The sequence below is a fragment of the Myxocyprinus asiaticus genome, chromosome 4 (assembly GCF_019703515.2).
Source record: "Myxocyprinus asiaticus isolate MX2 ecotype Aquarium Trade chromosome 4, UBuf_Myxa_2, whole genome shotgun sequence".
In the NCBI taxonomy this organism is placed as follows: domain Eukaryota; kingdom Metazoa; phylum Chordata; class Actinopteri; order Cypriniformes; family Catostomidae; genus Myxocyprinus; species Myxocyprinus asiaticus.
This window is the reverse complement of record NC_059347.1, coordinates 47,092,114-47,214,009: the sequence shown is the minus strand read 5'-3', so window position 1 is coordinate 47,214,009 and position 121,896 is coordinate 47,092,114. Positions and strand designations below refer to the sequence as shown.

At 38.8% G+C, this 121,896-nt stretch overlaps 5 protein-coding genes and 1 long non-coding RNA gene across 10 annotated transcripts; 3 read left to right on the top strand and 3 right to left on the bottom strand.

Moving 5' to 3' along the window:
- The first annotated feature begins 6,378 nt into the window (after window positions 1-6,378).
- On the top strand, window positions 6,379-9,450 carry shisa2a (shisa family member 2a). The gene is made up of 2 exons (XM_051694848.1): window positions 6,379-6,737; window positions 8,037-9,450. The coding sequence occupies exons 1-2, from the start codon at window positions 6,458-6,460 to the stop codon at window positions 8,534-8,536; spliced, it is 780 nt and encodes a 259-aa protein (XP_051550808.1). The 5' UTR covers window positions 6,379-6,457; the 3' UTR covers window positions 8,537-9,450.
- A 282-nt stretch (window positions 9,451-9,732) lies between these two features.
- LOC127438901 (zinc finger C4H2 domain-containing protein-like) lies at window positions 9,733-19,016 on the bottom strand. Of its 2 annotated transcripts, none has more exons than XM_051694809.1 (5): window positions 18,577-19,016; window positions 17,365-17,536; window positions 16,305-16,477; window positions 15,916-16,078; window positions 9,733-12,103 (listed from the first exon to the last, which is right to left on the bottom strand). In XM_051694809.1, the coding sequence occupies exons 1-5, from the start codon at window positions 18,876-18,878 to the stop codon at window positions 11,990-11,992; spliced, it is 924 nt and encodes a 307-aa protein (XP_051550769.1). In that variant the 5' UTR covers window positions 18,879-19,016; the 3' UTR covers window positions 9,733-11,989. The 2 variants fall into 2 exon arrangements, with proteins under 2 accessions (XP_051550769.1, XP_051550776.1); XM_051694816.1 differs by lacking the exon at window positions 18,577-19,016 and adding an exon at window positions 18,122-18,521 and having other exon boundaries at window positions 9,742-12,103.
- LOC127438720 (probable ribonuclease ZC3H12B) lies at window positions 18,952-42,599 on the top strand. Of its 2 annotated transcripts, none has more exons than XM_051694541.1 (6): window positions 18,952-19,143; window positions 31,313-32,229; window positions 33,743-33,882; window positions 35,153-35,387; window positions 39,576-39,697; window positions 40,672-42,599. In XM_051694541.1, exons 1-6 carry the CDS (start codon window positions 18,952-18,954, stop codon window positions 42,156-42,158), a joined length of 3,093 nt encoding a protein of 1,030 aa, XP_051550501.1. In that variant the 3' UTR covers window positions 42,159-42,599. The 2 variants fall into 2 exon arrangements, with proteins under 2 accessions (XP_051550501.1, XP_051550508.1); XM_051694548.1 differs by having other exon boundaries at window positions 39,576-39,682; window positions 40,672-42,598.
- Window positions 42,600-46,892: 4,293 nt separating this feature from the next.
- las1l (LAS1 like ribosome biogenesis factor) lies at window positions 46,893-60,743 on the bottom strand. 2 transcript variants are annotated; one of them, XM_051694644.1, is made up of 13 exons: window positions 60,429-60,743; window positions 60,015-60,140; window positions 59,841-59,910; window positions 59,669-59,750; window positions 56,444-56,611; window positions 56,104-56,150; window positions 53,322-53,431; window positions 53,017-53,102; window positions 52,720-52,923; window positions 51,107-51,242; window positions 50,694-51,013; window positions 50,421-50,592; window positions 46,893-49,695 (listed from the first exon to the last, which is right to left on the bottom strand). In XM_051694644.1, exons 1-13 carry the CDS (start codon window positions 60,572-60,574, stop codon window positions 49,599-49,601), a joined length of 1,764 nt encoding a protein of 587 aa, XP_051550604.1. In that variant the 5' UTR covers window positions 60,575-60,743; the 3' UTR covers window positions 46,893-49,598. The 2 variants fall into 2 exon arrangements, with proteins under 2 accessions (XP_051550604.1, XP_051550612.1); XM_051694652.1 differs by having other exon boundaries at window positions 50,421-50,571.
- Window positions 60,744-63,071: 2,328 nt separating this feature from the next.
- Window positions 63,072-102,806, top strand: LOC127438806 (moesin). Its single transcript, XM_051694662.1, has 14 exons — window positions 63,072-63,343; window positions 85,636-85,719; window positions 89,711-89,806; window positions 90,842-90,964; window positions 94,804-94,955; window positions 95,461-95,544; window positions 95,661-95,807; window positions 95,962-96,058; window positions 98,229-98,392; window positions 99,302-99,432; window positions 99,527-99,687; window positions 99,936-100,028; window positions 100,278-100,508; window positions 101,194-102,806. The coding sequence occupies exons 1-14, from the start codon at window positions 63,332-63,334 to the stop codon at window positions 101,356-101,358; spliced, it is 1,740 nt and encodes a 579-aa protein (XP_051550622.1). The 5' UTR covers window positions 63,072-63,331; the 3' UTR covers window positions 101,359-102,806.
- A 1,992-nt stretch (window positions 102,807-104,798) lies between these two features.
- LOC127438992 (uncharacterized) lies at window positions 104,799-109,812 on the bottom strand. 2 transcript variants are annotated; one of them, XR_007896836.1, is made up of 4 exons: window positions 109,675-109,812; window positions 106,923-107,098; window positions 105,262-105,486; window positions 104,799-104,956 (listed from the first exon to the last, which is right to left on the bottom strand). It is a non-coding gene; the product is annotated as an uncharacterized LOC127438992 (long non-coding RNA). The 2 variants fall into 2 exon arrangements; XR_007896837.1 differs by lacking the exon at window positions 109,675-109,812 and adding an exon at window positions 109,451-109,475.
- Window positions 109,813-121,896: the final 12,084 nt, after the last annotated feature.

Here is a 121,896-nt window from a genome sequence, read left to right as displayed (position 1 = left end):
TGGAGGGACACAAGGGACAATCTTAGATTCGTGGCGAGGGCCAGGTCAATGAAATTACAGCAGCCCCAGAATCTAAGATGGCTGACATCTGCTGTTCACTATTCTGAACATGCAATATGACAGACAATTGAAACTGATCGATATGAATCAAATTAGAGAATTCAAAACTCACCGTCACGCCCCCCTTCCTAGGGTAGGGCAGGCAACCAGTAAATGTCCCGACTGTCCGCAGTAGATACAAAGTCTCTCTCTGAGACGGCTTTGTTGCTCTTCGGTGGTGAGGGAGGAATGACCCACTTGCATGGGCTCCTGAAGACTGGTAGCAGCAATGTCAGAAGGAATTGATTGTAGAGAGCTGACTGGATGACGGGCTTTGATCAGGTTGTCCAGGCGAATGGCGAGTGATGAATTCATCCAGAGATCTTCCCTCATCACGACATGCTAGCTCCGTTTGAAGGTCAGGGTTTAGTCCTTTACGGATCAACAGTTTTAATGTATCCTCCACCCACACGGTTTGTGCTGCTAGAGTGCAGAATGATAAAGCAATTCAGTGGCTGACATATTATTCTGCTTTAGACACAACAGAAGTTCTCCAGGGTCCTTACCACCCTCGGAGTGCTCAAAAACTTCCCGCAAGCAAGTTAGGAAGTGAGACAAAGAACCCTTTAAGATGTTTTCTTGACTCCAAACTGCCGTAATCCAGTCTAGAGCTTTTCCTGACAGCAGTGATATAATGAAGGAAACATGAGCTTCATCGTTGTGATACATGTGAGGTAGTTGCGACAGAAAAAGTTCACATTGTAACAGAAATCCTCGACACTTACTGGGTGATCCCAGAAGAAAGAGTCAAGGATTAACAACAGCCGTAGAGGGCGTTGGGCTGCAGGCGGAACTGCTAGTGGAAACCCCCTTCAGAGATACACATGGGTTGGGTTGCACGGATTTGAAGAGTTCTTCCGTGATAGATATGAGCTGCTGATGGTGACTAGTCAGCATGGCTGCTTGTGCTGAAACAAGCTTGTGTAACTGTTGAAAAGCTGCTGGATCTAGGTTTGGCGAAGTCTTCTGTTGCGAAGATGCTGGGGCAGTAGTGTTAAGGTCCAAGTGCAGTTTAATAAGGCAAATAAATAATAAAAACAAAGGCAGGCAAGGGATTGGTACACAGATAGGCAGTCCAGAAAGGCAAACAAAGTAAGTCCGATAGGCAGAGGGGTAATCCAATAAACAGGCAGTAAATCCAAAACACTCACAAGAAGGCTGGGGAATTCAGAGAACAGGCAGGAGTCAAACACAGGGTAATCAATGATAATAATAACGCTCAGAATTGTAGACTAGGCAAACAAGACTTCGTGTTGAATGCGTGGAAACTGGGAACTTAAATAGACAGGGTTAAATGTGACACATCTGGAAGAGTAATCAGTCTGACTGGAGGATTACGGGAAATGCAGTTCGTGAAATGTTAAAACTCAGGTGATGGCAACCTCTGGTGGCGTTCAGGCGAGATGGCAGGTGCTGCAAGTGTAACAGGCGTGATGATTGGCAGACAAATTATTTTGAGGGGTTGGAAGTCAGACGGAGCAACACCATTTCCGGAGTGGTGTGCGGAGATGGGGAGGGTGGTGGCTTTTGAGAAGATGACAGATGGAAGGCTGGGGCTGGAAGACTTGTTTTTCAAGAAGTGGGGTAGGTATTTGGTGGTTTTGGGGGACTCTAGGGGAAGGGATGAGGAGAGAGACATTTAGTTTAATTATGCATGTTTATTATATATTTTATTTATTTATTTTTTATTTTATTGTTTGTGTGTGTATTATTTTATGTGACCACAGGGGTGTTCTTTGGGGTAGGGTGGGGTTGGTGTTTGGGCAGGGACATTAATGAGGGTTAAAAGTTAAATGTTGATTCGGTGTGTATGTGTTGTGTATTTCTCTGTTGTGTTATTTTCTTTGAATCAATAAAAAAATTTTAATTACAAAAAAAAAAAAAAAAAATTCCTTCCAAAACAGCAAAATCTGTACATTATTCCAAACTTTTGGCCGCCAGTGTATATTGAGAGACAATTGGGATGTGTGTTAAATAATAGATGTAGGCCTATTTGATGTGATATTTTATTTTAAACATGATATTTTGACAACTGTTAAGAAATATATTTTGTACAACTATTAATCATATTAGGCAATTACCATGCACATGCCTAATTTCTTACATTTTGTAAAAAATAAAAAATAAAAAGTTGAATTATATGTTAGCCTTTTAGCAAAAAAAAAAAAAAAAAAAAAAAACAATTTACTGAAAGCATGTATATTTATGTAGAATATTTTTTTCTGTTAGTGATATTATTAATGTGATGATGTATCTAAATCTTATACCTCTAGAACATACCACTTTTCTATGTTCTTGTGGCATTTATTTAAAAAAATAAAATGGTACAGATTCTAACGCTGATGTTTGTGTTGAGTTTTAATTATAGCCAACAAAAACTTAAACTACATCTGTCCAATTTAACAGAAAAGACTCTTGCAACAGAATGTTTGAGATCTTTACTCCTGTTTTCATTTAGAGAGTAGCCTATATAAATATATAATGCACAAATAAAAGACTGTCAAAACTATGTGTACGATTTGACAAGCTATGCAACATCAATGACCCATGCACCACTTTTCATTTTGTCATGACTCTAAACAAGCCAAAACATATCTAGACATTTAATTAACTCCAACGCACGCCCAGACACACAAATCATGGGGGGGTTGCTCCTGCAGGGTGGCCAAAGCAGATTTGCCTAATTGCTGGGGAGGACCCCCATCGCTCAACCCATTGTCACCATAACGACCTCCCGACCCTTAGGCTCAGTTATCTGATAACAAATACACTAATGAAGAATATTAATATACAGCTCACCCAGTTTAAGACAAATTCCCTCTCAAATATCTTCCAATGTCCTGCATACACAACACCACAAAATACACATTTGCTGTAGAATTTGAAATATCAGTTGTTGACTGCAATTAAGAACAACAGTGAGTTTTATTATAATTAAGGCAGAGTTTCTTCAAAAACAGCAACAACAGCCAGAATGATTTGTTCTTCATATGCAGGTGATTGACTCCTATGAACTAGCTAAATCTATGTTCCTCAAAGGGTATGACCTTAAGGTGCAAGCTTGGCAAATGTGCTTTTAGGAATCTATAGTCAGAGCAGAGAATCAGAAACAGACATGAATCAGTCCTTTCAAGATAATGATTCAGACTTTTAAGATAATCCATCTGGAGATGGACTGTACACACAGATTTGAACACTGCCAAATGCTTAACTCATCATCTGACTGGTATCATTTCATGTATCTCATTCCTGCACTCTCTCATAGGCTACAGCAAGATTCAGACATTCCAAAAAGCTGTTGCTTCAACAAATGGCAGATATGTTTGTCTGATTCTTTTTAATAAGGCTCTTAAAACCATAGTTCATGCAAAGCAACAATAGTTTTACCATGTAGACCATTATAACCTCAGGTAAAACCATGTCTACAAACAACAGCTACAAGTGCCATCGTTGTAATAGAGATGGAGAAGATTACCTAGCTTTAGTAATAGATTATTTACAATGAATCTATGATATTTACACGAATTAATTAAGCAGATTCTTTTGCTCAAAGCGACTTCTTCTATCATAAAGTAAAGAAGACAGCAATATTAGTAGTGCCACAATTCTATAACCCGTGAATAAGACACAACTACACTCAAAAAAAGGATTTTTGCTGCTAGTTCATTTAACTTAATTGAAAACCAAACTAAAGCAACACAATTCTAGACCAGTTTTGTCACAACTCGATTTCAGTGCATTCCATCCATTTCAATTTGTAAAATGGAGGTTTACTTAATCCATTTTAGTTGGGACTACATTACAACTTTTTGTGGTGTTAATGTAGCATTGATGAAACTGGGCAGGGGATTTGGATTTCCCAGCTTTCATGGAACTTGATAGGAAGAAAAAGTGCTGAAAATAAGTGTTATTTTACATATTTTTTGAGCAAGATAGGAAGAAATTGGTTAATGTTCTGTTATATTGGTATTTAAAAAGAGTGTGTTATGCTGTAGTTTTGGGGGTTACCGTTGTGTTTAGGTTAAGGATAGGATTTAACGTTCAAGTGATACTTGATTTAAGTCCTGCTAAGTTCTAGAAGCAGTTGCTAACAAATTGACAGTTTTGTTGACTTTACACTTGCTCACCTGGCATATACTAATGATTAATTAAATAAATTAAGTTGGTCCAACATAAGAACATTTATTAAATAAATATTGGGAAATCGAGTTTGACGAACCTAATGAAGTTAAGTTAAAATGACTATAGTGCATATATTTGACCTAATCCAACTAAATTATGTTGGCTCAATGAAACTGACTTAATCTGAATAAAATACATTAAATCCAATTAAATAAGAGTAATGAATTTTGAGAGAGAATTGTAACTTCAAAGCAGAAAAGAAAACATACATTTGATTATCTGTTATAATAAGTGCCTTTCTGGTTATTTCAGCCATTTCAGAGTAACTATTGTAAAACAATGATGAGGGTACAAACAACCATACCAGTATTTGAAACCAGATGATTGCATATTACTTTATAGAAATTAAAAAAGGGTAAATTACAGGAAAATAAAAATGTGTATACTGCAAAGGCATTCGATAATAAATAATTTGTACATTTTGTTTTTCAAAGAGATTTACTGAATATAAACTTTTGGCCCAAAAATAGGTATGGATTTCAATGTTACCATGTGCAGCTAGTTCTCTTTCCCCTTATTCTCTCTCTTTCAGTTTATTTCGCTTTTCCTCCATATCACTTTCTCTCTTTCCTCTGAATCTTTCTCTTTCTATTCCCCCCTCTCAGTTGAGTAATCCTACCAGAAGTTCCACCAAATGGTGCAATGTTACCAGTTATATTGCGATTGAGAAAATACATTCACCATCTGGAGCTGGCACAGATGCACACGCACATGCATTGGTACACACAAAATATTCCTCCTGGTTACAGTCTCTGAGATGTAATCTTTTAGCAGCTAGTTAAAATTAATGACTCAGTCATATTCAGTAAACCAAGCCTGTCACACCCTCAGGAGGCAGGCTTTGTTGACCTGATGCTAATGTGTTAGTTCTCAGACAATAGCAATTTACTGTCTTTTGTGTGAGGACTAATCTCTGTTAATAGCTTGACACAATCAGGTCTGCCCAGCTGTAGCAGTTGAACAGAGATTGCTGTGATCGACTGTGTGTGTTGTTTTTTGGGACTGAGCCGAAAGATGTAAAATCTGAATGGAGGTGCAGTCTGTTTCAGTAAAAGTTGGAGGACATATTTGGAAAGTGAAGGATGCACATGATAAACAGACCTATAATAATTTGTGTTTACAGTGCATGTTCAACTATCTGAAAATGTAGGTGTTTAGGTTAAATGAAAATGAACAGAACATAATAAAGGGAAGTGGTTTGAATAGTCTGTGGGTTTAGTGAACAATCACATGCATCACATCATTGCCAGACCATTTAATTTCTAAAGAGCAAATATTAAATATGTGAAAACTTCCACTTGATGAATGCAAGCGTGCCTTTTTTGGCTTTACAGAGCTGTAGAGATTTCTTTTTCAGCCAGTTTCAAACACAAGGTAGAGAGAGAGGCACATATCAGGTATGTGCAATAGAGAGAGTGCTTCATAGGTTGTAGTAGGTAACTAATGAGTGTGTGAGTTTAGATGAGTGTTGATAGTGAATTGACCTCCCTGTCTCAGATAAAGTAAACAGAGACAGACAAGCACAGTCTGTAACCTTTAACCTCTCATACGCGCACACACACATACAACTGGCTCCGTCCTCCAGACATGAATAGGTATGCTATTTGTATATCATTAGTTATGTAGACCATATGGTGTGCATGTATTGTGAATATTTGAAAGAGCTGCTTTGTGTAAAAGGGGGTCCTTCTTTTTTGTTTCTACTTAAATAAAAATGTTGATTGATTACATTTACTGAATGTTTATTGCAGTGCATGTGGACAGAGGCCCCACTAACTCACCCTCACTTCATAACCGATGGAGGTTTGATCTTTTTAAAGTTTTGATTTCTGACCTATAGGGAGATGATTGAGTGCATCACTGCTTGTCATTTAATGTATAGAGTAATTAGCAGAGCAAACACACACATAAACAACCCTGGTAATCACTAAACCCCGCCTAACTTTAAATGCAGATAACTGATAACGAGGGGCTGGGGAGGAGGGCCCGCTAATGTGTGTGTGCGTGTGTAAAAGTGTTTGCAGGGTGATGATGGGGGTGCTGCAAACATAAATAACGCCCTCGGACAGTCCCTCCAGATCAGATGCTTAGCCTACAACTTGCAGAACCTCTTCGGGGAATTCAGCTACACTTAAACCAATTTTCTTCCATCGAAAATATTTAAACAAACGCAATTATGTCTTCCTCCGTGACTTGTGCACTGTTTCTGTTGCTTCTCCCGTTGTCTTTTGCGGTATCGGGGGAGTATTGTCACGGTTGGACGGATTCCTTCAACTCTTGGCACCGCGGATTCCAGTGTCCGGAGCGCTTTGATGGCGAGGACGCGCGCTACTGCTGCGGGAATTGCGCACTCAGGTACTGCTGTACCTACGTAGAGGCGCGCCTTGATCAGAGCACTTGCGACACAGGCTCCGAGACCGAGAATACCGACGACGTGAAAAAGATGCAAGAAAGTGGTAAGGACCTTTATATTTACCTTGCGAAATGTATTATGTTTTCTCCACCGAGAAAGGTGGCAACCTGCAATTTGTTACCTCAAGAAAGTATTTCTACTTGGTTTAACCCATATAAATAACTTTTGGTATAAATGCATTTGTCAAGTTGGTTATGGCAGATTACATAGCATCAAATGAATGGAATAAAACCAATTATTTGAGATGTTACCAAATGATTTTTTTTTTTACATCACAAAACATTTTACAGTGTATACCTAAACCTAAAATTGTGCATCATGCAATATCTAAATTAACTGTCCCCACTTTATTACCGTATTAATAGAAACATTATGCTACACCAACCAAACTAATTTTATGGGTTAAAGGAATAGTTCAAAAATGATTTTATCCTTTAGGCCTATCCTCACCCTCATGCTATCACTAGATGTATTTGACTTTCTTTCTTCTGCTGAACATAAATTAATATTTTAGAAGTGAATCTCAGCTCTGTAGGTCCTCACAATGCAAGTTAACGGTGGCCAGAACTTTGAAGTTCCAAAAATGTCATAAAGCCAGCATAAAAGTAATCCATATGACTCCAGTGGTTAAATCCATATCTTCAGAAGCGATATGTTAGGTGTGGGTGAGAAAAATTCAATATTTATATCCTTTTTTTTTTTTTTACTGTAAATCTCCACCTTTGACCAGCCCCGACCAGTAGGTGGCGATATGCACTAAGACTGCTAATGTGAAGAAGAATGTGGAAGTGGATATTTATAGTAAAAAAGGACTTAAATGTTGATCTGTTTCTCAGCCACACCCATTATATGACCTCTGAAGACATGGATGTATCCACTAGAATAGTATGGATTACTTTTTATGCTGTCTTTGTATACTTTTTGGGGCTTCAAAGTTCTGGTCACCATTTACTTGCATTGTGAAGTCCCACAGAGCTGAAATGTTCTCCAAAAAAATATTTGTTTGTGTTCTGCAGAAGAAAGTAATATACATCTGGGGTGGCCTGATGGTGAGTAAATGATGAGAGAATTTTCTTTTTTGGTTGTACTATTCCTTTAAATCAGTTTTCCAATGTAGCCTACTATTACCATTATACTAAAATACAAGGAATATTCCTTATAGTATGAATGTGGTCTTAATATCTTAAAAGCATTTCATGGCTATGTCAGTGACTGTATTTGATGTCTGTTTTGACAGATTATTGAATATCTTGAACTTAAAGTATATTTAAGCTCAGGCCTGTTGTATAGTTCCCCAGCTGTATTCATTCTTTAATCTTTTTCACTTTTCTTTCTTCCCCAGTTCCAACCTATCTCCCATTTGTGATCGTGGTAAGCGCGTTCCTCTCATTCGTTCTGGTCGGATCAGTTGTCTCCATCTGTTGCTGTCAGTGTGTCAAACCCAAAGCGAGTGATCGGCCAACTGGACCGTCTGCTGCTCAGACCAGCTTGTTAGAGTCTGGAGGACCTTCTGTGGACAGCTCCACCCCGTCCCGCACCTCCACTACAGGTTCCTCCACGACAAACGCTCACCCTGCACCATCTGAGCTCAGTGTGAACCTCTATGGGCCAGTTGGAAACAGATTTCCCACCTCGCACTCTCAGCAGTATGTTCCTCCTCTCCCTCAGGGGGCGCCACATTTCTATCAGCCCTACATGAACTATGCTCTCCCTCCAGAACGCAGCATGCTGATGGCCCCCGCATTCCTGGATGGTCGTTCTGCGTTTGGGCAGGTGCATGGGCAGCCTTTTCCTCAAGCCCCTATGCACACGGAACCCATCTATCCCACTGTCACCATTTGATGATGTCTGTAAAACTACAAAATAGACTCAGTGACTACAGAAGAAGTAGAATGGTGGCCATGGCAATATGTGGGATACCTACTATTTTTGTTGTCTTGAATGGACTCAGGTGTATAACAGGTGTTTAAGACAGACAGCCATATTGTTGGTCTGTATGTGTATAATCAACTGTGCTGACTTCTTGACATCATGTTGGTCTTGGTTGGTACCTTGACGTGGTGTAATACTGCTTCTCATAGGAGTGTATTTGCATGAACTATTGTTTGATTGGTTGCTCAGCAATCACTGATTGTAATGTGTTATTTAGGCTATAACAGATTAGAGAATAAATTTGTTTGCTCAGCCATTTGTTTGCCGCCTTTCTCATTCTTTATGAAAACAAATATGGATAAATGAAGCTCTAAGTATTGCATATGGAACTGGGTCATGTTAAGCATTCAATTGCATGAAAAAGGACACTAATTATTTCCTTCTCATTTTCATAACCAATACGGAATACTGCATTTAGCAGCTTTCTGTGTCCTCTATGTCTTGTGATGTTCTGACTCTAGAAAATTGTGAGTGAATCTTTGTCCTGCAAAAGCTTTGTTTTTTCTTTACAGTACATTGTGATTGTAAGGCTCTCCAGCCGTTACGGCTATTCGTGTGTGTGGCAGAGCAGGTTTTTTTGCGTATGTGAAGGGTTTTGTGTGTGTTTGAAGAAACAGCAGGAGGGTAGAGGACAATACATGCAGATCTCCTCACACCCCTGAGAGAGGGATTAGTGCAGGTAAAAAGGGATGTGTGAGAGAGATTAAGCTCAGGATGGGCCAGCTTGAGTTTAAGCAGATGCGTATGAGTTAATTAACGAGCTGCAGATGAACCAACTGATTTTCATGCCAAATCCTGTTATGATGTAAAAACATGTAAAGTAAAGCTAAGCTAAAGACACATGGATAATTACAGCTATACAACCAAATAAATCTGCTGTAAATAAATGCAATAAGTTTGTCCTCTTTCACGCAAACACACAATTGTAGCCTATACTATTCACTTAGTGTTTTATCTTTATTATCTTAAAGTTGAAACACAACATGTAGCCTACGTAAACTAAAATATGTGCTGTTTTAGGTCCACATCCACACATTTTCTTTGACTTCTTCTTTGACAAGAATCCAAGGAGATGCAAATCCACTATCATAAAACACACAGACATGAATATAACAAGGGACAAGAATGCACATAATACGCAAGTAATGATGCACCCAGGCAAAAACGCAGCTTCAGCGATTGTAGACTTTCTGTGTGAATCTCAAAAAGCTTATCAAGCAAATATCCAGGTCACACTCAATTAGATTTATTTACATGAAAAACTTTGCTAAGTATATCATTAGCTCAATCAATGCCAAAGCATATATGGAGGGCCATAATTATTCACAATTAAATAATTAAATAAACAATTAAATGCATACTACATACACTGAAAATAATGACTCATCGAATCACTAAATAAATCAATAAATGTCCGTTGTGTTTCATTTTAGCGCAAGCGTTTGTCCATTTTCATTTCAGCATTATCGTTGGATTGATTTTTCATTTAAGCACGACCTGAGCTTGGTACAGTAAGAGATTTATTTTTAACTCTTGCAGATGAAGTTGCCAGCCAAAATGTTGACAGTGAGTTAATTTGAACCCATGCAGAAAATAGAGAGAAGGTCATTATGGAAGAGGACGTACTTTGATGCCCACTTTTGTTGAGTGATGTGTTGATTGCCATTACATTGGAAATGAAAAGACACATTGCTTGTGCTACAGAGAAAAATTAACCCAAAGATAATGGCGAAAGGAAAAGGGATGCAAACTAGTGCTACAGTTAAATACAAGGGGCATTTATTTATTTAGTGATTTAATTCTTAATTTAATGCCCACTCATTAAATTAATAATTCCAGTCATGGGTTGCTCTAAAAGCAAAAGTTAAATGACCAAAAACACTCTTCCTAGTTACATTTCCTTCCACGAACTGTTTAATAGTTAAATATTTATTTTGTAGTTGCTTTGCCATTTATCAATATTGTTTAAAATGTATGCATTTTATGAATTATATATTTTACTTGTACTTTAAATTCAAATTATGTACCCTGTTTAAAGATTACTAAATTCAGATATGTTTTGTGACATGCAGCCTTGAAGAACAGACTCATTCCACAGTATGATGCACAGATACTCAAGAAGATGAAAAATAAGTGCAAATATCGCCCCCTTCAGGATTGAGAGTGCAGTGTAAAAAGAATGAAGAAGCACACGCTGGTAAAGAGATTAGCAAGAGCGGAATGATTATTGCATTGTTCGGGTCATGGGCGAAAGGTCAAATTCCAGATGAATATCAAGTCAACAGATAGAGTCAGGGAGAGAAAAAGATAAAGAGATTAAATCAATCAGATGACATAGCATAACTAAAAGTATTGTATGAAGAATTCAGCATGACAAGAGTTCCAGATTTGATTAGCTTCACTGATTTTAATGATTAAAAACTGAATCTCAGAAAAGATGAGAAATGAACACAAGTGATTCAATACTAAAGAATCTTAAAAGCTCTTAATGCTCCTTCGGTCAAATTCCAGAACTTTCTTCTATGCAACACAAAGTAAACAGCACCATCACACAAAAAGAAAGATGATTCAACCAAAACTTAAGCTCTAGAACTCCCCTTCAACTTGTGTTCCAGAATTTTGCAATTGAATGGGCATGTTGTAAGTCTGGAACAGGGCATAGTTACACAATACAAGAAAAAACATTTACACTTTAATCATGAGGAAAAACATTAAAAAGAGTCATAAAAAAGGAAAATCATAACATTATTAATACAAAAATATTATTAAAAGATCAGTTTAAGCATTAACTGAGTATCATATAAACTGCTCTATTGACTAAATCCATTTCAGAGAATTTAGTTTCATCTAAAGCACAAACAGAAGGGTACACTTTCAAATTTGTAAACCAGCATCCATTTCCACTACAGACTAAATACAGACACAGTACAAACACAATACCAAGGTAGCACATATAAAAATGAAAAGACAATCTAATATAAAACTTTTCAACAGCCATTTAATGAAGAGATGACAAAGAGCTACTGATTGAGACCTCACGTTCATTGAAGCAGGAAGAGTATTAACTACAGGAGGAGTATCACTATTAGAGGTCAATTGATCAGACTGGAGATGGTCCATTCCTTCAGGACAATGTGTGTATGTGTAAATGTGCTGACATGTGAGTTAGGGTGTGTGTTTGTTAACTGATATCCCTGTCAGAGTATAAATGTGTGTTTGGAATTGTGGATGCAAGAGAGCGTAAGTGTGTTACATTTTTTTTCTTGAGTTTTGAGGTTTTGTTTGTGTTATTCCTCAGGCTTTTATTGGGGTTTTATTGGTGTGGTGTGGGGTTTTAGCTGTGTGTGTGTGTGTGTGTGCGCGCTACTCATCAGGTTTTCTCTTGGGTTTTTTAGGGTTGCGTGAGCGACTTTTGGCTTTGCAGAGAGGACAGATCGGGGCATTCCGATGGATCTGCTGGTGGCAAGACAAACATGCCTGGTAACAGAAAAGCAACTAAATCAATAAACTTTCGATTTTAGTTTATACTATACATGTACATACACCCACGCTATATACAGTATAAATATCTTTACACTCAAAAAAATACTTTAGCCTATTTTTAAAGGCCTCTGCACACCAAGCGCAAATTTTTGCATGATTTCTCACCGCAATCAACTTTTGAATCAAAACAATTGATTCCTAATGAGACATTCACACCTAGAGCGAACATTCACACCGAATCGCGTGCCAGCAAAGCGAAACTTTTATTTCGATAGCATGTCAGGAGCCTCTGCAGTTACAAAAACCAGTGCAACTTGTGGCACAGAAAGCTGTTTTGACCACCGACATTAAACACTGAAGTAACTCGAGGAAGAAATCCTAAACCAGCATTGAGGATGTGTATTTCATTTGCATCAAATGCCTTAAAACTGAAAAAAATAAAACATTTCTCATGGGTTCTCTTAACATGTAAATGACATTGTTGCTTTACTGCCTTGCATACCCTTTAAAATGATGAGATCTTATGTGGATTGTGTTCATAATTTATTACATATTGCTGCATTTTTTTGCCTTTGCATTTAATCTTATGCGAGTTCTCTTTTATCTCTAATATAATATACAGTATATCGCTGCGTCTTTGCCTTTGTATCACCTTTTTTTAATAAATAACTTTACAGACCTTAAGTGTTCTTTGCCATTACTACTACTGTGACTTGCAGTGTACTGCAGATATGTCTTTGTATTCAAACTGCCTCTGTATACCAAAAACATGGTGGTGTCTCCACAAAATCATTATCGTTGTGCTATTGTTAATAGTCGTTAACAGCAGAATGAAGATGGGGTTTTTTTTGAGTGAGATGTGTGTTTATTGCCTACATTATTTAGACTCTTGGAGCGTTTAAATGTCATCACGTTTAAGGGTTTTGAACAAATGTAGACGTACATGGCAATAAGATACAATTAACCATTTTATTTAAACATCTGTTTTAACAGTCATTATGTGTGTGCATTACACAGTGATTTTTAAACATATTAAAACAAATGATTTACAGTATGTGCGGCAGTGGCATATAAGCACTCTTGTTCCAAATGATAACATGTTTTAACTGTCCAGCAGGTGAACTGAAATATTTTGTGAAAGTGTCTCGAATGTTTCCTTTCCCGCTGAGCAAATCAACAACATACACTTCATCACTGCTGTAGCTTGAAGAGAAATCAATTATCTTTTTTTCGCTCTGCTGTTTGTAAACTTTTGGGCAGACAAACTGATCTATCGATGATCTACCGTACCGGGGCAAAACTGCATGTCGCCACCTATTGTAAAGTGCTAACAGCAATCATTTGCGCCGATTTGTAAGCTTGCCATTTGTCTGTGATTCACCTTTCATAATCGCGTCACCTTTGGTGTGCAAAGGCCTTAAGATTTACGCATTTCAATTTCATAACAAAATTCAATCAAATTGAATTGTGTAATCTTTAACTAAATTAAATACATTTATTCAAGTTTTATTTAGAGATGTTTCTATACCATTTTTTGACTGAGTACGAGTTCCGTTACTTCCTTTCTGGTTCACACCGATATAGATACCTGTTTTTTTTTTCCTGAATTACAATAATTTTATCATCAAAATGGTGTTTGAATAAATTAATTCATAAAAACTTTGATCAAACTAAAAAACACAATTCATTTTCAACATAATATTGTATTATTTTTTGCAAATAAAGTGCTACATAACAGAGCATCACAGATGTAAGATATTGCTTAAATATAAAACAATTACTATTTATTATTATTATTAGTAGTAGTAGTAGTAGTCTTACTGTGAATATTACATAACTATACATTATTGATATATTTCTGTTGTACTTTTTTCACTTTAAATGGAGCTTTTATTTTGGCTGAAGCTTTTATTTTGAAGATACACCTCTTCCGTTTATGCGTGATTTTGAAGGTCTACTGGAAAAGCAGGTGATTATTAAACTGTAAAAGGCTGCTATTTAATCAAATAAATATGTAGTCTGTATGTGCCTCATACTACAAAGTGAATTAGTGCTCTGCACGCTGTCATCTGTTACAAACAGAGCATGCAATGCTCATGACGGTGTTTTCCAAGTATGAGCCAAGGAGCTCTAAAGGCAGCCGAGTTCGGCACAACACCGGCTCCACACATTCACAAGTGCTTACATTTGAAGCGCACAGCACATGCAAACTATAAGCTTATTTCATTAAATCGTAGCCTTGGTGGTTTAATAATCACACTAGGCCACAACGTGATTTTAATTTGTGCACTGAATGTTTATGGAATGACAGTTGTTCGTCAGATGTAGGGCTGAAACGATTAGTCGATAAAAAACTGTCGACAAAATTTTTAGTTGTCAAATAGTCGTTTGATCTCATTTAACGTAACATCTTAACACGTAAACTCTAATGATGATGTGCGAGAGCAGCACTGCAGTTTGCGCCTGACTGAGGAGAGGAAGAATTACACAGCTCACAGTCCAGATGCACTCTAAACTTTCCAAACAGCTTCAGGTGATATAGATCGCAAAGTATGAGGGAATTATAATGCAAAAATACAAAATAAGTAAATACAGAAGCTCTCTCGTTGTGGAATATGTGGAGCCGGAGCTGCCGCTCCGCTGAAGCAAAACTTGCGTGTCGAGCGTCTTTATAAGAAACATCCTGGCGTTACATCTTAAATGCAGTTATATTTAATGCGTTATAGCTCTATTAAAGTAAAAATAATATGGAAGCAGATCATGTAAATAACTACAATCTCCGAAACTGGCATTTCTCTGTGCGGTCAGCAAAAATTTAAACTGCACCCGGTTGAGGCACACTCTGTCGCGGGGACGCTCATGCCTCGAATGTGCACGCTTGCACCATCTACATTATAACGTTATCAAATATGCTTATATACAAAATACACTTATATTTAAGATACATTCTCTTAAAGCAAGTCTAAATATCTTATATGTTGCTTCTCAAGTAAATGTATCTTGTTTTAATTATTTTTAGACCATTTTAAATGGCAAACATGACAAAAACATTTGATAACAATTGGATTTTTTGCAGTGAATTTCTTTACCGAATTAAATTAAACTTAATAAAATTTATTTTTTCCCTTTAATTCAGTGAATGCCATTTAGAGGTATTTTTAAAAGATGATTTTGTCCTCTTTATTGTTAGTAAGCACGTTTAATACAACCTTTTAAGTCAGGGTACAAGCTGAACCGATTCCGATACCAATATCGGGACGTCCCTAGTTTTATTAATTACATTTTATTAAACATTAAGTAATTCAGTTTGATGGAATTTTGTTATGAAATTTAAATGCGTAAATTTTAAAAATAGGCTACAATATGTTTTTGAGTGCTCAATAAGCACATACATGACCAACATTTGATTATAAATAGTTATATATCAGTTTTAAGTCAATAAATAATTTCAAACTAACAACATTCTATATTACAGTTATTTTTCTTTTCACAGTGAAATCATTCAAATCAATCAAATAATTTAATTCATTTCATACACCTCATCAACTGTGGGGTACTCATAACAAGACTGATGCAAATGAGTGCAAAAAAGTGTTTATGTATAGTCTTAGCAGTCATATGTTCTCTTATACTAATTATTGAAAAAGGTTGTGCAGACACTGTTGAAAGAGCTGACTGTGTGTTACACAGCTACATGTGTACATGAAGGAAGATGAGGCGTGTTTCCTTATATGCACAGCTGTGTGTCTCAACACCCCCAAAGTTAATGATGCAGTAAAGTAAAAGTGTGTGTAAGTGTAAAGCACCTTCATAGGTGGAGGCTGTTGGCGGAATGTTGCTGTCTGCCTGGCGTCCTGTTTCCGTGCAGCCTGAAGCTGCTGGGCTGCAGCTGCAGCCGCGGCTAGGGATTCTGGGATAGGAGGCTCCTGGGGTTCTGTCTGCCACTCTGCCTTTTGCTTTTCAAAGTAGCTGAAAGGAGAGGTAGGAAACACAAATAAACACACACACACATTCAGAAAAAAAAAAATAGCATGCACTTGCGCCTTCTTACTAATTCTACACAATTCTCTGACTCAGCTTTACGAATTACACTGTTACAAACACACACTCCTACACTGACTGCACTGACTAATTTTAAGGATTTCCCTCAGCTACACACACACTCTCTCACACACATAGGAACAGTGTTACTAACTCCAGTGAGAGTTTCTCCTCTTCCTGGCTGAGGTCAGGGAGTCTCTGCATGCCAAGGGTCATTCTCAGGGCGTCCACGTGTTCTTTCAGAGGTTTGTATTCATCATGGAGACGTCTGGTCGTCTCCAGCAGTTTGTTTAAGTCACTCTCGGACTGTTTGATAGTGTTTTCCATCTGGTGCAAGAAATACGGCCACTCCATAAATCACAATGGTGGTTACGAATCTGACCTGGTAACATAGAGGTTACCGGATCAGACCCTTAAAGGAATAGTTCCCCTAAAAATGAAATTCTCTTAACATTTACTCACCCTCATACCATTCCAGATGTGTATGACTTTCTTTCTTCTGCAGAAGAGGTCTTTCTCCTCTGTAGGTCCATACAATGCAAGTGAATGGTGACCAAAAAGCACATAAAGGCAGCATAAAAGTAATCCATAAGACCCCAGCAGTTGAATCCATGTCTTCTAAAGAGATTCAACTGGTTTTGGGTGAGAACAGACCAAAATCTAACTCCTTTTTCACTGTAAATCTTGTCATTGCAGTCTCTTGGCAAGAACATGATTTCAAGCTCAATTACACTTCCTAGTGCTTGACGCATGCGCAGATGGCACTAGGAAGTTTAATCGAGCTTGAAATCATGATTGCTAAGGAGACTGATGATGTCAAGATTTGTAGAGAAAAATTTGTTATATTTTGGTCTGTTCTCACCCAGTACCGGTTACTTCGCATATGAAGACATGAATTAAACCACTGAAGTCAGATGGATTACTTTTATGCAGCAGTTATATGCTTTTTGGACCTTCAAAATTCTGGTCACCATTTACTTGCACTTGTAACATTATTCTAAAAAAAACTTGTTTGTGTTCTGCAGAAGAAAGAGTGTCACACATATCTGGGATGACATGAGTTTTCAAGTTTTCAGGTGAACTATTCCTTTAATAAAACTCAAAATTTGTTTTTTTTGGCCAAAGTGACAAAATGATTGAGTAGGTCACATGCAACACAGTAAGTCATAGTAAGTGTGGATAGATAGATAGATAGATATCTTTTCTCTATTTACCACATTAATATCAGCATGTATGAGACGCAGCTCCTCTACATGAGCCATTTTCTCCTGCAGCAGAAGATCCATTTCCTGTTTATACTCTCTCAGGTGCTTTTCTTCTGATTCCAGAGCTTCAAATTCACTCCTCATTCGAGATTTGATCTTCTCCATCTGAAGCGTCTTATTCCTACACAACCGCAAAAAACACTGTTTCAACAAACAGGCAGTGCATGACAACATAAGACAATATAAAAGCGAGACTAAGACTTGTGATGGTGAACATATTATTTACATATCTAGATATTCACATTAACACTGATCTTGACAATCATACGTGTGTTTGAGGGCTTTATAATCGCTTTATTAACGTGTTATAACTGTTCTGCAGGAAACTAAGCTTTTGCTTTTCAGTTTCGTGTCTAACCACAACAGCATGCTTTTTTCCACACCCATCCACTATAAAATAACAGCGAGATCAACGACTTCATCAGAAATTAAATTTCATGCAGATTCGGGTTTAGATGTTTTCAGTTTTTAGTTCAAAGCTGCGTGTTTTTCACGCTTTTTTGCTCTGTGCTTAAGAAACAAAACCGACACGAAGCACCAGTCAAAAGAGAATCGCTTCACATTATTTGCACTTTGGATGGATTGTTGCTAAAAAACGAATGATTAATGGTAAATGTGCCGGTTTTGTGCGATCAAAGTGGAATTAGCCAGATGTTGTGCACAGGCTAGCGTTATCTGCTTTAAGATCAATCTCAGCCTTTCTTACCGTATTTCTTTGATGTTTTCTAGCTTGCACATTATCTCCTGCTCCTCCGCCATGGTGGACTATAAATTTGTAAGACTGTTGTCGGAATTATACGAAGGACAAGAAGAGTTGCGGATATCCCTCTCATAAGACAATAGAAATGCTAACCAGCTGTGGAAAACAGTAACACGACGCGGACTACATTACCCACAAGCCACCGCGAGGCTTAAAGGGACAGTGTGCTAAATAACAAACGCTCGTGACAGCTTTATTACGCGTTTATTATATTATGATAGCGTTTACAGGATGATATTTCATTATTGAGAATGCCAAAACAGCAGCCACTATCACAGGCTTTCTAAACAACAGTACTGAGGGTCTGTGGATTATATTCTGAAATTATTTATGTTCACTCGTGTCTTCCCGTTAACGCTCAGTGTGTCCGATGTATTTTTAACCCTCGGTTGCTGCATTACCGGAGTCCCGTCCACCCACGTGTTTCTGAAGTTCCGCGACGGAGGCAGCAAACACGTACTTTCTGCGGCTCTGCCCGTCCGAGCGCAGCGACAGGGGGCGTCCGACGTGTTGCCGAAGCGCAGGCGGTGGGTGCAGTCGGGGCCGCTGTAGGAAAGGAGGGAGGGAGGGCGATAGGAGAAAGAGGGATGGAGATAGATGATAGATGCTTGTGTAGCGCGTCCCGTACGGTTGCCGTTATGCTCGGCCGCAGACAAACTTTCATCCTCCAGTGACTCTCTCTCTTTCCCCCCTGCTCCACCATAAAGCAGGACGCAGGGCGAATGCGTGCTAGTGTTCCGGAGCGCGTCGTGATCGCTTATTTATCCGTCTGATAAATGGTTTTGGAGCTCGCCGCGCCCGCCGGTGCAGGCCCTGCGCTCCAGCGCTGCATCCCGCACATCCAGCGGGTTTTCCGGGTCAGAGTGAGCTTCAGCACTGCCGAGTCCAGCAGCGACATCCCCGACGCCGGCTCCAGTATCATCGTAAACATCGAGGACGGCAAGGAAGAAGATTGCACTAAAGCTAAAGTGAGTATGTGTGTGTGTGTGTGTGTGTGTTGAGTGAGTGAGTGTCGCAGGAGAGCTGAGCGAACACGACCGAGGAGCCAAGTCACAGCAGCAACATCGCCATGCAAGCTGTTTATTTCCATAACAGTTTGGTTGTTTTTGTCCCTTTCGTGGCGCAAAACAAGAACTTTCATATTGTCAGCGCGATTCTGTTAAATACACTCAATGGGCATGTTTATGCAAGCGAATTGATCTTTATGTCACGAGGACAACTGATGCTCACGACTCACGTTTTACAGAGATTTACAGAGTGCAGTTTGACAGGGAGCGCGCGGCAAACAAACATTTTCTCTCTCACACGCGTGAGGATCGTTATGAAGTTAGTACATTTCCCTTTCTGAGCATGCCTTTTATTTACTCTTTATCCACTAAAATAACTTCCCACCAGCAGCAGGTGCCGTTGCTTGTGGAATTACACGTGCAGGATCCTCGAGCGGAAATGTTGCAAGAGAATTTAAGTGGCCATTCAAAGTGCAAACAGATTCAAACCATTTGGATGGTCCTATCACAGATACACTTGTTTGATATTCTTTACAAAGCCCTTGTCTGATGCGCTGACATAGAAGAGCACCGGTCTGAAGTTGCTGCAGCATCTCAATGTGTTTCAGCTTGACTGTTTTAAAGGTGCACTCAGTATTTTTTCCCTAATTTAAACGTTTTACTTTTAAAGAACTCAAAAGTAATTTTGAAACATGCATAAAATTATGAGATGAAGACTCCAGTCATATTATTAACCTTATAAAAGCAGTTTTGTTCTACAGTGAGAGGGTCCCCTCATGGGGGCTGCCATGTTAGAATCACATGACCAGCCGAATACTACTCACTTATGCTGCCTTCATGTGCTATCCGAATTATCCTACTTCCCACTTCTGAAGTGATAATTTAGAGTTTTAGAATGTCGTGTTCACGTGCCTTGTTGTCGGAAAGAACGGGAAACATGGATGACGCCAGGTTCATTCATACATATTTCTTGAGGAACTTTTATTTTGACACCATAATACATATTACTCAGTTAGCTTGCTGACGATAATGGAATTTTGGTAAATTTTTCGACCATTTTCACAGTGTAAAAATGTACAACATGCATAGAATGGTTGCTGATATACATAAATCAATTTGACCAAAATGGCAAGCACTAACAATTAGCTGTATTTAGAAAAATGAATAAAACCTGTCATTCTGTACAGAAACTGTACTCTCCTCCGCCATGTTGAAAGTTTAGAACTCCTTCCATCTCGGAAACTCAGGTATCAAAATTATCTCAGAGTTTCCGAGTCGTAATTACGACTTGAGGGGTCATTCATGTGCAACTTCAGAGTGGGAAACTCGTATTTATGATAATTCTGAATTCTCGCTCCTGGTCGGCCGTGTTGATTTTCAAAGTATACTCTTTTGACCATGAGCGAATATGAACGGGGTTCGACGCATGCGCACTACAACTGCTTTATGATACTCTTTTAGTCCAGTCAATGGCAGGCGCATGCACCAACGATGCACACAGATGAGGACTGTCCGCATGTCGAGAAAATCGGGGCCGTACACGGACAGCCCGCACAGACTGTACTGATGACGAAATTTGCATCTTGCATACTGTGTGCGGAGCGATCACAAATGTGGACAACTGAAGTATACTTTAGCCTTTAAGGCCTAGGTATACTTCGTTTTTTGCCATTCAGGATTGTATCACGCCCGGCCAACTGTGATGATTTTCAAAGTATACTTTTTTTAACACGAACGAATATGAACATGTTCGATGCACGCATACTACAGCTGCTTCATGATACTCTTTTAGTCTAGCCAACGGTAGGCGCATGCACGGATGATGCACACAGACGAGGACTGTCTGCATGTTGAGAAAATCTGGGCTACGTGCGGACAGTCCGTGCAGACTGTACCGATACCAAAATTTGCATTATGCATACTGTGTGCGGAGCGATCACAAATGTGGACAATTGAAGTAAACTTTAGCCTTTAAAGTCTGGTATACTTCCGTTTTTTGGCGTTCCGGATTGAATCACGCCTGGTCAACCGTGTTGATTTTCAAAGTATACTCTTTTGACCACGAGCGAATACGAACGTGTTCGACGCATGTGCACTATGACTGTTTTTTTGATAATCTTTTAGTATAGTCAGCGGCAGTCGCGAGCACCGATGATGTGCACAGGCGAGGACTGTCCGTGTGTCAAGAAAATCTGGGCTGCTCTTGTACTGTGCTGATGACAAAATTTGCTTTACGCATACTGTGCGTGGAGCGATGACCAACACGGACAACTAAAGTACACTTTGACCTTTAGTGTGTTTGTGTCCATGTGTGACTACCTTGTTATAACTATTAGATGCTGGCACCCACTATGTCTTCAGACTGAGGGCCTGAGCTCGGAGCTGCACCGTGGGGTTAAATGGGCTTCATCTAGCCATGAACTCCAGCAAAGAGACTCACTCCACTTGTTGCTATGAGACAAACCAGCATAAACCTGTGTGTGTGTGTGTGTGTGTGTGTGTGTGTGTGCTCGAGTGCATGGTGGCCTTGCTGATTGTAAGCCTGTGTTGTGGAGGAGGTGAGGAGAAGAGAAGGTAAAAAATAAGGAAAACAAGGCAGAAATGAAAGGGGAAGAGCAAAGAAAAGGAGAAGGAGGGAAGCTTTTTAAAGGAGGACGGCTTCTGTTGTTTGGCTTGTTTATGGTCTATCTGTTGAGTATACTTTTGCTGTTTTTCTGCTGGCTGTTTGAGTCAGTGTATTGTGTGATTTTTTTTAGGACATTCAGTTTGAGATATGACCTGTGTGTTTAAAAAAAAAAACTGGAATGTTGTGGTCGTCTTCAGCTCAATAAAAGCTTTCCCCACATGAAGGGCCTCTTGTTTGACCATGAGATGGCCGTTTTCGCTCACTATGCTGCAGTTGTCTCCCTGCAGTCAGCGAGGAGTTTGGCATGGCAGAGCATGGACCCTTCCTGTGTTTGTTCACCAACTCCTCTATGTTTTATCGGACACCTTACCCCCGCAAAGGCTGATTGTATGCAACCTCTGCTCTCTCACTCTTTCTTACTGTGGAGTGAGCTTAAACCTTTCCACCCAATGAGGAATATTTCAGCTTTCTTGCTTTTGTTTTCTTGTGCACCATGCACACAGACCTCTCCCACCCACTCAGCAGCAGTTCCCAGATCAGTTCCAAAGCCGATCAAGTAATTTACTGAGAGAGCATACATTTACGTCAGACATGTCCTAATGAATATGGGTGAGTGAACAGGCAATTGACTTCAGATATTCTGTCTGATATTTAAGTCTTTATTCTTATAATTTTATTATTCTCTATTCTTATGTTAAGTTATTTCCCATTGTTTTCAGATCAACTCTTAGATCACAATATGATATTTACTGGTATAAATAAATCTACTGTCAAACCATCCCTGCATCCGAAATCGCTTACTGTCAGATAGTCACAATTCCAAAATTTCAGCAGTCGATACTGATACCAGTAAAATTTCACGATTCTCGATACCTATTTCGATAAAAAAAAAAAAAAAAAAATAGGTAATATGCTATATAACATACTCCTTTAGCCTATTAAAATGTGAAATTTCAATGTAAATAATACATCCAATAGCATGTTTCCTTTGAGTGTTTCTCAAGTAATCATTGCTTCAGGTTTTTTAAGTAAGACCTAGTTAAATCAGTTTTAATTTTTCTTAATTATATTTACAATTTTCCCAAATTCCACATTTTCCAATTTGTTTTTTAAAATTCATTAAAGTTTAAATTTAATCATCAAAATTGTGTCTAATAAAATGAATCCAAACTTTATTCAAATGAAAATAGAACAATGACTTTTTAACAAAACAATTTATATATTTTATAGAAGTGCTTTAGTGACTATCCTCACAACTTAATTAGAGCCCGACCGATATGGGATTTTTGAGACCGATACCGATTTTAGAGAGGGAAAATTCACTGATTTTTGAGACCGATACCGATACCGATTTTAGAGAGGGAAAATTCACTGATTACCGATATGGTGGCCGATATAGTTAATTTTTGAGCTAGAATGAAAACAGACCTTTTCTATGTGGACTTTTCACCGATTTTGCCCCTATATGACTATGCAAATGTATTCAGAAGGCTGATTTCTTAAACAAATATTTTTATCAAAGAATATTTGACATTATTATTATACATTGTCAACAAATTCTAGAAATGATCACTGAGAAAATAAAGAATAAATAAAAATACAATAAATAGCTAAATAAACATCAGTACTGTATGTTTAGTATAAGTCGATTACTGACCATTAAAATAAATAAATAAAAATAAAATAAATAGCTAAATAAACATCAGTACTGTTTAGTATCAGTCAAATGCTGACCATTAAAATAAATAATAAATAAAAATAAACATCAGTACTGTTTAGTATCAGTCAAATGCTGACTATATTAATACTGCTGAGTCAAGATAAACAGATAAGCAGCGGTGTTACACTGTATTCTGCTATACAAGTTCAGGGGAAACTTTCAACTGTGGAAAACCAGACTTTTAAATATAACATTTTGTAAATGCAATGACTAGAATTGTTCGGTTGTAGGGGGTACCAAACTGTGAATCCTGAACAAAATTGTTTGGTGAATACATGTTTAATCATTAGCTACCACTCAGCTGACAACAATGAAAGTAGCTATGTGATTAGCTAGTTAGCTGTAAGCTCGTTTTCATTGAGAGTAAAAGATGGACTCGTTTATTTTACTTTCCAGCATTATGTCTCACCAACTAGGTAATAACATAGCGTGAAATCAACACTCAACAGACACAATCCACCACCGCACTGTTGTCTGCTGAGCTGCAAAAAGATGGTCTGATGTTTACCTTTCAATCTGCTACATTACTGACTGCACTGACAAATTATAGCTGGCTAACAGCAAACAGACATGAGTGACATAGTTGTCAGGGACAGGGTTAACGTTATATAAGTAATATTGAAAAGGGAAAATGATGGGGTCATTGTTTATTAACTTTCTAGTATGTATTTCACAAACTGGTTAGCAACTTACCGACACACAGCTTAACTCGCCTTGTCTGCAGAGTCGGAGCGCCCTCTGCTGGACAAACTACGTGATGACACCAATTCTAAAACATTGTTTTCTGCATTATATGTTCTGAAAAAAAGTTTTCATATCGGCGCATATCGGTAAAGTATACACCAATACGATATATCAGTGAAAGGCTAATATCGGCCGATAATATCGGCCAACCAATATATCGGTCGGGCACTAAATTTAATATAAAACACAAAATTGCTCTTATTTTTGTCAAATAAAATGCTGCACAACGGAGCATCACATTATAAATTAAAACATTGACGAAAACTTCTATTCAGTACAACAGCACTCTTGTGATATAGGTTCAATAATAATAGGCTAATAATAATAAAAATTATAATAATAAAATACATTTTTACTAAACATTTCTGTCACAATTTCTTAAATTATATGCATTAAGCTGAATCTGAATTTTGAATCAAAATTTTATTTTGAAGTGAAGGCGTTTTCATTTCTGTGGGTAACATTGTTACATCTTATTTATTTCAGTATCGACTTGGTATGAAAGTACAGGTACTTTTGACATCATCACTACTGACAGATTATGTATTGTATGTACTGTATGTACTGTACTGAAGGACACATTTCTTGGCCGGTCAAACAGTACGTTATTTAGGTACGCATGCGAGTATTATGAGTAGATTCTGGACATACTTCATCTGGGGACTTGAGTATTGACCAGTGACCCAAATATGTGATGCAATAACAACAAGACAAAATGATCTACTCTGGTTTTATTAAACAAGCACCATTTAAGCACAAGGAACCACTTTCTTGGTAGATGTATCACTTACAGTTGAGAAGAGCCATCTGACTTGCGGTTCACAGCCGTTCTTTTCAATCTAGCATTTTGAACATGACGTCTCTATATAATAATGAAAGAATTTTCATTTTTGGGTAAATGATCCTTTAACCTGAAGCGGTATACATTTAAATTAGGGCAAGGGGCAAAAAAGCCACCGTATGACTAAAGTGCTATATTTATATATAAAAATATAAAAATAAAAAATGTCCTCAAAATGAATTTCTCTGTTTTTTTATGATTATTATTATTTGTAACATCTGACATAGTTCCAAGTTTTTGGTTTTATGCCTTTTTAATGTTAATGATCTGGTTAAATTGAAGTATTTACAGTATTGTGCATCATCAGTATTGTGTATAAGAAACAAATTGCCCTCATCAAGGTACAAAAACCCCTGAGAATCAAATGCAGGGGGCAAATAGTTGCGCCTTTATGAAAAAGAAAATTTTTTGACAAAGCATTTAATTTATTTGTAATTCTTATTGAAGTTAGTGGTGCATTTGATCTGTTGTGGACTTCTGACACTGATTGTACAGTGCAGCTGATCAGAGAACTGTTGTTAAAGACGTGATCACTAGCCCAGGCCCGTGGCTTGCGAGTGCAGACGATGTGGTTCAGTGCCCAAGGGAACATGCTGCTGGAGTCAGCATCACGACTCAGAGTGGTAGCTATGTCATGCTGGGGAAGCAACTCTTCAGTACTGCACATCTGCAGAGGGAGAGAGAGCGGGGAAGATTGTGTATACTGTCATGTCAAAGTGATATTATTTCTAGTTTGATGTCTCTAATGTAAACAAACACCAATAACACTCGGACTCCTGCTGTTTATCTTTGTCTCTCTCCATGGCATCTGTGAGGAAAGCTCCAATGCAATGCGTGAAGGTGTAAATTAGTGAGTCAGGCATGTATGGTTGTTTATACGTGCATCCAGCTTTGCAGATATAGCGCTGTATAGTTTCGAAAAGTGTAAATGTAATATGTACTCTGTGTGCTTGCATGCCTGTGAGTGTGTGATCCAGGCTTTCCCAGTGAACACTGCGTTGTGTTAGTCGTGACTGCTAAAAAGCAGTTAGCTGATGACAGGGCTGCGTTGCTAGGCAACCAGTGTCATGAGCGCAGAGGAGCCTCTTGTAGCTGGATGGTGCTATCGGTTTTCTCTCTACACACACATACTCACACACACACACACACACACACACACACACACACACACACACACACTCTCTCTCTCTCAACCTACACATACACATCCCTCTCACCCCACACAATAACAAACAGAGACATGCACGCACACATATTCACATACTCTCACTCTAGACTAGACTCACTTTGTAAACACTAATACGAAATATCAACCTTGATAAAAGAGAATTACTTCTCTTTAATACTAGTTTTAAGATTAAAAAGCCTTTTTGAAATAAGTTTATTTTTATTTTATATTTTATTCCCTTTTCTCCGAATTTGAAATGCCCAATTTCCACTACTTAGTAGGTCCTTGTGGTTGCGCGGTTACTCACCTCAATCCGGGTGGCGGAGGACAAGTCTCAGTTGCCTCCATTTCTGAGACAGTCAATCCGCGCATCTTATCACGTGACTCGCTGTGCATGACACCGCGGAGGCTCACAGCATGTGGAGGCTCATGCTACTCTCCGCGATCCACGCACAACTTACCACATGCCACACTGAGAGCAAGAACCCCTAATCACGACCACGAGGAGGTTACCCCATGTGACTCTACCCTCCCTTGCAACTGGGCGAATTTGGTTGCTTAGGAGACCTGGCTGGAGTCACTCAGCATGTTCTGGATTCGAACTCACGACTCCAGGGGTGGTAGTTAGCGTCAATACTCGTTGAGCTACCCAGGCCCCCAATAAGTTTAATTCAAACAGCTGCGAATTGTAATGGGAGATTTGCAGTATTTGGCTTAAAGGCATAGTTCACCCAATAATGAAAATTCTGTCATCAGTTACTTACCCTCATACTGTTCCGAACCCATCAGGCTTATTTTATTTCTGATGTTAGCATTAAAGGTGCACTCAATAATTTTTTGAAGTCTGTCGAAATGGCTACATTGGTTTACACCGACACCTAGTGGCCTGGATGCCGCATCATTCAAACACAGTAGTTTTCAGTTACCAGTGCCATTGTAGAAATTCACTATGCAGAGTAAACCAGAATTAATTTAATTCATGAATGAACGTGTCCCATAACATGGCAGTTACTGAGATTAAGTTAGTAGTATTCAGCTGGTCATGTGATGCTAACATGGCTGCCCCCATGAGGGTGCCCCTGCTCCATGTAGAATAAAAGAGTTTTTACAAGGTTACTGATATGACTAAACTCTTCATCCCACATGAGTGGTCATGAGTTTCAATTACTATTCATTTCTTTAGAAGTAAAACTTTTTAAATGAGGAAAAAATTACTGTGTGAACCTTAAGGTTAGCCTGAGTCACACTTCATTTTCATTGCATCTTTTTTTACATACAATAAAAGTGAATGGTGACTGAGGCTAACATTTTGCCTGACAATTGTGTTCCACAGAAGCGTGTCATTTGGGTTTGTAACAACATGAGGGTGAGAAAATGATGACAGCATTTGGGTGAACTATCCTTTAAGGACTGGGGAATGTTCTCATATTTAAAAGCAGATATTCAATAATTCAAAGTGAAATCGTTTTTGTAATTTTAGATGGACAAGTGCATGCTAGTTTGTAAATAAGCATGTGAGTGTTGCTATACAATTTGGTAAACTGATACAGTTAAATATCCATTTGCATGTTTCACTGCTAGCTGTTGGTACTGACGTGGAATTCAAGGGTTAAGAAAATGTCTCCTAAACAGAGATCAGAGTGTCTTTTTGTTTCCTTTCAACATAGTTAATTTGCCACAGTATAATTTCCTTCAACCATAACCCCACCCAAAGTACTCTAGGTTCCTTTTTGTCGTATTTAAATTACTAATGTTATCAAAAAGTTTTGACCTGAGAATGCTGTAATTAATGTGAGTTTTCCCAGCAACACCTTGATGCAAAGTCAGCCTGACCAATCCAGTTGTCTTCTCCCTCCTATATATAGATATATATAGAGATATTCGCCATGACTCACAACACACACAATCCATAGGTCCGTTTGTGACAAATGGGCACATGCGTCATGGTGATTGTCTTCTAAGTATACAGTATGCTCACCTCATTAAAATAGCTGAAAACAAAATAATGAGATATGCACAGTACTGTGCAAAAGTTTTAGGCAGTTGTGAAAAATGTTATACAGTGAGTATGTTTTCAAGAATAATGCCACAAATAATTTTTAAGTGTAGTAAACATAAAAAATCATAAATATTTGGTGTGACCACTCTATTCTTTAAAAAAGCACAGATTCTCCTAAGTACACTTAGCACAGTTTTTCAAGATTGTTAGCAGATACAGTAGGTTGTTCCAAGCATCTTGGAGAACTTGCCACAGTTCTATGTGTTTATCTCATTTGCTTCTGTCTCTTCATGTAATCCCAGACTGACTCAATGTTGAGATCCGGGCTCTGTGGGGTCATACCATCTGTTGCACGACTCCTTGTTCTACTTCTATTTGCAAAAGGAATGTTTGTAAATCTAAAATTGATATTTCCTATTGACACACTAAAGCAGAAGATACAAAATAACCATCTTAAGGCAAATGTTTTTGTGAAATATCTAATTTGCCTAAGACCTTTGCTAAAGTACAGTATATAAAAACTGGAGGATCCCAGAAGCATTTGGAGCAAGAAAAAGAGTTAAAAGGGTTTAAAAAAATTACTGCTTATCTTAGCCTCTGCAGCCCCTGCAAAAAAGAAGTGGGATTTATTTTTTTATTTTTATATTTTCATTTTTTATAAATAATTGTGGTATTTCATGCATGAATATTAAACATTAAAAAGATTGTAAAAAAAAAATAAATAATCTTAATATATCTTAATTTAAATTGTATTCTCTTCACATATATGTATTATATCCTTATCGCATTACATCATTATTATGCTGTATAATATTAGTAGGGATGGACCGATACAAAATGTATGTGCCGATACTGATATCTGATCATTTACAACAACAACGGCTAATACAGATTCCAGTCCCGATAGTTTGGTGGTTCTGTTTTTATACCACCTTGTTTTAACTGATAATTAATTACACAACTTCAGTAGAAATTAACTTTATTCTCCATGACTCTATGTCATCTGTTTCAAAGTAACTGATTTCAGTTATTTACAAAACACTGAAAATAAAAGCACATTATTAATTCACATTAACATTTACTCACAATAAGTGAATTCTGAATAGCTTCTTTTTAGGCTCACATTAAATTGGTAATATTGCCTCATTTTCAGGGGTCCAAGCACCTGTTGTATTTGTTCCGATTTTCTTCTTATTTAAAAAAAAAAATTATTATTATTTTTCTGCCCTAAAAGTGTCTGGGTGTCAGAGACCGTAAATCGTAGAGATTCCAAACTTGGCAGGATGGTTTTAAATCCCCCCCACCAAGTAGACACTTGGGGTTTGGATCTTTTGAGTCAGGTTAGTAATCAGCCAATAAGAATCTCTTTGGTCACTGGCTAGCCATGCCCTAGCAACCATTTAAAGCACCCTAGCAACCAGCCCTATTGACTTCCATTCAAAATGGCTGAGTACGATATCTTTGGATCATAATATCCTAGAGAAATGATAGTTGGCTTGTTTTACTTGGGTGAGCAATCAGACTTCAGGTATCATCATGGAAACTACTTAGCGACGCCCTAGCAACCATTTAGAGCCCTCTAGCTTTTTGAGTATCACCTTGGTAACTGCTTAGCAACCAGATGGTGTTACCCTAGCAACCAAGTAACAAATCACATATCTCTGCACCAGAACATCGTTACGACCTCCGGTTTCATTAATTTGTCTCAGGGTAGCAAGGAGCCTTTTTGAGTATCACCTTGGTAACTGCTTAGCAACCAGATGGGGTTAGCCTAGCAACCAAGTAATAAATCACATATCTCTGCATCAGAACATCGTAGAGATATCCGGTTTTGTTAATTTGACTCAGGGTGGAAAGGAGCCTTTTGATTATCACCTTGGTAACTGCCTAGCAACCAAATGGGGTTACCTCAGCAACCAAGAAACAAATCACATATCTCTGCACCAGAACATCATAGAGACTTTCAGTTTTGTAATTTGTCTCAGGGTAGCAAGGAGCCTATTGAGTCTCACCTTGGTAACTGCCTAGCAATCAGATGGGGCTACCCTAGCAACCAAGTAACAAATCACATATCTCTGCACCAGAAAATCATAGAGACTTCCAGCTTTGTTCGTTTGACTCAGGGTAGCAAGGAGCCTTATTGAGGATCACCTTGGTAACTGCCTAGCAATCAGATGGGGTTACCCTAGCAACCAAGTAACAAATCACAATTCTGATTATATTGTTTATTTTTTCACATGTACTTGGACCCCGATGATTGCTGCTTGTGGCTATATATATATATATATATATATATATATTCTTACATTAGCTGAATTCTGAATGATGAAGCTTGTCTCGTTTTAGCTAAAACAGCCTCCACTTAACTTAAATAAACTCATTACATTCCTTGCTGTGTCCAGTTTTAAGGTGAGTAATCAAATTAGTTGTGTTAAAAGTTTAATGGTAGTTCCACCTTGTGAAATTTTAGCAGTTCAAAGCTTACAAATAGCAACTCTGCTGTGATTGTCACCTAATTTAAAGTAATTTCACACAAGAGACATTTTCTTTATACACAGCACGAGATGTAGGCTAATTGTCTGACATGTTTTTCCTCACCCTTTTGACAGGAAATAATTGGCCCGAATTCTGAGTGCAGTTAGTTGTTTTTATTGGCTGATAAAGATAATATCGGCTGATGTTTAGCCGATACAACGATGCATCTCTAAATAATAGCATCATATTGGCCTCATCACCAAAGATTTGTTCACAGAAAAGCTAAGAAAGTCTTAAGGATACAATTGTAGCATGTAAGATATTAACCAAAAACTTCTTCGTATCTACTTAGTCTACTACAGTAAGGTAAATTGAGTGCCTTTACTGACCCATCCATCTATAATACTGTAATTTAGTATTCGCCCAAATATTTTTTCTGTCTGTCACCAACATGCTCAATGACAGAAGTGACATAACAGTCCTGTCTCTGACAATTAGATTGGTATAATGATCTGACATCATGATCTGTCCATCTTTTTTCTCTCTCTTTATCTCAGGAGTACATTGTGTCCCTGATCAGTCCTGTTCATAAGCACCGTGAGCGTTTAACTCTTTGGCTGCAGCGCCGTCTGCATGCCCTACGTGCAGCTATTGAGTATGAGAGCTGCGCCGTTGTGCAGGTGAGGGACCATGCACTGGAGATTCAGGGAGGTCATGCACAGGTAACAGCTGCATGCGCTATGCTGCAGCGCCTCAAAATGGAGCACCGCGGCTGCCGTGACCCCCAGCCCTCGCCCGCCTCTGCTGGCCAGGAATCTCCAGAGGATGAGGAGGAGGACGACGAAGAAGCTGGGGAAGAGGGGAGCAGTTCGGAGAGCGACGGAGAGGCTCGATCAAGAAGCGAGAGTTCCGGAGGAGGTGTCGGCTCAGCAGGCCCAGGCGAAGGAGCAACAGGAAGGAGGAGAGACCCGCTCATTGCAACCAAACCTCACCGGCAGCTGTGCCGCTCACCCTGTTTGGATCGCCCTAGCTTCAGCCAGAGCAGCACCTTACAGGAGTTACGTTCAGACGACACACGCGGCGATCCATCTCGCACTGACCCCTCCCAAAGAACACCCTCACTTGCTCTGCCCACTTCTGCAGCTCAGGCACCCTTACGACAAACCAGCGATCGAGATTACCAGACCAAAATGGACTTTGCTCTGAAACTGGGCTACTCTGGAGAGCAGGTGGAGACCGTGCTGAGTAAACTGGGGCCCAGTGCGCTAATCAATGATGTGTTGGCTGAGCTGGTGCGGCTTGGGAATAAAGGGGAACCAGAGCACCAGGGACCAGCGGGTACTGCCAGTTTAGCGCCACGGGCAGTAGGAGCCAAAGAAACCGTAAGCCCTGAGGCATCGCTGGAGGAGGACACACCAGACACATACGACAATCTCCGACCAATCGTGATTGATGGATCCAATGTTGCCATGAGGTGAATACTAATGAGAGTCAAAGAGTTTGTTCACAATTATAAAATTTTTGTAATTGCTTAACAAGCCTACATAGATATAAAGACCATTGGTTTTATCGTTAGTGAAAACTATTACGAAAACTTGAGTTTGCAAAAGAATGAAAACTAAACTGAAACTATTAATGTGCACTGCATTACAAACAAAAACTAAATAGAATTACGGAGAAAAAGACTTTAGTTTGAATATTTTTTTATCAGTTCAGGATAGTCAGATTTAATTAATTTGACCATTGGTAGTGGGGTCATCTAATCAACATGTAAAATATCCAGCCACAATTAGTTTTTCCTGTATGTGACATTTAGGGGTTAGTTAATCTAAAATTGACAACACCACAATAATTAAGCAGTGTGCAGCAAAGTTGTAACTCATGGTGCAGCAGTTCCTGTGAAATATTGACATGAAAAGAACATGAAAGAAACTGGCTGAACAAAGGGAATGGTGAGGAATGTTTCCAGTTGCATTTTCACTCGAGGACAGTTTAGAACGGTATGATTACAAACCGTTCTCGGTCCTGGATTTCTCGGCATGGTAAGCTAACCGTGCTCAACTGTGCTGGTATAGAATGGTTTTAGTACGTGGTGACTCACGATTGTCAATTTGCCAACGCCAAGGTAACTTACTCATGTAGTATTCTATTTTGTCAATAAATTTCCTTCTTAGCTAGCTTGAGATCTTTTACCTTTCTGTGTGTTCATGTTTGGTGGCATAGACAACCCCTCAGCATTTGATGGTAAACCTCTAGCCTTTTTCTCTTTGCTTTCGTTTTTTGCGACCTGGGCCAGGTCTTTCCTGTGCTTTAGTTTTTTTGAAAAAAGCAGTCCTCAAAACTGTGATGTGAATATGTGACGTTTACCTTTCACGCCATCGCCAACTGATGTATTTGTTACTTAATGTACATAATCCTCTAATCTAATTTCTCAGTGTAATCTCTTTTAAATTATCTCTAAAAGTCTGTATCCAGTAATCACAAATAACAGGAAAAGTCTTTGCAAAATTAAATGGAATTGAATTGGTTAAACTGTATAAGTGACGAAACTAAAACTAATACTTAAATGAAATAAAAACTATAATTTGTCATTTTCCAAAAATACAAATGAATTAAAAACTGTTTATGCACTATTAAAACTAACTAAAACAAAACAAATTGAAATCTAAAATACAAAATGAAATAAAGCTAAACTACTAAAATTTAAATCAAAACTATAATAACTCTTGCTGATAGCTCTGGACTGATACCGCATAGAGGAAAGGATTAGTCACAGTTACAGCAAAGCTGTAATCTTGGGAGTCATGCGAGTCCTCTCACTATTGTTGTTTTCCACTTAAATTTAAGATGTTGCAGGAAGTGTTTTTGTGAAATGTTCTTAAAGTTCCTGTTTTAAAATATTCTTAGTATTGTGAAATGTCCAATCAGTGAGTGAATTGAGTGTGTGTGCATGTGAATAATTTGATGTTGGTAATATTATTTTGTAGCCATGGAAACAAAGAGGTCTTCTCATGTCTGGGCATTCAACTGGCTGTTGATTGGTTCCTGGAGAAAGGCCACAAAGACATCACAGTCTTCGTCCCAGCATGGAGGAAAGAACAGTCAAGACCTGACGCACCGATCAAAGGTAATATGAGAGCATGAGAGAGAAAGAATCTGCAGGAGATTATGTTCCTGTAGCAAGTTTTTTGTTCCTAAAAGTAAGAGTGTGGCTCTGCTCCAAAACCTAGTGAGCTGCCTGCCTAGGCAGCATTTAAAAGGCACTGATGCAAGGGCTGTTCCAAAAGCATAATTATGCTTCTAAGGAATTATCCTGCTATGGTGAATTATTTTGGCCAAATTCTAAGGCAGAATTATATCCTTGATGAAGAAAATGTCATAATGCATTGGGGTGAAAATCTAGTGAAGCCTAGTGAAAATCCATCAAAGATAGTATCATTCATGGATGGGTCTGAAGGGAGGTTTGGGGGGACATTTCCCACCAGATTTTCTTAGTGCACCCCAGAAACTTCTGACATTCCCACCCTGGTCGAATGGCAAAACAACCAAGCCCCCACTTCCCTGGTCGGATGGCAAAAGAGGGAGTAATTAGGGAGCAAAGAGGTGACCTGTTGCCCACCCTTATTATATATTGATTATATGTTAATACAATTTTAAATATTGATTGTAAATATACTTGTAATTTACTGAATAACAGTTCAAATCTAATAAAAAAAAGAAGAAGAATATTTTGCCTAATATTTATATGTGCTGTGTAGTTTTATCCATATTAAAGTATTGCATAGTTAGCTTAGCAACTTGCTAACACCAAACTCCTGTGTGCTTTGTGTGAGGAGCGCTATTTTTATGATGCACGGAGTTGCTGCCTCTGGACAGGGTTTCAAATCGGTCATGTATGACCTTACCATTTCAGTAAGCATGCTGCCTTAGTCCACTCCTTACTAATACGTGTCTGTTTCCTAACGTCATAATTTTTAGTATGCGGTACCAAAGAGCGGTTTCAAAAGTCGCAAAATCAATGCTTTTTTCAACTGCAGACATATTAGTGTGGACGTTGCCTTAGAGGTAGCAGCCTATGTACGCAGTATATAGCAAGGCAGTTCACTAGGTTTTAGAACAGAGCCTGTGGTGGTTATACAGTATAGTGCTTATATAGCGAAGTGTGATTCTGTAAAGAAAAAGCACAGCCTCAAAATGTGTTTCAGATCCAACAAACCTATGTTTCATTGTTGCCATGTGTTACCATATTATAGAGCATGTGTGTATGAACTCCTCTGAGGAGCTGTCATGTGTCCAGTGAGATTGGCCATCTGTACTGCAATGTGTATACAAGTTTGTGTATGTCTGTGCGTAAGGTCACAGGAAGTGATGATGTGCAATCTCACACTTGTCCTCAGATCAGGAGATCCTGCGAAAGTTAGAGAAGGAGAAAATCCTCGTATTCACTCCATCTCGTAGAGTCCAGGGCAGACGAGTGGTGTGCTACGACGACCGCTTCATCGTCAAGCTGGCCTGTGACTCTGACGGAATTATTGTGTCCAACGATAACTACAGAGACCTGCAGAATGAGAAACCAGAGTGGAAGAAATTTATAGAGGAACGACTCCTTATGTACAGCTTCGTCAACGACAAGTATGCTCGCACACAGTTACCGTGGTGACGGGGTTTTCTCTCTTTCGCTCATTTGTGTCTTCTGCTCTCCACCCTCGCACCCGTATGGTGTTCCTTTCTCACTCTTTTGCTTTCTTGCACTTGTCACTTTCAAGTCACCGTTTTTGTTCTTTAAATAAGATTTAAGCCATTTGTTTATTTGTTTATTAATTTTGATTTCCAATTTTGAGGAATGAGCATCCCATGAACAGTTTATCAGTCAAGATTAGGGATGGGTCGTGATGACTACCAACTAGTTGATTAGTGAGGCCAACTAGTTAATCTAGATATACAAAAATCAAAATTATGTCAACATTCTCTCACCCTCATGTCCTTCCAAAACCAAAATACCCTTTTTTGGGTAGGGTCTGTCTGCATCCTGTAAGACCACTAAGTTACGCCCCCCTTCAAATAACCAGTAAACTGCTTAAGTCTTGTAACAGTTGGATGTCACATTTAAAGACTGTGTTTGGTGTGTTTATTTGAAGTCCCGCAGCAACCCTACACCTATAGCTATACCTATCCCTACCCCTAAACCTGACCCTGACCACAAAGATTTAAAAATGAAATGTTTGTAAGAATATAATTTATTTCTCCCAAATTGGAATCCCAATTCTCACTACTTAGTAGGTCCTCGTGGTGGCGAGGTTAAATACCTCAGTCCGGGTGGCTGAGGACAAGTCTCAGTTGCCTTCGCTTCTGAGACCATCAATCCATGCATGACACTGCAGAGACTCCCAGCATGTGGAGGCTCACGCTACTCTCCGTGATCCACACACAACTTACCACACACCCCATTGAGAGTGAGAACCACTAATCGTGACCACGAGGAGGTTACCCCATGTGACTCTACCCTCCCTAGCAACCGGGCCAATTTGGTTGCTTAGGAGACCTGGCTGGATTCAAACTCACGACTCCAGGGGTGGTAGTCAGCGTCAATACTGGCTGAGCTACCCAGGCCCCTGTTTGTTTGTAAGATTATTAATTATACCACAGTTTAAAATGATTTTGAATACAATCATATGGCTGCATCACTAGGTGGCGACAGAAATGTGATAAACATGAAGAGAGGAGAAGAAGCTAGTGGTATGCTAAGCTAATAGGTAGAGTCACTTTATGATCCAAGGCAGCATTACCTGGAGTGATCGTGTCTTGAAGTGGGTGTTCCTTGTCGTCTTGTGGGATGCAGACAGATGCACTTTTGTCTTTCTTACACAAAACACATTCACTTCCATTGCAGTTATTTTCCATACAATGAAACTTAATGGTTACTGAGGTTAACATTCTGCCAAACATCATTTTATGTGTTCTAATATCCCTATAGGTTTGGAACACAATGAGGGTGAATAAATGATAACAGACTTTGCATTTTTGGGTGAACTATCCCTAAAAGACTTATTAGTTCACCAGATATTTAGGCAACCCAACGAATAGTCAATTTTGAAAATGTAGTTTTGCACAACCTTAGTTGTGCTTTTGCTAAATTGACTCTAATTTAAAGGTTGTTACTGCTGCAATTGAAAGAAATTCATATAAATGCATTAATATTGAATGTAGTTCAGCTTTTTGTAACAGGATTATTAAAGGAATAGTTCACCCAAAAATGAAAATTTGCTGATAATTTACTCACCCTCAGGCCATCCAAGATGTACAGTGGTGTGAAAAAGTGTTTGCATCCTTCCTGATTTCTTATTTTTTTGCATGTTTGTCACACTTAAATGTTTCAGATCTTCAAACAAGTTTAAATATTAGTCAAAGATAACACAAGTAAACACAAAATGCAGTTTTTAAATGAAGGTTGTTATTATTAAGGGAAAACAAAATCCAAACCTACATGGCCCTGTGTGAAAAAGTGTTTGCCCCGCCTGTTAAAACATAACTTAACTGTGGTTTATCACACCTGAGTTCAATTTCTCTAGCCACACCCAGGCCTGATTACTGCCACACCTATTCTCAATCAAGAAATCACTTAAATAGGACCTGCCTGACAAAATGAAGTAGACCAAAAGATCTTCAAAAGCTAGACATCATGCTGAGATCCAAAGAAATTCAGGAACAAATGAGAAAGAAAGTAATTGAGATCTATCAGTCTGGAAAAGGTTATAAAGCCATTTCTAAAGCTTTGGGACTCCAGAGAACCACAGTGAGAGCCATTATCCACAAATGGCGAAAACATGGAACAGTGGTGAACCTTCCCAGGAGTGGCCGGACGACCAAAATTTCCCCAAGAGCGCAGCGAAGACTCATCCAAGAGGTCACAAAAGACCCCACAACAACATCCAAAGAACTGCAGGCCTCACTTGCCTCAGTTAAGGTCAGTGTTCATGACTCCACCATAAGAAAGAGACTAGGCAAAAATGGCCTGCATGGCAGAGTTCCAAGACTAAAAACACTGCTGAGCAAACAGAACATTAAGGCTCGTCTCATTTTTGCCAGAAAACATCTTGATGATCCCCAAGACTTTTGGGAAAATACTCTGTGGACTGACGAGACAAAAGTTGAACTTTTTGGAAGGTGTGTGTCCCATTACATCTGGCGTAAAAGTAACACCGCATTTCAGAAAAAGAACATCATACCAACAGTAAAATATGGTGGTGGTAGTGTGATGGTCTGGGGCTGTTTTGCTGCTTCAGGACCTGGAAGACTTGCTGTGATAAATGGAACCATGAATTCTGCTATCTACCAAAAAATCCTGAAGGAGATCTGTGGCCATCTGTTCGTGACCTCAAGCTGAAGCGAACTTGGGTTCTGCAACAGAACAATGATCCAAAACACACCAGCAAGTCCACCTCTGAATGGCTGAAGAAAAACAAAATGAAGACTTTGGAGTGGCCTAGTCAAAGTCCTGACCTGAATCCTATTGAGATGCTGTGGCATGCCCTTCAAAAGGCAGTTCATGCTCGAAAACCCTCCAATGTGGCTGAATTGCAACAATTCTGCAAAGATGAGTGGGCCAAAATTCCTCCACAGCGCTGTAAAAGACTCATTGCAAGTTATCGCAAACGCTTGATTGCAGTTGTTGCTGCTAAGGGTGGCCCAACCAGTTATTAGGTTTAGGGGGCAATCACTTTTTCACACAGGGCCATGTAGGTTTGGATTTTGTTTTCCCTTAATAATAACAACCTTCATTTACAAACTGCATTTTATGTTTACTTGTGTTATCTTTGACTAATATTTAAACTTGTTTGATGATCTGAAACATTTAATTGTGACAAACATGCAAAAAAATAAGAAATCAGGAAGGGGGCAAACACTTTTTCACACCACTGTATCTGAGTTTCTTTCTTCATCAAAACAGAATTGAAGACTTTTAGGATTTCATTTCAGGCCTCCTCCTCTAAACAATGCAAGTGAATGTACTCCATTTTTTGACAGTCCAAAATGCATATTTAGGGTGCATCAAAATAATCCACACGACTACAGTCGACAAATAAAGGTCTCCTGAACCCAAACGATTGATTATTTTGAGAAACAAAACAATACTTATATACTTTTTAACTACAAATTTTCGCTTCCGTACATCTCTGTGACGTGCGCTCATGAGAGGGATGACATAAGCTCGTTGGTAAGGTCACGCATCATGTGGAGGAGGAGTCAGGAAGCGCGTCATTGTTTACATTGTTTTTTTTTTATTATTATTTGGAAATTATTTTTTATTTTATTTCATATTGTTTTGGACTGTTTTGGTTTGTGAACAGCACAAGTTTCTCTTGTAAACAATGACGCGCTTCCTGACTCCTCCACGTGACGCGTGACCTTATCAACCAGCTTACGTCATCCCTCTCATGAGCGCATGTCACAGAGGTGAACGGAAGCGAACATTTGTAGTTAAAAAGTATATGAGTATTGTTTTGTTTCTCAAAATAATCAATCGTTTGCATTCAGAAGAACTTTATTTGTTGACTGGAGTCATGTGGATTATTTTGATGCACCCTAAATATGCATTTTGGACCATCAAAAAATGGAGGACATTCAGTTCGCATTGTTTAAAGGAGGAGGCCTGAAATGAAATCCTAAAAGTCTTAAATTCTGTTTTGATGAAGGATGGCCTGAGGGTGAGTAAATTATCAGCAAATTTTCATTTTTGGGTGAACTATTCCTTTAAGAACTGCCACTCTAATGATCTTACATTTATGCTTACCTGCATTTGTCTGTTTGCTGTGTTTGTAGATTTATGCCTCCCGATGATCCTTTAGGCAGACACGGGCCCAGTCTAGAAAATTTTCTTCGCAAACGGCCGGTGGTTCCAGAGCACAAGAAGCAGCCGTGTCCATATGGTCAGTACAGCAAAAGTAGGAAATTAATTTATATCTTTTTCAGAATCATACAGCATGTAAAAATATTCATATGTTTGACTCGAATAAAATGAAATCAGATAAATCCACCACTTTTTCATGGACTCTCAAGCTATGGCATTTCTCGTTGGATATTTGAAAATACAGTGGGCTCCAAAAGTCTTAGACCACAATGCAAATCTGGGGTTCAAAATGTACTTTAAATATAAAAAAATTGAAAGTTTTGAAAAAACTTCACGATTTCTACAGTAGGTCACTAATCAAATTTGTAACATTGACCATGTTAATGGGATAGAAAATTCTGTCTGTTCCAATTTCTGATGTTTCAAAGCCATAGGACTTTCTTACTTCTGTGGAATACAAAAGGAGATGTTAGGCTGCATGACAGCCTCAGTCACCATTCACTTTCATTGTATCTTTTTACCATACAATGAAAGTGAATGGTGACTAAGGCTGTCAACCAGCGTAACATCTCCTTTTGTGTCCCACAGAAGAAAGTAAGTCAAACAGGGTTGGAACAACATAAGAGTTAGTAAATAATGACAGAATGATCATTTTCACTATCCCTCTAACTTCTTTGTACAATAGGTTAGATTTTCTTGCTTTCAATGAAGCACATAAGATTGCCTTTGAAAGTTTCTCAGTTCATGCTTTGATAAGATGGATCAAGTGCACGCTATCATTAAAGCAACATTGTGACATACCAATCATCACAAACTTCTGAAATTCACATACATTTTTCAATTTGATCTTTCACTGACAGTGTAATGCTGAATATAATTTGTCATGAAATAAATTTATTAAATTGTTAAATGTAAGAAGAAAGGAAAATAGAAGCATTTTTCAAGTGGTCTCAGACTTTTGAACTTCATTTTTAGTATATTGTGATTTGAAAAATTATATCTGCTAACATTTTAGAAAGAACTAAAGTAACATTTAATCTCAACCACCACTAATGTTTTTTTACACAGGTAAGAAGTGCACATATGGTCATAAGTGTAAGTACTACCACCCGGAGAGAGCCAATCAACCACATCGTGCTGTCGCAGACGAGCTCAGAGCCTTCGCCAAACTCTCCGCCGTAAAGACAATGAGTGAGGGGGCACTTGTAAAATGTGGAACCTCTGGCACTGTTGCCAAGGGTGACAGTAGCTCGGAGGCAAAGCGAGTGGCACCTAAGCGCCAGTCTGACCCCAGTATCCGGTCAGTTGCATGTGAACAGGAAGAGAGACTCTGCCCAACACGGAAGGCAGAGGCAAATTCTGTACCCTCTTTAGTGTCAGCGCTTAGTGTTCCAACCATGCCACTGCCAAAAAGTCACGCAGCAGGTGCTCTGAACACACGCTCTGCAAGCAGCCCTGTTCCAGGGTCTCTGCATTTTACCCACAGCTCCCTGGAACACTCAGGCAGCGTTCAGTACCCTCCCATCCTGGTCACCAACAGCCAGGGTGCCTCCATTGCTTACGGTGAGCCATTCCCCAAGTACGACTCTGTGGTGAGCGATCATGGATACTACTCCATGCTCAGTGACTTTTCCACCATAAGCTTGCAAGACAGTTTTTGCAGTCTGGAGCAGCCAGAGCCCATAGGGGTGGGTGGAGGGGGAGGGTACCCTGGCAGAGCTCCAAGCATGTGCCCAGAGGCTGGCCGAAGCCATTCGTCTGACTCCTTCTCGTCTTATAGTGGAGAGATGTATCTCAACTCAATGGAGGGCAGCTTAGATGACAGCATGAAAGGGCCACCTTCACAGGCACAGACGCAACCTTCTGCGCAAACGCGCCTTCAAGCATTTGCTCACGGTTTCCATCATGAGGTCTTGACACGTGTGCAGAGCTACGGTACGGATGAACCCAAACCTGGACCTCGCAAGCAGTCGTCCGCCCACCTTGCACCCCACTCCCAGCACCCAGTCGTTGGTGCTCGATCCAGCTGCCCTGGAGACTACCCTCCCCTCTCCCAGAATGTGTTGCCTTCTGCCAGCTCCACTCAGCACGGTCGCTCCTTAGGCATGACTCGCATGGACAGCATCTCCGACTCACGACTCTACGAGAGCAACCCGCTGCGGCAACGCCGACCACCTCTTTGCAGAGAGCAGCATGCTAGCTGGGACCCTTTGCCATGCTGTAACGAACCCTACAGTTATGGAGGCTATGGTTTAACGGGAGGTCTCATGCCTTGCTGCGAGAGGGTAATGGTTCGCAGTATGCCAGAGAAAATGGAGCAGATCTGGAGGTTCCCCTGGGATAGCTTGCCACCTCCACTGCCAGCCACTCGTGGGCCAGCAGGGGACCCCCAAGAGCGGCATCCTATTCCAGAACACCAATATCAAACATACCGAAACCTCTGCAACATCTTCCCGGCATACGTGGTCCATTCAGTCATGGAGAAGAACCCTCACATGACCGATCCCCAGCAGCTGGCTGCCGTCATCGTTACTAAATTACGCTCTTGCCACTAGGCACATCACAGACAGCTGCTAACACGAATACAAAATAAATAGATATCTAAGTGAATGAAAAATGCGTGGCCGTCTCAGGCATTACGTATTTTTGGCTCTGAAGAAATTATTTTTGGCTCTGGATTGGACTGTCAAAATGTTCCTTGTTTCCTTGATTCTGCTGTTTGTTGTGATACTGTATCTGTTAAGCCAAATGGGAGCCTGAATCTTGAACCTGTATCAAGCTGTATATCTTGAGCGAGATCCCTCAAAAAGGCTTTAGCAATGTCTTAAAAACTGTTTAGCTCTTGAGATGGGCTGAAATGGCAAAAATGTTTTTGAGGTTTAAAGGGATAGTTCAACCATAAATGAAAATTCTGTCATCATTTACTCACCCATCATGTTGTTCCTAACCCGTATGACTTTCTCTGTTCTGTGGAACACAAAAAGAGATGTTACATACAATGTTAGGCAGAATGTTAGTCTCAGTCACCATTCACTCTCATAGTATGGGAAAAAATGCAATGAAAGTGAGTGATGACTGAGGCTAACATTCTGCCTAACATCTCTTATTGTGTTTCATGGAATAAAGAAAGTCATACAGGTTTGGAACAACATGAGGGTGAGTAAATGGTGACATAATTGTCATTTTTTGGGTGAACTATCCCTTTAAGATGGCCAGTATAATCTTTGCCCATCATAATCGAGAAAGCAGATGCTGCTTGCCAGTTTGATGGCATATCTTGAGAAAGTGTTATATTTTGTAGGTGATGATAACATTTATCCTTTGAAAAGGAGTTAAATGAGAGAAATCTCTTTGGTAAACTGATCAGAAATGATCCTGCACAATATGAATAGTATTGTGTGTGTATATGTGTATTCACTTGCATTTGTGTGTAAATATGAATTGATGCTATTTGGTGTTTTGTTGGTGTGCGTGATGACCTGTGTGATTCCAGAAAGAGGAATGAACGCTAGCGTACCTCAAAGCATGAACTTGACCTTTGAACTTTATGGCCTTATATCGGAGTGACCTCACCACACACGTTAATGTGAATAGTGCTTAGTAGTTGTGGAGGTCGCTATTTTGTGTTATTATATAACAGTGAGCACTAAAAGTGCTGGAAAAAGAAAGTTTAGATTCAGCTGTGCTGCAGTTCAGACTCAGCTTTGTAATTGACTGGGCTGTAACTGCCAGTAACCTGCCAGTTGTGCTATGCGACATCTGTTCTTATGTACAGATGTGTTTACGAAGCCATTTAAAAAGATTTGTCAGTGAGCCAAAAAGAAAATCAGTGTAGATTTTTCTGATTAAGATGTTTCTCATTAGAAAGCAGTAGTTAGTACCAAGTTAGAGGAGTTATTCATATGTTTCCTAGATGTTGTTGTTGTTGTTGTGTACAGAAGGCATGTTAAGTGATAGTTCACCCAAAAATGAAAATTCTGCCATAATTTACTTATCCTCATGTTGTTCCAAACCCGTATGACATTCTTCTGCAGAACACAAAAGTAGATATTTTAATTAAAAATCTTGTCTATACTATGACAGTTCATATGGACTCACATTAAAGCATTTTTCTATGAAAATCTTGTTGTCCATTGTGCATTCTTGAGCACTATGAGAAAAGCTTGTTCACAGTGGACCGTGAGTCACTATCCACTGCCATTGTATTGAAAAGACGGACCGGAATGTACATTTAAATTTTTCCTTTTGTGTTCCACATAAGAAAGAAAATCATGTGGGTTTGGAACGACGTGAAGGTGAGTAAATGACAACAGAATAATAATTTTTCCTTTAAGAAAGAATTTTGAAAGATTTTTGAAAGTTAGCATGGGTTTCAGTAAACCCAGACAGCATGTTAGCACTATGCCTGACAGAGATCACCACTTACAAGTGGCTCACTAGTAAATAACTATGTTCGAGTATTCACAAACTGGGGAGGAGAATGTGTCTCTAGGGCAAAATGCTCCTGTGCAGCATCTATTTCCTGATTGGTGCCAAGAGACTGCCCCATTTCATCAACTCCGCCCTATAAATCAGCATATCTTGAGGAGAGTGTGAATGTTACTGGTCCAGAGATGCTCTGGGTGTTTAAAAAAAAAAAAAAAAGACTTCAATTGCTCCTTCACTTTTTTTTTCATGAGCACAGGTGTGGCCCCATGGGGCCCCGTTTCTGCTCGTGGGAAGGTGTGACACACTGCCTACCTGTCTCTCCCTGTGCGACACACACGGAACACCAGGCTGTTGTTGGGTTGTTTCTGACATTTGGCTGACAGTTCGCTTGCTGCCTCTCTAGCACCTCCCCCTGACCCTGCTTCGACTTGGGACTCAAACCCCGACTTCTCATCTCTCCAATACAAACACCAATAGTTCAAATACCTCTTAACTGATTTTGAAAAGGGGTTTCCCAACAGAACATCAATGATTTAGCTTTTTTTATATTACAGGATTGTTAAGGAGCTGCTGTAAATTAATTTATAATTTTTTTGTTGCTTTGTTTTTTTTTGTAATATGTACTTCTGTTAAGGCAGAAACATACTCTACACAAGGATGCAAACACAGATGCAAATGGTTGTCCAATGCATTGCAAGCACACGGTCCATTTGTATACACCCCGATCAGCCACAACATTAAAACCACCTACCTAATATTGTGTAGGTCCCCCTTGTGCTGCCAAAACAGCGCCAACCCTTAATATCCTTCTCACCACAATTGTACAGAGTGGTTATCTGAGTTAACGTAGACTTTGTCAGTTCGAACCAGTCTAGCCATTCTCTGTTGACCTCTCTCATCAACAAGGCATTTCCATCCACAGAATTGTCACTCACTGGATGTTTCTGGCACCATTCTGAGTAAATTCTAGAGACTGTTGTGCGTAAAAATCCCATGAGATCAGCAGTTACAGAAATACTCAAACAGCCCGTCTGGCACCAACAATCATGCCACGGTCCAAATCACAAGGATCACATTTTTCCCCATTCTGATGGTTGATGTGAACATGAACTTAAGCTCCTGACCCGTATCTGCAGGATTTTATGAACTGCACTGCTGCCACACGATTGGCTGATTAGATAATCGCATGGATGATTGTTGGTGCCAGATGAGCTGGTTTGAGTATTTCTGTAACTGCTGATCTCCTGGGATTTTCACGTATAACAGTCTCTAGAATTTACTCCGAATGGTGCCAAAAACAAAAAAACATCCAGTGGGCGGCAGTTCTGCGGATGGAAATGCCTTGTTGACGAGAAAGGTCAACAGAGAATGGCCAGACTGGTTTGAACTGACAGAAAGACTACGGTAACTCAGATAACCCCTCTGTACAATTGTAGTGAGCAGAACAGAATCTAAGAATGCTATTCTGAGATGAGGGTTGGTGCTGTTTTGGTGGCACGAGGGGGACCTATACAATATTAGGCAGGTGGTTTTAATGTTGTGGCTGATCGGTGTATACTGAACATGCAATCTTGTGTGACCATGGCGTAACAAACCCCAATACTCACCATTACTGTGCCATTAAACCAGATTTGTTAATATTCAGGTAGATAGCTTATAAGCATGTTTACATGCTATAAATGTAGCTATAAACATGTTTGCTTGGCAAGATTCTCTTCAAACTGTTGTACCGTCATGACAGTAGTTAATCAGAGTTAATCAGACTTTGCCCTTATATTCGCTATAGCTCCCCTTGTGGCAATGCTAAGAATGTAATGCATTGAGTTCAGAAGCCGGAACCGGGCTAGAATTATATATTAATTACTGGGTTTGTAATTAATGAAAAAAAATAAAATAATATATATATATATATATATATATATATATATATATATATATATATATATATAGATAGATAGTAATTTTATTTTTATTTTTTTCATTATTATAAAAAAAAAAATTAAATTACACACCCAGGGTTATACTTGGAAGCAGACCTCTAGTTCAGACACATTTCAGAAAGCAACAATATGTGAATTTCAGCTTGCATTGCTGTAAGCGTTCACGTTGTTCACATGCTTGTGTAAAGTATGTTTCAGCCTAAACGTGTATTTGATTTACAGAGATGGAACATTCGCTACAAGTCCAATTTTCATCCGGGCCAGGGTATGCGACCATCTCTATATCGTCCCTCATCTGACATTTTCATAACAACACTTGCAAAATCCATTCGCCCATGTGTTCTCTTTTATTATCAGACCTGACACCTTGCAACTCAGACAAAGGAAAAATTAAACTAAAATATAAACCCATATTGGATTTAACCATAAGGAATGTGGATATTCTTTACCCAGCTAACAAAAAAGGTCCTCAGAACGTCCCCTAAATGGTCTCTGTGAACGTCCCCTAAACGTCCAGAATGGACGTCCTGTGAACATCCCTTTGAACGTCCGGAGGACGGCAAGAGGACCCTTCACATGAATGTTCGTGGGACGTTCGTAGAGGCCATTTAAGGGACGTTCTGAGGACCTTTTTTTGTTAGCTGGGAAGTGTCTTTAGGGTTGGGTCTCCTTCTCCACTGAACCTAGAAGCAAACTAATCGAAGGATATTGTTTCTTTCTAGAGCAGTCTTTTTTCTTAAAGAGTGTAAAATAAGACATTGTTGTCCGCTCCTTGTACTTCTAGGTTCAGAAACAGTTGAGCAGCAAGCTACCATGCATCAAATGTCCAGAAACGACCTTTTGCTTGTTGATACAAATTGTATCTATTTCTTGATTGTATAAAATATATATTTCTGAGCTGTACAGTAACACTTATGAGTATATATAGCTATATATTTAAAAAAAAAAAAAAAAAAGAAAAAAGCTTAGTTTTTACAAAAAATAAAATAAAAAAAAGGGATAAAGAAATATAATGCCATAATGTCAGTGATACCGTGTGTCACTTGAGTAGCCCATAGAGATGGCTTATTTCCTGCCAGGCAGAGCACTACAGACAGGGATCTCTCTCTCTCTTTCTCTCTCTCTCAACTTTTCCATGCCTCAATATGTAATATGCAACATGCAGATTTAAGGTATCTGTTTCTAGATTATTTTGGAAAGTGATAGTTTATCTCAATGAAGCTAAACTTCCTTTCTGTTTGGCTGGAGGATTTAGGACGGGGATTTATATAATTTACTCTTTCTCTGTTGAAGGTATAGATTCAGGAGAGACACATTCTGACTGTATTAGTGTGCTCCTAATATATTTTTCTCTTTGTAAATATTGCAATTAATGTCAAACCTCTTATATTTGCACAGTATTTGTGCATTTTGCTTACACAGACACCCTACAATCTAAATCTACCAGCTTATCAGAGCAGGATCTCTCAAACAGACACAAATAGACTCAATGGGTTGCCTTGACAACCAGTCAGTTTAAGTGATCACATGCTATCATTAGTATTGATTTAATGTAAATGGCTGACTATTGTGTGTGCACTAGTGTGAATTTATGGTAAATTCACAGCTGTTTCACCTGTAACATAGTTTACCTTCTACAGATACATCTACAGACATGGAGGTGCCATTGCAGGTTAATGATGAAACTTCAGTTTGATGGAATTTGCACAATATTGTAAAAACAAAAATACTTTAGCCAATAAGGAAGTGAGTTTGATTAACTTGAAGTTGACACACACACACACACACACACACGTTCTCTCACCAGTGAAATTTGAGCTCTTGTACTGAGAGATGTCCACACAAATATGAACATACACACCTCGTAACCTGCCTTACAGTTTGAACCTCTTTTGTTTTGCGAGTCGAGCACAGACTGTACAGCATTGAGCACTTTGCTTCTTGCTCGTATTTCCCACCAAGCCAAAGTGCAAACGATAAATGATGATGATGTTTCTCTGTCCTGCTTGTAATTTCAAATCTCAAGTCATTCTCAAATCAGTACACTTCATGGACTGGCTGATTTTTAGATGAAGTGTGTCTAGAATGTCCAAGAAAGAGAAGCTACAGGACAAATGAACATGCCCAAAGGAAAAAAGCAACAATCTTAGATGGGCATTTCTCACAAGATTGCTCAGTAGGATTTCTAAGGTCACTGGCTGCAGAGCTGATGTAATCTGTACATTTAAATGTATATTTTCAATACTGAACTACACCAGCTATAACTCACTTACACAAACACACTCTCATCAACACATTGATTCTCAGGAACTAACAGCAGTATTACTACAAATCCTTTATGAAAGAAATTATCCTTGATGTTTGCTCTTATAAAATGCTAATTGCGGCAATTTGTGCAGTAGTGTGGATGATCTTGAAAATGTGTTCTTAAATTCAAGTTTTGCTGTTCATTTAACATTTTCCTCCCCTTGTATCGTGGGTTTTTTCGCGCTTTCGCAGGTTGACCGAGTGGTCTTAACACTTTTGAGTCTAGTGCTGTGATGATGACATACAATAGTATGTTTTACTCTCTACTGAATGAAACATGTTGCTTTTGAACTTGTTTTAAATATGACAAAAACGTGAACCAAGAAAATTGAAAGAAAAAAAACGTGAAAAAGGGGGAAAAATTTTATAATGCTTTGGGTCTGTGGACTCAAACAAAATGTAAGTCTCAATGACAAAAGGTGTTTGTTTCTCTCAATAAAGCCAGACTCTATTTGGTTAACTGTTATCATGCCTGTGTTCCTATTGGTTGATTGTGCATGACGCTAACTACTTACTATTGGTTGAAGTGGTCATATCATTAAACAATTCTCACTCTCCTGTCCACTCAAAAAAGGGAATGAACCCTTTTCACATTTCCGGATTTAGAACAGGGAAATAAACTATAGCAGGGTTAATTTCTGTATACGTGCATTCCCATTTGTTCCAATAGTGTAAGGAAACAGAAAGGCACCATTACTCTTCCACAATTTTCCAAAAAAGGAACAATATAGAGAGTAAGGGATTACGACAGACAACAGGGGTCCATAAGGATAGATATTATTATTCAAGGACCTGAATAGAAAGCAGATGGCTATATTTTTGTCCCAAACAGAGGCATAGAACTGAGATAAATGCACAATACACATTTTTTTTTTTTGCATGTTTTTAAGTTCAAAAAGTTTTTGTAATTTATATAAACTGTATATACTATTACCATTACATTTTTACCATTTTTCAAACAGTTTAAACCAGCACACTGTAGGACTTAATCAAGACAAAGAAGCAAACTTGCAGCCGGCGACGTAAATTAAGATATTAAGGGAAGATAGACAGCTGATATTCCTCCTCTCATTAACAAACATTGAATTATAAAACAAAAACATGTTCATGTTTCGAATTGTGAAACACAACAGCATCATAATGTCAGAGAGAAGGGCCAGAGAGGAGTTGATCTAGAAGAGCATGAGTCCAACTTTGCCCCCAAGTGTTTTTAACATGATCCATGTGTGTGCCTGGACAGGGTTCGTAGTTCAGGGATGGCAGCTGAGCGTAACTTCAGGCTACTGAACATCAGAAGCAAGTGTTATTTGGGTACGTGTATTAAAACAGTGTGAGTCCAGCTTTGAGTTTGCTTAGATCACTGTGAGTCCAAAGAGGTCCTTCTGATCCAGTGGGCCCTCTACTCTGAAGTGGAACACTGTGGATGAAAACGCAATTTTTTGAAAATCACATTTTGAACTACAACTGACATTAACTTTAAAGACCCAATGACATCAAAATTGGAGTTTTGTGGCTTTCAGTTCATGTCTATTAGCTTCAAAGGAATAGCTCACCCAAAAATGAATACTCTCATCATTTACCCTCAAGCCATTAATGGTGATTAAAACTTTGAAGCTATGAAGTTTACTCCATATTTAATTTTTGACGGAAATGTATTTTGTCTTCTGGAAGTTTCTGGAAATATGTTTGTTCAATGTTTCGTCAGATGAGCAATAAAAAATAATTTAAACAGTAAAACCCATTGAAGAAACTCTTGTTTTTCCCATCACAGCCTCTTTTTCATTCAAGTCAAAAATTAAATATGGCGCTAATCTAAATTAAGTCCAGAGAAAATTGTCATAGGAAGCTTTTTACCCTCTTCCACCCCCCCACCTCAAAAGGATGGTCAAGACAACTTCACAGATCATTTTTAAATAAGTGGTTATACAAAAATATAAGCTTAACAATTTTGCTTTTAAACCCTCCGTCCATGCTGCCTATTAGGATTCCATTAATTGTTAATTTTTACAATTTGACGGATGAGCTAACATTATTTTCTGAGGTAAATGAAAGCAGGCCACAGATGCTGTTGACAAAGCTTTAGTCATGTTTAATGGAAAATATTTTTTTTAACTAATGTACATTAAGATGTACAAGACTCACTTCCTGTTGCCATGGTGCTGGGGGAGTTGATCAAGCTCCACCTGCTGGTCGAACACAGTAAATGTCGAATGTGACTCCACCATCAAACAGGAGGGGTCCTCAGATTGTCCAGGAACCTTCCCTAGTGGATACTGTTTCCAGGGGACCTTATCTGATGTGACAAGAAAATCAGCTAAAGTAAATAATTAATAGAGATTTCGTTTAAAAGAATTGGACACACTGATTCAACTGTATATGAATGACAATTTTCTAAAAAATAAGATTGCAATTCACCTGTGCACACGCTCCAAGCTGATCCTCTTAACGCAGAGTTTCTCTCCTGTAGAGTTTCTGGGCTTAGCTTTTCCTGGAGCTCCTCCATGGGCGGAGCCTGCAGAGATGCAGGGGTGCGGTTAGAAGCGGGGGTGTCCCTGTTCTGTGACGTGTCACCAACGAGCCTCTCCTGAAGGCTCTGTAAGGTGTAGACAGGCTGAGCAGGGTCTGAGGGTTCAGGGGAAGAGTCTCCATGGTAACACTGCGTGTAGATGCTGCAGAGCTGAAGCAGGTTTTGCTGTGTGTCGGTTGGGAGGGGCTTATCCATATCACTCAAAATCCTTAATAGAAAAGAAGTTCATTTAATTACCTTCACCCACGCTGTGTGTAATGTATGTCTCTTTCTTTGTGTGCATCTATTTGCATCTACTCACTGTCGTAGCAGGAATGGTGTGGCTGGACATGGTGCATTCACACATGAAGAGATGAGATCCCGCCATGGAAACTGTAATCTGTTTATGAAGATTCTTTCTTTCATTATCTTCTGCCGTCTGTGAGCTTTCGATTCACCTGCAACACACAGACACACAAAATGATGGCCCCGAAACTAGTTCCTGACCGATATACAATATATATTGTCAGTGCAGTCAGTAATGTAGCAGATTGAAAGGTAAACATCACAGCATCTTTTTGCAGCTCAGCAGACAACAGTGCGGTGGTGGATTGTGTCTGTTGAGTGATTTCACGCTATGTTATTACCTAGTTGGTGAGACACAATGCTGGAAAGCAAAATAAACAACGTTTGTCTTTTACTTTCTGTGACAACGAGCTTATAGCTAACTAGCTAATCAAGTAGCTATTTTCATTGTTGTCAGCTGAGTGGAAGCTAATGATTAAACATGTATTCACCAAACTGTTTTGTTCAGGATTCACAGTTTGGTACCCCCTACAACCGAACAATTCCAGTCATTGCATTTATAAAATGTAATATTTAAAAGTCTGGTTTTCCACCATTGAAAGTTTCCCCTGAACTTGTATAGCAGAATACAGTGTAACACCGCTGCCGCTGTTTATCTTGACTCGGCAGTATTAATATAGTCAGCATTTGACTGATACTAAACAGTAGTACTGATGTTTATTTAGCTATTTATTGTATTATGATTTATTCTTTTTTAAAATCGTCAGCAACTGACTTATACTAAACGTACAGTACTGATGTTTATTAAGCTATTTATTGTATTTTTATTTATTCTTTATTTTCTCAGTGTTCATTCTAGAATTTGTTGACAATGTATAATAATAATGTCAAATATTCTTTGATAAAAATATTTAAGAAAGCAGCCTTCTGAGTACCTTTTCATAGTAGTCATATCAGTGAAAAATCAGGGAAAAATCCACATAGAAATGGTCTGTTTTCATTCCAGCTCAAAAATTAACTATATCGGCCACCATATCGGTAATCAGTGAATTTGTATCGGTCGGGCTCTACCCGAAATGTATTTGAACACTTTAGCAACACTTTAAAATGTATGAGTATCATTACAATGACAAAATATAAAACAAAAATGGCATTTACAAACTTTAAGCAAAAAATATATATATACAAAAAAAGACATTTGTTAGGCTGCCTGCAAGCATTATAAATAGATATACTGTTTCAAATTAGGACCATTTAATTATTTCTCAGTATTTGGACAATTTCTAGGTGTCAAACTTAGTGGAAGATCTCCACAGTTACGGTATTCTGCATACATACTCTGCATGGACACCTGTGTAAATTTGAGGGAAACTGACTTATTCACTAACACACATCCACTAAAATGATCCTTGAGACCAGTTGGTTGAAAATAATTGCAAAAATGGCTAAGAAAATTGAAGTTAGTTCAGAGAATAGGTCTAGCATAATTTGTTGGCAGATGTCACTTATTGATACTTTATCTATGCAATTTTATTTTATTTTAATTCATTTATTATAAGTGTGGCTTAAGTGTCCAAAAGCTTACGCATACAATTAAACACACACACACACACACTTCTTGGTACATACTTTTGCTATTGCAGCGTAAAATTTCTGAGATCCAGGAAGCAATGTAGTAAGTTCTGTGATTGGTCGGCTCGTTCGAGAGCTCATTGAAGAGTTTGTCCAGGATCAGAATAATAAAGACAGATGAATTCAGGACCTTCAACAGAGGCAACCACAACTGCAAGAACACTCGAGGAAGACATGGGGTGAAAACATCCAAAGAGTCCTCTACAGAGAGAAAGTGACAGAGACAGGGAAGTTATAATTTGTAAAGAGTGAGTATCTGCTCTATAAATGCAGACTGTGTGTGTGTGTGTGTACCTGAGGGGTCAATATTCAGAGACTGCAGTTGTTCTGCAGTGGGAATAAGAAATCCATCATGCACTAATACATCAATGAGTATGTCTCTATAACACAGACACAGAACAGATGTTCAATTTGGCCACAATGACAGACATAAGATTTAACCCTGTAAAGCCTGACATATGAAAGAACTGTCAGAAAATTATATATATTTATTTATTTTTACACTAAACTGTTTTTAGTACCACTAGACAAACTATAAAAAGAAATAACATTAACATAGCAGTAATAAAGACTTGCTCATTTATACCATTCACACACACCTGGCCTCTGTGGCGAAATGTTTGATTTGTGTCAGGATCCAGCTCAGATCAGCGCTGGCATCAGGCCACACTCCACACTGTCTTCCCTGCTTTGCCAGCTCTTCATACGTCTGTCATAATAGCACAAAAACACTGGGCATTATGATTAAACATTGATACCTCAACTAGCCATTAAAATACATAATAGTAACAGCAGAAACAATTATAACCTGTTGTAATTATTGCTATATAAAATTTGGTGTGCATCACTCCACAGATTCATAATACAATATTAAACGTTCGAAAAACACAAGGCACACACACACTCACACTCTCTAATGTCTTAAAGGTAAAGTGTGTTATTTCTGAAATCAACCTATAAATATATTGTTAAACTTATAGTTGACTCTGTACATTTAATTAAGACAGGAGAAAATATATTACTGAAAAAAACATAAGTAACCTTTATTTAATTTAATAATTAATCTTTAAATGTCCCTGAAATGGTAATTGGTGTGCTCTGTTTTTTCAATTGTGTATAAAAGTGGGATGCCACAACAATTCTGCGCCAACCAAAAGGTTATTATCGTTAACAAAAACTCAAATAAAAATAACAGTTGGAGTTTTAAAAAACTAAAACTAAACTGAAATTATAAAAGCCCACTACATTACGAACTAAAACTAAATAGAATCACAGAAAATTACTTTCGTAATTTTTAACACAGTTTTTTGGATTTTCAATAAACGTTGATGATCTTATTTAAATAATCTCTCAAGCCTGATTTCTCGATGTATTCCATCAAAAAGAACAAGCGAGCAGCCATCTGATGAACATGTAAAAACAACCAACCACACGTCACCTGCATATGTGATGTTTAGATGCACAGAAATCTGGGGGAGGGGCTCTGGATGACACCACAACAAATCAGCATGTGGCAAAGTTGTAATTTATAAATCTACAATTGTTCATTGTTGTTTGTTAGTTTATAATGCATTACCTAATGTTAAAATATACCATAAATATACCATAACATAACTTTTAATGTTGAAAATGTACCAGTACATGTTAACATGAACCAAGATTAATTTAGCTGTAAGTGTTGTTCATTGTTAGTCCATGTTACCTGATGTAGTTAACTAATGTTAACAAACACAACCTTACGTGAATGTTACAGATAATATTTTGTGTTATAACAGATGAAATCTAAAAAAAATAAATAAACTAAAAATAGCCATTTTCAAAAAATACAAACAAAATAAAAACTATTTAAGGGCCATTAAAATTAAACTGAAACCAAACAAAGTCAAACACAAAATGAAATAAAACTAGTGAAATTATTAAAGCTGTAACAACCCTGGTGCTAACACAGAAGAGCTGAAACACAGTAAAGAGTTACACCCTTCAAGTGCTGGTTATGGGAGACTCTAAACTTTAAAAATCTCATTGCATTAGTACACACAACACACAATGTTTGACATTTGACACAAAAAAGCTCCTCAGGTTGGTTTTTAGCAGTCTAACATACACAGAACTGTGCACGACCACCACCATTTTTCATACAAAGTCATAAGACAGGGCTCACGCAAACGTAAGCTCATCCTGCCCTCTGGTGGTGAGCGCTAGAACAATATGAGCTTGGTTAATTAAAGGAATAGTTCACCCAAAAATTTAAATTCTCTCATCATTTACACACCCTTATGCCATCCAAGATGTGTATGGCATTATTTCATCTGCTGAACTCTAATGAATATTTTTAGAAGAATATCTCAGCTCTGTAGGTCCATACAATGCACGTGAATTTTGTAGCTCCAAAAATCACATAAATCAGCATCAAAGTAATCCTCCAGTGGTTTAACCCATGTCTTCAGAAGAGATATGATAGGTGTGGGTGAGAAACAGATCAATAATTAAGTCCTTTTTTACTATAAATTCTTCTCCCTGCTCAGTCAACCTCCACTTTAACTTTCACATTCTTCTTATATTTTTGATGATTCACATTCTTCATGCATATTGCCACCTACTGGGCGGGGAGGTGAATTTCTACCAAAAAAGGACTTAAATATTGATCTGTTTCTCACCCACACCTATCATGACGTGTCTGAAGATATGGATTAAAACTCTGGAGTCATATGGATTACTGTTATGCTGCCTTTATGTGCTATTTGGAGTGTCAACATTTTGGCACACATTCACTTGCATTGTATGTACCTACAGAACTGAAATATTCTTCTTAAAATCATAATGTGTGTTCTGTAGAAGTAAGGAAATCACACACATCGTCCATCCTTTTCTTTAAAAAAAATGCAATAATAGAGGTTACAGTGACTTACAATGGAAGTGAATGGGGCACATTTTCGGAGGGTTTAAAGGCAGAAATGTTAAGCTTATAATTTTATAAAAGCACTTACATTAATTCTTCTGTTAAAACTCATGTATTATGTGATCTGTAAAGTTGTTTAAATTGTAATGTTTACAGTCATTTTAGGATTTGTTGACATTACATCATCATGGCAGTGAAGCTGTATATTTGGTTATAACTTTACACAGAAAAGGTTAGTAAGTTTTATCACACTAAAATCATGTTAACACACATATTGTTTATGAAATGTGGCTAAACATTTATGTATTTTAACATTAAAAAAATTGGCCCCTTTTGCTTTCATTGTAGGTGCCTCACTGTAACCCAGATTTGTGCTTTTTTTAAAGGAGGGGCAAGTCAAAAAAAAATGTTTGTGGTCATCAATATTATTGTATTGAACTTGTATTGAACCCAGAATATTCCTTTGATCATGGAAGATTTACCTGAAACTGTTCTTGTTCATAAGAGATGAGGAGTTCTCTGATTTTCTCTAAAAGGAATCAAAAGACAATAAATATTAAACTGCCTGCTATTTATTACTACATAACTTCATTTACAGATAGAACACTGGGAACCCAAGATAATGCTTGCATTTTAAGAAATATAAAATTTTGTTTATATACTATTAATGTATTTAGTTTCTTATATGTATTTTGTACAATTGTAAACAATTGTGCTATCATACTGCAACAAGCCTGAAATGTCTAAATGTCTCACTCCTTCCTTGACGGAACATCACAAACGACTTTGTGCGAAAGACACCAGTCTTTAGTTCAAACTCACTGTGTCCCTCTATCTCTCTCTGTTTAAAGAGCAGATATCCCTCTTGTCTTTTAGCCCCCTCCTCTTCACCCTCCTCTTCTGATGAAGACTCCCAGTCTTCAGTCAGCTGACCGCCCAGCTGGCGAGACCAGTACTCCTTTTGCAACCAATCCAGGACAAATCCACAACCTGAGGTACAAACGAACATAAACACAATCACATAAAAATAAATACATACACGGCATGAAGACGTATACTGTATATAAACAGCTGAGTTTAGAGTCACAGATTTTGTAGGAATCAGCCAAAAATGAAAAATTTGCCATCATTTATTCATCCCCAAGTCTACTGTAACTATAGGATAGCTGTGTTGAACAGATCAAAATTTTAACTGCAGGTGGTTATGCGCTCTCAAATCAAATATGGCACCTATGCCGCAGGTTTGACATCATAACGTTTAATCATGAGCAGGTGTGTAATGATTCACTCATTTTCTTGATGCATCGATTACTAATCCTGCCGATTTATATGCACTGATCTTCAAAAAATAATTTCTGAATCAAGAATCGTTAGCCAATAATCAAATTAAAATACAAAAAATCGAATTAATCAACTCGAACAAACATTGTACAATAGTTTATAATATATAAATATTTAATTTGTTACATTGCGATTTAATGGAGACGTGCGTCATCGATCTCTAGCGTGCCTCGGAGTACGCTCCCTCAAAATTCTCCCCTCACAGGTGCTGCAATCTTCTGTCGAACTTCACGGGATCACACCAGCTCTCAGTTCTATTCATACTCTCTTTGAAACTTTTTCTGAACAGCTTTCGAGCACCTTGTGTCAGATCTCTCCTCAGGATGGCCACTGACTGTCACGTGAGCAACTGACAGCTTGTGCTCGTTTTGAGTGAAACACGCTCTAAGCCGTGTACAGCTGCCCACTCACTGAAATCAAATATTGCTTTTCTCTTTTCCTTATTTGTATATGAGGCCTCGAGGAAGCTGAATGTAGTCATAAGATATTAGTTTATTGCTGTAATATTTTTGATTGTTTTATTGATTTAGGGTTCTCATGGTCATGGAAAATCTGGAAATATCAGGGAATTTTAAAATTGTGATTTCCAGGCCTAGAAAAGTCACGCAAATTAATACAATCATTAAAAATAATGGAATTTTTTATTGTGAAATATGAAATACTTTTGTAGTTATGCTCGAATATATTTTATCAGCACATTGCACTCTATTATATTCCAAGAAGCCTGTATGTACATTAAGGTGTTTAAGCTGCTTTTGCAATAAACTCTCTTAAAGTTTATTTTAATATATTCCTTGAGGTCCACTTATAATATTAGTAAAGTTTCGTAAGTTTTGTATATTGTGGAGTTTGATTTTATACAGTTGAAGTCAGAAGTTTACATATATTAAAACTCATTTTTAATATACCAATATAACAATATATTTATATTTTATATATTTAATATAACAACCACTCCACAGATTTAATATTAGCTAAATATCGTTTTGGCAAGTCGTTTAGGACATCTACATTGTGCATGACACAAGTAAGATTTCCATCAATTGTTTAACTTTTAATTGACTATATCACAATTCCAGTGGGTCAGAAGTTTACATACACTAAGTTAACTGTGCCTTTAAGCAGCTTGGAAAATTTCAGAAAATGATGTTAAGCCTTTAGGCAATCAGCTTCTGATAGGCTAATTGGATTCCACTGGAGATGTACCTGTGGATGTATTTTAAGGCCTACCTTCAAACTAGGTGCCTATTTGCTTGACATCATGGGAAAAAAGAAATCAGCCAAGACCTCAGAAAACATTGTGGACCTCCATAAGCTTGGTTCATCATTGTGAGCAATTTCCAAATGCCTGAAGGTACCACGTTCATCTGTACAAACAATAGTACACAAGTATAAACACCATAGGACCATGCAGCCATCATACAGCTCAGGAAGGAGACGCAGCCTGTCTCCTAGAGATTAAGTGCAAATCAATCCCAGAACAACAGCAAAGGACCTTGTGAAGATGCTGTAGGAAACAGGTAGACAAGTATCTATATCCACAGTAAAACAAGTCCTATATCAACATAACCGGAAAGGCTGCTCAGTAAGGAAGAAGCCACTGCTCCAAAACCACCATAAAAAACCAGACTACAGTTTGTAAGTGCACATGGGGACAAAGATCTTACTTTTTGGAGAAATGTCCTCTGGTCTGATGAAACAAAAAAAATTAACTGTTTGGCTATAATGACCATTGTTATGTTTGGAGGAAAAGGGTGAGGCTTGCAAGCTGAAGAACACCATCCCAACTGTGAAGCATGGGGGTGGCAGTATCATGATGTGGGGGTGCATTGCTGCAGGAAGGACAGGTGCACTTCATAAAATAGATGGCATCATGAGGAAGGAATATGAGGTGGATATATTGAAGCAACATCTGAAGACATCAGCCAGGAAGTTAAAGCTCGGTCACAAATGGGTCTTCCAAATGGACAATGACACCAAGCATACCACCAAAGTTGTGGCAAAATGGCTTAAGGACAACAAAGTCAAGGTATTGGAGTGGCCATCACGAAGCCCTGATCTCAATCCGAGTGAAAATTTGTGGGCAGAACTGAAAAAGTGTGTGCGTCAAGGAGGCCTACAAACCTGACTCAGTTACACCAGTTCTGTCTGGAGGAATGGGCCAAGATTCCAGCAACTTGTTGCGAGAAGCTTGTGGAAGGCTACCCAAAAAGTTTGATCCAAGTTAAACAATGTAAAGGCAATGCTACCAAATACTAACAAAGTGTATGTAAACTTCTGACCCACTGGGGATATGATGAAAGAAATTAAAGTCATATAACTCAAATAAATCATTCTACTATTATTCAGACATTTCACATTCTTAAAATAAAGTAGTGATCCTAACTGACCTTAGACAGGGTATGTTTTCTATGATTAAATGTCAGGAATTGTGAAAAACTGAGTTTAAAAGTATTTGGCTAAGGTGTATGTACACTTTTGACATTAACAGTAAACCCCAATCCATTTTCGTTGCATAGAAAATAGTTGCTCAGACATTCTGCCTTGTATCTACTTGTGTGTAGATATAGCAAACAGCATTGGGTTGGAACATGGGGGTGAGTTAATGATGACAAAATTCTCTCTGTTCCTTTAAATTGAATACATGAATAAAACCCTTAAAATCTCAATGTTAAACTACAAGTAGGTATGTAGCTCGTCTCTCACCTTTTCTGCACCACTTCAGAGTTGGGAGTCTATGGTGCGTCAGATCGTGCCTGAGGTTAACCACCCATTCTGGGATATTTAACTGCCAGAAAACAAATTAGTGTCAGAGCTATGGTTATGACAGCTTATTAGTAAAAATTATTGATACATTAATTGATAAGTTCAGACTTACATTTCTGGCTAAATGACGTAAAGGTTTAGCGATTTTTTTCTGCTGCCGTTCTGTGATGAGGTTGACAAACCTGAAACAAACAATCATTCTAGTTCAGTGACTTACTAAATAATAAACTCCACTCCAGTATTTATCGCACGTCTGTAAGGAAATCAGCAGGGATGAGACACATACCGGACCAGTGCCATGCCATAGAGCAGCACCAGGTCATTGGCCTCCAGCTGGCCCGTGCTGTCCAGCACCTGACACCGAACCAGGTCTGCTGTGCTCTCCACGGCCACTGGAATGTTGTATCCGAACCTACAGCAACAAATAGTAAATCTGAAACACCACAACAATCCTGTCTAGCTGACGCACCACAGCGCAGATTCGACAGCAGCTCTTTACATCACATTAGTACTTGTATGTGCATTTTGATCAAACATCTTCTATATGTTATGGCCAAAAATCCTAAATGTCTCAAATCTTTACAAATGGCAACAAGAGACGAAACAACATCAGATGTCACGTTCCATTAAAATGCCTCTCATGCATTATCGAAGACATCACATCAATGTTCCACTCACGACACCCCCCGCACCCTCGTACCTGCCCTTCCACGCAGAGATCCTGTGCAGTGCGTGTTTCTGCAGCGCGGGGTCTCTGGAGTACAGATGCTCCAGCACATGCTCATACTCTGCTTTGTTCATCCAGGCCAAGACGTGACGCGTCTTTCCCACCGTTTTCTTCTTCATCTTAATATTGCAGCCTGGCCGTTCACAAAAATAACGTATCAGGTCCCAACTGGACGAGGAAGACTGTGCAGATCGAATCAGAAAGAAAAATATTAGTGGTTGATGTAACTTTTGCGGTTTGCATACACATCCTAATCCACGCCACGCCAGCGGTGCGACAGGTTAAACGTTCCCCTGGCAAACGTGATTATGAAAAATGGTTCCGTACGGAGCAGTCAGTACTTCTGTACTGTCAACCAAAAAAAAAAAAAAAAAAAAAAAACAATTTTATAATTTAGCAGAAAAATATCAAATGCAAGAATAACCATAGTTAGGAGGCCATAGTTTGCGCAAAAGAATCATGGCTACAATAGAGTACTACAGTTGGTATGTCCACCATTGTAATCAACATTAAAAAAAAATAATTCTTTTTTCGTATTAATTATTAATAAAATAAAATGTATTATGGTTTTACACAAAGGAGTATCCATCTTTATAACATTTTCTACATTGGTACCATTACTTTTTCAACTCTCAGGAATAGTAGGAATAAAATTCTCTGATAATTTTCTCACCCTCATGCCATCCCAGATGTGTATGACTTTCTGTCTTATGCTGAACACAAACTTAGATTTTTAGAAGAATATTTCAGGTCTGTTGGTCCTCACAGTGCAAGTGAATGGGTACCAAAAATGTGAAGCTCCAAAACACACATAAAGGCAGCATAAAAGTAATCCATATGACAATATTGATATGTTTGTCATGCACACTTATCATATCGCTTCTGAAGACATGGATTAAACAGCTGGAGGATTACTTTTATGCTGCCTTTATGAGCATTTTAGAGCTTCAAAATTTTGGTACTCATTCACTTGCATTGCAAGGACATACAGAACTGAAATATTCTTTTAAAAATCTTCATTTGTGTTCAGCAGAAGATCAGCATCTTTTATGTGTAATGACTGAGTCATCAAATCATCGATTCAACGGATTCGTTAAAAACACAATGGAAACAATGGAAGTGTACAAAAATTATTCTTTCACTTCAAAGAATCCTTCAAAACACCTATTCTTGCACAAACGAAACACTACTAATGACTGTTTTTGACTACCGACCTAAGTATGACTATCTGTCTGTCTGTCTGTCTGTCTGTCTGTCTGTCTATCTATCTATCTGTCTTATAATATCTATATTAGGCTATAGATATCCCTAGGCATTTTGACAGCTCCTCGTTAGTGTAGACATCTAATCAGTTCCATTCCACTTTGCCACTAATAGCACCTCTAAAAGAATGGTCGAACTACTCACTTTAAAAGCATTTCAAGGTCATGAAAGGATATTTACAGTATAACCAAAGTACAAACATGACAAAAGTAAGCCAAAGCATATCAGAGCTAACACTTTCATTACACCAGTTTAAGTATTTCCCAAGTCTAATTAGCCATTAGCTAAATTATTCCTTCTAATTATGGGCCTAATTATTTTACACATATGTAGGCCTTTCTTTCCCATGTTCTTACACATGCAGTACTGTGAAAAAGTCTTAGGCGCATTATATTTTTCACAAAAACATTTGTCTTAAAAAGGTTATTTTATTTATTCTGCTATAAGTGTATAAGTAGGAAATATCAATTTTAGATTTCAACATTCCCTTTGCAATTAGAATTGAAAATTGATAGAACAGATGGTATGGCCATCACAGAGCCAGGATCTCAACATCACTAAGTCAGTCTAGGATCACATGAAGAGGCAGAAGCAACTGAGACAGCCGAAATAGATAGAAGAACTGTGGCAAGAAGCTTGGAACATCCTGTCTGCCAACAACCAAGAAAAGCTGTGTCCAGGTGTACCTAGGAGAATTGGTGCTGTTTTGAAGGCAAGGGTTGTCATACTATATATTGATTTAGCTGTATGATGTTAATTGATAAATTAAAACTATTTATGGCATTATTTTGGAAGACACTATACTCACTATGCAACATTTTCCCCAAGTGCCTACTTTTGCACAGTAGCCTATAGGCCTATGTACAAATGTTTTGAATTTCACCAAGTTTAGAGGCTAAGTACTGTCCACTGTGTTTAGCCTATTATCAGGTGAGTTTGGAATCTTGAACCACTGCAAGCGAGAGAGTGGCATGTATGCAGGCTTCTTCAGTGATGTACAACTGTAAAATATTTTTAAATCGTGTTTTATTCTCCATAGCTTAGAGATATACTATCGTTTTGAACTAATTTCCCTCTATGTATCTTCTCTCCAAATAAAGTCTCGCCTCAAGTATTTCCCGTACCAAACTCTGCCATTTGAGGGGAGGAATCCAAAAGCCTGGAAATTCTGGGGAAAATGACGTCACTGCTGGAATTGTGTGGGATACCCCCTCCTCGCATTCTCAGAGCGCGCGCGTTGGAGCCTCGGTCTATGTGACACAAAGCAGCAAATAACGGGGCCTGTGCGAATTCGGGCGGAGTTTAGTCAGACGCGCTTTGGTGCGCCTCCATCGCTGGGCTGGGTGTGGTTTTCAAAACTCAGTTCCGTTAGCAGGAAATCGACTCTTGGACCACCACCACTTCTTTGAGCGACAAACACGCAGACAGAAGTGGAACTCTGCGTTCTGGATCTGGGAGAGATTTGAGGAGAAGCATTTCCAGACGGGCGGTAACGGTAGTTCGCTTTTGCGCACAGAGTTCAGCCGATGGGAAAAAGTTTGGCTGTTTGTTGATTTCATTGTATCAGCTTAGTTTGTGACACCCGTGAAGAGAAGAGATCAAATACTGTCATAATGCCGAAAACGGTGAGTACCCGTGAGAGACGGAAACCTTTCATTTGACTATGTTGTTGCAAACAAAGGGAGAAAAGATTTAACAATGCTTTCAAAAGCTGCGCATTTTTGGTGAAATAGGAGACAGTAGCGACGCGTAGGCGCTCGAAAGGGGCGAGGATGGTCTTTCATTTGCTGGAAAGCAGTTGTTATTTTATTGCCAACCAGTTCCCCCGGGTGAGCAGTAGGCCATACGCAATGCACTATTTATGGCAAGAATAAATAATTTTGTCAGTGGTCTCGCTGAAGAATAATACTTGTTGCGTTGCAAATGAAAGCGATGATTTCTCCAATACTTATGATTTTTTTTTCTTTCATTTTTTCATTTTAAACACGTAACGTGTTTTTTTTTTTTTTTTTTTATATCTGTAAAGACAGCAATATGTGTTGCACCCACGGCTGTTCTATTTGCCAGTCGCGTTTTGTGTTGTATGTATAGGGGCTGAACCGTTACTCGGTGACAACCTGTAACATCCCCCCACCACCAACCTCCACAAATCTGATTGGCTTTCCATCAAAGTTCCGTGAATAGACCGCGTCCAGTTCATTTTAGCGCCTCTATCCTGCAGGGGAATAGCGCGGTTTCGATATGCTTGTTAAGGGCTTCGAAACTGGAAACAATGAGGCGGCTGGTCCGGCGTTTGGGGTTTGTCTGTCACTATGGGAGGACCGGACGTGCTCATGGCGCAATCTTAGACAATTTTCCATGCCAAGGCGTGGCGTTTACCCAAATAGCGCAGGGACCAACCTAAATGCGCTGTTTTTGGCAAGAGTCTCCCTTTTTTTCGTTACATACAGCAATGTTTTCAATTTATGAATCATTTTGGTATAGATTAGCCTAAATGTAAAATCACAAACAGACAGTATGATGGACGTTCACGTCCTGTCCTCATAATGTGTCAAATGTAGCTCTTCTGTTTTTCAGTCAAATGCCTTTAGTTGTATTGTTATACTGAAGATGTTCACAAAAATATCAACACAATAGTAGGCCTGTTACCAGGGGCCTAGTTAGTGGGTTGAAAGGTAGTTACGATTATAGGGGCCCACAGATCCAGGGTGGCCCATAACAAATATTAAACTGCATTGTTAAAAAGGTAAGGGGCCCAAGAGCAATATAGAGTCAGGGGGCCCAGAATTTCTTGCTACGACCCTGCTTATTACAAAAGTCAAATATCATAATCAGTATTTCAAAGACCAAGGCCTAGTAAATGAAAGTAGCATGATTTGTTTTGGGACAATATACATATATGCTTTTGGACATGTCCCATGGCAATGGAGTGGTTTTTGGTCAAGTACCATGGTATTCTTTGAAGTACCTTGGAGTACCATGTAAATACCATTGTACATGAATATGATAATCCTACACAAGTAGCCTACTTTTTGTAAGGGACATTGGTAACACTTTGCAATAAGGTTCTATTTGTTAATGTGTTAAATGCATTAGGTATCATGAACTAGCAATGAACAATATATTTTTTTTTACAGCATTTATAAATCTTTGTTAATGTTAGTTAATAAAATAAAAAATTTGCACTGTTAATTCATGTTAGTTTACAGTGCTTTAATGTTACATTTTATTTTATTTTAACAATGTATTAGGCTAGTATATGTTTAAATTAACATTAACTAAGATTAATACGTACTGTAAAAGTATTGTTCATTGTTAGGTCATGTTAACTAATGTGGTTAAATAATGTTAACAAATGGAACCTTATTGTAAAGTGTTACTGGGACATTTACTCCAAAAAATTGCCTTCAATACTATTCTTCTTACAGTATACAGATGGGGTGAAAAGTTGAAAAAATATTTTAAGATTCTTAAGAGCTTCTGGGTTATTTGTGTTAACTTACACATTATCTTACAATGTTTAAACCATTTAACTATGAAGTAACTACAAGCGTCAATAATCTTCATTAATAAGTTGCGAAGTAAAATGATATAATCCTCACAATATAAAATAAATATACAATTTTATATATAAATATATATACTGTTGAGCCGCAACTTTAAAACCACCTGCCTAATATTGTGTAGGTCCCCCTCGTGCCGCCAAAACAGCGCCAACCCACATCTCAGAATTACATTCTGAGATTCTATTCTTCTCACCACAATTGTACAGAGCGGTTATCTGAGTTACTGTAGACTTTTTCAGTTCGAACCGGTCTTGCCATTCTCTGTTGACCTCTCTCATCAACAAGGCATTTCCATCTGCAGAACTGCCACTCACTGGATGTTTTTTGTTTTGGCACCATTCGAAGTAAATTCTAGAGACTGTTGTGTGTGAAAATCCCAGGAGATCAGCAGTTACAGAAATACTCAAACCAGCCCGTCTGGCACCAATATTGTGGCTGATTGGTGTGTGTGAGTGTATGTGTATATAATATATATATATATGAATAAAAGTTGATGACATTTCTTACTGTATGACTGTACAATGACCTGCTAGGCATTTGATGCTGTAATGTTTGTTAATGGTATTGATGAAAGTTATTTTAAAATATTTGTTTTAAAGAGGCTCTGAAACACGGCAACAGATTCAGAGCAGGTTTAACATCAGCTGTGCAGTCAATATCACTACTTGGTATCTGCAATTTGAAGAGATGTTCATTGAAGTGGTGATAGCATGGTTAAACTCCCATTTAAAGCCCAGGTGTTAGGTTAATGTGTTTTTCCCCCAACATAGCTTATATTAGCTTATAGGTTTTGTATGATAGACTCAGATGCTATAAGTTATAGGATGGTTTTACGATGACAGTGTGTAGTCTGTCATGTTGCAGAATGAGAAAGAGAAGCTCAGCTCCAAGGCAGATTGAGTGTGGACATAGACGTTAGTCTGAATGATATAATGTAAATTGTTTAGGCTATAAGGGCAGATTAGTTACATTAGATTCAAATATGGAGAGTGTCAATAGTGTATACTTTTTTCGGCTAGTACACTTAGGCCTCTGCAGTTCTCTTTTCATCAGGGACATGGTATGTATTTTTAGTGGTTCCTTGGTTGTGCATGTGGAATCGTATGAGACTGTAAAATGAGTCAGAACTTTTTTTGGGCCATTACTACAGTCTCTTTCAAGTCCAAGAGTCTCTTTCCGATAATGACTCAAGGTTTCTGTGCTTACACTGTGCTTACATCCCTCCCTTTTTGAGCGTTTCCTGTTCAGGGCCTGCTAGGCTTGACGCTGCTGCTCAGTACCTTATTTGGAGTTTCAGAGAACTGCGGCGTGCACACTCTCACACACACAGCTTTGTGAATTGAGCATGGGCCCCTTTTCCACTGCAGATTTCTGTTGCTCAGAATGCAGCTGTGTATCACAGCTAATGTACTAAAATGGCCTCTTTTAGAGGCAGCACACGCCTCACTTTCAAACTCTCCCTCTTGTCAAATACACTTGCACATGTTCATTTATCCACAGTCATCAGTTCCTCTTGGTGTACTTGCTGAGTGGGAGTTACGTGACTTCTGTAAGATCAGGTCAATGGGATTGAGCAGTTGAGAAAATGAGCTACTTATAAAGATCACATTAACACTGTAAACCTTGAGTAACAATTAAAACATTTATAGTATGCCTAAATTTAAAGCCTTTCAGTTTATGGAATCACAGACGTTTCTTTATTTGTCTGCACTATAAAATGTCAAAATGTTCAGTTATTAATTTAAGCTATTTTTACTTAATCTGACCCTTAAGAATGACTGGTTGGTAATTCAGTCTGGTCAACTCAGTCGTATTAAAACTTACTTTTTTGACATACTTGAGTAAAACCAGTTAATTGAGATGTTACGTGAAGTACATCTTTAGGCTACTTTAGGCATGCTGATCTCACAGTGAAATCGGAAACAGTAGGTTGACTTTTCTTTAACTAAAATCAGTCTGTGCTAACCGAAACAGTGCAAAACAGTGCCCCCGGCGGCCAAAGCGGTAAGTGTTGTAGGGCATATGGGCACGTGTGCGCTCCATTTTTCAGGTGTAATGTCCACAGAGTGGCGCCAAAAGCGAGTTGTGAAGTGAGTTGTTTTCAGCTGTACAGGTGTACTACAGTGAAAAAGAATGCATATTTTATAAACTGTACACCCCAGCCCAAACCCCAGAACTAAACCTAACCATCGGTGGAGTAAAATTTTAATATTAGAGGGGAAAATGCAACCTCCGAATCACGCTCGTCAGTGATTACGCGAACCCGATTACTTTTTGGTTTCAATGCGGGATTCAAACCTGGGTGTCTCTCGCTGCTCATGCAACGTGCTTCCAGTTGCACCACAGGGTAAGGTAAACATGCTGGAGCCGGTGCAAAAATGTCTGTTAGGAGATGCCGCTTGTTGGAGAGTCGGTATAATGTGTCCGATCCTTTAGAGTTCCGGAACTCTCGGAAACAACATGCCGACTTCTTTTAAAAACATTTTGCATTGAAGTGAACTTGGTCATGTCCTCCTTGCCATCCTATGTTCTCTTCTTTAAGTTAAATTCTGTTGACAGAAGTACAGAGATGACAGAAGTACATATTAAAAAGGACTTTTTAAAATTTTCCAGACCATAATGTCCCCAAACTCATTAGAACCACACATAAGATGCTTGACATTATCAGTGTTTGAACTGGTTCTAGATGACCAAATCATTGTGAATTCTTAAAAGTGTTGGAGGTCTTTGGTATGTGTAATGTGGATGGATTAACTGCGATACACTCACATAGAGAGAGAGAGAGAGAGAGAGAGAGCTTAATGATCTTTAATAAGGTAAAACTCCAGGGGGGTTTGAGGGGAAAGTTCTTGTGTTTTTGAACAATTCACATTTCAATAGAGGAAAACTGCTGCTCTGAACTACACTCCACTTCAAAACTCAACCTGTGAGTCTAATTTTGTGTTTGTAAAGAAATACAGATATAGTGTGAATAAGAGTGGTTATTTGAAGTAAATTTGGTTTTGAACAGTTAAGTAAGAGAGAGAATTATTTTTGAGCTTTGCATTTACTATCTGTAAATGCAAAATATGGCTGTCAGTTTGCTCTGGTTTTTCGTTTTCTTTTTCTTTTTTTTTTTTTTTTTTTAAAGAACTTCCACTTCATAGTAAATGAGCTGTATTTATTTTTTGTCGAAAGCCTTTGGTGTAGCATTAATGACCTCAATTATTTAATTAACTGGAGTGTCTTCTATTCAACTGTGTTTTAGTAATAGGGCTCATTATTCAAACAGAGACCCAATTGTGCATTTTCATTTCAAATTCATATTCACCTAATTTCACACTTGATTTAGTTACTGTCGCCCTGCGACTGTCTGTGCCTTTCTTCTGTTTCTTTCTTCTGCATTTGAAGTTCCTAATATGATGTTAATGTGAATACCTAGCAGTCTGTCTGTAAATAAGATTTAAAGAGCTAGAGTATTTAAGATAACTTTGAAGCAACAGGACGTTGATCAAGTGATGCATGCAAATTCCATTTTCTTTGCTTCTACTATCTGCATATGTTGTTTTATGCCATATTTATTGTCTGTATCATAATTTGAGGCATACTCTGGATTTTAAAGGTCTTGTGTTAAACGTATGTTGTTTATAAAGGGTTTAATGTTTGCATTATGGTTTCCATATGGTTTAGTTTCTTCCCAACTGTGCACCCCACCATCCCTACCTGTCACAACCAATCATTAAAGGGATAGTTCACCCAAAAATGAAAAATATCTCAACATTAACTCACCCTCGTGCTATCCCAGATGTGTATGGCTTTCTTTCTTCTGCTGAACACAAAGACTTTTAGAAGAATATTTCAGCTCTGTTGGTCTTCACTATGCAAGTGAATGGGTGCCAAAATTTTGAAGCTCTAAAAGCAAATAAAGGCAGCACAAAAGTAATCCATAAGACTCTAGTGGTTAAATCCATATCTTCAGAAGCGATATGATATGTGTGGGTGAGAAACAGATCAATATTTAAGTCCTTTTTTACGATCAATCTTCACTTTCACATTCTTCTTTTGTTTTGGTGATTCGCGTTCTTCGTACATATCGCCACCTACTGGGCAGGGATGAGAATTTATAGTAAAAAAGGACTTAAATGTTGATCCATTTCTCAGCCATACCTGTCATATTGCTTCTAAAGGTATTGATTTAATCACTGGAGTCTTTTGGATTACTTTTATGCTGCCTTTGTGTGCTTTATAAAGCTACAAAGTTTTGGTCACCATTCACTTGCATTGTGAGGACCTACAGAGCTGAATTATTCTTCTAAAAATCTTCATATTTTTTCAGCATAAGAAAGTCAGATATCTGGGATGGCATAAGGATGAGTAAATTTCCATTTTTGGGTCAACTATCCCTTTAACTGCAGTGAGAGAAAAAAGACAAGCAAGTGATGTCTTATTGATGTCATGATTGATCACTTTTCCATTTCAGCCATGGACAGCAAGTAAATTAGTCTTCTGAAAGTCAGTTCTGTAAAAGGAGGATTAGCCATGACTGCAGTCAGATTCTGCTGTCACAATAATTTTTGGGGTATGTAGAGTCATTATCTTTAATCAGACAACCAAAGGCAGGAGAAAGAGAGCATGTATAGGAGAGAGAGAGAGAAATGGGGAGAGGCTGGCTGAGAGTTGAGAGATGTGGGTAACATTTAAATAAACAGAGATATACAGCAGTTGTGGGCTTTTATCTCTTCTCATCTGGCCACTAGAGATGGCAGCCATTTTGTCCCAGTTTGAGTGCATTTTTCAGGCCTACAGACTCTGTCACAAGCTTGTGCTGTGTATGTACACGTGAATGAGATAAAAAAAAATAATAATAATAATAAATAATTGTGGTTAGTGTGTGCTGTCTAAACTATATTGGGGTTTAAAAAGATAGATTGTGCCTAATTAGCTTATTTTGTGGAGTAGTTCATGGTTTGTATACTTGTTTCAAGGTAAAGTGTTTTGTCTGTAGGAGTGTGAGATGTGTAGGCTCATATAAGTGACTGATTTGGAATGCTCTACATAGGCTGCGTTTTTGCGTTTCACACAGATAGCAAGGATTGGGAACCGATGGTTGTTCAGAACTGGTTCCTTTAAAAAATAAAATAAAAAGAATACTGGAACCGTATGATTTTCATGACTTTCGGTTCTGTTACGGTTCTAGGATGTGCTATTTTCCACCAATATGGACGGAAACACTGTACTAAAATACTCTGACAGTGAGCCCATTTACATGAACACCAATAGGCTGGCTACTCCCAAAGATCTGCTTTTTATAAAAATCAGAAAAAGCAAGAAATCCGAGTTTACATTTGAAATAATTGTGTTATTCTCCACTTTCGACATCATACCATGAAGAGGCATGCACACAAGAAGAAGCCGGTAAGAATGCCGTTTAAGGTGTTAACATGCAATGTGAAGTCGGCTTAATGGGAAAAAAATCTACCCGTGTCGATTGTTTTGTTTTTTTCTTACACTGTTTATGACTGTACACCGATAAAGGAATGCCGTTTAATGCTTTACATGACAGCACAAGTTGTCGGTTTATTAAGCATAATCTGCATAAGAACGTGCATGTAAACAATCAGTGTTTCCTACAGTGCAATTCAGCGGAAGCGCTCACCCATACTAAATTTACAACCTGTAACACACTGTGCGAGCAGGACAGTCCTATATCTGAACAAATGACTTGTATGAGGCAGTTCTTTTTAGTGAATCAAAAACATACTGCATGACCAGCTTAGTGCTGTTCCCGAACAAATTACTCTTTATTTTTAGTCAATTAAAAACACTTTTAGATCAGTCTGAGCGGTCACAGAATTATACGCAAGTTATGACTCGAAATGAAATGAATTACTGATTGTGTTCTGTAATGTTCTATTTAAGGCTTGTCAGACTTCAGTGGCAGTGCAGTTACTGACTGGTTGTACTGACAACTGTCTGGTTATACTGATAATAAAAATTACATTTCCTGTTTCCAAATAATTCTTCTTCATAAGTATTAAACCATTAAGGTAATTGGAATTGGAATAGGAATCAGTAAATTCCTTTCAGTTCCCATCCCTACAAATAGCTCACGTGAGGCCACAGGAGACATTCACAGTTTATTCTAATAGAGTTTGATGTACGCATGTTACTAAAGCTAACAACATGATCCTTTTAATAAGCATAAACATTTTATACAACACACAAATATTGGGTAGCCAATAGTCAATTTTTAATTCAATGAAACAATTTTTATTAATATCATGCCAACTTGGATGAAGTTTTTCACTGAGTGCATCATAATGGGCATTGTCTTTTCGCCAGAGGATACGTGGGATGTTACCTTAGTATTTGGCCAAAATAAGTTATCTTAGAAGGTAGCATAATATTGCTGCCTACCTTTTGGAACTGCCTTCACGTCAGGACTCCACCTGTGATGCTTACTGTTTTGGAACAGAGCTAATATATGCACTTTATCGAAAGTTGCTTTAGAAAGAAAACATCTGATGAAAATAAGTGTAAATGCTATGTTTAGACCTATTCTTTACAGGTTCTATGTGTAATTGTGTACATTTCTGAGTGTTATTTAGGGCTGGATGATATGTAAAAATGATTTTATCGATAATCGCCTTAAAAAGCATCAGGATATCCGATTACATCGTCAGCCCCCCTGCCAAGGGTTGGTGAATTTTTTTGCTTTATTGATTTTGCTTTAAAAATGTAATTCATTTATTGAAACACGAAAAACTTAAAACACATTTCTAAATTCAAATTGCACTTTATACGAAAAAAGCAATAAAATAACGAAGTGATCCAAAAATCTTATTTAACCACCTTATTTAAAAATGTACAGTCTCCAACGGTTCCATTGCCATCACGAAAGCATCCATCAACACAGATGGAAAATTACTAATAGCCTACAGATTAAGAACTAAAGACAATCATAAATGTAAAGATAATAATCACAATAATAAAGCCTATAAATTCCCTTGTGTTCCCTAAATAATGCTGCCAAATGTGTGTTCTTATCGAATTTGTGTTTGTATTGCATTTTGGTAATACAGTTAATGCTGCCTAAAGAAAATAAAATAGAACTCAATTTTAGGTTCAAGGTGAATGTGTCTTGTATTATTTTATGATTTATTCACTTTCATCTTTGTTTCTTTAATACAAAGATGTATATTACTGAACCTGCAGAGTTGCGTTCACAATGCATGCCAACGCATGGAAATAAAGCGAACTAAACGCACAGCACCTCATGAGCATTTGCAGCATTCTCATAGATGACATTATTCTTGCAAACAGTTTTCAGATGAATGAAACAGAGAAAAAAGAGTGAAAACTCTTTACATGCGCCTGTTGACAGGCTCGTGCTGCACGCCTCTGAACAATCAGCGTATCAGACACGAGCAGCGACGGCTTTTCTTTTGTCTGTTCTTAAAAATATAATAAAGTGTGTTTCTTCAAGTGCATGTCTTTGTGACTAACAGAATTTCTTGTCATGTGTTACTCCGAGACGTCGCCCGCATGTTGCGGGTAGATGAGCAAAATTACCCGTGCATGAAATACACGCATTTGGACGAGGAGCTTGCGAACTGGATTCAGCCTTGTCGCATTTGGCAGGTGGTGAGTGCTAGTTTCACACCCTGGCCACTGTTTAATATATTTGGCATGTTCCCAGATCCATGGTTTTGCCATTTCCCAATATTGTCGATCATCGTCTGTTCGCAATCGGCATCGGGATCTTTATAATACATCGTCGATATCTGATTACATCATCCTATCGCCCAGCCATAGTGTCATTGTTCTGGGTGAGTGTGTCTGAGAAAAGGCATGGTGAATGTTCTAAGAATAGATGTAGAGGAACTCTGGGAAGACCACACCCTTCACATGCACACCCTGGCCAGGCAGAACTACTCATACTTAGTTCCTGTTTCATGAAGCCATTAACTATTTTTACCCTGTGAAACCACTTCAGGATTGAGAGAGTCAATTAACCTACCAATACAATTCCACACATACTTTCACAAACACAAAAACCTGCCATTTCTGAGAGAGGATATGCTTAAAGGAGTTTGAGTACTCCCAGACTGAGAGCAAAGTGGTAAAGAGTGGAATATTGGTACAGTCCTTGAGAAAGTTCTGCTTGTACTCTTTCTGTTCCAAATGGCTGATGTAAGCTTGTGAAACCGCAGAACTAGGAACACACACACACACACACACACACTAAAGCTAAAACCAAATGAATCATGTCATACTAATGTCATTGACAGATTGCTTGGTTGATATCACCAGTGAACACACACATTTCAAAAACTCAAGACATGTATGAAACACCTGGGTTTCATACACACTATTTCACAATCCAGCAATTTCAACTTTTCTCTGCTCGCATTTCACAATCTGAACATCACTTTATGTGCTAAATATCTAAAAAGTGATGTCACTAACAACATTCCTCACTCTGATGATACACCAAATTAATGTGTATGTACTGTATGTCACTAGTGTGTGCCTTTCTGGATATGAGGTGGTGTGTGACAGTAGGAGGAGAAGGAGATTTCTGTCTTTCCACACTTAAATAGTTATGAGCTGTACTTGTATTGCCCACCAGTCCGCTGACTGGCCACTGGGACAACCGGGACTTTTCTTGGCGGGCCGGCCGCGAAATGGGGCTGCATGGGCCGCTGCGTTATGCAGAAGGTGCCACAAAATGGCGCCGCAATATGCGGAAGGGGGCAGCGATATGCAGAAAAAGAACAGCCCCCCCCAGTTTTTATGTAAAATCCCAGGCCGAATTTTCTTCCCAGTCCGCCCCTGTTGCCCACATAGGACATGGCTGATATAATTGCCAAGAGTATTGCCAGAGACAGTTTAGCAGAGATGGGCCACTGCTATTAAAATAAATAGGAGAAATTGGAACGGCCAACGGATATAGAAAAGGAAGTCCCACCTTTCAGATAAAAGAGCCAATCACCTTTTAGGTCCAGACATAGCCTGTCAGTCAACCATAGAATGTGCATGCGCATTAGCTGAACCAGCCTGTAAAATAGTGTTTTTTAACATGATCTGAGCTAAAGAAGCACAATTTATGATACCATTGTTGTCAGATTTTACTGCTGATTTTAAATATGTTCTTTGATCATAATCTTGACCAGCTGTTTTGGAGATTTCAGTTGACCAACCATTTTGGAGATTTCAGTCTTTCCCCACTCAAGTAGAGAGGAACTGTACCTTTATGCCACTTGTTTACATTGAAATTAGCTGCCCAGCCTGCCCAGGATATGGCCAAAGATGGCTAATTCCAAAGATGGCTGCTGAGTGGACTGACTTGCCTTGAAAGAGACTTTGGTATTGCCAAGATGGCCACTGAGTGAAGTGATTTGCCTTAAAGGGACACCTTGAAATGAAAATCCTGTTATTTACTTCCCCTAATGTTCCAAATCTGTATAACTTACTTTCTTCCGTAGAACACAAAAGGAGATGTTTTAATGAATATCACGGCCCATCTTTTCAATACAATTTCAGTTTATAGTGCCTCACTTTAAAGCTTATAAAAAGACCCAGAGATATCATAAAAATAGCCTATGCGACTCATGCATTATATTCCAAGCCTTCTGAAGGTGTACGACAGGTTTTGGTGAGCAGTAACCTGAAATTGAAGTCATTTTTCAGTGAAAGCGCTATGAGAGAATCTTGTTCACAGTGACTCGCAAGTCCATGTGAGAACTTGCGTGAGGCTGGGAGTGGATATAAAGGAATAGGGTAGTGTGAAATGGATGGGGATTCTGAAGATCAATTAAAGCATCTCAGGTTTAGTAGTGAGGAATTGTGTGGAGATGAGGTAGTGATGCTGAGTGAGGATATGAAGGATTGTGAGGAAGTGTGTGGATGTGTTTTTCCAGGACATTTAGTTATGATATGGCACACAGTTTGCAAAAGATGACTGGGACTTTCTCGGTCACAGCTTAAAGACCTAAAGCAATTCTAAGCGATGCATGGTAGATTGTTTTTGCCAAAATTAGTTTAATATAAGTTGCTTTCACACATACAGCCTTTTCCAGAGGCTATTTCCCTGATGAGAAGTTATGATTAGGGATGCAACGATACCTGGATCGGTAGTGGCTCCGATACTGATGTTTTTAGACTGATCGGGTATTGGTCCGACAAGACCTGTGCAAATCTGATACTGTGTGTTAGTCATGTTCGTTACTGTCAAGCTCAAAAAATGACATAAAAGAACCACAAAAGCATCATTTAAGCAGTCCAAATGAATCGTGCATTTTGTTCATTTATATACTTGAAGACATGCGATTAGCTTTGTGAATAGCAAAAGGCAGTGCTTAATAAGTTAATATATAGTATGCATGCACAGCACGTTAGTGAATAGCGTGGCTCTATTGACACACATACATAGCAAGCGCAGGCTGATGATGTGTTTGAGCTCTCATCCTCAGAATACTTATTTTCATGTCTGTAATTGCCGTAACATGCCGTAATTGTTAAGTTCACAAGGCCTGTTATACTGTACCTATATTTGACACTTATTACCCATATTAAAAATATAAACATTGTATATAATCATAAGATTGAAGTGGGCCCTGATAACCTTATTCTTGGTATTAGAATCAGAATGAGCTTTAATTCCAACATACACAAGGAATTTTATTTTGGCGATAGGAGAAACAAGCAAGTGCACACAGAACATTACAGTAAGACACAGAATATAAAACAAGGTAAGAGTATAAACAGACATACATAGAGATAGTGCAGGGGGATTTCTCCTGAAGTCCACTATCATCTTCACTGTTTTGAGTGTGTTCAGCTCAAGGTTGTTGTGACCGCTCCAGACAGCCAGCTGTTCAACCTCCCGCCTGCATGCAGACTCGTCACCGTCGCGGATGAGGCCAATGACTGTGGCGTCGTCTGCAAACTTCAGGAGCTTGACATTCCTTATAAGGGCTGGGTATTGATACAGGTTTCCCGATTCGATTCCGATTCACAAACTCTCGATTTGATTCAATATCATAAGGATTTATTTCAGTTATAATGTCCCTTTTGCTTACATATAAAATAAATTATATCCCAGCTAATGCTGTTAATTATACAGGGGACCTTTTAACTAAGTACATTAGGAAAATATTAATTTTACTAATTATATTTTATATTTTGGTCACATTTTGGCTTTTAAAAAATGAACAAATAAATGTATTCAATCAATAAATAAGATTATATTTCATATATAATTTTTGTTACATATTTATTGTTAAATTGCATAATTTGTACTATTTACAAGTATTTACATTGATTTGTTGAACACGTGCTAAAACCGGTACGGTCTCTTTAACAAAAAACAAAATTTCTGTAAACAGCTCCTTAAAATGAGCGCATGTTAACTAGAGAGGACTGAAATAGCTTTACCTCATCTGTGCGATGCATAATTAGAATTAAATGTCATTTTTTGTAGTTGTTTTTGATCAACAACTGACTGTAAAGAACAGAAAGGATATTAAAAGAGACCGTAATCAATGATAAATGGGTTGCGTAGATCTCGTCTTCGGACACACATTACACGGAACAACTTTTACTCTCAACACGCTGTGAAAGGATCTCGCTGCTGAACACTTCATGATTAAATGAAACAATTACTGTTGAGTGAAATGTAAATTTACCAGACAGTTGCCAAATATATTCACTTTAGTCGCACAGCGCAAAATTTGGTTGCAAATGCAAGTGATTTCTTTTCATCGTAGTAGAGGGTTGCCCATTTAATCAAATCAAATCAAAATCAAATCACTTTATTGTCACACAGCCATATACACAAGTGCAATGGTGTGTGAAATTCTTGGGTGCAGTTCCAATCAACATAGCAGTTGTGACAGTGATGAGACATATACCAATTTACAATAAACATCAAATTAACACAACACAATTTAAACATCTGTTATACACATAATTACACTCAACAATATACAAATAATAACATACACTGTACAGTATACAATACGCTGTTTTTGTTTTTTTGTTTTTTACTATATAGATACACATTATTCAATAAAAATTAAAAATTTAAATATATATATATATATAAAAAAAAACGTGTATATATATATATATATATATATATATATATATATATATATATATATATATATATATATATATATATATATAAATATAGAATGTACAGTATTGTACTGTATTGACATTCAGGCTGTCGGTTGATAGTCAGTTGTTAAGAGAGACATAATATAATAATAATATAATTTATGACAGTCCGGTGTGAGATATAAGAGTAAGAGTAATAAAGTGCAGTGCTGATGTATATTGATCATGAGAGATCAAGAGTTCAGAAGTCTGATTGCTTGGGGGAAGAAGCTATCATGAAGTTGGCTGGTGCGGGTCCTGATGCTGTGATACCGCCTACCTGATGGTAGCAGTGAGAACAGCCCATGGCTCGGGTGGCTGGAGTCTCTGATGATCCTCCAAGCTTTTTTCACACACCGCCTTGTATATATTTCCTGGAGGGAGGGAAGCTCACCTCCGATGATGTGTTTGGCAGTTCGCACCACCCTTTGCAGTGCTTTGCAGTTGTGGGCGGTGCTATTGCCGTACCAGGCGGAGATACAGCCAGTCAGGATTCTCTCTACAGTGCAGGTGTAGAACCGTGTGAGGATGTGGCGGTTCATTCCAAACTTCCTCAGCCGTCTCAGGAAGAAGAGGCGCTGATGAGCCTTCTTCACAACGACTTCAGTGTGGACGGACCATGTGAGTTCCTCAGTGATGTGGACACCCAGGAACTTGAAGCTGCTGACTCTCTCCACTGGTGCTCCATTGATGGTGATGGGACTGTGTTCTCTGTCTTTTCTTCTGAAGTCCACCACAAGCTCCTTTGTCTTACTGACGTTGAGGGAGAGGTTGTGCTCCTGACACCAGTGTGTCAGAGTGTGCACCTCCTCTCTGTAGGCCGTTTCATCATTGTCAGTGATCAGACCTACCACCGTCGTGTCATCAGCAAACTTAATGATGGCATTGGAGCTATGTGTTGCCACACAGTCATGTGTGTACAAGGAATACAGTAGTGGGCTGAGAACACAGCCCTGTGGGGCTCCAGTGTTGAGGATCAGTGATGAGGAGATGTTGCTGCCTATTCTAACCACCTGGCGTCTGCTTGACAGGAAGTCCAGGATCCAGCTACACAGCGAGCTGTTTAAGCCCAGAGCCCGGAGTTTCTCATCTAGCTTGGAGGGCACTATGGTGTTGAATGCTGAGCTGTAGTCTACAAACAACATTCTCACATAAGTGTTCTTTTTTTCCAGGTGGGAGAGAGCAGTGTGTATTGTAGATGCAATGGCATCATCAGTGGAGCGGTTGTTGCGGTAAGCAAACTGCAGCGGGTCAAGATTGAGTGGCAAGACAGAGCAGATGTAATCTCTGATTAGTCTCTCAAAACATTTGCTGATGATGGGGGTCAGAGCAACAGGACGCCAGTCATTTAAACAAGTTATTTTTGATTGTTTTGGAACAGGCACAATGGTGGATGTTTTAAAGCATGTGGGGACCACAGACAAAGAGAGGGAAAGGTTGAAAATGTCCGTAAAAACACCAGCCAGCTGGTTCGCGCACGCTCTGATGACGCGGCCCGGAATGCCGTCTGGACCCGCGGCTTTGCGGATATTCACCCGTCGGAAGGATCGGGTTACATCCGCTACAGAGACGGAGAGTGAAATAACCTCTGTAGCTTCAGCCGCGAGAGCTCTCTCCGCGAGGGCGGTGTTATTTCCCTCGAAACGAGCATAAAAAATATTTAGCTCATCCGGTAGAGAGGCAGCGGTGTTCATGGCGGAGTTTTTATTCCCTTTAAAGTCCGTGATGATGTTAATTCCCTGCTACATGCTTCTAGAGTTGGTGGTGTTAAACTGTCCTTCAATCTTGCTCCTGTACTGGTGTTTTGCTGTTTTGATAGTTTTTCGGAGGGCATAACTGGCTTGTTTATGCTCCTCCGCGTTCCCGGAATTAAAAGCAGAGGTCCGCACATTAAGTGCCGCGCGAACATCGCTATTGATCCACGGCTTCTGATTCGGATAGATTCGCACAGTTCTGGTCGGAATTACTTCCTCTACGCACGTTCTGATGAAACACATTACGCTATCAGCGTAAAGCTCGATGTCGTCATCAGAGGCGGACCGGAACATCTCCCAGTCCGTGTGATCAAAACAGTCCTGTAGCGTAGAGTCTGATTGGTCCGACCAGCACTGGATCGTTCTGAGGGTGGGTGCTTCCTGTTTCAATTTCTGCCTGTAAGCGGGCAGAAGCAGAATGGAAGAGTGGTCCGATTTGCCAAATGGTGGGCGGGGGAGGGATTTGTAGCCACCCCGGAACGGAAAGTAGCAATGATCCAAAACCCGGTCCCCTCGTGTGTTGAAACTAATGTGCTGATGATATTTTGGTGCGACTGATTTTAAACTGGTTTTATTAAAGTCCCCGGTCACAATGAACGCGGCCTCAGGGTGCGCGGTTTCCTGCTCACTTATAATCCCGTACAGTTCCTTGAGTGCCCGTGTCTGTGTCGGCTTGTGGCGGGATGTACACAGCTGTGATAATGACCGCTGTGAATTCCCTCGGTAGCCAGAATGGTCGACACAGAAGCATAAGAAATTCCAGATCAGGAGAACAGAAAGACTTGATGGAATGTACGTTCCTCTGATCACACCAGGATTTGTTGATCATAAAACATACACCACCTCCACTAGTTTTACCTGAGAGGTCTTTCGCTCTGTCCGCTCGGTGCATGGAGAACCCTGCGGGTTCAATGGCTGAGTCTGGAATCTCCGCAGACATCCAAGTTTCTGTTAGGCAGATAATGCAGCAGTCCCTCGTCTCTCGTTGGAAAGAGATCCGCGCTTTCAGCTCGCAGAGCTTGTTATCCAGAGACTGAACATTTGCTAGTAGAATACTGGGTAGCGGGGGTCGATTTGCACGGCGTCTTACTCTGATGAGAACGCCGGCTCTGTTTCCCCTTTTCCTCTTGCGTTTCCGCGGCCGTGCTGCCCAGACAAAGGGCTCCGCTGGCGTGTTTGTAAACAGCGGGTCGGCATTGAGGAATATGAAGTCCGGTTTTCGGTGTGAGATCGCTGAACCAATGTCCAAAAGTGTTTGTCTGTCGTGGACAATAAGGCAGACAACATCCAAGACAAAAAACATAAGAATTGTAAACAAAACAAACAAAACATTGCTATGTTGTGTCGGAGCTCGCAACGCAGCAGCCATACTCGGCGCCATCTTGAGTCCAAAAAAAGTTAAAGATTTACAGTTAAAGATTTAGTTAAAGATCGTTCTTGGGATTTAAGAATCGATATCGAGATCGCAATTAAACGGAAAAACAATATTTTTACCCACCCCTACTTGATATACTACCGCATTTACTATGAAATAAGTGACAGCAATAGACTTTCAGAGTAATTAGAACTGTAGCCTTAAAGCAAATTACAAAGATAAATCAGACACCCCACGGATGCAAGGATGGAGTGGGGAGAAATAATATCAAGGATGTAAACAAGGAAAGAGATATTAGATGGGGAGATTAAAAACATAAAAGATTAAGAACCTAAAATTTAAACACAGATGGGAACTGTTTAAAAGAGTAATGATATAATATTAGGTGATCATGAATCTTTCTTTGACATTTCTGTTTAATTGGTTAAATTGAAATGTAATCAACAATTATACTGTCCAACAAAGGCAAAACGCAAAATTGAGTCATGACTGAAATCAGGTGATTATACTATGATCTGTCCTGTGACAGGCGAGTTTCTCTCATATGGTAAGATTTGGAGAAAACTTTGTGAAAATGAAGTAACTACAAAATCCAAACAATTCTAGCCATTTTTCTCAGTTTCAGTGTTGATGTAGTTACTGAGTTTGCTTTGGCCTTTGTAAGGTAAAGGGTATTATTTTAACAAGTGAAACTAAACGTGCAAAGTAATTTAGGTAAATATATAGGAATTAAGATGGATGCATGGATGGATGGAAAGTAATCCCATGTCAGCACCAAAGGTTATTTTCATGGCAAAAATGGAGTAGTTTAAAGTGCAAATACAAACAATAAACAACAAACTATCACAGCACAGTAAAAAGCTGAATATAAAGAGATGTAAGATGCGAAGTGAAGACATCTCTCTCGTCAGCGACACCAAACTTTCAACAGAGGAAACGGAAGCACACATCCCGCAAAACACTGCATCCAACCATGTTCGCAAACGGTACCAAGTTAACATTGGCTGGGATGGTGCTTTACAATTCAAGTCCAGTATTTCGTGAACACCCGCAGCATGATTTTGGGGAGCTGAAGTGGAGGGAGAGGAAATATTTGATAAGCGGGAAGAGGGAGCCTGTGGTACAACCGTCACTGCTGGAGACACCACCAGGCTTCTTTATGAGCATTAAAAACCTATGCATTGGGCAAAAAAATATATCTTATTACCGTTCTTAATTGCAGCAGCCGCCTCTTGAGTGTGTTGTTGCTTTCGGCCAGTGACAAAAATAGAAAAATACTACACATTTCTGATGCTATTTTGTGATTGGTTGAGGCAGTCAACAGCACACCCTCAATGTTTGTAACACAGCAGGCCCCTAAATTGCTTTTAACCAATGCACAAATTGTAAAACATTTAATAATTTATTTTAAACCGTGTTTGCCAAATGTTTGTTTGGGTGGGCAAGACCCCTGCCCATGCCTACATGTGTCATCATGTAAACACCTTAAACAGTTTTCCTTTTTCACAGTAAGGTCATAAACGGTTTAAGCATAAACCGATGAAGATGAGTTCAGGTTGCATGTAAACCCCCTCAACAGCATTATTACTGAATTTTCCAATGTGCGCAAGAGTTGTGCACATGCCTGTTTAGATTTTGATGTCAAAAGCAAAGAGAAATCCAATCATTTCAAAACTTATGAAAATGCAGTTGTCTTGCGTCATCGCTCTTTTTTTTGGTAGTAATGAGCGCAAGGTAAAAAAAACCACAAAAGCGCCAAATGATGTTAAATTTTCAGTCACAGGCCACTCTGGCGGGTGGTTTTTGTGTTCTATCAGTTTATGTCAGCTTATAAAATAAATTTAAACAATTCTAGTTTTGTCCTCAAGGGGGCTCTGTAGACCTACTGTAAGTCAGTAACAGTCAGTGTTTACATAGAACAGCTCTTATTAGCTTGTCGTCTCACTGCTCATCAATAGTCTCAAACGCTGTGTGTCCACTGGCGCATGGTGAGCGAAGGTGAATTCAGTGCTTTTAATCCAGACTTCAAATGATGATTGCACGCATTCATTGTGACAGTTCTGTAGCTGGGTAAGCAAACGTTTAATAAATCAGCACTGTTTGTATACTTTGTAAATTAAGTTGCCATTTTCCAACTGTAATCGTAAATATTTAAGATGACATCATTGCTCGTGTACTGAAAGCTAAAAGTAGAGTTTGGCATATTACAAACTCTCCCTGAAGCGGCAGTTCTCTGGTGTGGTGAGCGGATTTCTTGCGCACCAGTGGATCTCGATGCAAGATGAAAGTAATGCTCATGAGCGTTCATGCCATCGGGATGAAGGGAAGACCACTCATGGATTTGCAGTGGATGTGCGAATAAGTTTTAATTACCCACAACCAGGGGCCTAGGTAGCTCAGCGAGTATTGACGCTGACTAACCCCCCTGGAGTCGCGAGTTCGAATCCAGGGTGTGCTGAGTGACTCCAGCCAGGTCTCCTAAGTAAACAAATTGGCCCGGTTGCTAGGGAGGGTAGAGTCACATGGGATAACCTCCTCGTGGTCGCGATTAAGTGGTTTTCGCTTTCAATGGGGCGCGTGGTAAGTTGTGCGTGGATCGCGGAGAGTAGCGTGAGTCTCCACATGCTGTGAGTCTCTGCGGTGTCATGCACAGCAAGCCACGTGATAAGATGCGCGGATTGACGGTCTCAGAAGCGGAGGCAACTGAGATTTGTCCTCCGCCACCCGGATTGAGGTGAGTAACCGTGCCACCACGAGGACCTAATAAGTAGTGGGAATTGGGCATTCCAAAATTGGGGAGAAAAGGGGATAAAATAAAAAAATACAAAATAACATTTACCCACAACCACACATACAAATTTTCCGGTAATGATTGCATTATAATATAAACCGAATGATTTTCATGATGTTCGGTTTCCTTAACGGTTCTTGAACGTGCATTATTCGGGTGATGCGGACAGGAAACCAGACTAAAATACTCAGACAGTGTTTCCTGTATTACTATTAAAAGCCACAGCAACACTGCTACTGAATCTACAGCACGAGATGAGACATAAAGCACTACCTACTTTTTGGGACTGATTCCCCCCAAAAAAAGTATTTTGAGCCGGTTCTTCTGAACCTACAGCTTAAGATATAACAAGTGACAGTGTAATCTGATTTACAAACAAATGATTATTTTGAGCCAGTTCTTTTTAGTGAATCAACAACTGTTGTCCGATTCCCAACACATGACTCTATGAGCCGGCTCTTTAGTGAATCAAAAAGACTTATTAATCCATTGGAGCTGACTGAATTAATTGACTCACTCCAAGTAAACCAGTAATTGCTACTGTGCTGTGTGTACTTTAGGCTCATGAGTGTTACTTACTGGTTGTTCATATGACAACATGTACTTTAAAATACAAATTTAGTTTTTGTTGTAATAAGTGAATAATCTGAAAAATGATTCTATTTGGACTATCTGGCAATTGAATATTTCATGAATAATAAAACAATACAATTCTTTAAAAATGCAGTTCACTTTTAAATGAATGTTCTGGGTTCAATACAAGTTAAGCTCAATCTACAGCATTTGTGGCATAATGGTGATTACCGCAAAAATTTTGACTCGTTTTCTTTAAAAAAATTTATAAAAGCAAAAATCGAGGTTACAGTGAAGCACTTACAATGGGGAATGGGGACAATAAATACTGTATGTAAATATGGCTATAACTTTACACAGAAAAGATTTGTAAGTGATTTTATCACAGTAAAATCATGTTTACACTCATATCCTTTATGTCTTGTGGCTATACTTTTGAAACGGTGAGTATTTTAAAGTTTACAGATCAGCCCCCATTCACTTCCATTGTAAGTGCCTCACTGTAACCTCGATTTGTGCTTTTTTTTTTTTTTAAAGAAAAGGAGGAACGAGTCCAAATTAATTTTTGTGGTAATCAACATTATGCCACAAATGCTGTTGATTGAGCTTAACTTGTATTGAACCCAGAACATTCCTTTAAACATGCATAGACCTACAGTATTGTTTGTTTGCCTCATATATCTGTAAAATCCACAAAAATGGAAGGTAAGTAATCTGACTGGCTGGTAATTTTTTATTTTTTTTTTAATCTCCACTGACTTTTTTTTTAGATTTTTTTTTTAATTTCTTTTTAATGAAAATTATTTGCTTGCATCCTTCACCCCTACACTCACTCACACACAGTCAAAACCTATTAAAACACTTATAAAAAGCTTTATATGTTCATCACCATGTCAATCAGTCTGTAATAATAAAACATAGGAATGAGTAGTTTTCCTTAGGCAACCAGTATTTCACATGAACTGTAGTTAATTTTCAATTGCTGTAGTTATTAAAACAAGAATAAAATAAAACGTATAGTGGTAACTTTAAATAAGCCACTTCCTATAATCAAAATCACATTATCTTCTGATAAGTAATTAGTAATGGACACTTTCATCTGGCATTTCAAATGCATAATTGTGAATGGCTGGAGTCGCACCATAATGAGAAATAATATGACATAATTTGCTGAATGATTTGTTATTAATAGGAAGTGTGCTCTGATTGGCTGTAGTTGTACAGCTAATAGGATGTGAGCTTTGTTCAGTGTGTCTCCATGGTTACTGGAAGGCATGGTCACCCATATCCTGTGGGGGTGGAGGCAGTGGTGGGGTGGAATAATAGAGACAGAAGGGGGGGATCTTTTTCCATTCTTCCCTCTTGCCGTTTCCTTCTATTGTTTTTATCTTATCCAGACTTCCAGAACGTGATCAATCATGTTAAAATAGCAAGCCACACTTAGGAGCACGGATTGAGACACACACACACACACAACACACACACACACACACACACACACACACACTAAAGCATATAAACTTGCTTGTTCACACCCAACTGAACACACACATACTGCCTCTTTTATAGTGTGGTCTGTGAGTTTTTCTAGGATTTTCCAGATAAGACAAACTATTAAAGATGTGTAAGCTGTCCATCAAAAAGAGGGAATTTTTTTGTGCATTCATTCATTCATACCCTCATATTTGTTATAATTTGTCTTTTTTGTCTTCAGATCAGTGTTCGTGTGACGACGATGGACGCAGAGCTGGAGTTTGCCATCCAACCCAGCACCACAGGGAAGCAGTTATTTGACCAGGTGTGTGTGCGCACACATTTGTGTGTGTGCATGTGTGTATTTTTGTTATGCATGTATGGGTGAACTTTGCTGCTGCTGTTATTATCTCCATTGCTTACATTATCTGTTCCTCCTCCCTTCCTTTCTTTCTTTCTTTCTTTCTTTCTTTCTTTCGTTGAATGCTGAAATTCAGAACCTGTGTGTGTGTTAAATTTAAGAAACTTCACAAACTGGAAATCCTTATTCAGGGGGAATTCTCCCTTCATCCACCCATCCTCTCTCTTTCTGACTCTTTCTGCATATCTCGGTTTCTTCCTCATTCTGTAATTCTGTACATTCCCCTCTTCCTCTCTACTAGTCACTCTGTCGTGCTGATAAAGCTGCTCTTTCTTAAACTTGATAATAGGCAGCTTTGTGCCTGAGTAACCTTTAATTTCTCATACAAACATTTGACACACACAGACCATTCATTCGTCAGGCAGTTGTGTAGGTTGCTGAGGACTATCACTGCAACAGTATTTAGTCTTCAGTTTGAGCTAAGGTATAGGGATCGGAAAGGAGTCAGGCCTGTAATTTATTCCAGTTTAGTCCATCAATTTATTTCTGTAGTTAAATGCAAGAGCTTCACAACCAGTGTTAATCTCATCAGTGGAAAAACAGACCAAATTGTTTGTTGACAGGTTTATTTTTTTTATCTTTTTTTATTACGTCAATGATAGCGAAGATGAAATGGAAAAGACACATTGAATTAAAACATACTGTTTTATGTACAGCTGAATTCCACCTCTAGTTTGCATCAGTTTTCTGTTGATCTTTATTTTGTGAAAATGATGTCTGACTGCTCATTATCCAGCCAACTACAAGATCACTTGCCAAATAAATAAGTAAATGCCCATGAAACATTGATTTGAGGTGAAATTGTTTTATTAGTTTACTTGTAGAGATGGCACAGTGATCCCAGAAGCAGGAAAGATGACTTGCAATACCCAGATGACAGGTCTGATATGTCTTAATGCTCGGCTGTGCGGTTGTTTTTCAGAAATATCAGACCACTAGAAGGCGCCATTGACTAATCAGAATCAAGTATTCCAGAGACCCGTGTAAGAAATAAGATTTATCCGCTATATCCAAAACATACACGTAATATTGCATATTTTAAATATTGCATTTACATTTGCACAGACAATGAAGCGAAAGCACAGGTGACCTTGTATTAATTTGTGCTGACACAGATTTTATTCGTTTTCTATATTATCCAAAACTAAAATGTTATTTTTGCTGAGTGAAATTATTTTCCATTTCAGTTAGAGTAAAATAATAATTAAGTCCATTAAACACATTAAAACCTTGTGATGGAGACCAATTCGCAGGCTCTCCAACACATGGACAAAGACTAAAACAATTAACACTGTTCACAACTTCCTGCTGACTGTCCTTAATCTCTTGTGCTGACCATCCAGCTGTGAGACAGCATGATACTAGAGACAGAGAAAGGATCACTTGTACGTGAGAATCTTCACTCCCTCTGTTTACAAATCATATATAAACACAGATGCTCTCCTCGTCTCTTTCTATCTCTCCCTTTGCTTTTTTCAGCTCATCTCTCCCTCACTCTCATGCTCTTTCTGTTTGTGTTTAACTTTCTTACATCATTTTCAGATGCAACACAGTCTGGTTGGTCCAGTCTTGAGCCAGCATTTCACAACACCTTCACTAACATTTTCTGTCTCACACACACACACACACACACACACACACACACACACACACACACACACACACACACACACACTCACACACACACTCACTCACACTTTGCTGATTGGGAATGGTGACTGTCTTCTCTGTGGATCACATTTGAAGGATTCAGTGTCCTCACATTCACAGCATTTCTTAAGCATTCCACCCCTCCCTGAAAGCTAAAGGTCACCAAGTTGCTGTACTGTTGGCAGTGCTAGTTGGTGTTTGTTACCCTATCTATAGAGTGCACTTTTTTTAGCTGTCTTTGTACCGGAAGTATTTTTTGTTTCCCTTCTTCCATAGGGATTTCATAAAATCCCTCATAAGAGTTCTAAGCCACGAACCAAACCAACCACCTCCAAGGGGAACCACATTATTAGAAACTTTAGTTTGCTATATACTTTGATTTGGGTTTGCTTAGCTAGACTTTAGGGCTAATTTTGTCTACTGAACTGAGCTTAATCTGACAAAATCTCCTTTTGGGGACATTAAGGATGTTCTCAATTGGAAAAAGGATGCATTAATATATAAAATAATGTTTTTTGGTTAATTCTAAAAATGCAAAAAGTTTATTTTTAGGGGTAGGGTAAGGGTTGGTCTGGAGTTGTTATAATTAGCTTTATATAAAAGCAATAGAAGTGTGGTATGACTCCATTAGATAGTAGAGGATGTATATAGTACACATGATCTGCTGTTTGTGGCCCTGAATTCCCATTAGCACTTTCCTAAGCCTTCAATAAGTGAAACCTACACTAATCAGCCTTTTTCAGTCTTGTCTTCCCATTTTGTCATGAAGAAGTGTGACAAAAAAATATACCCAACCTTGAAATTGACCACTCTGTGTCTTGGAGAAAGTCTCATGTTAAATAAAAAAAGACTGAGAAAAAAGATGTCCGCTCATTTGTTCAGTAAGAGAATGCTGAAGATGTCCTCTTGGATAAAAGAAACCGATGAAGGATGTTGACAGGCAGGTGGAATGAAGGGCTTTGTCAAACCAAGGTGACCAATTCTGTGCCATTCCCTGTTGCCTAGGTTACGGCTCAGGACGTTCGCAAAGGAACCGCATTATTACAATTTTTAATTTGAAGCAAAAAAGTATTTGAATATCTGACAAAAAGACAAAGGTACAAGACTGCAGTTAATATCTTCTGTGAGGAAATAAACTACAATCACATGAAGCAATGCTAATGACATAATCGAATAAAAAATGCTGGAAAAATTATACAACAAAGTTGTTCATTACAAGTATAGAACAAATATATTTTAATTGAATTGAAAAATATTCAGATATGTGCAAATATATAAGTAGTTAAAGAGGGTAGGGATGAATTGAATTGGATTTGTACTTATAAAACAAGACTGAGGTGCTCTCTTGGCATATCATTTGAGCTCCACTATGTGCACTCCCTTTGGTAGTCGCTGTATCACGGCAGTGCTCACTTGCATTAAGTTTAACTCTGCTCAACTTTTAGGTTTAAGAGAGAGGGCAAAATACCGGGGCAAGAACAGGACTGGGAAAAGTCGCAAGCCAGATTCAAACTCATGTTGCCTGCATGAACACCGCAGCTTAATTATTAGTTGAGGGCAGTTTAAACATGTTTAAAAGCTTTTAAATGTTAAAGAGACAGGACCCATACCAAAGTGCAAAATACAAAAGCAAGTGCATAAACTCTTCAGTCAGTACATTTACATGCACTTTAAAAGTTTGATTTCAGTTGGACTAAAACAATAATTCAGTATTTTAAAATCTTATGTAAACACTTTAGTCTAACTGAAATCGTACATGTCCGATTTTTGTGCAATCAGACTAACAGACCGCGATAATTGTAGCTTGGCTTGTTTACTTGGACAGACAGATGAAGACTGCAGCTCGACTACTAAAAAATGCTGTAGATAGATTATTACTGCGCATCTTCGTGTAATCCCACCTATCATAGTGCTAATATTATACTAACAGTCAATTACATCAGTCCTTCCAAGAATTCTTACAGCATCCCTCTTCCAAGTCCTTTTTTCTCGACATAGTTGATGTCTGTGGGGGTGTATCTGAGCTTCTAAGCCTTCTCTCTCATTCTCAGGTTACTCTATTAAAAGTCAACAAGAAATAACCTCTCTTCCCTTTCCACACACACACACACCATATGTCAAATTCTGTTTAGTGGATGAGTGTTTTATAACTGTACTTTTGTGTAAACACCAGTTTGTTCAAATATGCATGTTTATTTGATCTTGGTGTTAAGATTTTTGTGTATGTGTTTGGATATATTTATAGGTGGTGAAAACCATTGGTTTGAGGGAGGTGTGGTTTTTTGGACTGCAGTACCAGGATGCCAAAGGCTTTTCCACTTGGCTTAAACTCAACAAGAAGGTGTGTGTATACACATGTATGTATGTATGTGGGGGTTTGCTTAGCTATGCTTTGGGGCTAATTTTGTTCGCTGAAGTGGGCTAAATCTGATATTAGGGATGTTCTCAATTGGAAAAATGTGTAAATAAATTAAATCATGTTTTTGGTTCATTCTAAAAATGCAAAACGTTTTCTTTTAGGGGTAGGGTTAGGGTTGGTCTGTAGTTATTATAATTAGCTTTATATAAAAGCATTAGAAGTGTATGGTATGGGGGTGGCCTGGGTAGCTCAGCGAGTATTGACGCTGACTACCACCCCTGGAGTCGTGAGTTTGAATCCAGGGTGTGCTGAGTGACTCCAGCCAGGTCTCCTAAGCAACCAAATTGGCCCGGTTGCTAGAGAGGGTAGAGTCACATAGGGTAACCTCCTCGTGGTCGCTATAATGTGTGGTTTTCGCTTTCGGTGGGGTGCGTGGTGAGTGGATGCCGCGGAGAATAGCGTGGGCCTCCACACGCGCTACGTCTTCGTGGTAACGCGCTCAACAAGCCACATGATAAGATGCACAGATTGATGGTCTCAGATGCGGAGGCAACTGAGATTTGTCCTCTGCCACCCAGATTGAGGCGAGTCACTACGCCACCATGAGGACTTAGAGCGCATTGGGAATTGGGCATTCCAAAGGAGAGAAAAAAAAAAGTGTATGGTATGTGTAAATTAGATAGTAATAGCTACGTAATGTTTGCACGTGACTGCTGTTAGTGACCTTGAATTCCCATTAGCACTTTCCTAAGCCTTCAAAAAGTGAAACCTGCACTATTCGGCCTTTTTCAGTCTTGTCTTCCCATTTTTTCATGAAAAAGTGTGACAAAAAATATACCCAGCCTTTGATCATTCTGTGTCTTGGAGAAAGTCTCATGTTAAATAAAATAAGACGGAGAAAAGGGATGAAAGCTCATTTGTACAGTAAGAGACCTATGAAGGATGGTGACAGGCAGATGGAATGAATGACTCTGTCAAACTAAGGTGACCAATTCTTTTCCTTTCCTTGTTGCCTAGGTCACGGCTCAGGACGTCCGCAAAGAGAGCCCTTTGCTGTTTAAATTCCGGGCGAAGTTTTACCCCGAAGACGTTTCCGAGGAGCTGATTCAAGAGGCCACTCAAAGACTCTTCTTCCTTCAGGTGTGTATATGAGTTTGTTGTTGTAGTACACTCTAGTGCCATCACCTAACATGTGGTAGGGGCTTGGATATTCCTTATGGAACATGTGTGCATGAGAGTCATGATGGCGCCACGGATGGCCACCTCGGTGTGGAGCGCTCCTATTGTTTTCTTGTTTTTGTTTGTTTGTCCTGTGTTTAGTAATCTTTTTCCAGTCAGTTTTACCAGAGACGAACTGCTGAACATTCGACAGCAAATACCAGTCAATCTTTTCCCGGATTTTGAATATTCGGACGTTTTGTTGGACATTTTAGTCAGAGGCGCGGCTGTGTTGTTTAAACGCGCTATGAGACACAGGCGAGGGAGACGAGCAGGCGTGCTGGTCAAGCTCCGTCGGCATGTCTTTTGAACAGCGCTACCGAGCATTCATCTTGCGAATCTCTGCTCTCTCCCTAACAAAGTGGACGAACTACATCTCCTCACCTGCACAAACAATGACTTTTCAACCTCTGCTGCCTTGTGCTTCACAGAAACCTGGCTGAGTGAAGCCATTTTGGACAGCACGTTACATCTGCCAGGCTTTCAGCTGTTCAGAGCATATTGCATCGCGGAGTTAACGGGGAAAACGAGAGGCGGAGGAACATGCTTTTACATCAATGAAAGTTGGTGTACAGATGTAACAACGTTAAAAAAGAGGTGCTGTCCTAATTTGGAAGCGCTTTTTATTAACTGTAAGCCTTTCTACTCTCTGTGGGAGTTTTCCTCATTTATTCTGGTGAGTGTGTATATCGCGCCAAACGTGTGTTTGAATGCCGCACTGCAACAGCTGGCTGATCAAATCACAGACACAGAACAACTATACCCGGACTCAGTTATTATTATTATTATTGGGGATTTTAACAAAGCAAATCTCACATGTGAACTACCCAAATACAAACTGCACATTACATGCCCAACCAGAGACAGAAATATACTGGATCACTGCTTCACAACAATAAAGGATGCATATCGCTCTGTTCCTAGACTATCTGATCACTGTCTGTTTCATCTTCTTCCAGTCTACAGACAGAAATTAAAATCTGCTAAGCCTGTAGTAAGGACGTAAAGAGATGGACCAACGAAGCAGAGCTGGAACTACAAGCCTTCTTTGACTGCACTGATTGGAGTGTTTTTGAAGCCGCAGACACCAATCTGGACGAGCTCACAGATACTGTAACATCATATATCAGTTTCTGTGAGGATATGTGCATTCCTACTAGGACTTATTTAACATTTAACAATGACAAACCATTGTTTACAGCAGAACTCAGGCAGCTTCGTCAGGCCAAAGAGGATGCTTACAGAGTTGGGGATAAAGTCTTGTACAATCAGGCCAGGAACACACTGAATAAGGGAATCAGACTGGTTAAAAGAAGATACTCTGAGAAGCTGAAAAACATGTTTTCAGCTAATGACCCTGCATCAGTGTGGAGTGGCATGAAACAACTTACAAATTACAGGACTCCTGCCCCCAACCCTGTGGTGGACCAACAACTGGCTGACAACCTGAATGTGTTCTACTGTAGATTTGAAAGGCCCAATCTCACACCCCACACCCACTCTGACCTTCACTTCACACAAACACCAACACCTCCTGAAAACCCCCTCCTCCCCCCTCCTGCTACTCAACCTGCACTTAAGATCTGTGAAGATGATGTGTGCCGTGTATTTCGAAAACAAAGTATAAGGAAAGCACAGGGCCCAGATGGCGTTTCACCTGCATGTCTTGGATCCTGTGCTAACCAGCTGGCCCCCATCTTCACACAGATCTTCAATAGATCACTGGAGCAGTGTGAAGTCCCATGCTGCTTCAAACGTTCCACTATCATCCCCATCCCAAAGAAACCAAAAATCACAGGACTTAATGACTACAGACCTGTCGCTCTGACGTCTGTGGACATGAAGTCATTTGAGAGACTGGTGTTGGCCCACCTGAAGGACATCACTGGACCCTTTCTAGATCCCCTTCAATTTGCTTACCGAGCAAACAGGTCTGTGGATGATGCAGTCAACATGGGAATGCATCATATCTGGCAACATCTGGACAGACCAGGGACATATGCAAGAATCGTTTTTGTGGACTTCAGTTCGGCTTTCAACAGCATCATCCCAGCTATTCTCCGGACTAAATTACACCAACTCTCTGTTCCCATGTCTATCTCTCAGAGGATTACTAGCTTTCTGACGGACAGGCAGCAGCTTGTGAGACAGGGGAAGTTCACTTCCAGTACCTGTACAATCAGCACTGGTGCCCCCCAGGATTGTGTGTTCTCCGCATTACTCTTCTCCCTCTACACCAACGACTGCATCGCCAAGGACCCCTCTGTCAAGCTCCTGAAGTTTGCAGATGACACCACTGTCATCGGCCTCATCCGAGATGATGATGATGAGTCTGCATACAGAGGGGAGGCTAAACAGCTGGCTGTCTAGTGCAGTCAAAACAACCTTGAGCTGAACACGCTCAAAACGGTGGAGATGATAGTGGACTTTAGGAGGAACCCCCCAACACTGACCCCCTCACCATTCTAAACAGCACTGTGGCAGCAGTGGAGTCATTCAGGTTCCTGGGCACTACCATCTCACAGGACCTGAAGTGGGAGACTGTGGCGAAATGATCCGCCCCTCTGGCTCGTCATTGTCGTCCCGCCTCTTAGGGCTTCCCTTCAGCCAGGCTCACGACAGGAGTTGGGCGGGAGAGCGGGAAGAGGTGCATAATTAATAAGTCTCGTTTGGTCAGCGGTGAATGAAGCACACCTGATGGGGATAATGCTTCATCACCGCTGTCTTTAAAACGCAGTACGCACCTCTTCTCGGGGAGCCGGCATCAAATCTCCATGTGTGCACACACTGGCATCCTCGCACGCCCAGGGCCAGAGCTGGGAGGGATCAGATGAGTGGACGCACTGCTGGACCTGTTCTTTGGACCCCCAGACGTTGTAATGAGTCGCTGGGGGTGAACTGCTCACGTTGCCGCAGATGGCTAGATGCCGGGCTGCCTTCCCCTCACGCTTGCCACGGCCTGGAACTGTTTTTTCCCCCAGGCTATCCATCTCATGAACAGTTAAAACTGCCCTTTTGAGCAATAATTAATGTGCAATACACAGCTTAGTCTTTTTATATTATCCAACACAGCCTACCTCTTCTGCCATTACATTCCCTTGCACTGTATATAACCGATTTGTATTTAGATTTGCACTACGTATGTGTGTGTGTATGTATGTATGTATGTATATATATTCGTATATGTATGTATGTGTATGTGTGTGTGTGTGTGTGTGTGTGTGTGTGTGTGTGTGTGTGTGTGTGTGTATATATATATATATATATGTGTGTGTATATATATATATATATATATATATATATATATATATATATATATATATATATATATATATATATATATATATATATATATATATATATATATGTATATATATATATATATGTATGTATATATATATATATATATATATATATATATATATATATATGTATATATGTGTGTGTGTATATGTTTGTATACTTTTTTCTTTTCAATATTTATCTATTTTGTATTCAATTGTAATTATTTTTTAAAAGTCGTATTGCTGTATTTGTATTGTTGTGTACTGGAAGCTCCTGTCACCAAGACAAATTCCTTGTATGTGTAAGCATACTTGGCAATAAAGCTCATTCTGATTCTGAGAGTGGACAGAAATTAATGATGAATGTCTTGTAAAGTGGTAATGAGAAACAGCACGATCTTGTGGTCAGTGAGGGAATCGCACTAGTTGATCCACCAACAGGTAAACATTAAAGCATGCCTGCTTATTGTGTTTCAGGTGAAAGAGGGGATCCTGAATGATGATATCTACTGTCCCCCCGAGACTGCTGTGTTGCTGGCGTCTTACGCAGTGCAGGCCAAATACACAGACTACAACAAAGATGTTCACACACCTGGATACCTGTCCAGTGAAAAACTGCTCCCACAGAGGTGTGTGTGTGTGTGTGTGTGTTTTTTTTTTTTTTCTGAATTTGACAGTGCTCTGGTTAGAAAGTGTCTGACAAAGAGCAATTTAAAGACAACATTAAATAAAAATTCACCCTGTTTTCTTAAGCAATGTCTGTGTACATAATGTATGGGTGCCCATTATAAAAAAAATAAAAAAAATAATTTTTCATTATCTTTTAATCATTCAGAATCTTTCTCTGCTTCTAAAAATGAAGACCACACAGGCAGAGAAAATAATATTAACCAATAATGTCATAACGTAACGTGTTTCATAACTTTTCCTTTTTTTTTTACGTCCCATCATGTCCTGAATATAAAATCAAGTTCCGCTCTACATTATTTCCCACTAAATATTTAGTTCTACTTACATCACATTACGGAAGATAAATGCATTTAAAATGCTGTTTTACTTGTCTTTAATAACATATTAGATATATTTTAATGTGTGTGTGTGTGTGTGTGTGTGTGTGTAAAATTTTCTCTGCAGAGTTCTGGAGCAACACAAGCTGAATAAGGAGCAATGGGAGGAAAGAATTCAGGTCTGGCATGAGGAGCACAAGGGCATGTTGAGGTACAGACACACACAGCTGTTGGAATGTGCTCTTTGCTGTGTTATTGCTGATTGCAGTGACCCTGTCAGTCACACGCACCAGACTGCGTGATAACGTGTGTGTATGTGTGTTTCAGAGAGGACTCGATGATGGAGTATCTTAAGATAGCTCAGGATCTGGAGATGTACGGCGTAAATTATTTTAGTATTAAGAATAAGAAGGGATCAGAGCTCTGGTTGGGAGTGGACGCCCTGGGACTCAACATCTACGAGCAGAATGACAAGTAATCATTTTGTGCTTTTTGATTTAGAAGTAGAACTTGCACTTCACTAGTTTGGAAGTGTGTAGAAATGTAATGAATATCCAATCAAACTCTGACATTTATTACTGTATAAAAACAAAAGGCTGACTTACCTTATCTCCTCCTCTCTTTTCAGGATGACGCCTAAAATTGGTTTCCCCTGGAGTGAGATCAGGAACATTTCTTTCAACGACAAGAAATTTGTCATCAAACCGATTGATAAAAAAGCCCCGGTAGGTCAAACACGTTGTCCTGCTGTCTGACTTGTCATGGTGTCTTTCTGAATTCTCAGTGAGCAGGGTCTAGATGAATGAAAGGTCTTTATTTTGCGTACTTGGGTATAAGGGACAAAATTGTCCTCAAAAGTATGTTGTAAAAATAAATCTAAAAAAAGATTCCCTTTGGGGGCATTTGGCGATATCCTCAATTGGAAATTAAATTCATATATAAAGCTAATACTGATTTTTAAAATGATACAAATGCAAAAACTTTCTGTTAGGGGTAGGTTTAAGGTCTATAGTAATCATAACTAGTGAGGTAAAGTTTGACAAGACAAACTTTGATGTTGGCTTGACAAAGCCTTGTCAGAAGATTAAACTAGTTTTAAAGTTTGATGGTCATACAGACATTACAGTAAGACAAACAGCCAGCTAGCTAGCTAGATAGTCAGACAGACTGTCACACATAGAGAGAGAGAAAGAGCAAATAGACCTTATTCACCCTAGTGCCATCTTTGACAACGAGGCTGCGAGGGATAGACTTACAGTCTCTTCAATGGGACGAACAGTATAAAGCTGTATAAAGCTCCTAGGTCACATCTGATTTTCCACAACTCATGTTGTCTGGAGTTCATTATATACTGAATGTTCTTGGACAGATGTTTTATCGATCTTTTGTCTGTGGAACGATCCAAAAACACTTTAAACTGCAGTAAAGCCCATTGAAGAGACTGTAAGTCTATCCCTAACAGCTTCGTTTTCATTACCATTAAAAATCATAGATGGCGCTAGCGTGAATATGGTCTATTAAGGGCTTTTTGTGGGTTTGTGTACATTAGAATTTTTGACAGTTGGAGTTTGAATTAACAAGCATTACGTTGGCCCATTACAATATTCTGTCAGTGCAAGTCTATGGGACTTTTTTTCGATTTGTGATCGTCTGCTGTGTTTAAACCATAAGTCAAATCAGTAAGAAAAGACAGCACACTATTTCAGAACATTCTGAAGGTCTGTCCCGAGTTTGGTGGCTGTTACTTAAAAGCTGTAGGCCAGGGCCACGTACACACTGCAGCTTAATTCGGTTGTCATTTCACCTTTTAGTGCTTAATCGTGTTCACGCACATTTAAGTGAAATACTGGAGTGACAACCGCATTCTACAACTGAACTAACTCCTGAAAAATTCAGGTAGTGATAACCGCATTTTCAAAAATTCCACGCTTCGTGTACAAAACCGAACTGAATAAAGAGGTATGTGTTCTCTTCATTCATTCATACGTAAATTCCAGTCGGTCTCTAATGTAGTTTCTCTCATCAGCCCTGCGGTCTCAGGGTAACACGTACATTTCTGTCCAGAGCGTGCGCGCTGTTTAACAGCAGCTGTTTAGACGTGCATAAACAAAGTACAGCGATTCTGTCTATGGCAGCTAACTAAACATTGCCGGATGATAATACATCTGTGGTGGAAAATCTCTTTGCTCAAAAACAGCAAACAAAAAGCAGGTTAAACTGGTGGCATTCATGTTTCACAGGCGCGAGACACTGCAGCATTGCTATGGCTACATTTGTCAGCAATTGCAGTCAGTCCTGTATTCCGTACACACATGGAACATTAATTTAGGGGATTCACTCCCGCAACTTTGTAAAGTGTAGGTGGCCTAGGAGAAGCTAGTGTTAGAAATTTTGGTCTCTGTTTAGGGACTTTAAAATAACCCTAAACAAAGTTTGTAGAAAAAGAGTATGTTGGCTTAGTCTATGGAATGTCCCAATTTCGATAGCCAAGTAAACATGAGTGTGTATGTGTAAAGCAGTAGAGTGGTGTAATGTTTGACTATGTCATTTCAAATATGAAAATATGGTGAAATCATTGTGTACACCAAAGGCTTTCCATTGTAGCAGCACGTCTGTATTTGTTTCACTTTATCAACAAAACAAAAGAGAGTATGGAGGTGAATCACTTATTTTATTAATCAGTATTTCATGTAGCTCTTGACCCCCCTCCCCATCTGTTTCTGTCTTAATTTCTTGATCCTTTTTATGTAATTCTCCACTGCTGGTTGAGGATTCTTTGTCAGGGTTATTTTTGAATCTATATGTAATTTGTACATCTATTTCTGAACATGGTTATTCCTCTCAGTCTGTTCTGAACTCTGATGTATATAATTTACCCTCTCTCTGTCTCTACAGGACTTTGTGTTCTATGCCCAGCGTTTACGCATTAATAAGAGGATTCTAGCCTTGTGCATGGGGAACCATGAGCTTTATATGAGACGCCGTAAACCTGACACCATTGAGGTCCAGCAAATGAAGGCACAGGCCAAGGAGGAGAAGAACCATAAAAAGATGGAAAGGTGAAAGAGAGAGGAACAACACAAAAAGGCCCCTGTCAATGAGTACAACAGTCTGGTTCTGGAAGTAAAAATCCCATTCATTTTTTCCATAGACGAACTGATTTTCAACGATAATTTATAAACCTTTAAAGACAGACCTACCTTGAGCTCCAGAGTTCTTCATTGATGGTATATGCTTCCATTGAAGCCATCAGTCTGCGTTATTTCAACTTTATTGTTTAAAAATTGTGTTTGATAGTGGAATTCCTGGCAAACAACTACCTTACCCATGGTCCAGCAGAGAAAGCTTCACCAGTCAGAGAACTGCGGCAAACAAAGCCCACAAAAAATGATGCAAGAAATGAACGGAAAAAATACTTCTGGAACCCAGACATCTGAAAAAGTGGGCGGGCACATTTGAGCTCTATTGAATTGAGATTGTATCAAGTATTTATTAAGACACATTGGGACCTTGAAATAATTTAAAGTTTGTTTAGAGATGTAGCACAACAGGAGGAGGTTTTTAAGAGTTTTATTTATTTACTATGAGGCACTGAAAAAAAGCGAGTTGCTGCAAAGACGTTAGTCTCTGTGTACCAGTGGCGGCTGGTGCTTTTCAAGAGCAGGGAAGCACAGATCACTCAATGATACTGCTATTTTTATTTATTCATTTAAAAAAATTTTTTTTGGTGTATACAATGTTGAAAAAATTTAAATGTTGAAAAAAATACAGTAAAAAAAAAAACTCACTAATCTGTTAGTGGGTCGTTAAAACATTTTGCTCACTCCTACTCCAATAGTTTTTTTTCTTTGTACGTTTAGTTTGGCTCATTGTTCACCGTGGTGCTTGGTGCTTCACAGTGCTTGGCAGGATACATTTCTCTAATACATGTGTATTTTGCATGTAAAACTCTCACACATACACTGCAGGGCCATGCTGGAGGATGAACGTAAGAAGAGAGAGCAGGCAGAAAAGGAGAAAGAGAAGATTGAAAAAGAAAAGGAGGAGCTGATGGAGAGACTCAAACAGATTGAAGAACAGACAAGAAAAGCCCAGCAGGGTGGGATGGAGTGAGATTTGCTTATCTTTCATTAATTAATTAATAATCAGTAATCACTCATTAATATGTACCGTATGTGTGTGTTGGTATGCAGAGCTGGAGGAGCAGACCCGCAGGGCGTTGGAGTTGGATGAGGAGCGTAAACGCGCTCAGGAGGAGGCGGAGCGTTTGGAGCGAGAGCGTCGCCTAGCGGAGGAGGCCAAAGCGGCTCTGCTGCAGCAGTCTGAGAGCCAGATGAAGAACCAGGAGCATCTGGTAAGTTACCATGAAAGCCAAGCTACACATTACAAGCCACAATGGCTGCAAAAATTTTGTAACCCTGACAACCTCATAACAATACCTAAACAACTGCTTTGCATGAAGCAGGTTACTGTGGCGACCACACGGTACCTCTGAGAGAGTTGAGTCAGCTGTAACCATGGAAACGAAAATACAGTTATGACGTTTGACCACAGAATATAAGACAACTGCAATTACGTGTGTGTGTGTGTGTGTGTGTACAGGCAACTGAACTGGCAGAGTTAACTTCTAAGATTTCTCTGCTTGAAGATGCCAAAAAGAAGAAAGAAGAGGAAGCATCGGAGTGGCAGATGAAGGTAAACGTGGTTTCTTCTCATTTCAGCAGACATTATAGATAGATTCGTAGACAGATGGAACTGGATGGATATAGTGTATAGATGGATGGATGGATGGATGGATGTTGATAATCTCAGCTGGTTAGGACAAAAAACTTTGAGGTGTGATTTATCGCTTGGCACCTGGGTTGGTACCTTGGCACCTTGTGCGTCTGTGTCAGGATTTGTCAGGGCTTTGTGTGTTGATCCAGTACTGTGTGTCCACTGTAGGCCACCATGGTGCAGGAGGACCTGGAGAAGACTAAAGAGGAGCTGAAGAATAAAGTGGTGTCAGCCCATGTCACAGAGCCAGTTCATGGTGAAAATGATAATGATGAGGGTGATGAGAGCAGCGCCGAGGCCAGTGCAGAACTCACCTCTGCAGCGGCTTATAAAGACAGGAGTGAGGAGGAACGCATGACGGAAGCAGAGAAGAATGAACGAGTGCAGAAACATCTTCTGGTGAGAGAGGAAACTACACATACTGTACATACTAGGACTTGCACTACCATTCGTTTTTACTAGTCGACTAGTCATCCCGAAAACTAGTCAATGGCCAGGTCAATGTTTACCTTATGTAAAGCATCTGGCCAACGTACGTGTCTGGCCATATGTTTCTGGCCAACGTACATGTCCAATGTTGTGTTAACGGAGAGTGTATGAGTAGAGAGAATATATGAAAAAGTATGCTTATCTTCGTTGCCAGATTCTTGCTGCGTGCATTGTCATGAACAGTGCAAAAAACAGTAATGTCCCCCTTGTTTATAGTTTCTATCAGCCTGTGGCCGACACTTGATTCATTTCAGAGCGATTCACAATCAATCGTGCTTCACACTTTTATTTTCACCTTCATTTAATTCCAAAAATATTTGGCAACTTGCAGTCACAATGGAATGCAGTTTGTGGACAGAGGAATTTTCCTCCTGCTGTTGCTATGTATAGAACAATGTGATGCATGACTAGTTGACAGACCCAGCACACTGAATAGTGGCAGAACTAGTCGACCAGTCTGTGCAACCCCTAGCACACATACAACAGATAGTGTTTCCAGAGTGAAATCGAAAAGCCACCTACAATCTTTCTTGAGCTGACTTCTCTCTCTCTCTCTCTCTCTCTCTCTCTCTCTCTCTCTCTCTCTGTCTCACAGGCTCTTACTTCTGAGCTTGCTAACGCTCGTGATGAGACTAAGAAGACTCAGAACGACATGATCCATGCCGAGAATGTACGAGCAGGGCGTGACAAATACAAGACGCTTCGTCAGATCCGCTCTGGCAACACCAAACAGCGTATAGATGAGTTTGAGTGCATGTAATGTTCCACAGTAGGCCAGCAGGGGGAGCTACAGCCTGTCTTTCACATTATACCTGCAGAGGAACTACAGTACCCACAATGCACCGCTCCAACAGCCAGTCCAGGCAGAAAAATAAAGCCAAATATTGAATAATTCTGCACAATTGACAGTTCCTTTAATTCAGGAGTATTGTTTGGGTTACTGCATTACAATAAGGGAGATTTATTTTTTTACATTGTGTTTGACCTAGATGTAACTTCTTTATTTGAAAACATATTAACAGTTTGCTTATTAGTTGAACTAAAGGGTTTTCATTTCAGCAGAATTGTAGGAGCAGAATGGGGAGTTAAAGTTGAAATTTAAGCATCAACCCATTCAAGTGTCAGGATATATGACATTCCAAAAAATGCTCCGGAGAGATAGGACATGAACAGAGTGGACCAATCATGAGCCAATGTGCCAAGACCGTAAACCAGTATAGCTGATATATCATATACCTGCACAGTGCCATAGTGATGGTGTAATAACGTAATAAGGAACTGCCATAACATTTTGTGCCTTTCCTAATAAAAAATCTACAACATAGTTTGAAGCACATGCCTGAGATTATGGCTACCTCCTCCCCATCGACCACTCTGCCAATACAGGCAGCCTATAAGAGCAAAAACTTGTGTGTGTGTGTGTGTGTGTGTGTGTGTGTGAGAGAGAAAGAGAGAGTGAGAGAGTGTGTGTTTGTGTGTGTGTGTGTGTATGTAAATGATTGTGTGAGATCCCTGTTAATAATTTCTTTATAAAGTAGTTTCTCTAAGTTGCAGGTTTGTGGCCGCTCCCTGTCTGTGCCTTTCCACTGAAGAGGAAAGAAAGAGAAAATATCAAACTGTATTTTTAGTTTAGTTTTAAATCCTATTCTTATTTTAAGCTTTTTATAAAAAATTTAAAAAAAGAAAGAAATAAGAAGAGACTGTTTTGTTGTTTTGAGGCATTTGAATCCTTTTTGCAGTATTATTTTGAAGAATCCTTTAATAGAATGATACTTAACATCTTTTGGAATTAAGTTTCTCCCTTTATTTCTGAACAGTATTTACCCAGAGAGTGTACACAGTTTAAATAGCCCTGCACTTTTAGGTAGTGCCTTAGTTGTTTTTATAATCTTAATTCATGTAGCAGTATGCTGCACTGAAGCAATATGACGACCCCAGCTGCTTTTGAAGAATTTATTCTTTATTTGGATCTTGGATTTACTTGGATAATCAAAACTGTTTTTATATATAAGAACATGGATCTCTTTTAAGCTTGTTCTGGTCTTATATAGCTTTCTTGTTACTTGGGCAACATAACATTTTTCGAAATTCCATGTTTATTGCCCTTAGGCTGCAGTTGGCTTTTTCTCAGCCAGTCACAGAAAAGATTGCTGCTTAAAATGTTTTCATTGCAACAGTCAATAAAATATTAAAAACATTACCAATTCATTGCTCGTTGTTTATGATTTATTCTTCTGCCTTTGTATTTCCTCACTTAAGATTTAAAGGGATAGTTCACCCAAAAATTATCTCATCATTAACTCACCCTCATGCCATCCTTTCTTCTGCAGAACATAAACAAAGATAGAAGAATGGGTGCCAAAATTTTGACGCTCCAAAAAGCGCATATAGCATTATAAAAGTAATCCTTTCAACTCCAGTGTTTTAATCCATATATTCAGAAGTGATGTGATAAGTGTGGGTGAGAAACAGATCAATATTTAAGTCCTTTTTTTGTTGTTGCTAGAAATTCATTTCTCTGCCCTGTAGGGGGCGATATGCATGAAGAATGAATCAACAAAAACACAAGAAGAAGAATGTGAAAGTTAAATTGGAGATTGACTGAGCAGGGAGGAGAATTTAGAGTAAAAAAAGGACTTAAATATCGATCGGTTTCTCACCCACACCTATCATATCGCTTCTGAAGACATTGATTTAACCACTGGAGTCTTATGGATTCCTATTATGCTGCCTTATGTAATTTTTTGGAGCTTCAACAATTTGGTACCCATTCACTTGCATTGTCTGGACCAAAAATGCTGAGAAATTCTAAAAATCTTCATTTGAGTTCAGCAGATGAAAGAAAGTCAAGCACATCTGGGATGGCATAAGGATGAGTAAATGATGAGAGAATTTTCATTTTTGGGTGAACTATTCTTTAAATTGTTTTTAGTGATCTGTGTAGATTATTATGGACATATCTATCAAACAGTGTTAAAGTGCTCAGAAGATGCTCATGATTGAATGTATTCCTATAGATACATCTCGGCTTATAATATGCTAAATTATAAAATTAGCTAATATGTCCTTCGGCTGCAATGAGATGTTTGGAATGTAATAAAAGTGTTCCATTTACTGAATAGTGTATACTGCCAACTACAACTATCAAAATGTGCAGTAGGCCTATAGAACAGTGCAAACCATACTGGGTTGGCAACTGTATCCCACAATGGAATGTGCTCACCTACACGAATTTCCATTTCCAGTGTGACTAATAAACCAGACGTAATTTCAGTTTTTCAATATATTTTCCTTGACTCATTAATTGACCATACTGAGAGATAATGTTGATTACCATAAAAGTTATTTAGACTATTCCCTTATATTTTAAAAGCAAAAATTAGTGTTAGAGGAGGGCACCTACAATATAAACTGTGCCATTGGAAGGAGACAATTCATAGTGTTTAATTAAATCATTTTGCTTATATTTTTTTTATGGCTTACATAAATTCTGCCATAGAAAAATATGTATAATTTGATCTGTAAAGTTCTCTTAATCATAATTTTTGTTCTGAGGATGAATTCCTGTAGGTGGCGCCAGTACTTCACATAGTATGTGTTCACACAGCTGGTATCAGGTAAAGACATAGCAAACAGCTTTCATTTAAAATGTTTTTGGTTTGTTTTCATCGTCGGACATCATGAACGTATGCAGACAACTGGAAGGAGACAGTGTTCTTCTGCTGATTTAAGACAATGGTCTGGCAAAGTACCTGATCAGATCCATGTAAACAAGGAAGTCACCTCTCTTCTTGGTGTCCTTTCGTGAACATTGTTTCAAAGTAACCAATGTTGCACCAGCATTGTTTAGTCATGACAAGGATGTTGAAATATTGGATAGAACTTTACACATTCAAGGTGAGGAAGTGATCGTATCAAGGTGTTGAATTGGGATGACACTAAAGAAAGCATCTCAACAGCTTATGATCCATGTGGTTACTTGCCCTGTTCTGACTATTTCACATTTGCAAGTCTTGTTCAGTGGTATTGTAATTTTACAAGTACAGGTACTATGATAAAATAACCCATACTACTTACCAAAGGCATGCTGATTTTGGTTTTCTTCATTGTATGTTTTAAAATGACTAGTGTCATGAACTAAAATGTTACCATAAAAATAGAGAAAGCAGCTTAAAGCTCATATTGGAAAGACAAAGATAGCTTCATAGCAATATGAGGAATAAAACAAGATTAGTTGGGTGCCCAGATAACAGTTTATTAAAACAGGGCCTTGGCACCCTGGACAAATTTTAATAGCCTCCATATTTTAGTCACACACGTTGACTGCGGTAACAACCACAGCAGTTCTCATATTCAATCTGAAAAACACAATGAAACAGACATCACATGAGTATAAATCATTGTCAGAAATTTACTTTTTATTAATAGTCAGTACAGTATTTGTCCCCCTGGAACTTATAACCAAGGGCCTTTGTGAGAGCATTTTTTTTCTAAGCATTTAAAAACAATGCATGCCATCCATTTGTCAAAAACTTATACTAACCCTATAACTTAAAAGGCCTAGGATAGTGCATGCATTTTACATTCTGTGACAAAGTTCATGTCATGTTAATACATATTTTTATGTTGTAAGGCCACCAAAAAATAACAAATGTTTACTTACATCAACACAATCAAGTGTCCCCTCGGTGTGTCCTGTGTTTAAGGATATTTGTCTCCATGTATCCTTTCACACATAGGGGTATAATTTGTGTCTTTTGTGGAAACAATGGCAAATCAAGGTGTATTTTACATATTACTGGTGATGATAAGGTTCTATCAACCCCAATTAAAACAGTGATTTTTGTAGTAGTTGCTGGTCTTCCTGCATCATTGCAAGATTTTCTCACTGCAAAATAAGAATGTCATTAGAACAATGCATATCAATATTTTATGCATTCAGCAGTGATGGGCATTAGCTTTGCTACAAATAGCAAAGCTATTAGCTTAAATACATTTCTGAGTAGCGATGGTGGTAGCTTGCTAGTTTTTAAATCAAGTAGCTTTTCATTAGCGAAGCTATATTTTTGACTAGGTAGCGGCGTAGTGTTGAGAAAAGCTACATTGTTGCATCACGCCTTGTACACAGTGTTTACTATCCGCAGTTTTGTGTCAAAACTAAATCCGCTCATCTGAGTCGGGGGTTACAGTGTGAAGAATTTACATGTTTTCATTGATCAAGGTATAAATATTGGGGGAATCTACGCCCCTGCCTGGACACACTATGTTAATACAATGGTAGGCTATAAATATGGTAATCATATGGTGAAGTACCATGGTATTTTTAAAATTACCTTGAAGCACCATGTAAATACAATAGTATATTAATATGGTAATCATATATAAATTTACCATGGTAGTAACATGGTATTCTTTGAAGCACCATGCAAATACAGAATGGTACATAAATATGGTAATTGTCTATCAAAGTACCATGGTATTACCATCCGATACCATCAGAAATCCCATTGTTATTACCCAGATGTGTGCTCTCTCTCTCTCTCTCTCTCTCTCTCTCTTTCACTCACACACACACACACATTTTTATTTGTATAGCACTTTTCACAACACACATCAATTCAAAGCAGCTTTACTGGAAATTATTCATTAACAAAAAAATGAAACTGTAATATCTATAAAGTCTTAGAGTGATCATTGTGTAGTTTGATTAAATATGATTGTAAATTGTGTATAGAAATTAAATAATTAAATAATATTTATATTTAGAACCCCTGTGAGCAAACTAAAGGTGACTGTGGCAAGGAACACAAAAATCCATAAGATGTTGGTTAATGGAGAAAAATAACCTTGGGAGAAATCAGGCTCACTGTGGGGGCCAGTTCTCCTCTGGCTAAACAACATGAATATAATGCCAATATTAGTTATTTGTGTGCAGTGCAAGTCATGGTTTAAAATGTGTAAATTAAGTAAGCATTAAGGTCCAGTGTTTAAAAAACAAAAAACAAAAAAATATTTTTTATGAACTTTAAGTCCATCCTGGATTAACTGCAGAAGTTCACATAGATGCATTGTCCTTTGTTAGTTGGCTGATGAAGGCTTTTGTTGGCAATTAAAGGGTAGTCTATTGTGACAATGAGGAGGGCATGGCCAGGCTGTGATTGTGCGTGGCTGGCGCTGAATCAGCTGATCAGCGGGAGAGCGAGATAAAGGGGAGCTTGAGGCAGCAGTTTGAGAAAGAGAGACGCACGCGGCAGTGTTACATGTGTGTCTGTGTTTGTTTATGTTTGTTTAAAGTTAAGTTTGACATAAAAAATGTATGTTTACTGTTCAGCCGGTTCCCGCCGCCTCCTTGCCCATTCTTGAACTGTTACATCTATGTATTCCATTTCAAGAGTCTAGTCCATTAATAGACAAAGGTGATGCAGGCAGAGATCAATGAGGTGCATCGCAGTTCGACATCAACAGGAACGGAGCTGGATCTGGCTGGCTCTGGTAACCATCTCATATGGTTGAGACATGGAAACAAATAGAATAATATTAGCGTAGATTCCATTCAATTTTATGCAGAGTTATAGATCATGATAGATGTTTCTGGTTCCGACAGTCCTAACTAAAGCAGCCTAATTGTGAGTTGATGGATAAATTAGGTGTATTCCTGGCTCTATTCCTTAGTCTATTTCCATAGTTTAGGAGCCAAATATGAAAAGGATCTACCTCCTTTTGTGGATTTTGATATTCTTGGAATTATTAACAAGCCAGAATTTTGTGAGCGTAATGAACGTGACGGAATATAGCATGTCAGAAGGTCACTTAAGTACTGTGGAGCTAGACCATTCAAAGCTTTGTATTAACAGAATTTAAAAATTAATATGAAATTTAACAAGTAGCCAATGTAATGACGATAAAATTGGGCTAATATGATCATATTTCTTGGTTGTAGTCAGCACTCTGGCAGCTGCATTTTGAACCAACTGAAGTTTATTTATTGAACTTGCTTGACATCCTCCCAGTAATGCATTACAATAATCTAGTCTTGAGGTCATGAATGCATTAATTCGTTTTTTGGCATCAGCAACAGAGAGCATGTGTCATAACTTAGCAATATTTCTGAGGTGGAAGAATGCTGTTCTACAAATATTGGAAATTTTATTTTCAAAGGACAGATTGGTATCAAATATAACACCTATATTCTTCACTGTACAAGACGACGTAACAGTACATCCATTGAGAATCAAATTATATTTTAGTGGCTTATTTTGAGAGGTTTTTGGTCCAATAATTAGTACCTCTGTTTTGTTGGAATTGATTAGAGGGAAATTTCTGGCCATCCAATTTTTTATTTCATTGATACACTCTGCTAATTTGGAGAATTGTGAATTTTCATTGGGTATAGAAGAAATATAAAGTTGGGTATCGTCGGCATAACAGTGGAAACTTATTCCGTGATTCCTGATAATATCTCCCAGGGGAAGCATGTATAAGGAGAAAAGGATTGCTCATGAGGAAAATTATGAGACACTGTTTTCTGAGGTGCTGTGACAGTTGATTGCATAGTTCCAATTTTATTTCTGATTATTTCAATTTTATCAGTAAAGAAATTCATGAAGACAACACTGCTCAAAAACAACAAGAAACGGCTGGATTGTAGTCCAGCCATTTCTTCCGTAAAGTATGTATGTCACCATGTAACACATTTGCCTAATGCCCACCTACAGGCTACTTTGGCCCACCCTCAAACAAAGGTAGTAATAGCCGAGGCCAGGATGAGTTGGGTTAGTGTTTGCCATGTCGAGAAGATGTGTTTTCTTCACTGCAAAAGCAAATCCTCTTTGTTTGGACTTCCAAAGGCAGACGAATTGAAGAATCAGAGGTTAAATCTATTATTATTTTTCTATAAATTTCTATATTATTTTTCTCCCAATTTGGAATGCCCAATTCCCAATGTGCTTTTTAAGTCCTCGTGGTCGCGTAGTGATTCGCCTCAGTCCGGGTGGCGGAGGATGAATCCCAGCTGCCTCCGCGTCTGAGACTGTCAACCTGTGCATCTTACCACGTGGCTTGTTGAGTGTGTTGCCATGGAGACATAGTGCGTGTGGAGGCTTCATGCCATCCGCAGCATCCACACTCAACTCACCACGTGCCCCACTGAGCACGAACCACATTATAGTGATCATGAGGAGTTTACCGCATGTGACCCTACCCTCCTGGTTGGAGTCACTCAGCACACCCTGGGATTCGAGCTAGCAAACTATTGAACTCCAGGGGTGGTAGCCAGCGTCTTTACCACTGAGCTACCCAGGCCCCCTGGTTAAAATGTATTTGAATTATTTAGCAGTACAACCACAACCAATGCTGGATTTTCAAGATGATTACTCCTGACAGATGGTTCAGTTCCCACTTAGTTGGGACAATCTGGCATTTCAGGATCACAACCTGTAAGTATACTTGATTATTTGTGGATTTATCTGCTACCAAGAGTTCAAATGCAGAGTTTTGTGTTGTAGCTACGGTGTATGCCCAGTGCACAGCTATAGGCTTCTGCTAACCTGCTAGCTAATGTTATTGTGTTGAAATAGTTTTGCTAATCAGTTGTGGGCCCACTTTTACCTACAATTGTGTAGAATTATGCAGATTATTTGTCATTCTTACTATCATGAATAGTGATCAAGTGTGGAGATGGATTTATTTTTACAAACGGTTATTTTATGTCTGCAATCCATGGTAGTGCTCAGCTAACTTGCTATGTAATGTTATTGTTTTGGTAAGTGTTTACTATTCAGCTGTGGGCCAGCTTTTACTTAAAACTGTGTAACAAAATGGTCGATCTCAAGAGTATATAATTATATAATTACAAGCTGTTACGGCCGCTATCCACAGTAGTCCACAGCTAACTTGCTTACTAACTGGTAGTAAGCCTCTGTTCTCCATTCATAGCTTGGGTGAAAAAAGTTTGGCTACACCCATTCCAGCAAAAGATGACTAACTTAGATGCACTATGTGTCTTTTACTTTAAGCTTTGTTAGGTTCACAATAATCAACAGTGTACTTGTAAGAAAGCTACAAAAGTAAAACTTACCACTGTGAAACGTCCTGCTCAAGTCGTGCTTGCGAAGGTGGTTCGGGTCGATCAGCTTGTTCTTCCAAACTTTCATTATCGGACTCAAACTTGTACGGCAAAAACGGACACAATTGTTACCATAGTTACAATAGTGTTTACAGCTGTTAAGGAAGTTTAAAACTCAGTTATGGTAAGGGGCGTTACATTTCCGACACACGCTCTACACGGTTGACCAATCACAACAGACTAGGCCAGCTGACCAATCAAAGCAGACTGGGCTTTTCGGAAAGGGGGGCTTTAAAGAGACAGGAGTTAAATCAGAGTGTTTGAGCCAGAGGATGAAAATATGTTTAGCAGAAACATACAGTATGAGAAAAATAATGTGTTTTTTGAACATTAAAGCATGTAAACCTATTCTAGTAGACCCCCAAAATAAAATCAGGATCCTGTAAATTAGCATAATATGGGCTCTTTAACTTTATCTTTAGTGATCTCCAACTGGCGTAGTCGGACATCGTTAGTGCCGACATGAATAACAATTTTAGAAAATCTACATTTAGCATTAGCCAGCACTTGTAAATTTGATCTGATGTCAGATGTTCGAGCCCCGGAAATGCATTTAACAATGGTGGCTGGAGTCTCTATTTCCACGTTCCTTACAAAAGAATTGCCAATTATTAAGGCTGTTTCAACATGATCCTCAGTGGGTGAATCACTGAGTGGGGAGAACTGACTGGAAACCCCAACAGGAACAGGAGAGTGGTGTCACTTTGCTGAACGAGTATGCCGCCGAGACGTCACCCAATCGCCCTGCTGCTGGGGCTCTAGAGCCGGAACTAAAATGTGTGTGTTGCTCGCTGTTCTACTCGCATCCGAAACAATATCTACTGGCTTCTCTTTCTCACAAACTTCCACTAGCGTTTGGATGCGTGTCTCTAACTCATTAATCTTCTCCATCAGCCTGACTAATTCCTTACATTTTATCACATTTAAATCCCTCACTGCTGATGGAAGAAACTATAGTAAATGTGTGTGGTGAGCAGGGCGGAGCCGATGGCATCTGGGCAGAGTGAGGCCGGGAAGATAAGTGGCAAATGACTTCCACCTGCGCACCACACCGGCCTCGCGTTCCAGTGAGGGGAGGCGGGAGTATTTAAGGAGAAGAGACAGCGGCAGACGGGAGAGAGATGTACGAAGCTTGTCCACGTGTTTGACTGTTTTTGTGATTTGATGCAGCTGGCTGGAAAGCAGTGCTTGTTTTGTTTCTTTATATGCTGAAAAGTGTCATTAAATGTCTTTGTCAAGCCGGACCCAGCTTCCTCCTTACCTTTGTAAGTGTTACACTGGTGCCGAAACCCGGGATAAGGAGAAAGGGGGATGCTGGGGCCAGCTTGACCATCACAAACACAGGTTGCCGCTGTCTCTTCTCCTTAAATACTCCCGCCTCCCCTCGCTGGATCGCCACTTATCTTCCTGGCCTCACTCTGCCCAGATGCCGCTCGGCTCCGCCCTGCTCACCACAATGTGGCATGCAATGCAGGAAGAAATAACATGAGCGGATGCCATGACTTACCTCAATTGTTGTTGTTATGGTTGTTCTTGAGCGGCAAGGGTTTGAGATCGATGTGGTTCCTAATCAGCAGATGTTTGAGACTTATGTAATAATTAAAAGAAAATTAATGCACGCAGTCGAGACGCGAGATGTAGACAAGCGGATAATAAAAGAAAAGAAAAAAATAAAGGGGTGCGCGCGGTAAAATACATGCAGTTGAAACAGTAGAAAAGCGGAAAAACCCAAAGCACGTGGTAAGATTGCAAAGGATAAAACGATGAACCTGAATAAGCAAGAATAAGCAATGCTAAGCAGGCTAGCAAGCTACAAACATAGACTCGTTTAGTGTGCCGGCAGCAACTGGTGCACACACACACACAAACAAATTTGGCCTTCTGATGATCCTGTAATTCTGTCTAGCTGCTGTATTTCTGTATTGTATAGATGAATAGTATACTGTATGTATGCAGAATGTTTATCCAGGAATGTGCAAATGAAATTATGTTTAAATGGGTATGGGTTTGTAGAGGTAGTAGTATAAATATGAAAAACAAAATGTAAAAATAGTGACTTTAAATGCTGAACACATGGATTTTTATAAGTAGCATGTCTAAATATGAATAAAATTTTTTATTTTTTTTATGTGCACATACCGGTACGTATTGCACCATACTGTATTCTTGTATACTGTATTGCACTAAACTGTAATATACTTTACCAAGGCTTTGATAAACATCATGTAAATAAGTCTTTTAGATGCATTGTCTATGATAGTATGCTCCGTGTATCTGCCGTTGAAAAAAATATGAAGTAGCTTAAATGTAGCAAGCTACTTTTGGCGTGTAGCTTGTAGTGTAACTTGCTACTTTCTCTGAAGTGTAGCTTTTAGCTTAGCTTAACACATTTTTTCTGTTGAGTATTTTGTAACTAGCTTGCTACATATTTTGAGTAGCTTGCCCAACACTTGCATTCAGTATTGATTATAAGTACATATTTTTCCACACAAATGCACTCTTTGCTATCTGATCGTAAATTGTTTGAAAGTCTTACACTGACTGAAGAATTGCTTCTCATTGCAGAAAAGAAATATGACTTAAGATTAAACATGTAAACATCTTTACAACCACAGATAGGCCTACATTTACAAAGTAAAATTGCCACAAAGTGTTAAGACATTTTTAGAGGATGTATATTGAAAGTGTATTTTCTTTACTTTTTACTTATTTCTTTTTCTAACAGGATTTTTTGCTGTGCATATTTCCATGTGGTTCCCTTTACACATTTGCTATTAATACATATTTTTTTTAGGAAAACATTAAACAAAATATTAAATATTGCAATGATTACCTAACAATATACAACAGAAGAACACAACGAGGAACAAAATTAGCTGTAATTAATTTTTTCAATGCCTGATCTGCCACAATTGCTGTAATTATTCAGGCAAAGATGCTCAGAATGTACAGACTGGTCAAAATCACATACTACAAACTATAAAACAGTTTTGAAAAAAATAACATTTGCAGTTTAGGCTTAACTTATACACAGAAACTTGCTTACCATTTCAAAATGATCCATTAGAGGTGTAATGAAGCACACACACACAGTATATATATATATATATATATATATATATATATATATATATATATAAAATACACACACACACACAGTACTGTGCAAAAGTTTTAGGCACTTGTGAAAAATTTTGCATAGTGAGGATGTCTTCAAAAATGATTAAATAAATAGTTTTCATTTATCACAGTCCAGGAAACATAAAAAAGCTAAATCAGTATTTGGTGTGAGCACCTTTGCCTTTAAAACAGCACCAATTCTCCTAGGTACACCTGGACACAGTTTGTCTTGGTTGTTGGCAGATAGGATGTTCCAAGCTTCTTGGAGAATTCACCACAGTTCTTCTATCTATTTAGTCTGTCTCAATTGCTTCTGTCTCTATATGTAATCTCAGACAGACACGGTGTTCAGTGGGGGGGCTTTGTGGGGGCCATGACATCTGTTGCAGGGCTGCTTGTTCTTCTATTCTAATCTTTTCTATTTGCAAAAGTAATATTTGGGAGTCATTAACATTTATATTTCCTATTGACACACAAAAGCTGAAGATATAAATAACCATCTTAAGGCAAATGCTTTTGTGAAACATGTGCCTAAGACTTTTGTGCAGTACTCTGCGTGTGTGTGTGTGTGTGTATACTGTATATATATATATATATATATATATATATATATATATATATATATATATATATATATATACAGTATTGTGCAAAAGTTTTAGGCACTTGTGAAAAATGTTTCATAGTGAGGATGTCTTCAAAAATAATGCCATAAATAGTTTTCAATTATCAATTAACATCATACAAAGTCCAGTAAACATAAAAAAGCTAAATCAATATTTGGTGTGGCCACCTTTGCCTTTAAAACAGCCCCAATTCTCCTAGGTACACCTGAACTCTTGGTTGTTGTCAGATAGGATGTACCACACTTCTTGGAGAATTCACCACAGTTCTTCTATCTATTTAGGTTGTCTCAATTGCTTCTGTCTCTTCATGTAATAACAGGCTGACTCGATGTTCAGTGGGGGGCTCTGTGGGGGCAATACCATCTCTTGCAGAGCGCCCTGTTCTTCTATTCTAAACTTTTCTATTTCAAAAGTAATGTTTGGGAGTCAAAAATGTATTTTTCCTATTGACACACTATGTGGTCATTAAAATGACTCTTCTCAATATATATATATATATATATATATATATATATATATATATATATATATATATATATATATACAGGTGCATCTCAATAAATTAGAATGTCGTGGAAAAGTTCATTTATTTCAGTAATTCAACTCAAATTGTGAAACTCATGTATTAAATAAATTCAATGCACACAGACTGAAGTAGTTTAACGTCTTTGGTTCTTTTAATTGTGATGATTTTGGCTCACATTTAACAAAAACCCACCAATTCACTATCTCAAAATATTAGAATATGGCGACATGCCAATCAGCTAATCAACTCAAAACACCTGCAAAGGTTTCCTGAGCCTTCAAAATGGTCTCTCAGTTTGGTTCACTAGGCTACACAATCATGGGGAAGACTGCTGATCTGACAGTTGTCCAGAAGACAATCATTGACACCCTTCACAAGGAGGGTAAGCCACAAACATTCATTGCCAAAGAAGCTGGCTGTTCACAGAGTGCTGTATCTAAGCATGTTAACAGAAAGTTGAGTGGAAGGAAAAAGTCTGGAAGAAAAAGATGCACAACCAACCGAGAGAACCGCAGCCTTATGAGGATTGTCAAGCAAAATTGATTCAAGAATTTGGGTGAACTTCACAAGGAATGGACTGAGGCTGGGGTCAAGGCATCAGAGCCACCACACACAGACATGTCAAAGAATTTGGCTACAGTTGTCGTATTCCTCTTGTTAATCCACTCCTGAACCACAGACAACATCAGAGGCATCTTACCTGGGCTAAGGAGAAGAAGAACTGGACTGTTGCCCAGTGGTCCAAAGTCCTCTTTTCAGATGAGAGCAAGTTTTGTATTTCATTTGGAAACCAAGGTCCTAGAGTCTGGAGGAAGGGTGGAGAAGCTCATAGCCCAAGTTGCTTGAAGTCCAGTGTTAAGTTTCCACAGTCTGTGATGATTTGGGTTGCAATGTCATCTGCTGGTGTTGGTCCATTGTGTTTTTTGAAAACCAAAGTCACTGCACCCGTTTACCAAGACAATTTTGGAGCACTTCATGCTTCCTTCTGCTGACCAGCTTTTTAAAGATGCTGATTTCATTTTCCAGCAGGATTTGGCACCTGCCCACACTGCCAAAAGCACCAAAAGTTGGTTAAATGACCATGGTGTTGGTGTGCTTGACTGGCCAGCAAACTCACCAGACCTGAACCCCATAGAGAATCTATGGGGTATTGTCAAGAGGAAAATGAGAAACAAGAGACCAAAAAATGCAGATGAGCTGAAGGCCACTGTCAAAGAAACCTGGGCTTCCATACCACCTCAGCAGTGCCACAAACTGATCACCTCCATGCCATGCCGAATTGAGGCAGTAATTAAAGCAAAAGGAGCCCCTATCAAGTATTGAGTACATATACAGTAAATGAACATACTTTCCAGAAGGCCAACAATTCACTAAAAATGTTTTTTTTATTGGTCTTATGATGTATTCTAATTTTTTGAGATGGTGAATTGGTGGGTTTTTGTTAAATGTGAGCAAAATCATCACAATTAAAAGAACCAAAGACTTAAACTACTTCAGTCTGTGTGCATTGAATTTATTTAATACACGAGTTTCACAATTTGAGTTGAATTACTGAAATAAATGAACTTTTCCACGACATTCTAATTTATTGAGATGCACCTGTATATAAATATTGCTTATATAACGATTGACTTTTAAGCGGTTTCCATCTAAATTGAGCAGTTCTTTAATTTGGCAATGAAAAACAACCATTTGGCTCCTAAATGTTCAACCAAGTCTCATAGAATGAATGTTACTATAACAACATTTTTGCAAACTGAGTTTTATGTGCCACGTTACTGTGCATTTTATTCACTTTTATTCAATAGGTTTAAATATTAAGACATGAGAGAACACCTTCCTTCTTTTTTATTTTTTTTTTCAGTTTGGAATGTCCAATTCCCAATTTGCTTTTAAGTCCTCATGGTGGCGTAGTGACTTGCCTCAATCCGGGTGGCAGAAGACGAATCTCAGCTGCCTCTGCGTCTGAGACCATCAACCCGTGCATCTTATCACGTGGCTCATTGAGCGCGTTACCACGGAGACATAGCACGTGTGGAGGCCCACGCCATCCACCGCAGCATCTACGCACAACTCACCACGTGCACCACCGAGAGTGAACCACATTATAGTGATCACGAGGATGTTACCCCGTGTGACTCTAACCTCCCTAGCAACCGGGCCAATTTGGTTGCTTAGGAGACCTGGCTGGAGTCACTCAGCACGCCCTGGGATTCGAACTCGCGAACTCCAGGGGTGGTAGCCAGTGTCTTTTACCACTGAGCTACCCAGGCCCGTAAGAGAGAACACCTTCCTGTACACACAGCTGTAACATGCAAGATCCATTATACACCTCCCTGCACATAGCTGTAGGTTCCATTATATTTATTTAAATAGCAACGCTCGGTCTTCCGGCAATATACTCTACACTGTACCTGAAGTGTGGCTGTGTATATAAATATGATTTATTTATTTTTTATCTATGGCGGTGTGTGTTGTGTATATTCTCCTTTCTTTACATTTGACTTTATTAAGCACTTGTATGGAACCATCCAGTGGACTAATGTTTATTTGTTCCCTAAATATTTAAAAAGATGGGGTTTTGTTGTTACATGTGCGCTTTGCATCACAGAGGTCCATGATTAAATTTTGTAATGTTTTGTTGTCTATGTGTTTCTTGGAATTATTTAATAAAAACAAATATTCAAGAGTAAGTTTAAAGAGTTTCTTTACCCAATCAATGTCATGATTTCTTTCTAATAATAATTTGTAGAATTGCAAGAAAAACAATGTATAAAAATGTGTCATCTGATTAAAGTCTTGAAGTCTGTCCCAAATGCACACTTTTATAACTCATCCTCATGGATTTGCTGACTAAGCGCCCCATCGGTTTGCACTCGCTTAAGTCAGCAAAGTCTGGACTCGGGGAGGAATGCAAGGGTGTAGGTTGCCATTTCGTACAGGTTCTATGTAGCATTCACCTTTAAATCCTTGTCTGATTACGATACCATTTCACTCACGTTTGGCGCCACCCACTGGGCATTTCAGTGGGAAACTGCAGTAAAATGTTTAATGAGGCACGTAATTTTATTTTATTTTTTTCAAAAATGTTGCCATGGTAACGTCATTTTCATAACATTTCTTTGCAGTATTGCTTGCTAGTCATTATCTGCAAGCGATTTAGTTGCATTACTTTGACATGTCTCATTTTATTGTGTTTACAAAATCCATTTAGGTTTCCACTACACAAGGTTTTTGAGAAGAGCTTACTGTAAAATTTAATTTAAAATAACTAATTTCCAGTGTGTGGAACTACAGTCCTCAATTAATTAAGTTCAGCAAATTATCCTTTTTTGGGTACTTTTGGCTATAGAGTGTCCAAATAATTTAAATGTGCAGTGTTTGCATGTAACCAGTGGGTTTCAAATGTTTAGCCAAAAAAAAATAAAAAATAAAAAAAATAATAATAATAAAAATAAAAAAATAATAAATTCCAGGTTTCTCAAGGCCATTGAAGGATGCTGTTATCAGCTGAAGGCTACAATCCTTCCTTCTGACCTTCAGAATGCCTCTGGAGCCCATGGACACACAACAACATAAACCATATTATGTTACATTAGTTCTCACCCTAAACTAATATGGTTTTCTCCTTAAACAGTTTCCCAGTGGAGTTATACTCAGTCTATGACATGATGCTCATTTTTTTTTCTCCAAGATCTATTACTTTATTTCAAAATACATTAAAATGCAATTTATACAATGCACTCATATATAACTCTCATACTTTATGATGAACATTTTGATATTTTTTAAGGATGTACAATTGTACAGAAATCATAATGAAGATAAAAAGTCTTATTAAAGGGATAGATCACCCAAAAATGAAAATTCTCTCATAATTTTCTCACCATCATGCCATACCACATGTATATGTCTTGCTTTCTTCTGCAGAATACAAACAAAGATTTTTAGAAGAATATTTCAAGAATATATGTAGGTCCTCACAATGCAAGTGAATGGTGACCAGACCTTAAAAGGTAAAAAAAAATCAATAAAAAAAAAAAATCGCAAAAGCAGCATAAAAATAATCTAAAAGACTCCAGTGTTTTAATACATATCTTCTGAAGCGATGTGATAATTGTGGGTGAGGAACAGATCAATATTTATGTTCTTTTTTACTATAAATCTCCACATTTGACCAGCCCCAACCAGTAGGTGGCCGAATATGAAAGTGAAAGTCACTTCCACACCAGAACGTGAAAGTGTAGATTTACAGTAAAAAAGGACTTAAATATCATATCGCTTCAGAAGATATGGATAATTTTAATGATGCCTTTATGTCCTTTTTTGGACCTTGTGAGTTCTAGTCACCATTCACGTGCATTGTGAGGACCAACAGAGCTGAGCTATTCTTCTAAAAATTTTTGTTTGTGTTCTGCAGAAGAAAGTCATACACATCTGGGATGGCATGAGGGTGAGTAAATGATGAAAGAATTTTCATTTTTGGGTGAACTATCCCTTTAGTAGGATGCAATTTTTGGAAATTAAACTGTATTAAGTGGTTTAACAATGTTTTATTATTATTTCTGAGAAAAAAACTAAGTAATGAAGCAGTTTTCTCTTAAAATATTATTAAAGATTGACAACTTTGTCTGCCATATCAAAGTCATGTGGTGCAACTATTTATGCATAAAGTCATGTTGTTGTGACAAGAAAACCATAAAACAGGAAATAGAGTAGAGAGAGGACCACTATAGACCTTTATTGACTTATTCTGGTGCTCTTATTGAAGTCAAAAGTCTCTGAAAATATCAAATAATATGACCTATTAATGACATAATATATATTAGTTGTGCTCAAAAGTTTGCATACCCTAGCAGAAATTGTGAAATTTTGGCATTGATTTTGACACACTGTCTTTTATTTAAAGATAGTGATCATATGAAGCCGTTTATTATCACATAGTTGTTTGGCTCCTTTTTAAATCATTATGATAACAGAAGTCATCCAAATGGCCCTGATCAAAAGTTTACATACCCTTGAATGTTTGGCCTTGTTACAGACACACAAGATGACACACACAGGTTTAAATGGCAATTAAAGGTTAATTTCCCACACCTGTGGCTTTTTAAATTGCAATTAGTGTCTGTGTATAAATAGTCAATGAGTTTATTAGCTCTGAGCAGGCTAGATACTGAGCCATGGGGAGCAGAAAATAACAGTCAAAAGACCAGCGTAACAAGATTATGGAACTTTATAAAGATGGAAAAGGATAAAAAAAGATATCCAAAGCCTTGAAAATGTCAGTCAGTACTGTTCAATCACTTATTAAGAAGTGGAAAATTCGGGGATCTCTTGATACCAAGCCAAGGTCAGGTAGACCAAGAAAAATTTCAGCCATAGCTGCCAGAAGAATTTTTCTGGATACAAAGAAAAACCCACAGGTAACCTCAGGAGAAATACAGGCTGCTCTGGAAAAAGATGGTGTGGTTGTTTCAAGGAGCACAATACGACGATACTTGAACAAAAAAATGAGCTGCATGGTCGAGCTGCCAGAAAGAAGCCTTTACTGCGCCAATGCCACAAAAAGGCCCGTTACAATATGCCCGACAACACCTTGATACGCTTCACAGCTTCTGGCACACTGTAATTTGGAGTGACGAGACCAAAATAGAGTTTTATGGTCATGACCATAAGCGCTATGTTTGGAGAGGGGTCAACAAGGCCTATAGTGAAAAGAATACCATCCCCACTGTGAAGCATGGTGGTGGCTCACTGATGTTTTGTGTGAGCTCTAAAGGCACAGGGAATCTTGTGAAAATTGATGGCAAGATGAATGCAGCATGTTATCAGAAAATACTGGCAGACAATTTGCATTCTTCTGCACGAAAGCTGTGCATGGAATGCTCTTGGACTTTCCAGCATGACAATGACCCTAAGCACAAGGCCAAGTTGACCCTCCAGTGGTTACAGCAGAAAAAGGTGAAGGTTCTGGAGTGGCCATCACAGTCCCCTGACCTTAATATCATCGAGCCACTCTGGGGAGATCTCAAACGTGCAGTTCATGCAAGACGACAAAAGACTTTGCATGACCTGGAGGCATTTTGCCAAGACGAATAGGCAGCTATACCACCTGCAACTATTACAAAAGACTGCATGCTGTCATTGATGCTAAAGGGGGCTATACACAGTATTAAGAACTAAGGGTATGCAGAATTTTGAACAGGGGTCATTTCATTTTTTTTTTTGTTGCCATGTTTTGTTTTATGATTGTGCCATTCTGTTATAACCTACCGTTGAATATGAATCCCATAAGAAAGAAATGTGTTTTGCCTGCTCATTCATGTTTTCTTTAAAAATGGTACATATATTACCAATTCTCCGAGGGTATGCAAACTTTTGAGCACAACTGTATGTGTGTGTGTGTGTGTGTGTGTGTATGTATATATATATATATATATATATATATATATATATATATATATATATATATATATATATATTATTCATTTAAATGACATTAAAACATGTTTTGCTGAAAATTATGATTGTGTACACACTTGAAATCAAGGTTGAAGAAAATACTGTAATACCACCTGACATTTTTAGAGACACTTTATCATATCTTCTGTTGAAAATCATAGAAAAGTTTTTCAAAACCTACATGAATACAAATCTTACATTTCTAAGAACTTGGCACATGCATTTAAGACTAGATTTTTCTAGATAGAAAAAAATCCTTCTCATAATCTTAGACACCCATAAGTGTCATTGACCCATATACAGCATGTTTGAATATTTCATATTCATAAGTGTCATTTTTACCCCCCTTTGTCTCCCATTCTCTGTAATTCAAGGTTTTTTCTTTAAGAAAATATGAAATATTGTAGGAGTTTGTGCATTTATCCTGTTTTGGAGAAGAATGTAAAAGGCTGTAATTACACCTGAGAGGGGTCTGATAAAGTGCTGTATTGCCCAGCGGCATGGCAAAGATTTTTTTTTCTATAGAGAACAAACTAGCCATGCACTTTTTGTATGGGTTCAGACATCTTTAAAGCCTTAAAAGCCTTTCAGATTCCAGACAGAGCTGAGTGGAGTGATCGGGCAAAATCCATTATGCTGACAGTTGAAATAAAAAGGGCAGGAAGATGGACTTTCATTTTGCTGTCAATATTAGAGGTTGTATAAGCGGTGCCCAAAAGTTCTTAAACTGTTATAGAGACTGTTGAGTGTTGCCTGGAAGAAGCAGTGCATACCCCTGAAATGACGAAGGGCAGCGGCCATTTTTATACCCAAAGAACAGGAATCCACCAACATACAGTAAGTTTAGGAGTATTGCTCTACTGAATGTGGAGGGAAAGATTTTCTTTTCGGTGGTAGCAAGGAGGATGTCTGATTACCTCCTGAACAATGGATACATAGACACAAGCTGCCAGAAGGCAGGTGTACCAGGTTTTCCTGGATGTGTGGAGTATGTGTCATTAATATGGGAGCAGATCCAGTATTCCAATAGAGACAAGAAAGACCTCCATGTAGACTGGCTGGACCTGGCAAATGCCAGTGGATCGGATCCTTACCAGCTCGTCAGCTATACGCTGGAGTTTTTCCATGTACCAGAGTGTATTAAGAGCTTGGTAGATAGTTACTATGGGGACCTGAAAATATGTCATGCAACCCAGGAATACATAACTGGATGGCAGCAACTGGAAAAGAGATTGCAATGGGATGTTCAATCTCTCCCATCCTGTTCACAGCTGCATTTGAGATCATCCTAATTGGTCCAAGACAGATGGCCCGAGGAATCCGTGCACAATCTGGGGTGAGATTGCCAGAACTGCGCAGCTATATGAATCATGTCACAAGTATCCTTCAGACTGCTGCATGTACAAACAGACTCTTAAAAAGGCTGGAAGAGCTTTTGGC

Excerpts from the sequence above, each read along its gene's own strand:
- LOC127438901 (XM_051694809.1), bottom strand. The coding sequence starts at position 18,878 with ATGGTGGAGCAGGGGGGAAAGAGAGAGAGTCACTGGAGGATGAAAGTT. Across the intron at positions 16,478-17,364 it reads TACATGCTGATATTAATGTG|ATGGAAAACACTATCAAACA; the intron begins GTAAATAGAGAA and ends TTCTTGCACCAG. Across the intron at positions 16,079-16,304 it reads GAGGAGAAACTCTCACTGGA|CTACTTTGAAAAGCAAAAGG; the intron begins GTTAGTAACACT and ends CTCTCCTTTCAG.
- shisa2a (XM_051694848.1), top strand. The coding sequence starts at position 6,458 with ATGTCTTCCTCCGTGACTTGTGCACTGTTTCTGTTGCTTCTCCCGTTG. Across the intron at positions 6,738-8,036 it reads GAAAAAGATGCAAGAAAGTG|TTCCAACCTATCTCCCATTT; the intron begins GTAAGGACCTTT and ends TTTCTTCCCCAG.
- las1l (XM_051694644.1), bottom strand. The coding sequence starts at position 60,574 with ATGAAGAAGAAAACGGTGGGAAAGACGCGTCACGTCTTGGCCTGGATG. Across the intron at positions 60,141-60,428 it reads ATCTCTGCGTGGAAGGGCAG|GTTCGGATACAACATTCCAG; the intron begins GTACGAGGGTGC and ends TTGTTGCTGTAG. Across the intron at positions 56,612-59,668 it reads TCTGAAGTGGTGCAGAAAAG|GTTGTGGATTTGTCCTGGAT; the intron begins GTGAGAGACGAG and ends TTTGTACCTCAG.
- LOC127438720 (XM_051694541.1), top strand. The coding sequence starts at position 18,952 with ATGGTTTTGGAGCTCGCCGCGCCCGCCGGTGCAGGCCCTGCGCTCCAG. Across the intron at positions 19,144-31,312 it reads AAGATTGCACTAAAGCTAAA|GAGTACATTGTGTCCCTGAT; the intron begins GTGAGTATGTGT and ends TCTTTATCTCAG. Across the intron at positions 39,698-40,671 it reads ATATGGTCAGTACAGCAAAA|GTAAGAAGTGCACATATGGT; the intron begins GTAGGAAATTAA and ends TTTTTTACACAG.
- LOC127438806 (XM_051694662.1), top strand. Across the intron at positions 90,965-94,803 it reads AAAGACTCTTCTTCCTTCAG|GTGAAAGAGGGGATCCTGAA; the intron begins GTGTGTATATGA and ends ATTGTGTTTCAG. Across the intron at positions 100,509-101,193 it reads GAGTGCAGAAACATCTTCTG|GCTCTTACTTCTGAGCTTGC; the intron begins GTGAGAGAGGAA and ends TCTGTCTCACAG.